The sequence below is a fragment of the Vanessa tameamea genome, chromosome 26 (assembly GCF_037043105.1).
Source record: "Vanessa tameamea isolate UH-Manoa-2023 chromosome 26, ilVanTame1 primary haplotype, whole genome shotgun sequence".
Lineage (NCBI taxonomy): Eukaryota > Metazoa > Arthropoda > Insecta > Lepidoptera > Nymphalidae > Vanessa > Vanessa tameamea.
This window is the reverse complement of record NC_087334.1, coordinates 1728757-1864031: the sequence shown is the minus strand read 5'-3', so window position 1 is coordinate 1864031 and position 135275 is coordinate 1728757. Positions and strand designations below refer to the sequence as shown.

The window sequence follows — 135275 nt, the reverse complement described above, 5'->3', positions numbered from 1 at the left end:
CATTCGTGGGATTCTGGATGGTATTCGACCAGTCTGTCATAACGGATATCCTCACGATGGATCGACATTTTAAGGTTGTAATCATGAATCTCTTTGGTAGTTGCTATTTGTGCCCTTTTCACCAGAGTTTCCTACGTATCTTCGCTGTCGTCGTTATAAAACACGAAGGTTTTCGTGTTACGTGATATTGCAATCACTGTATTTTTTTTTACAAATTTGGTAATGAGTAGGAGGTTTTGTGCGAGAAGATACTTCTCCATTGCCGTACCCTTGGACCTGTAGGGATTGTCCCTGTGGAGCCGATTTAGTTATTAAAGCTTCTTGTTTTGCGAGCTCGTCTACTCGATCATTCCTGGCTATTTCAGCGTGTGCTCTTAACCAAAAGAAACTGACATCTTCCCCTTCCATTTAAAATGTTGCTTTTAGGGCCGTGTTTTTTTTACGCTTCCTCAGCAGTCCTAGCGACTATTACGAGCGCGAACTGTTGCTTGTTTGTTACCTGCTGAGATCAGTCATATCTATCGCCTTGGACAGGGCCTTCTCTGGCATCTGTGAATATTTGAGAGCCGGTGATTTGATGGGAATCTACGGTTTCCATGTCCATGTTCTCGAGAAGTTTGAACTCAGTGATTGTGAGTTGTGTTGAATGAGAAATGAAGATTACTATTATTGTGGTTTACTTCTCGTTCTAGCTCCTTTTCAGGTGATCATTACTATTTGGAGAGACCTTTTTTGACTAGATATACGATTGTTCCTTCTAGTATTCTGATATCGATCAGTAACGGGCCTTGGTCATGTACGTCAAGCTCATTTTTAGCAACTACCAATAGTATTACACCTTAGTTTCCAAGGTTTGTGGCTCGTTGTAAATGATGGTTATTTATTACAATCGTCATGTTTACGGACAGTGAATACTTACCATCAGATGACAAATTTTATGCCTCTGCCTACCTGTTTTATATTTAAAAAAAAATGGAAATTATATTAACGTTTATTATTAAGCTAAGAAATATTAATAAACCCTTCCATTCCCTTATTTGGGAACTAATATTATAAATATAAAAGTGAGTTGATTATCTATAATATTATGCTCACCTCTAACGCTTTTGCATACATATATTACCTGCAAACACACCCGTCACTCCTCACACGAGGACGAAAAATAATATTGTAAATCGTCTATTCCAATCTAAAGAGGATTACAGCCAAATTAACAGTATTTGACATCGAATCGACGTATCATTGGTCGAGAGCTTGAATAATCTATTAATTCATTATGTATTTGATGGCGTTTTGAATGTCAACGAAGCTGAATCGGAACTTTGACAGTAAAATTAATTAAAGTAGATATACCTACGTAGTTAAATGGAAGAATTGTGTTACAAATAAAGATAAATTCATCAATTCGCAAGGAAAACGTTAATCTAAGGTTTGTTTATCTTTATTCCTTCTTTGTTGTTGTTGTTGGAATAGTTCTATTATATATGAACATTTCTTTCTTTATGACGTAGTCGTTCCTAAGCTACTCACGAAATGAGTTTAGCACTTCGTTATTGACATCTACATGAAGTCTTCTGAGAATTAAAATAAACATTGTTTTACTAGACGGCGGACGTTAGCTAGGTAGTAGCTTCACATTGGTGGTAGGGCTTTGTGCAAGCCTATCTGGGTAGGTACCACCCACTCATCAGATATTCTACCGCCAAACAACAGTACTCAGTATTGTTGTGTTCCGGTTTGAAGGGTGAGTGAGCCAGTGTAACTACAGGCACAAGGGACGTAACATCTTAGTTCCCAAGGTTGGTGGCGCATTGGTGATATAAGGAATGGTTAATATTTCTTACAACGCCATTGTCTATGGGCGGTGGTGACCACTTACCATCAGGTGGCCCACTTGCTCGACCGCCTATCGATATCATAAAAAAAAAAGATAATAAATTAAAAATACTATTGTACTAGTCGAGACTTACTGCGTCGACATGGTGCGTGCGATTTTTTTCTGTCTAAATCTTGCACGTATTTTGCGTAGTACCTCTATGGGTTTTAAAGTATCAATGGATACAGATTAAAAAATATTACACCATCAACGTCCGTTAACATAAATCCATCAAATCATTTCATTCACATGGACAGCGGGCTCTCCTGTACGCGCGAATTTTTTAGACCTTAGAACGAAGGGACAATAGAAGTAGAATACGAACCAAAAGTTAATCATGAAACAAGTATTAGTAACTCTTTAGTCATTCCGTTCTCAGTTCAGAAATATTTGACATAATCATTATGTCTATTGAGTAATTTCTGATTAATGAATTAATATAGCACGTAGCTGTATTTGAAAAAATGTAGATATTGTTAATTATGTTAGTTATGGTGAATGAATAAATATATTAAATGTATTATTATGGTAATAATAGATGATCTTTTACATGTTTGTAAATACGGCGATAAGGCAATATCATTTTTAAATATAGATTTTTTTATGAAATAAAATTGATTCGAAGTTAAATAACTTATAAAAAAATAAGTATGTACATCAATTAATTTAATTAAAAGTTGATAATATATTAAAAAATATTAATAATAGAAATTAATATTTTTAAAATTACACCATGGAAAAAATAAAAAAACATTAATTAAATTTTATAAGATTGACACTATTATCTATATATTTATATTAAGTAACTCACACGGCCCAACAACTTATTAATAAGTAGATATCATTTTTGACTTAAAACTCTAAGGTAAAGACACATTACGTCACACACGTAAATTTTGCGTAATTATTACACGAGTCACGCACACATTCGTTTGTCTATGGGTGACCGTGAATTTTTTTCTAATTTGCAAATCCATACAGCTATGTGGCTTTGTTTTAAATAAATATTTAATCCGTTTCAAGACGTCTCTGTAAATATTTCGTTTAAAGATTATTAATATACGTATATTTAAAATACATTTTATACCACCATAAGAAACCTGTTATTGATTATACTAATAATAGAATCACAATTATTTACAGACAATAAATTATCAGCCGAGTAATAAAAATGAGCAACGTCACTCAAAAAGACTTCTAACAATCATTTCCGTCTTTAAAGTTAGGATATGAACGGGTAAGCGCTCCCAAAGGGCAACATACGACAATATACAATTTAAATACGATTGATCACGATTAAACATAAGGTGGGAAATTGCGATACAATATACACACGCCTTGTATAGCCTTAAACTATTACAAATATATTTTTAATTTTAAAAGTATATATGTATAAGGATATAAAAGTTACTACGTCATTCCTAATATTAGTAATTAAATTGTTCTTTTCTTTATAGGGATTCTTGTAGTGACAGATTGCTGAATCCAGATTTGACAGGTTTTTAGGCCGTGTTAGTTTCCCGCTCTCTCGTGGTGATTATTAAAGTTAATATTTAGGTTAATATTTAGGTATTTTTTAACGACACAAGGTTTCTTAGTACTTAATCGATATGCACTTATAATATTTGTGCTGCTTATAATGATCTTTTTTTTCGTATATTAATATGTACCTCTATCATCTTCAATTTACGTTCGCAGTTTAAGAAAAGGCTGCGTTGTTTAATTTACACATCGGGTTCTGGGGACTTCAGTCTTACCCATAGATAATACAGAATACATAATATAGATTATAGACTGGTCTTACCTTAATGGGCTGAATTGTAAAGGAACGCTAATGAGACAAAAAAAGATTCATTTTTAATATTTCTAAATAAATTATTATGGATTAGTTTTTTTATTTATCATGGAGTTTTACTTATTGTCTACTGTTATATGTATTTTGCTTTATTACTGCCTCGTGTTAATATACATACATATATAATATGTTAATAAATTATAGAGAATATTCAAAGTAAGTCAAGCGAAGTCCAGGTGGCCGTGATGGCCGATTGGTAAGCATTGCTTCTCAACTGATGATTGCGGGTGTAAGCCCAAACGTAATCGTCGTTGAGTCGCAATCGCAAATAAACTGTAATAGAATCGTATAAACTCTGAATGATACATTTTTTTAAAAATGTGTTCCTACCAACTTTTTTTTAACATTGAGATATCGATTTAATTATTACAGCAATTTTAAAGTATCATTGTATAAAAGATTGAATAGATAAAACTTCTATGACCGTACCAATTACATACAAAAATGTATTTAATAATTATTGCATTAGCGACATCTAGCGTATATATGAGAACACTGTATCATAAAGTCATAGATTACAAAATAAAGTTGTTGAAAAACGCTCACTAGGGGTTTTTTTATATATGTGGATAATTTTAATTTTTATTATAATTATAAAAAATAAGTATTTATTTATTGAATATTTAATATTATTATATTTATATCAGTGATTATATTAAATAAAATAGTATGCGTGGCTGTATACTATTGGATCGTCGTCCCGATTATCTAGGTAACAAAACAGTCACAAAAAAGAACTCAACAAAAAAAGTGCGAGGCAGCAAAGTAAATGGCGTCTCAAGTTGTTTTTTATTCAATATCAATGTGTTTCTAATCTCACAATGTCATTTCTTATGTTGGCGTGTCAGTAGTATTGACTTAATCTATATCTTTAATGTTTCATTGACGATTAGTGGTTATTTAGTCGACGTTTCACTTTTTGCTGTAAAACAATGGCGTCGAATGATTCTATAGAATCCCAGGTAAAAGTTAGTGAAAATCGTGATACCATGGACGATTGCTACAGTTCATGCAGCGAGACGGACGCCGGTGAAGGCATCAAGCGTCGTCGGGTGACTCATGACTACCGAAAACTTTCGAAATTGGGATACGATCCAAGTGTGCCAACTAATTTGAAACACGCATCAACTAGCGATTTCAAAGGTAAGGAGACTCCAACATATGTATACCCTTTAAAGTTTCTGGTTCCTTTTTTTTAATTCATATGCTTTAATGTTATACTATATCTGTATTGTTTTGGGGGGAAAACGATTAACCTATCATTTTTCAAGTTACATCACTACAATGGAGGTCAATACTGTTTATAAACATTTCGACCACATTCATTGTATTCTTCACTATTTATATTTCAATTTATTGGTTAATTTACAACAATTGATGTGGTAATGTTCAACTGTGTTGCCATGGGGCTTCTTACTATTGCATCAGGGTTGACCTTGCTAAAGACTGCAATCTACTTTCTACTTATTATTTTAAGATATTTCGACTCCATTTATCATTTAACAAGATCATAAAGATGTTTTGCTGCTATTGGCCATGTTACATATATTTAAAACATTACACCGACTAAACAAAAAACACTATAATATACTTCTTGACATTCTTAAATTTATAACATTAAGCCAACATCAATGTGGTATTCTAATTTAAAAATCTACATAATATAAAACTGTACATGACTACACGCAATGATATTTGTTGATTTGATGTTTTTCATTTGCAATTAAATTCAGGTTGACAAAAGACAAATCTTCGGTTAGAATGTTTAAGACAAGTGCTTGTATTCAAATCTATTGTAAATAGTAATAATAGCAAACTCATTAAGTCTTCAAAAACTTATTAACTGATACTAGTAAATATAATCAGATGAAAACACTAATTTCACTAAACATTTTATCTTATTTTATGTATAATTGTCTAAATTAAATGTTCAAATAATACATGAAAATCCTTTAAAGATTTATTAGTTTTGAATCGTCGTTGAGGATTAGTTTGAATGCGAAGCTATCATGAGTTGTGAACATAGATTTTATGGTAAAAATTTTACAGGAAACTGAGTAGTTGTTTTTGCTAAGGAAACATATAATCAACAATATCAAATTAAATGTATATGTCCATTCATATGAAAATTAATCAAACCCAAACAAACTTCATGCTGAATTATTCAAGTATATTATATTCTAGTATTGTAAAATAACTTTTATCAGAACCTATTGGACATAAAATTTATTAATAAGTTGAGTTCAATGGCTGCAGAATCTAATATACAATAATGAAGCTTATTCCAATCGAAGAAAGAGTCAAGATAAAAGAACCTTAGTAACCATGAATATTCCATGCAAACATAGCTTTGCTATATTATGCACTACAAACAGTTCTTGAGTAATATATGTTTATTTATAATACAATAATATTCAATTTAACTATACTTATATCCATTTTAATTTTACTTCTTGTATGATAACTTTTATTGGTGGTAGGGCTTTGTTCAAGCCGGTCTGAGTAGGTACCACCAACTCATTAAACATTCCAGAGCTAAACAGCAATACTTTGTAATGTTGTGTTTCAGCTTGTAGAGTAAGCTAAAAGGTACAGAGGACATTACATCACAGTTCCCAAGATTGGTGGTGCATTGGTTGTCTAAGAAATGGTTAACATTTCACGTGGCACCAATGTTTAACAGTGGTGACCACCTTTCATCAGGTGGCCCATTTGCCAATATTTTTTTCATCTTTTCATTATGCCGGTTAAGCTATATCTTAGATTATTATTAAAGATATTGACTAATGATATCTCGATGAATGATAATGAAATATGTCAATTCAATCTCAAAGTCTTTATCTTTACTCCTGTGATTGGACATCATCCAGGTCTATTGACTTTTCTTAGTGTGAAATGTGTGGTTTTGGTGTTTACTTCTCTGATTTTTTTATAAAAATTACTAATATCCACATAATTATTACACTAATTTAAATTCTCATACTTTAAAAACAAAAAGAACTATAGAAACTAAAATTTATTTATTAACTTGTAAACAAATCTTTAGTAATGCCATTAACAACTTCTAATGTAATAAAACTCTCCAATTCATGGATTTAATTAAATACAATTCAATTGATTAAAAACACATTGAAAAACATACAATTTTCCTGTAGAGATGATTTATATCATATAAACCGGTACATTTTATTCTATTCATCCAACAGTACAGGAAATCTTTAGATTGGTACAATCCTATATGGTTTTAAAACCACATATGACCAAAGCTTTTTATTAATATAAATTGATTAATTACAACAAACAAAAACTCTGTTAAGGCCATTAAAGCCACAACAAGTCAGTTCGAAAAAAAAAACTTCTATAGTAAATATATATATTTTACTACCTAGACTTTTTTACAGCATTTATAGTTTAGATAAAATGTATTTGCTGATGTAGTTATGTGTATATATGTTATATTTTAAAATATTAAGTTAGTAATTCATAGCAACATACCTTATCCGAGAATGATCTAATAAAAAAAGATTGCTCATATAATTTGGTTTGTGAGTTCATAAATACTTTTATTTACACATTTTTGCTATTTTAAAATACATGGAGTGGAAGAAACATTGTGATGAAAAACTTTCTTAAACATATTTAAAGTCACATTTTTAAGATTATTAGCACAATTTTTTCTTTAAAATACATTTATAAATTATAAACCTAAAAAGCACCTTTTTTATTGTACCATGTGTATTGTAATAATTGTATTTTATTATGTAAATTCAAATAATAACAAGAAATATACAAACTCAGTCCTCCGTATTGGAATTATGACAAAAACACTAAATTAATATACATACAATCCAAGTTGTCACAAAAATACATAATCATTTTGTTTATTTTACATATCATTATTATATTTATTGTAAATTTAAAAGTGATAATAATGACAAAATAATTTTGTTTACAGTGAGAAAGCGCAAACTTAGTGGTGAATCCACAGAACTCTGTGTTTGGGGTGAGAATTCTCGACCAGCAAAGTATAGCAAGATATGGCCGGTGTTTGATTCTGGAGGATTTGGTGATACTGCAGTACTTACACTTCACATACTGCAAAAGTCTCAACCAATGAAGAACTCATTACTCTTTAACAGAAACAATGATTTACAACAACCATGTGTTGATTGGTTTGGAGGTATCAATGCTTCATGGAAGCAGACAAAACTTTCTAACACAATACCACAAGATGACTTAACCAAGAGGATCTATTCCTCTGTTTCTCGTCAACTAAGAATAATCAACGGACACTTCCAAACGTCCATGTTCAAATACAAATATCCAAAAGTGACAAGAGCGAATGTACTTCTGGAATCTTCTACTTCTAGACGTCTGTCAACACATATCAGTCTGTCGTTGAAAGCGATAAAGTTTCAATCGACACCGAGGAGAGAGTTACCGTGCTATGGTAATTTAGAATTGCCGTTGAAGCTTAAACAAGAAAATGCATCATCACAATTCTATCCAGCTATAGGTAGGAGTGTTAAAACCGAGACAGACAATGTGCAAAGTGCTATTAAGGTGAAAGTTGAACGAGACAGCATTAAAAATGAAGGAGAAATTGAGAAAAGCAGAGATAAAGAAAGGGAAAAAGATAGGTACGTCCATTGACTCACATTTATTATTGTTTTAGACATATACTCGATGATGCATTGAAATTTATGAATTAGGTATCGTGTTTAAATATCATATCCCAGTCAATTATCATAGGGATTTTGAAAAAATCATCAGTTAATATATTTTTAAAATTCTGAATATATCTGATAATTCATTTCCTGTTCTGCAATGACATACTGACAAATGTGCATTTACCAACCTTTATTCTGTTACAATCAAAGTAGGAATAAAGATAAACAAACCTTAGATTTGCTAATAACTCGGCTATATTCTGCACTACTGACAGTTTTTGATTAATATATTTTTATAATACAACATTATAACACTTAGCAACTTATATCCACTTTAATTTTACTCAATACTTTATTTTAACTTTACAATTAACTTAATATCGGAGATTAATCAAGCCTTGTTTATTTGGTTTTTGTTCTCTTGTAATTGGAATAGACTATACATTGAAGCAGCATGACAGAATAAGCTCAAGAGCAGAGAAGTACCTTAGCCCAGCTGCGGTGTAAATGTACCAGTTGTTACTTTACACAAAGATCATTGCACTAAATGTGTTTTGTTATTTATTTATTTAGAACACCCAACAAAAGTAATGAACAATCATTAATCATAATATTTATAAATAACATGAAAAAAGAATTTTTATTACAGTTCTAATTATAATAAACTTTCTGACTTGTAATAAACTGTAGGACATTACAACATATATAACAATGATAAAAAAATATTCATATATGTATTTAAATCATAAAAATAGTTTGCTACAGCAATAACTATTAGAATTACATTTTGTTCTAAGCTTAGATTACCAAACAAAACTTAGTTACAAAAGAAATAAACAACTAAGTTGAAATAAATTTATGTAATGTTAATAATTAATAATATTAATAGTCAATGCTGAGAGTGTCGCAGGCCAAAAAACGAATCAATTTAGTAGTTAAGTTAAGTTAGGCGTTTAAAGGCTAATTTCTAGACTACCGATTTTTGATCAAAGCATAATATGTGCACAGTACAAAGATAAACTATTTGCATGTTTTACTGATAAGTTTTTTTCACTCTTAAACTGTCCTTACACTTTTGTATCTATTGTACAATAGGGAATATCTGCGGGGTTAGACTAAATGAATGATAAATGTTGATTTATAAATAACAATGACTCAGTTCAAACTAATAAAACAGTAGTGATACAAGTTTATATAACTTATTGAACAAACCTAGCAATTACTATATGGTATCCCTAAAAATAATACAAAATATTCATATTCTTTTTATTGTTGAATTAAATGTAAAGCTACTACCAATCCGGGAAGTAAAACTCAGTAGTTACTCTTTTCCACCCTTCCAATTACAGAGTGTGTCAGTAAAGTACAAATATTTTTTTAAATATATCCTGCTTAGAGGTCAATAAATACTAATTCCACGCTTTTTTTTTTATCTACAATATTCTTGTATTGAGTAATATGCCTTATTTATCAATGATGTTTTGACATGAGCTTTAAATTTTGTTAATAGGCCAAGTTATATGATTGTAACTATGATATTAAATGATTTATAATATTACATTACATACATACTCTAAACTAAATTATATCTAGAAGAATTTAGTGATTACAATGGATAAGTAATTAGTTATTTATAATTTCCCACAGGTCGTCCCACTCGTCCCGCCACTCGTGCCAGCAGTGTCGGCGCCGCTCGCGGGTGAAGCGCTGCTCCATCGGCGTGCAGTGCCGGCGCGAGCGCACGGGGCCCGTGTGGGGCCCTCTGGCGCACAGCCTGGACTTGAAGGGACTCAAATACCATAGGTAATTGATGTTTTTATATTTCATCAAATTACTCAACCAGTAGTTAGAGTATGAGGATTCAGAGGTCCTAGGCTAATTAAACCCTCGAGTGGAACATGTGATTGGGCTTTTTCATTGAGCGATTCTCATGAAAAACCCAAATTTTCGAAGTAATTTCCTGTTGTGTCAGATTGTAACACGTCGTATTGCTATCATTTAAAAACATTTGAGTGACATATTGAATCATCCACTATTTTTATATATAGAACTTTTAATCTATTAAATCAAATATGATATATTGATTTTGATCAACCTTGGAATATTGTATTTTATATCATTAGTGCCTGTAGTTATACTGGCTCACTCAGCCTTCAAATCGGAACATGCTAAAAGCTACGCTAAACTAAGTATTACTGTTTGGCAATATATAATATAATGCAAATAATACTAGTTCATATATTGCCAATATTATTCATTTATTGTATTGTTGTATTTATGTACAAAAAATATATTTAGGTACATTTAAAAATGAAAATTGTGGTGTAAAAGATTTTTTGTGTACAGGTTAATGCGAGTAGAGACTCATCCGAACGGCGGCGCTAGTGTGGTGTATCTCAACCAACAAGATGTGGATATGTTAAGTCCTCCACAACAGGAAACACTCGCTAAGGAGTTTTTGAAGGTTAGTCATGGTTTTTTTTCTAAAACTTAAACTATTCCTTCATTTTACCAAGAAAAGCCACTAAAAAGTTACCCATTAATAATATATACAGAAAAAGATATTTATTGTTTCTGATTATTTGGTCATATCATCAATTTTTTTTTTTAAATAATAAAATTAGTATGTAAATGTTTGACTCTCGGGATAAGGCCTCGTTGGTGAATTCAAATGTGGCAGGTTTCTTCACAATTAATTCCTTCTTCGCAAAGCACCATACTTAGTATAAATGCAAAGTAGAGACTAATGATTCTCAAATTCTAAATGTTAGGCGATCTCTTTCATAGTTATTTTATGGATATATCTTTTTGTTGCAGCTCGTTTTCTCCGAGAACAGTGAGGGTTGGGCAAATTTCGTTTGTGGAGTGGTCCGGGGAGCAGCTGCGAGGCTCCCTTGCCTGTTGCAGTATTTATCAGAGAAGTACCCAACGTTGACTGTAAAAGCAGGTGTTTTGGCTAGGGCGTCTGATATTGAGACCACAACCATAAGCCGTTATTATCAACAGGTGAAATATTTTTTTAATTCATGACAAATCATCCTTATACTCTATCCAAGTAGTTCCGTACGAGCACTTAAGAATATCCATTTTACAAGATTATATTTGATTTAAAGTTACCAAAGATTTGGAATGTAGATTCTTCTAGGAGGAACCGGCAAAAAAATCAGTAGTTGCTATTTTCGACAGATTTAATTTCAAGGTATGTTAATTCAATTCAATTAAGATACTATTTATCCTGCATGATAATGAGCGAGTAACTAACTTCGTGTAGGGAGATTATACAAACTTGCATCAACTATCAGTGGATGCGGTGAGTTTAACACTCATGGTGTCATGTTAATAGCTTATAACTCAACTTATTGTATAGTATCTTAGAATATTAGGGCAGGGTGTCACTTTCTAAAGAGCAACGTACACACAAATGTATCCTCTTAAAGATAATACATCATCAAGTCTTTCGCATTCTTACAAAAAAGTTAATTTTTTTTGACACAAATTTTAATTACACTGTTCAAAAGCACTAATGGGCGTACGCTTACCATTTACAGGTGCAGCAGTCATACTCAGCGGGAACATTTCGTTCTGGCCCACTGCATCAGATCTCGTTGGTGGGGACTGTGCATGAGGAGGTGGGGGGTTACTTCCCTGATATGTTGCGTATGCTGTCCGATTGCCCTTTTCTTAACCTGGTGAGTACCAAGCTATATGTGCTCTTGTTACCTGTATAGCCAATTGGTTGATTGAAATTAGTAGTACGTAGATGTGCTCCAATGCCTTCTAGTGGTGAGTTATAACAAAGTAGACAATATAAAAACATTTTCATCAAAATGTGTCAATTTTTATGGTAATTGGTTAAGTAGCGTTGAAGTTTTTTAATCAAAAACATATATATCAACATATATTCCAATAAATATCACCAGCATCATATTCAAACCACAAGAACTGTCTAATTACTGAGTTTGAAACATGATCAATGAGCGATATATCTTTTAGAAAACACCATCTTTGGGCTCAACATGTCTGATAAAAACATTTCTAATAACATATATTATCATACGTGATACAACTACAGTCATCATTTTCCTCGATTAATATTAACAATATGGTCGTTATTGTGCTTTATTTATATAATTTAAGATATAAAATAATTAATATTATAAAATTTGTTTAAAGACAATGCCTTGGGGTCCAATGTCAGCTGTGGATATGGATCCTCAGGAGTCCAACGACGGTCCCATACTGTGGATCAGGCCAGGAGAACAACTTGTACCAACAGCAGAACTCGGAAAGAGTCCCATTAAGAAAAGGAGGTAAATATTTATCTATACATATAATGTTAACTATGGCAAAATTGTTGCCGATGCAGAAGTATGTAAACAGTTTTGTCAAAGTGCTAAGACTAAGACTAAGTTAGTGACGTAAGCAATCACAACATTATAGTAAAAATCTCTAGAGCTGAGTTGCATTGTTTGCTTGTTCGCCAGGACGGGCATGAACGAGCTGCGCAACCTGCAGTACCTGCCGCGCTGGAGCGAGGCGCGCGAGTTCCTGTTCGAGGACCGCACGCGCGCGCACGCCGACCACGTGGGCCACGGCCTCGATCGGATCACTACCGCTGCCGTCGGTGCGTACATGTATCCGAATGGGACGCACACTCTGAATTATAACTTCTAATATTGTATAATATATTATTATATTAATATATTATATGACTCATGAAGTTATTTAAATTAAGTTTTTATTAAATAAAAACTCACAACACCTTGACTGATATTTATTAAATATAAAACATATCACTGATCTCCTCACATTTTTATCCTTTAGGTGTCCTTAAAGCGATACACTGCGGTGATGAATCAGACCGTGGCAGGATAACCAAAGATGTAGTAGCTTTTCATGCAGGGGATTTCAACAAACTGGTGCAATTATTACAGTTAGATCTCTACGAGCCACCCATCTCTCAATGTGTCACATGGTAAGTTTTATTTATAGTTTTTTTCAAAGCATTTTATTTAGTCAATCAGAAAAATGACTAGGCTATTAGTAAAAGAATATGAATATTTATAGTATCGAATCCTTAATGTGCGAAACCTAGAAAGTATTTTAATAATACAATATAATGTTACAGCACTTGTATTTTTGCAATTGCAAAATCAACTCTGACGTCTCACAGGGGTCAATTGTTTGGCCAATTTTTATTACCTGATATTTTTCAAGAGAACCTTTTTATATTTTCTGATGAGTTTTTAAATTGCGTAGAAGATGTATTATTAAATAAAAGACTAAAATAATATGCGTTTCAAATCTTTAATAGGCTAGAAGAAGCAAAATTAAACCAACTTCGTCGAGAAGGCGTCCGATATTCAAGACTACCTTTGTGCTCGGACGACATTTACTTCTTACCGAGGAATATCATTCATCAGTTCAGAACCGTATCTGCTGTTACATCTATTGGTAAGTTTGAGAACTTGGTGGCATTTCTTTTTCATTACATTACTAAGAAGTTGGGCTGTTTAATTTATTATTAAAGTCTGTGCATGCTGTTTCTACTTCAAAAGCACATCTTTCAATAACAATAACTTACTTACGTTCGCTTATTTATTTAGACAATTGTACCACAATACCAATGTTAACTAATGGAAAAAATAAAGGATCTGCCGGCCAAATGTCTCATGCCGGACCAAGACCTATCCGGCGAGCGTTTAGAGCATATTTCACTTCATCCATTAAGTAGAATTACGTCTGTTGTTTTATGTACGTTTTCACCTGAACCACAGGTCAACAAAGCTGTGCAAACATTTATTATACTCAAATTCATAAAGCCTTGTAGTAGTACGTCGTTACGTCGTTAGCCACTTGTTAGCCATTTCATAGCCACTGCAAGCGTATACCACATCTATACGTCATCATTTGAAACAACGAATAGGCTCTAAAAACAGTTGTTTGTTTTAGTCGAAGAAACTTTTTGTATATACATTAGTGACTTTTTTTCTATTAAACTCTCCACGATTCTACTCGCTACAAAACAGGAGTTTTATTACACTGTTACGCGATTCTAAAGGCTATTCAAATAACATAATTCCATGTTGTATTTTCAGCATGGCATCTGAGATTAAAGCAATATTATCCGTCTTCTGAGGCTTCTTCACCAGCTGACGAGAGACCGCCGCCGGATCAGAATACAAGTAACCATTCAGGTGAGTGAGTGAGTGATAGACAAACTATTACTAGGTGTGTTTAGTAATTAGTTTGTAAGGCCACTGATCCCAAGGTTCTGGGTTCGAGATCATATTGTGTTTTAAACAGGCACTTATGTGTATTTTGTTTACAGATTCTAAAACAAAACATAAGAGTGGTGTTATTGAAATGAGAGCTTTGAGTGCAAAATATAAAGAAAAGTCTGCACTAAAAATATCTGAAAGTCGAAAGAGCTTAGAGGGTCAAAGTAAGGATAAAGCAGATGAAAAGAAAGAAAGACGGACAGACAAACACGAAAGGTCAGAGAAGACCGACAAGAATGAAAAAAGCGACAAGCACACACACAGGCATAGAGACACAGATAAACATAGAACAGAGAAATCAGAAGCTCGAATTACTGATAAATCGGACAAATCTTCAGATAAATCTGATAAACCAGAAATCAGGGTTTCTGATAAGGAAAACAAAGTCGATAAGCCGGACAACAAATCGGAAAAATCAGATAAATTGGATAGAAACGAAAAAATTGATAGACCGGATAAAGAAAGAACAGAGAAGATCGAAAGCAGGTCAGATAAATCTGACATAAAATCCAGTGACAAGAACGAAAAGTCCTTCGAAAGAGCCGATAGATCAGACAAACCAGACATTAAAACAGACAAATCCGAAAGTAGGTCAGAGAAATCAGATAGATCGATAGAGAAATCCGACCAAAAATCAGAAAGCAGAACTGAAAAAGAAAACAGGACAGACAAGGATAATCGATCGGAACGATCATCAGATAAAACTCACGACCATCACAGGCGGCACTCGTCATCTCGTCACAAATCGTCGCACCACAAGTCTGAGAGGACCCGGGACCACAAAGACCACAAAAAGGACCACAAGAGCTCAGACGATAGGAAGTACGAGAAGCAGAGGGATAGAGAGGTGAAAGGTTTTGCCGATTCAAAAGTGCAAAGTGATAAGTTACCGCAAGTTATCCATCGACCTCCGGATTAGTGTGTGATTGTGTTTGGAAACAACAGGCTCTGTGAGTGGTTAGAAGATTTGGACCTTGTGACGGCGGGTGCAATGTCCCTTCTCTGTGTTTTATAACAATACGTTATATTCCAGTGAAATCGTTGATATAAATAATGTTTTAAATTATAATCCTGTCTAATTTGCGTGAATGTTAAGGCTTTATTGTAATTGGTTAAAATATGATTTGGTGTAACTTTGTATAGTTAAAATTATTTTTTTTATAAATAATTAAAATTGATCTCTGTTTCGACTGCACAAGGTTCAAAATTTCTCTAAAAACTCTTTGAGCGGAAAAATCGTACCGTAGGATAATTCCCTGTAAATAATAGACTAAGAGTCTCGTAGAGGCTAAGCGATGGATGGTTGAACGCGCAGTTTTAGATCTTTCTCGTTTACTAATCAGTACTTAGTTTTTAAACCATATTTTGCTTTATTTAAAGCTAGACTCAAGCTCAGATGTAAATTTGAAGCACTTATATGTCTTGTTTTAATTAACAATAAAATGAAATTATTTGCAGTATTGCACAGATTACTAAAGTATGCCTTGTATTGGTTTTTTAACTGCTTCAACATCTAAAACTGCGTTATGATTGTGATGTAAAAGTTTTAACGAAGACGAAAATATAATAAATAAATTTTAAGATGAAAAAAAATTAATATTCACACATATTTCTAAAGAACTTGCACTAAGAGTAAAAAGATATATTAATAATAGTTAAGATTAGAGAGTACATTTTTTTTGTGATTTTTATTAAATTATTTATTACGTCCCTTGTTAATTGCGGCTAAAGAGATACGGAACACTAGTGTTCGAATTATTTATTTAGGAAACGAAATATATTTGAATATGTGACTATTTTTATCGTTAGGGGCTAAAGATTCTAGAGAACTGATATAACTGTCTTCAAAGCTGTGTTTCCATGAAAGAAATTTTGGCAGCTTTTGTGTTCTCAACTCGCAATTTTACTAAATCTTATGCAATTACTTAATTTTGTATAATTGATGGTGACTGTCAAGAATTTCAAATGGTTGAAAACACAGAAATTGCCAACAAATTGACTGGAAATGCTTCGTAAAGTTTATTACTAAGATATAAGCTCAGAAGGGACATGACATAATATGTATGGTGTAGGTTAAAGAACATTTTTATATTGAACTTTTTATATTAATAATGCCATTCTCAATTTCTAAAAACATTCATAAATTACACAAAATTTACACCAAAAAATGTATCTATCAAATGTCCGCTAAATCAATTGATATTATATTTTGAATTTTGGTTACCAAATGTCACAATTGTGATATTGTCAGCCAACTTTAAAGTTTATTTTTATTAAAATGATTTAATTTGGACTTGCCGCTTATTAAGAAGTGGTGGTGACTGTTATTAAAGTTTTAAGTTTATTTTAAAAAATCTAAATTCAATATCGATTGAATTTGTATATACAACTTATACCATTCATATGTGATTATTTTTATTTCCAAAGTTAAAAAAGTCTATTTAGAAAGTTCTTATATTGTAAACAATAGTTTATTTTTGTCAAAAATATAAAGAAATTTAAGTTTCGAAAACTATAACTTCAATTATATTTTTTAATTAAGTATGTATTTTTTTCGATCTGAAATTATCTTAATTATACAACATTCAAATAAAAATCTCTATTTAGAGATTGGTGTCCTAATTTAGTTGTAAGCATATTGGACAAAATATCTTAGTTCCGGTCTAGACGGTTCATACATACGACTACTAATAATGTCTGTGCAGCTTATCACTTACCTGTTATGGAGGAAAACGTAAAATAAAATATTCATTTTGTATATTGAAGTTTTAGATACAACTATAAAAATGTACTTTTTTTTAAAATAATTCATTATTTACCTTCTTTGTCTCTCATATGTGTGTGAGTTACACACAGTGCCGGTCTTTAAAAATATGGCATAGATTGTATCTAATACTATATATATTATGTCAAATTGATAATATACATAGTAATTATTTCAAGTGTACAATTAAAATATTGTTTACAAAGTAGGCCTCTTATCTTAATGATAATTTATGTTGCATTATTTTGTTAAAATTTTTAGCCTCTAATTAAGTAAATTCTTAAAAGACAACCTTCATAATTATTCAATTTTGAATTGTTAATAAACTTGCCTATTTTAATCAATTTAGAACAGAAACGAAATTATCCATATACCAGTTATTTTGTTATAAAAAATCAATTTTGTTGTAAATTAAGAAAAGGAAATCTAATGATGGAATTACAACAGATTTATTTGATATTAGCATTATTTAATAAAAGTGATCTTGCTCATATTCTGGAGTAATTTATTTTGTTAAAGTTTTTTCAAATCAAATCAAAAATATTGTATCATATGGCTTAAAAATAACATCTAACTAATATATCATTATAGTCTACATTCTAAATCAGAACACATTTATTTGAAAAGTGAAAATCGCTCATGTTAAGAATAGAAATACTTCTAAAATTCTGAAAAATTGTGCTCGAATAAAAATGAATGCTTCCTTTATTAAAATGTTTGTAAAACTTAATTTGAATGAGGGAACAATGTAACCTAATCAAAATTATTATATTGAAAATATATATGTATTTATTTCATTTACAAACATATATCTTTGAAAACAAATTTTTATACCTTGTGAGTTATGTACATTTTTTACCTTACTCAGATAATGTTTCTTCAAAGGGAAATAAGTATTGAAAAAATATTTGAAAAAGGAATGTTACATTCTGGATATCTAAGTAACTGTATTTTTTTAAAATATAACGAAGATAACCAGAAATATATTGTTCAGATTAAAAATAATTAATCTTCATATTTAGATTCTATCAGAAAAAATATTTGGATAAAATTGGAACTCAATCCAAGCAATCAACGAAGCACAAATCATTATTTTAAATCTTTACCATAACATAGCCCTTTGTAAATGAAATCCAAAACGATGACCCTGTTAATAAATGTAGATTCGGTTTCAGTCGTCTCAAACGCTGAAAATTATGATTAATCCTTAAAGCGTTTAAGTTTAGATGGTTAAATTATTGTTTCACGTTTCCTATATTTTTTTTGAAAATAATAAATATAGTATGATAGATTTTGTCTTTTTATTTCTTACCTTTTTACCTTTGAGTCACTGACAAGCCTCCAATGGAGCCGCGTCGCGCTATGAACACCAAACGTCCCCTAGAGCGGACGCCTTAGGGCTGGTTCACACCGAAACGGCAGAGGCCGACAGCGGCTGGCAGCGGCCATCAGCGACCGGTAGGACACAGCGAGGCAATAAAATCCGTACCGTGCGGCCGCGATTTTTTCATTGGTGACAGGTTTACTAATTAATTTATTACATACATTGGATATTCATTGTGCCTGCCTGCTAACTCAATATTTAAGCCAGGACGCAGTACTTAATATAAGTTCTTAATAAAGTTATTGGCGATAGAATAATAAGTGATTAGTACACCAGGTGGGCCTGCACAAAAACTTACGACAGGTTATTTTAAAAGGTTGGTATTAGACTTCAAAAAGTCGCATTTTATAAGTTTATTTTAATAAATTTTAAATAATCATAAGTAGGTTTTTTCTCAATTAAATTTTAGTTTTGCCTAATCTATTTATTTTATACATTAAATACTCGGAAGTTAATCAAATTTTAAGACTGTCAGTATTTAAACAGTAAAAAAAGGAAACACATAATTTAAATAATTTTCTTTATTATTATTCCTTATAAATATCGCAGTTTTTGTAATATATTTAAAAAAAAAACACCGACACAACAGTATTTAAGTACAAACAATATGAAAAAGTTATTCAGTCAAATATAAACTTACTAAGAATACCATAAAATGTTTTGATTACAATGAACATGCAATAAAGTTATATTAATTATTGTCACATAAATAAAATTCTAGACTAATGAGTAATTACAATTGTAATGTTAACATAAAATACTATAAAATAAAAAAAAAAACACTTCTTTTTAATTGTGCGATAATGGACCTCGGCAATGGCACATAAGATACAAAATAAATATATGAATTTTAATTACTTTACTTTAAAATACAAGCAAATAAATTATGAAACAGAATATATTAAAAACAAAGTTAGTTAGTTTTTTTTGTTGATAATATTTAAATCTTATAAATGATAACCATAGATAAATAATACATATTGTCAAGAATAAAAATTCAAAATAAGAACAGTCATTTGGCAAGAATTTACATTAGAATATATTATAATAAAAATACAATTACACCGATGCATCGTGACAATAGTATTGATTCCAATCTTATCTTATACAAGAGATTTATTCCATACAAAGAAATAGATAGTTATATTTTCGTACAGTGAAATTAATTTATTTCATAGTTGACAAAAAATTACAACGGAAGTCAAGTATTGAAGATTTCCTATAACATGTGGGTAAATAGACATTTAAGAGATTCATATAATGCCTTATGTACTAACGCCTCAGCGTCAACATTTAAATATATCAAATTAAAAAAAATATTTATTATACTGCAAAAAGTCCTTATAAACTATGTAACTTTTATATATTTATTATAAATATATTGAAAAAGTACACAGACGATTAAAACACATTGCACGTTAAGGCACCAGTTTCAAAAATGCAATAACTATCAGTCATATAACAAATGTAAATAAATATATATATTTTTTCTTTTTATCAAAACTTTTGTAATACCTAAAGTCATGTCATGTCACGAAATTAATACTTATTTTTTTATCTAACATTATTTTAGACTAGACATCCTTAACTATGAATAATTTGAAAGATTTAAAAAAATGAAAAGAAATTAAAATTATCTATGAATTGATGAATCAACGAAAATTACCGCTAGAATTAGTAATTCAAAAAACGAAGACGTAATACGTAAATGAGTATATATTTCTTTTATAAATATAGTCAAAAGTATAAAAGTCAGATCTCAACCCGGGCGAGATTCTTATTTATTAGTGGCAAGATTCTTAAAAGATTTATGGTGTTAATGTAATGCTTTGGTAATTTTGAGGCGGTTCGACGTTTTCACTAGATGGTCACTGAAAATGAAATAAAAATTATTAGTAATATTCAGTTTTTCTACAAATATGTATATTAAAAAAAGAAAAGTTTTACAATGACATAATTATTGAGAAAGACTCGCGCTGGCATAACAATGTCAAAAAGAACAGAAATTTCTAAGAATTTCTGCCAAGTGCCTCTCACGCCGAAACGACCGGCGAGTCCAGCGCAGGATTAATGGCCTAACGTTCTGAGATTGAATATTGTGTTGGATTGCAAGCACAGACATCTTCCACCCAATAAACGCTAAAAAAATCTTGATAGAAAATCTCGCTCCTTTTTACCATCTTCGATACCGATTTTAAAACTGAGATCTGGGCCTTCGAATTTAAAAATAATATTTCATATTAAAATTGGTTGGACCTTTTAAAGGGATTTACGGTTTATAAGCTAGCCACTCGAGCTGAGGCGGTAAATGGTAATCTTTTTTATTTATATATTTTGAGTATACAAATTGCGTGTTTTTTTAACTTACCACGAATCTATTCACTTTGGGTGCAAATGTTTTTGTGACAGTTGTCGTCTGCACCTTCATATTTTCGAATTTCTCGCGCAAACTGGAAGAAAATATATTTGAAAACAAAACGAATTTTATTTTTGCATAGTAAGCAAGAAAGAAACGTTTAAATATGAATTGGTCTAATTTTTTTTTATGCAATAGGTAGGCGAACAGGCAAATGGGTCACCTGATGATAAGTGGTCACCACCGCCCACAGACATTGACGCTGTCATATCCATAACGATTCCGAAAATTATAAAAATGCGCATGCGATGGCGCATTTTTGGCGATGTAAGGAATGGTAAATATTTCTTACAGTGCCATTGTCAGGGTGTCGGTCACCACTTACCATCAGGTGACCTATTTGCTCGTCATCATTTAGGTAAATGTCAATCCAAGCAAGGCCGAAGATGTATAAACCACATCTTGAGTTGTCAAAGCTTATAAGCTTATTAAAAGGGTTTAAAAATATCGAATTATCTGCAGTACCTCTTAGCAGTCTCTAGCTGTGAGTCTCCGTCCTCCTCTGCCTGCCTCTCGAGTAACGCAGAGGGAGGACGAGGCTCGTTTTCTCGTTCACTCTCAGACCAGTGCTCGAAGCGGTCGCGGAAGCTCTTAGTTCTGGCCAGCTGCTGAGCCTATTGAATATACACTTATCAATTTTTTTTTCATTACACAGTTGTTACGTGAATCCTATTAAGAAAAGTTCATCAATTTCATTAGAATATTTAACAAAGCTATACATTCTCTAATCAACTTTCGTTCTTTAAATACACATATGCTATGCAATTATTTATCTGTATTATTTTGTACTTTTAAACAATCTCGTTATTTTTTGAGACAACACAACATCCAAAGACCCCCCCCCCCCCCATAAAAGCCATGATTCGTGTGCACAGATGGGCAATAGTTGGAGCAAGTTCACGCATAAAAACTTTCAATGATGAGCATCAACCGACGGGTCATTCGCTTGCAGCAAGGAGACCTAAGTACTGCTGCGCAGGAGGGCGGCGCCTACCTGCTGCAGCGCCTCGTCCGCGTGGCGCGCGTAGGGGCGCTCGTAGTCGCTGTCGTCGTCCTCGTCGCTGCCCTCCGACGACGACGAGCGGCGCGCCTCGTCGGCCGGCGGCGGCGTGAAGCGCTTCAGCGGCTTGGGGCCTGCGGACACACACGCCGTCATGGTGGCCGACCGTATGCTGCTGGTCACTGGCTATTTCTGGTACAGCGAAAGCGCCGACGATATCGATGTTATGTGCTCCGGTGCCTTTTACTCTTAGCCTTCTAACCGTTGATTTTGGATTCGAATACTTCCACGCGACTGACACTTTTCAAGAGACTCTGGGGCACTGAGGGTGCAAGATTTGACCCCCATCGGCGAGATGTCACTCAACACGCAGTACCCGTTTATTTTGCACCCCCTTCCCCTCTTGTTTGAGACGGACATGTGCCCTTTTCACCGATAGTCGGAATATATGATGTGTTTAGATATCGTGCAAGGGCGTGTCTGAATTTATAATTTTTGCATAAAAACTTAAACTTAGGCTCGGGTTCCAAATCAAGATTGCTGAACGCATAACTATACTCGCTTAACGTAAGCACGTGTGTTTATGCGTTCGTGCGTGTGCGTGTGCGTGTGCGTGCGCGCACTGACCGAGCTGGTCGTCGGGGCGCTCGCGGCGCTCCTCCATCTGGCGGAACACGGAGATCATGCGCGAGGCGGTCTGGCGGGTGGCGGCGAGGCCGGCGTCGGCGGCGCCGTCGTCGCAGCGCACCACGCCCGGCTCGTGGTAGGGCTCGGGCGACGGCGTCCGGGGCCGCTGCGGGTTTCGACGTTAAAGCTCAAGTAAGCGAACACTGAATCGATAGGTATAACGACATCGTATTCACGCCTTGATAAATTCAATTTAACACTTGGTAGGCCCTTGTGCAGACCCGTCTGGGTATGTCCCACCCACTCATCAGATATTCTACTGCCAAACAACAGTACTCAATATTGTTGTGTTTCGGTTTGAAGGGTGAGTGAACATCTTAGTTCCCAAGGTTGGTGGCGCGTTGGCGATGTAAGGAATGGTTAATATTTCTTACAGCGCCATTGTCTATGGGCGGTGGTGACCACTTACCATCAGATGGCCTATATAAGCTCGTCCGCCAACCTATACCATAAAAAAAATCGTCAATTAGACTATAGACAACAGTAATTTAAAAAGTCAGTCAGAGGTTAGTGTTGGCTTCACAAAGTCACCTGCGGTTGTCTCGGCGGCGTCATGCGGAACTCCTTACGCTTGGTCTCAGGCTTGTAAGTCTCGAAGAACTTGAACCGATCGGATATATCAGCAGTTTCTATCTTCACGTCTTCCAACTTGTCGCCGGCACGAACGACGTCTTTCGGTACAAATGGCTGTAAATACATTTTCAAACTTATCTTGGAACTTTCCGCGAATTATGTAATGTCAAATTTTAATTGTTTGATCTTGTCTCAAAGTATTTTTGAGTTGTTAAGCATTTAATTACAGGCACAAGGGACATTACATCTTAGTTCCCAAGGTTGGTGGCGCATAGGTGATGTAAGGAATGGTTAATATTTCTTACAGCGCCTTTGTCTATGGGAGGCGGTGACCACTTACCATCAGATGGCCCATATGCTCGTCCGCCATACAATGCTATAAAAAAAAAGAATTCCGAACTAGTCTCGGTCCCAATTTGTTCGGTCAGTCGAGGTTCTACTGTAAGATTAATCTGGGTTAGGTACTTGAAATCTCTATTTGGCTACTAGAGGTGAGATGGCCCAGTGGTTAGAACGCGTGCATCTTAACCGATGATTTCGGGTGCAAGCCCAGGCAAGCACCACTGAATTTTCATGTGCTTAATTTGTGTTTATAATTCATCTCGTGCTCGGCGGTGAAGGAAAACCTCTTGAGGAAACCTGCACGTGTCCAATTTCAATGAAATTCTGATAAATGTGTATTCCACCAAGCCGCATTGGATATGCTCCGAACCTTCTCCTCAAAGGGAAGGGGGCCCTTAGCCCAGCAGTGGGAAATTTACAGGCTACTATGCAATTAATTTTCCGTTAAACGATTACAGAGCTTATAAGGTAATGGTACTTACGATTTCTTTCCGCTTGGGCGGCTCTTGAGCCGGCGGAGACAGAGGCGCCATGTGCTTCGCATTCGCGTCCAATTCTAAGAAAATTGATCGGGATTTTTTTGCTATACCTATAACAAACAATTATAAGATATTTTTAATGCTTTCATTTGTTCCTGCTAACTTATATTGTGTTCGTGAAAGATAGATATTGAAATAATAAGGGGCCATTAATCACGTGAGGCGAATCTCACGCGGGAGATTTGGTTCTTGGTAAATATCACGTATATAATTACTTTTCGCCTTACAGTAGACTTTTTTTTTTTTTTTAATTTAATTAAAAGTTTGTTTATTCTTTGGTTGCTTATATAACACAACATGTTATGGAAGAGTGGGTCCCTCTGACACGAGTATGAACTGACAGAAATCATCACTGGTAGAAAGTTACATTGTTCCTGAATATTATATAATGATTTATTTTCTATATTTTTCTTACCTTCATTGAAAAGTGTCGGATCGTCAACTTCCCTGTTCTTCGGAGGTTGATTCTCATCATTGAAGATCTCTCCGTTTTCGAATCGCTGTTTGATAGCTCGTGCCTTCTCACAGTCCAGGTCCAGCTCCCGAGCTATCTTGTCTGATGAAGTTACACCTAAAGATCAAAGCGTTGGTCATAAGAATAATTAATTATCCACCTGTCTTTACATGGGGGGGGGGGGGGAGTTGCTAGACTAGGTACCCCCTAGTCCTTTTACTAAATCTCGATAATGAGCATGTAAATCATACATTCAATAACGATCGGTTGAGTTAAGGCGTAAAATCGTAACAAACAAATAAACATACTCATTTTCACATTTATTATATTCGTTAGGATCTTGAAGATGACTGAGTTATTTTTAATTACTGAACCGAATTTGATGAAATTTCTTATTCGGCTTGAACTCCAACTAAGGACAAAGGTCCCCGACCTAAAGACCCTAAATACCCTACGCATACCGTTAGAGTCGATTCTCGATCACTCGGCAATTAAGCTCGCTACGGTAAAGATCGTGCCATACCTGCTAAGGGCCGTCTTTGACCTTCCCAGTCTGATCCTGTTCGAAAATACAAGGGCGCCTAAAGCATGTCCAGCCCGGAGCGCCTAGATGGTCAAGGCCTGCCTTGGTATTCGTTTAAGACGTACTTGACTAACTGAATTTGGTAATTGCATAGGTGGGTCAACTGAATTTAAAATAACTCACCCTGTTCGCACTGCATCACCGACTGCTCGTACATTTCCTTGATCTTAGCTTGCTTTCCCTAAAATTATTCATATTATTCGTCGCTAACGCTTCATTGTGAAGTTTACTTGAATAAAATTGATTTGATTTGAATAGCAACGACTATGTTTGGACTAAGTTTTATATAGGACTCTAAGATGTAAGATAGTCATATTAGCGGGGCGTTAGAGTGCTCACCAGGAACAGTCGGCTGCGGATGTTCTGTATCTCCTGCTTGCGCTGGTGGTGTCGCGCGGCGGAGGGGGGGCCGCGCTCGAAGCGCCCCACCAGCTCGCTCATGTCGCACAGAGACGTCTGCTCGCGCGTCGAGTTGTGCGCGTACGACTTCTTCAGCACCGAGTCCTCGTCTGCGCGACGGGAGCACGGTTACATCAGTTAGGCATTTAAACTTGGTAACTATTTTTGTCAACTTACGGTGTCAGAGAGTGTTATTTATATTGTCTCCAAATTTGTTATTTTACGACAGAGATTGCAATTAATAGACTTTATATGAGTCCGATTGTCTTGATATCGTTTATGCTTAATGTATAAAAAATAAAGTAACAGCCGTTAAGGCCCACTGCAGGTCCTTCTTTCCATTTTTGAGAAGGTTTCGAGCTTATTCCACCACGCTGCTCCAATTCGTATTGCTACACGTGGTAGATTCTCATCAGGTTTTCACATATTTTCCATCACCGCTGAGGCACGAGATGAATTTTAAGCACAAATTAATCAAATGAAAATTCAGTGGTGCTTGCTTGCAGTTTGCACTCATAAGCATTCGTTAGGATTCACGTCTTGTAAGTACTGGATCATAACGGCCTAGGTGACCCGAAAAGATACGAAGTCAGAACTAAATAATTCTCTGAAATCAGTTGAGTTACGAGATCCTGTAAAATAGAAGCAACAATTCTTATAAACTGAAAAAATCTACCTTCATCTTCCGCTTCGCTCGAGCTGCGCTCCACCTGGACTCCGTTGAGGTATTCATCAGACACACCGATGTCCATACCCTTCGCTTTGAATCTGTAAAAATAAACTTTTATAACTATCCGTAATACAGACTAACAAGACAAATACTAAATAATTTTCTTTGAAGTAGTTCGTGTAATGTTGCGATCCTGACGGTTTAAGAAGTCAATTGTGCAGAACATATTAAACTGTAGAATTATTTGTTCTGTCTATTCCGCCATTCCTTTTTTTCATTCGCACACATAATTTGTTGAGACATCGAAGGACTTCAGACGCACTGTTTAAAAGATAGGTGACTAGAATTAATAACAAGGAACGTAAAATATTAAATATTTTTATTGAATTTACGTATGTATTCCGTGAGAACTCTATACTCAACGCAGACACGAGCGTGAAATAATGTGATAAGCTATATTAGCTATATTAATTATGAAATATATATGATACACGTATCAAAATGGGATATCAACATACGTCGGTTGTCAACATTTCGAAAGTGATATACGAGGTGAACTCTTACAGAATTCTTTTTGTATTTGCCACAGTCCCAATAATTATGGGTTGAGGGGGCTACTTACTATCAATTCTACCATAAATTTTTCAGAAAAATCAAAGAAACGACAGTTGGAACGAAATTTCTTTTGCTATATATTATGTATTAGCTGAACCGGCGGTTTTACCCGCGCGAAATTTATAAAACGAAAAATTCCCCGTTTCACCCTCTTAGGGGTGGAGTTTCGTAAAGCACTCTAATACTCTTAACCGATGGTTACAACCGATAAGGAACCTACCTGCCAAATTTCAAATTTGTAGTTGTTATTATTTTTGAAATTTCGTTATAATTATGTATTTCGATTTTATATACATATTTATTATTTATGAAATAAAATTGTTATTAAAAATCCCGCATGTATTCAAACAATAACAAGAAAGAAGTTTAAATAATGTTACTATCGAACCATATCTAACAAAAAGAGATGGAGAGAAATCGAAAGGCAAATATCAACTGGAAAGCTGACGATTTCAGTCAGTTAACTCTACAGTAAGCCGCGTAAAAGGTCCTTATTCCAAAAAAAAACATTAACGGTGTTCGACCACCAGATATACTACAGATAACACAAATAAAACAGTCGAAATAAGATAAAACACTCGCCATGTTTAGCTTAAATTAAACCCGAAAAGATTGACTAAGTTACATTACGTTATTTGACTGAAAATATATTTCATAAGACTTTTCAGATGGAATACACATCTTATATATGTTAGCGAATGAATTCACAGCTACAAAAAAACATGTACTATGGCAAATTATTTTCGTAATAAAAAGTTTGAGTCAAAAAACAACTCTTTAATCTTCATTTCATAACTTTTAAATAAACATTAATGTAGCACCGGTACGGAATGTTGATTTAATCGTGAAAAACTGGCACGAACGGCCGTTTTCATTTTTACTAATTAAAATACATAAGTATAATAATTAATCGTTAATGAACAATATTTTATATATATATAGAGTTCTATAATTGACTACTGATATCATAGAGATTTTTTTTTTCTTTAAATATTTGTATGTATACAGAACGCACACATATATTAGAGTAATGACACTTAAAGTATATGTATACATAGAATTTATATATATTAATTTTTATACGATAACCTATAACGAGATTTTACTAATGGCATTTAAAATAAAAATAATAGGTAATAAATTATTGTAAACGGGCTACAGTGACAAATTTATAACAGACTAAATATTTATTTTATATTTTGATAAAATATCTGAATAGACTTTATTGTAATTTTTGTAGATATTTTTACATTTTTATCAATACTTTACACCGTAATACATAACAATTAATAGCTTAAGATTAGAATGTCTAGAGAGCCGTTTCCAAATAGAACACACCGATAATTATATTTATTTAAAAAAAAAACCTTAGTTTATGGTATATTTTGTGACGTCACAAAGAGCTTAATTTTGAAATATTAAATAAATCACTTACTTATAAACGTAACAGCAAGTTGAAACTATAAATGTACGTTTAATTTTTTTTTAAAACTTTTAATTTCAAGTACAACACTTCGAACAGTATATAGTATTCCAGCGAAACAGTAACTGAGTTGATGCTAGACTGATAATAATGCTTTCTTTTTTAAATAGCCAGCACGTCATTAATCATTTTAAAATACTTCGCCTTTATTGCAACTATATAGGGTTGAAATTTGAATAACCTGATGTGAAATTACCGCAAATGAATATTGTATCTCATCTCAAGAGGAAACATTCATCTGTTTTTAATTCAACGTTAATTATTGATTGATGTTCCATTGCTTGGTTTTTAGGTAGACGTTTGAACATATTCAAAAGAAACGAGTAATGTATGTATTGGTTTACTTATAGTGAAATAAGACATGTGTTTTTTGATACACATGTTTCGAGGCTGTAAAAATAGTTTGATGACGCAAAACTCTAGACGATATACGTGGATTGATATAGTTTAATACGTGAAATATATAAATTTTTATTTTATTTTAATGTTTTACAGTTATATTTGGTTTATTGACAGAACTTTTAGATTTATCCTTTGAACAGATAAGTTTATGTGTTTATGTAGTACAGACGTACTTGAGTATCAAAATAATTTAATTTTAGATATTAAACATTCGAATTATGTTTTTGATGTAAATTATAAATATGAATGTAATTTTAAGACAATTTTCATTGTGATTTTTTTTAGTTCGAAGAATGTATTAATTCTTTTTTGTTTGAAATAATCAGCAAGTATCAAAACTATTCAAAACCTTGAACTAAATGAGTTTCTTCTTGAAGTATCAAACTAGGATTTTTTCAAGAGCAACGTGTGTAGTAATGAGAAATCCCAAAAACTTTATTTCGTCGATAAAACCGTTCCTCTTTTCTAATATTATAAACTCACAAGTGTGCTTGTTGGACATTCACGCACACATCGACAGAGGGTTTTGGTTGATGGTGTTTGTAATATTGAAATAATTTATGTGCTGGGATGGGACATGGGTTAAGTTCTATCACGGAGTAAATGGCGAAGCGTGAAACAAGGGTATAAACTTGAATATTTTTTGATTTATTTATATCAAATTTAATAGGATATTTGTGAATGTAATAAAATCAATATATTCAATTTTTTTCCCCATGCATTTCATTTTAATATAATATTGTAATTTTAATTGTTTAAGTTAAGAAGTGTATAATTAAAAAAATAACAATGATAATAATCAAAATATTCTTTACTCAAGTAGGATCATAAAAGAATTTTTGTATTTAAATTGTAACTACTATCTGAAACTTTCTACAGTACATACTGCCAGTCCGGTTATGTTAGAGGATAGAATATACGCTGAGTGGGTGGTACCTACCCAGACGGACTTGTATATAGCCTTTACGAAAAGTGATTACCTACATTTTTTTTGACATTTGACATGTACATGTTTATGTGAAGTAGTTCAAACCAAGATAGTATGTGAATGAAGTACCAACAGCTTGGGGGGATAGGATAGGAAGCTGCTAGGTAATGACTGATACAAAGTCAAAGTCAAGTATCTTTATTCAATACAGAAGTGTTACAGTTGTTTATTGATAGTTAAAAATCTACCACCGGTTCGGAAACAAACACCTCGGAACTGAGGTGAACCGAGAACCAGCGAAAGAAAGTCATATATTTTCGTTATTTGAAACAGCCTAGAGGCGATCATCTCATTCCCAACGTATGCAATCATTGTATCCTGAATATTATCATACTAGATAAAAACCCGGCTTCGCTCGGGTGAAATAAATAAAACTGAACGAATACATCATTTACTTTTCATGTAACTTTTTTATAAACACTGTTAATATCAATTGTGGTGAAAATTAACAACAATAATTCTTTACACAACTTTCTGAACGCACCCGTAAACGTCAAATATGGCCGCCCGTTGAACTGTCAGGTCATTGAATTTCATGAATTTAATATTGAAATATCATTGAAAATCATAGACCCGCACGAAATTATTATTATAGATTGTTTCAAAAACCAACACTGAATTATAAATTCAAAGTTGTTTATTTTCCTTAAGGCCAATACGTATTAGCTGTAATTATATTAGTTCAGTAATACCCCGACTTACGCAACCTCGACATTCGCGAATTCGGAGTTACACGATTTTTTAATTTTCTAGTCTATTCGTCTTACGGAAAAAAAACTCGTCCATTTTTTTTCTCCACCGAGATTCAGGCGGAATCAGTGCCTGATGAAATTGGTAATTTAGAATAAACTTAAGTGAAAGTTGTGTAATTGGTACGTGATTTGTTTTGTTTAGTCTCGGGTCCCAATTAAACAAGTTTTGTATATATATATAATATATCATATAAAGATATGTAAAATGTACCCCGAGTTACGCGCGTTACTGTACTGTAACAATACTAACTTGGCCAACTTAGAGAGGAGAGCGGTGCTCTTCTCCCGCGGCGCCCGGGGCTCCAGGGTGACGGGCTCCTCCTCCTTCGCCTTGCGCTCGAACACTTCGAACCTCGACTTCACGTCCAGCGAGGCCAGCTCTTCGAGACCTAGGTCCGGCTTGTCAGATGCTGATAGGAAAATATATATTTAGTAATGTATATAGTCAAATAATCTGTCTATAACAAGTAACTCCGACTACTATTAGTTAGACTTAAGTTTATTTATAATAATAGGTATTATTTATTGTCTTTGAAAAATTTAACAAGGTTTATGCTTTAGAATCCATAAATCGTTAATCCCTTACAGGCCTAAGTTTTAATAAACTATAGAAGACGGTTGCGTAGGTAGGTGACACCATCTGATTACATCTATGGTCACTGATGAAAGAAACATATTTTCATGATGACGCAAGCAAAATTATTTTCAAAGATCAAAGAGATCTGAACCTCTCTGATATAAAAGAGGTAAGGAGTTGCACCAAAACATCCAATTCCTGATTTGATTCAAACGAGGGGACGACATTATGATCTCATACTTCTTCAAGAGTAATAACTAAGAAAAATAACAAGATTGTCAATGATTTAAAAGTAATCGATAATGCAGTTTCTGCAATAAATGATAAATAAATAAATATTGGACAACATCACATACATTACTCTGATCCCAATGTAAGTAGCTGAAGCACTTGTGTTATGGAAAATCAGAAGTAACGACGGTACCAGTAACACCCAGACCCAAGACAACATAGAAAACTAATGAACTTTTTCTACATCGACTCGGGCGGGAATCGAACCCGGGACCTCGTAGTGGAGTACCCATGAAAATCGGTGTACACACTACTCGACCACGGCGGTCGTCAAAATCATTGATTGATTTTATTGCAGAATTATTTGAATCCTTTTCCAAATGAAGTCACTCAATTCATAGAAAGAAAAAACAGATTTATATTTTATGTAATAGGTAGTCCCTTAATTCGCCAATGCGCCACCAACCTTGGGAAATAAGATGTTAAGTCCCTTGTGCCTGTAGTTACACTGGCTCACTCACCCTTCAAACAAATACCATGTATTGCTGCTTGGCGGAAGAATATCAGATGAGTGGGTGGTACCTACTCACACGGGTTGGCACAAAGCCCTACCACCAAGTGAAATAATGAATATAATTACCTACATGCAAACACATCTCTATAAACTGAGTATTAAAATCTTGCCAATATATAATTTTTATCGCCGTTCCACTTGAAGCAGGCGTCCAGTATAATATATTTTTAAGTAATGTTAATTTTTGAGTTGATAACTAAAAACTACGAACCTCTAACGACATCTGGTGGCAGCTCAACCGGTTGACTTTCACAGATAATCATTTGATGCTTCTTAGGTGCAGCTGTAACAAAAAATACACACAAATATACACTATTCCTATTAATTAGATAGTTATTTAAATTTTATTTAAATAGTTTTCAAATTTTTGTGCATACTGTGTTCTTCTTTAAGTAATGGTGACACTTAGAATATAATTTTACTCTGTTATATTATATTATTATAATCAGTGTACACATTGTTGAAGAACCAAAAAAAATAAAAAAAATAAAAAATTCCAACCATACAGGAGAAAAGCCAAATAAACAACATTTGACAGCAAATTGACGGCAAATATCATTGGTCGAGAGCTTGAATAAACTGTGATATTCACTTCGGATTTGCGAAAAAATTGCGTTTTGATTGACGAAACTGTTATCGGAATTTTGGAAGTTAAATTAAAGTGGATATAAGTAGTTAAGTGTAATAGTGTTGTATTATAAATAAACATATATTAATCGTAAACCGTTAGTAGTCCACAATATAGATGAGTTATTAGCAAATCGCATGAAATTCGTAAATCTAAGGTTTGTTTATCTTTCTTCCTTTTCATTGGAATAGGCTATACACATATACACGACATAAAAGCATACGATTGTCAATTGTCATTAAATGGAATGCGACTCGAATTAAAACTACGTATCACCGTAAGTTAATAATCAAAATGTCACAAGTGAGAATGTCATCTCATACCAATGCCATAGTTACAGGATGTTATTACAGACCATTTAGATACGTACATACATCAGATTGACTCTTAAATATTGTACATGTAGACTGAGCATATTTTTGCTATAGTTGGTTTTGGTTTAATTGTGCCGGAATTTTTGTGAGTTTTGTCATAGAGACATTTTGAATACTTTCTGGGTCAATAGGATATATTGCGTACATGGGATTTATCTACTTCAAATGGGACATACGGTCACGTTATTTATGTTAAAACTTGAATTAATTGTATTACTTTTAAGTAGAATTTTAGTTGATATTTTATAATATTTTTAATTTGTTTTTATTTAATAGAATTGTGTTCCGAGTTAGATAGGTTAAAATTTGTGCAATTATCTGATTTCCAATTCTGATGTTTAACGTTGAACAATAACATTTTCTGAAAGTGCATACCATCAAAAATATTTAAGTCCGTCACATTAAAAAGACAAAATCCTGAATCTTTGAAATTTTGTCCGTCAATAAATCACAAATTATGGCTACAATAGTTACCATCCATTTCATCGTCGCCGTCCACAGGTTTAGGTTCAAACAGGTGCTTGAAATGCGGCTTGCAATATAAAGTTGTGTGGTCGCTCTGGTACGTCTCCACTCTGAAAATATATATTCATTAAAACCTCGTATCATAGACAAAGGGGATAACGGGGATTGGCAGTTTATTGGCGATGTTAAGATGAAGAAATTTGTATGTCTTACGACGTATATGGGTAGAAGAGACACGACTCAATTTTCTAGTCGTTTTTTTTATTAACCATATTAATATTTTTATTTTATTTTTAATTTCCAATAATCATATAAATTGGAAATGCTTTTTATAAATATTTAAAGGAGCTAAACACGTTTGTTATGTATATTTTTAATTTATATTATGTTTTTGTTTTTGAAAGTATTTTTCTGCCCCGTCCAATTCGCCCGTAAACACAAGAATACACTACTTACTAAGCCATGAATGCACCAACCAGTTCGGGTTATATCCCTAGTAATGCCTGTAATAACCAAAAAATAGTCGAGATGGCTGAGGGGTTAAAATCTTTAAAAATAACGAAGTTTATTCTTCTTAATTTGAATTTATAATTATTTTATTTTAATTTTATAGCTATTGCTATACATTTACCTAAGCCGTTTGTTAAATAATAATAATAAGTAATGCATATAGTTTCTTGAGGGCGTTTCTTTGTAGAATCTACATCCCGAACCAGTGGTAACTTTACATTTAAAACAATTTTGTAAAATTTCGATTCAAAAGTGCTCGTAAAAGCTTACTTGAATACAATATATTGTTGCATTGTTATGATTTTACCAAGTATTCTTTTGGGTTTTTTTTGGTAGTTTCTATCCGTAAAAATGTGAATGTATTGCCTCGACTTACGTAAGTTGCTTATTGCACTGCACACAACGGAAGCACTCCTTGTGCCAGGCTCGTTTTTCAGCCTTGATGCGCTCCATGGCGTACACGGGCCGGGAACATTTTGCACAGGTCGGGTTTTCGTTATCCGCTTTCATCTTCTTGCACAACTTCTCTGAACTCTTCGACTGTTGATTGAAATTTAAATATTATTATTATTAATTTAATTAAATGCGATAAATGATATGGATGATTTAAATTGACCAGCTGAAAACCAGTGCTTTCAATAAGCTCTTTTGTGCCACGATGTTAAACGCGAAATTTGAAATTTTATTCGTCATTAATTGTTTGGATAATATCTGTAGAATTGTTATCATAGAATTAGTAGGTATTTATTTATTTACTTATCATTAAATACCAACTGTTGTTGTTCTGAAGGGGAAATGTTTCTTAGGGTGGGCTTTTTAGTCAAACTTCAGATAACCTTGACTGAATCAAATTAAGCTAGGAACACTAAAGGAAAAGGGTAACATTTATGCTGTGAATAATCGATTAAATGTAATGTAACTTTTGAAGATATTCTGAAAAATAGACAGAATTTGCCAACTATTGCTATGGAAACTCAGATATATATAGGTATTAAAAAATTTAGATATTATAAATGTTTACATTGACTGATAAATTTGGAGACCTTTTTTTTTTTCATAAGTCTTATACCAGAAGATTCAACGCTTTTCGGAACGTTTAATATACAATAATATATAATAAGTAGCTGCGCTTCGAGCGCTTTAAATTAAGACTATTGACGCGAAAAGCGAATTCTTGTTCTATTACTAAATAAGCGAGCTATTTTAAATTGTCTATTAGTTTGATAACGAAAATATTTAAAGTAAGAGAGAGATAGACGATTCTTATATTAATTACTATTTGATAGTGTTTTATTTTCAGTCTTTTCTTCAATATTGACCTTAAATAAATACTAAATCTGTATTATGACACAATATAATTTTTTTAATATTGGAGCAAATTTTGCGGCCAACGTAGCACGGCAAAAGCGACCCCTGAACATGAAGAAGGTACCTCTGGTTTATAGTTTAGTTATAGCGGTACTAGGCATTTAACAAAGATGCGATAATGAAATTATAAATAGCAAAATAAAAGTTATAAATTAATTTAAATAACTGTTTAAAATATAAAAAAAATAAAATAAAACAATCGACGAGGATGGGATTCGAACCCACGCGTGCAGAGCACATTGGATTAGCAGTCCAACGCCTTAACCACTCGGCCACCTCGTCATGTCGACACGTTTCGAAATATACTGTCAATTCCATAAATAGAATGTTTGTGAAACTTGTCTTATAATTTCTAAAATACTTTTTTAATCATTAAAATTAAAAAGGGACTTTTTTTAATTTGTGAATTTGTATTGACTCGTATACCTTAAGACCTTAAGTTCTTGCTTTTGCTAGGAAAAGTGTATCTAATATAAATATTTGGGCATACATATTTCTATATTAATAATAAGAGTATTTAATTATTATCTTGATTCTATAAAAAATTTCTTTAGCATAGTTACAAGATCTTTTTAAATAATTAGATTTACCGACATCGTCAAATCGCCATGATAAATAATATTTCTTAATAGCTTACACAGCTGTTTTGCATGTAAAACTGTTTATGCGAATAATTGTTCGTATTCTATCGAAGTTTCTGGAAAATCATCCATCGATATATTTTAGTTATAATCTATGGTATTGTTATGTTATATAATAGTATTCTACCGGAAATATTTACGTAATTACCAACTGTATTAATAGTCTAGTCGAAGTATGATATGATTAATCAATATTTAGACTACCAGAGAAAAAGATTTTGGAAGGAAAAGGCTTACTTATATTTACTACTTATATTTTTTTCAATGACAACACCGTTTTTTTTAATTCGACTGGGCTATAATTTTTAAGGATAGATTATACATAACTGTATAAGATATTATTTTTATATTACGGCAATAAATTTGTATAATCTGTAATAGTAGGGTGGGCATGAATTATTAAAGAAAAAGAGACAATATTTTATGTTAAACATTCCTAACAAATATCACGAATGATGGTCAACGTAAAAAATAATATAAAATCTTGCTTTCACTTACCACAGATATGGATCCCTCATCCTTATGCCGCCTGGACTTGCTCTTCTTCTTCACTTGCCTCGTTTCCGTCACCACCTCCTGGTAGTGCACCCTGGACTCAGACTGGATGAGGGACTGAGACGCCTCCATCGTGGTAGCCATTGTTTTGGTTCTGGAAATCAAACAGGGATTGGTTAAGTTTTGATGGTACATGTTTATACAGATTAAATATGAGTGCGCTTCGGTGAAGGTGGCTTTTGAATATTTCAATGATTTTATATTTATACTAGGTGGTAGAGCTTTTGGGGTACATGTCAGTCACCTCCTCGTGGTGTACCCTGGGCATGGGGGCCGGCTTGAGCTTGCTCGTCGGGCACTGCTAAGACTGGCGGGAGGGATGTCGCGAGGCCGCTCCTGGTACGGACTGATCGGCGTCAAGGCGGACCATGTGAGTAGCCTCGTTGGCTAGGAGGGAGTGGGAGGGCTCGCTACTCGAGCCTCCCAGGTGTTTTACACCGGCGGTCAGCGGCGGAGCCAACCATCTTATCCGCCGCAGGGCGTCAGCTTCGTTGACGCCCTGCCTCCAGTGACGGACTCGGGGGAGTTCGCTACATTCCCACATGGAGGATGAGGGGGAAGGCGCGCACTAGGCGCGCTTTCCATGAATATTCAGCCGCCTTATGGCGGCTGCCGCTAGTGGGGTCGCGGTTGCATGCCCTTGGCGATTCCGTGGCCCCACCACTCGGCGGCATGGTGGAAACCCGAGGATGGTTTTAGTGGGTAGGACAGGGCATTAGCATTAGCGTGCTCTGGCACGGGGCAATAGGCCCCGGTTTAGTCCCACATACCCGTCCCGGTCCCCCGACCGGGCGGCATGCGTAAATGCATTTCCTCCTCGTTAAACAAAAAAAAAAGGTGGTAGAGCTTTATGCAAGCAAGTCTGGGTAGGTACCACCCACACATCATATATACTACCGCTAAGCAACAATACTTAGTATTGCTGTGTTCCGGTTTAAAGGGTGAGTAAGCCAGTGTAACTAGGGAGATAAAGGCTTAGTTCCCTAGGTCGTTGGCAGTGGCGATGTACAGAATGGTTAATTTTTACGGCGCCAATGTCTATGAACATTGACCAGAACAGGTGACCACTCACCATCGAGTGGGCCATTTGTTCTTCTGCCGACGTATGGTATAAAAAAAACTATTATAAAGGTGTACTAACTAAACTATTTATTCTGTGATATTATATAACAGAGAATTTACTTGTGTACACACACACGTACGAGTCTGAGATAATGCCGAACCGAAGTTAATATAAGAATAAAAAAAAGAAGTTTTAGTCTCTTCTCTTTCTAGCGGTTAAATTTTTATATACTCATTTATATTTAAAATTAGAAGGATATTTCAATAAAATGAAGATATACAAATATAGTTATCTATATAGTCAAATATAAAACGTACGTATATTTTATCTGTCAAAAATACTATATGTCTATTGGTAAACATAGTATCTATGACTAGTTATAAAAAGAGTCAATTAAAAAAAGAAAGAAAAAAACAAATTATTCAACATAAAATTATTTTTAAGTCCTTTGAAGAGGCTAAAATCTATACGAGTTCGGCCTAGTTTAGACGTTACTGTTAGTACTCTGTTACTATAACTATAACACTGTCTAGGATTAGTTTAATGTTTATTTTTGTTATAAAGTAAAATAATGGACCGTAAATGTCCTACTACTCGGAGGTCGCCTTTTCCTTTGAGGGCGGTTAAGTCTAGACTACCACATTGCTTAATGTGGATTGGTGGATTCCAACTCACGTAGTTTGTTTTTAAGACTATTCTACACCGACTAAAAATATGTACACGAATTTGAAACCCATGATCTTCATGAACTAAGCATCACGACTCTTGATTTTCGATTTCAATGACTATACTTAAATAAAGTTGGTAGATTTAAAAAAAATCTACTTGAAATATTATTCATTGGTTTCTTGTCTATATTCATTCATTTCGTAGTGGTAGTTTTACATTTAAATAAACATGTTAAAATATTCAAGTGTGCGGCTTTTTATCGATATCATTGGTTGAGCTTGATATGTCTATGATATTCACTATGAATTTGCAAAAAAATGGCGTTTTAAATGTCGACGAGTGTAAATATAAATAGTTAAGTGTAATTGTGTTATATTATAAATAAATATATATTCATCATAAACTCTTAGTAATGCAGAATATAGCTGAGTTATTAACAAATCGCATGAAACACGTTAATAGTACGTCTAAATGTTAATTTTAAAGCACAAGACAATTATTTACATCGTATGGCGTCGTCTTGTTCCGTTTTCAGTTTGTTTAGACTGCAAAAATAACTCAAAATTCCTAACACTGCGTCCTATTAAATTTTCCAAACCAATAGAAGGAAGTTTATCTCTTAACGAGATATTACGATGTCTATTTATAGGGCAACGTTTTATTGTTACGACCATTTTTATGGCAACACAATTCGCTATTTATACTCTGTACGAATTAAAATTGTAATCTGATACATACTTTTTTTTAATAAAATCAGATGCCGAGGATATTGCGATGTTTTGTTGTTACCTCTTCACGCTTAATACGCTGGACCGATTTAGATGATATTTGGTATGGCGATAGTTTGAGTCCCGGGGACTACATATAGGATATAGGCTACTTTTCTTTTAAGTCACCCTTCGAGGGGTTAAAATGGAATGTGACGGCTTGTGTGCTATAGGGTCAAGTTTTATAATTTTTGCACGAGTAAAGCCGCAGATTTAGCTAGAAATACAATAATAAAATTTATTCAAATTTCCAGTTTCCAAGAGATAATCGGGATCGGGCAAGTGTTAGGTATCCTACGCTCTTTCTGTACCCCTGATAACGTTGGAAAATTTCATGATAATCCGTTGTGTAGTTAAGTCGGGAAAGCGTAACAAACAGACTAACTTTTCGCATTAATAATATTAGTTGGAATAGCAAGTTGAATACAAAAATAAATAAATACATAAGTTACTCTACATTTTTCAATTGCTACTCAACAGATAGGTCTTCTACCGAAATCTATACCAATTTTATAAAAAGAGAAAATTTATTTGTTTATGCAGGGGTCACATACAAACAAATGAACGGTAAATAATTTTTGTTTGTTGAGCCGAGATGGCCCAGATTTAACCGATTAAGATGCACTCTTTCTAACCACTGGTTGCAGGTTCCAGCCCAGGCAAGCACCGAATTTTCATGTGCTTAATTTATGTTTATAATTCATCTCGTGCTCGGCCATGGAGGAAAACATCGTGTCTAATTTCAGCGAAATTCTGCCACATGTGTATCCACCAACCCGCATTGGAGTAGCGTGGTGCTCCAAAACCTTCTCCTCAAAGGGAGAGGAGGCCTTAGCCCTAAAGTGGGATATTTACAGGCTGTCAATGTATGGAGGGGTAATTCCCCAGAACTAAAGAACAAGTACCTTTTTTCCAACGCTCGAAAGCTACAAATTCCTAAATATAATATATTTATGATATACATTATATTGATATTATATAATTTTCTTTTATTACTGTGCGATGTCGGGTCTCTAACAAAATATAAGTAGAAGTTAAGCACATGGAAAGTCAGCGTTGGGTGACGGGTTTGACTAAGATAATTAAATAATTCTTACAGTTGAAACCTTGAAATAATGAAGTGCGAATCAATCGATACTAACATTATAAATGTGAAAGTCTGTCTGACTGTTACTCTTTGAAATTTTGAACATCTGACGATCAAGTCCTATAACGATGGCAAGCCGCGGGCGACAACTATATTGTATCTGCTTGTAATATAATAGCACGACGCGATCATTTTCTAGTAAATAGAAATTATGGTTCTATAGGGAAATGTTGCCAGCATTCTAAAATGCTTGCATCATTTGTTAATAAGTTATTTTTAGTTACGTTTTTAATAAATATATTTTTTGTGTGGTTTTAATCGTCTTAAACGTTTCTGCTCCCAGTGGGCTCTAGTATAATGTTAGTATACAAACAATTCCAACTCCTCAACAATTATCCTACCGAAACTTTTCAAATCCCACTGGCAGTTCCAGAGATTATCGCGTTCAATATAATATTAGTATATAATGCCATATAAAGCTCGAGGAAATAACATCTCGAATATTCTTATATCAGATATACCCCCTGACGAATAATGCGCGTGGGCATCCTAGATGACTGGGTCGCACGTTGACTTTTCACTCGACTTATTTATAGGGACCATTACGTTCATCTGTATCATATAATGTCCATCTGAATACGTAACACGTTGCAGACATATTTATATCAGAAGATTTTTTTTTAGTTATATTTTCTTTAATTAGGCAAACGAGATATATTTAAAGTTTAACACGTTATTTCATAATGTCTGTTTAATTTATCGTCTGTTTTTTTTTGTTATTTTTCAAATAGCAATGGAGTTTTGATGCTGTTTGTTTGTATTTTTATGCATCATGCTGCTGTTTATATCTGTATTAATAATCAACATTAGTTGACGATATAATTTGACAATATATCGATTTATCGTCTAAAGAGTCAAACACTTGTTGTATGGGATATCCTATAATAAATTTGGTACAGTTTTAAATAGTATTTTCGCATAAAATAATATCTTTAGCTGGCTTGCCTCACATTTTTTTCACTTCACATTGCCATTACGAATCTTACGCAAACTTTTTTTGCCCAAAGTGATACGATAAGAACTCTTGACAAAAATCGATCATCCTGCTATTACAGAGCCTTTTGAAACTAGACGTGAGTATGCAAAAAGATCTGTTTCACGTCAGGGAAATTACGTTAAATGAGGAAGCTGCAGCAGAAGGTGCTGAAATGAATAAGAGGCGTAAATACTGGTTTCTGATCCATATCTTCTTGTCGCTTGCAGTTGAACTACTTGGAGCAATCGTGCAAAACCAAATCTCAAAGATGTACCCCGCCTGTATCGGTTTTAAGAAACTGGTTCGTGTTTTGGTCAGAAAATATCGTTTTGTGGATGATAATGAACAAAGTATGTATCATATTAAAAACTCAAAAGTGCACGACCTTTGTTTAAGTCATTTGTAAATTGTTAACAATTTTGACGATTCTTAGATTCTACAACTAAAAAGTACATCCTGTCTTAGAATAAGAATAAAAAAGAAAAATTAACTTGTACATATGCTAGTTTAACTACTTTCGCTCAGAAAGAATCTTGTTTAGCCATTTATATCAACAGAAAGCAACAGTGTTAGGTTGTTTTAAGGCAAAGTACACGGTACACATCACGGGCAAATAGTTTATACAAATAAATTAATGTCGAAATTGAAATTTCATCCTTATTTTAGCGTGTTAAAATCATTTGTTTTTTTATGTAGTTTAAAAATAACATTCACAAACACAATCTCATGTTTCACCAAACATTTTATTTTATCTGTGCATACAGTGACGGAAAAAAGCGCGAGAATTACCTACGTTCGTTATTTAAACTGTAAGATTAACCAGCAACGAATATTTTAGCGGATCGTAATATGCTATTTACAATTTCAATCGAAGGTGGTCAAACTTAACAAATAAATTGAGTCTTATTTGAAACGTGCCAATCAAGGTTTCGTGAGAAGTAAATAAAGTTTCTACTAACATTTACTTAGAAGAATTCTTACTTAAAACAAATATATAAAATGTATACGTATTTCTATCACAGTCTAATCAAAAAGAGTAATGCGTCCTTTAAGAGTTTAATGTTAAAAAATTGGTTTTGATCTATATAACGAAAAAAAACAAAAAAAAATTTAGGGAGTAGATATGTAGAAAAGAATTCGTCCTTGTTTTTTCTTTTCGACCCGTAGTTAACGGCGAAATGATAATGGTTAATACATATTTTAAGTGTCTTTTGGTGAAATGGCACTTCATAAAATTACCTCCACGGCTTTCATTATAAATCAAAATATTTTTTATTCAAGTAGGCTCATAAAAGCACTTTAATTCATCATCGTACAATGATTAATTAAATTTAAAGCTACTACCGGTTCGGAAAGTAGATTCCACCGAGAAGAACCGCCAAATAACTCAGTAGTTACTCTTTTCACCAATTTAATCACAGAGTCTGTCAGTAAACAACATTTTTTTTTATGTAAACATTACAAATGTTCAGTTAATCATTGATTAATCTCTTTCCAACAACATTGATTTGACATTCGAGTGTAAAAGACATCCTAACATCACAAGCAAAAATTATAGGTTAAGGCGTTTATTTATGTCTAAAATAACTCCTTTCTATAGTTTAAATTACTTTAATTTTATTTATTAAAAAGTCACACTTAACTGTTATTTTATCGATTTATATTTATCTTTGTGATCTGCTATCAAACACACGCCATTTTATTTTTCCTCCAATATTTTTTAAAGCCCGCCAAAACTTTTTCCACAGATAATAAAATCTCAGGTTGTCATAAGAAGCTGTTTCAAATAACTAAAATGTAATTATCATTGTATATGGAAAACGGTTAAAAAAAAAAAATATATATATCCCGCTGAGTTTCTTTCGCCGGTTCTTCTCAGGTCCGAGGTGCTAAATTCCGAACCGGTAGTAGATTTTTGACAATCAATAAGCAAGTGTAAACACTTATAATTTATAAATTTTTTTTGTCATTGGTAACATTTGGAAGTGATACGCTATACAGACGAATAAATCCTTCAAATATTATAGACAATGCCTTAAGTGACACTTGTTGACATTTCATAATCGTGTTTATAATCGAGTTTTGATTAAGCTCCACAGAATAAATCCCCAGGTTTCGCTTTCTTACGATATGCGCCTAGATATTACTTTTCACACCTTATGGGCTCTGGAGTTAGAAATATTGCGTAAAAATAGCCGGTGTTAGTATCAAGCGATTCGCATTCAGCGATTTTCCCGTCCCGACGTATTTCAAAGTATTCATTTCGTTGTTTACTTGTATATTTGGACGGAGTGGGTGGAACTTGGCCAGAGGAATTTCTACACTGTTTCGTATTAATATTCCGATCTTCGTATATTTTGTTACATTTTACATTATTTGCCGTTTGAGATAAAAAGACTGACACCGATTGACCGATCTCCGCGACTGTAAGGCACATTTACGATTTTTTATTTAGGTTTTATACAATCGATATTGTTGTAAATTGTAACCAGTAGAGCTGAAGCGCTTTATTTTTTATACCGTTGAACCGATCGCCACGACTATAGGTTACCTATTATTATAAACAAGCGAATATCTGATGCTTTAATTATTACATTAGGGTAGTCCCTCACAGAGCATCCGCTTGTAATGTAAAAATCAATTCAATTTTGAGCATTACTAACAGTACTGTCTCACTGACTGACTGTAAAGCAATGCTCCCGGATTCGCCTGCAGTCTTACAATGTCGGGCAAATAGTATCGTTAGTGGTTGCATAATGTTATGCTCAGATCTTCTCACTCACTTATGCAATGGTCGAATTTCAGTTACTATACAGGCGAATGTTTACAGTGAGGGTCTACCTTTATAGTATGTAGTTATGTATTGGACATAAAGATGTTTTCATTTATTTCGATGTGGCGGCGCTAGATGGCACTGTTTTATTTTTAATTAAGTTAAAAAAATGGTGTCGTATTTTTATGTTAGTTTATAAAATAGTATTGTTTGAAATACAGTTTAATTAAATATGTGTGTAAGTTTATTAAGAAAATATAATAGTATATTTACCGTTACTGTAATTTCACAGTTGATTATCTGTGCACGACAGTTATAAATGGTAACACTTGCCGTAGGAAGACATTGATTGCCATATTGATGGAAGATCAACGGCCGCTGTTAAATGAACAAAACATACTTTTACTTTAAATTAATATAATTAAAGTAAAGTAATAATTAAGTTATATCTGCCTCATTGCTGGGCAAACGTAACGTTTTAATTTGATATATGCAGGTTATAACGATGTTTTCCTTCACAAAATAAATCGTACAATCCAAATTAATCAAATGAAAAGTAATGCTCGTTCGAGTTTGAACCCGCAATCGTCGCAATTTCTGAGTCATCTCTTTTAAAAGCGTTATTCATTGATATCCCAGAACATTATCACTTTGCTTTTTACGAAAGAACAAATATTTGGTCTGGTGCCAAAAAGGCCTATATCACTATCCCTTCATTTTCGTTATCGGAACATAAACAATGAACTGATGCTGATTGTTGTATATAACATATGTCTTTTTGTGTATTTTGTGAAAACTAGTTGTGTCGCCCGTGCGTTCTTGTTAGGGGTTGGTCGTCAGGTGCTAAGCTTCAAAAGTATGACCTTGGAGTATATGCCAAATTTAATCAAATCCAGTTCAGACGTTTGCACTTGAAAGATAAACAGACAGAGTTACTTTCGCGTCTATAGTATACGACTGTATGATGTACTTAGGAAGTTTAAGCTCTAAAGCCCCAAAAGTATCGTATTATTACAAAATAGAATTGCATTTAAAAAATCCGTTTATGTCAATCGTACACGAGCGGTATTTATAGTCTAAATTAAATAACGGTACCATCTTGTTACGGTCAAAACCATCTTTCATACAGCCATGCAATTAATTGACACGATTACTTTAATTTGTGCGAAAGCGTGCAAATACGCAATTTTGCATTCCAGTTTTTTGCTCACCACCACCGACTTTCATAGGAATGGTAATGTGATCACTTTTCCGATACGAGTATAGTATAATTAATTATATACCATTAGTCGGACTAAATGCTGTCATATTTTACGTCTGTGTGTGTTTAATCGATTAGAATTAAAAGATATGAGTCCACCGGGCCCTGGGCTGAAGCCCAAAAAGCCATATGGTAGATCCGGCCCTGACGTGTCGCATTTCTCACAAACTTAGCTCGCGTGACACGAGGTGATATCAGTCTTACAAACAATTTGATCAAAATCAAAATATAATTTATTCAAGGACTATTACAAGCTATTTTGAATCGCCATTTTACAGAATCGTATTAAAAATAAAGCTACCACCGGTTCGGAATGTAGATTCTAAAAAGAACCGGCAAGGAACTCATAAGTCGAAACCATATCTTTCGGCAATTCGTATGATAGGCTCATTCTCCCCCTTTTCAAACGAGGTACATATTACTCTTTAACACGATGTAGCAACAAAAAATTGTGTTTTCAATAATGTGTATAAAACTTCTTTTTTTTCGACCGACTTCTTTAAGATCGTCTGATCGCGTATGTGTGACCGTGGTATTAAATATTTCGTCGCCATCACATCGCTCGTTCGAGCAACGTGTGCTATCAGCCGTAACGATCAAGGTTTCATTGAATTATGCATTTAATTATTGAATATTAAACATAATTATTAATAATTGCAGTCATTGTTTCTGTTTAAATACATTTCGTTTGAACGATAGCTTAAATAATAAGAAACATGTATTGAAAATGAACTGAGCCAATAAATTAAAAAAAAAAATACGGAAAATTTGAATCGAAAATAAACTTACTTATTGCTAAATCTCTGTTGTTCAAATACTGAGATAATTTAATAAAACAAACAGTGAGTTTTATAAGCAAGTGTTTTCAAGTTTCACGCTTGATTGACGAGAAGAGTTTTTGAACTAATTTCTTGTATCGTTACGATTCCATCGCTAAAATTAATTAAAGAAAACGCATAGTATTCATCTCCCTTAAATTATCTTTACAACGTCATGCAAACTATCTGGATTCCGTGAACTCACAACAATATTAGAATGAAAATATTTGCCGAAATGAGGCATAAAAAAACTTCGATCTGTAAAACACACACGTATTCCTTCCAAAATGGACACAACTAATTTTCCTCCGAAAAATGATCAACCGATCTGAAATTCCTGCACTAATAAATTCGTCCGGTTTGACTATTCCAGAAATATTCAACGTGATAGTTCAAAGCGATTCGTAGGGTATTTAAATCATATATATCAGATTTGTATGTCGTTTTCACCTGAGCACTTGGCAACACGCCTTGGGTAAAATTAACCAGCTCGCAATACAGAAGGGCATAGGGTAATTTGCAACACGGTTCAATTTTGAGCAATCTTAAGGGTTAATTGTCAAGTGTGGAATTCTTTTGACGAATACGGATTAACTAAAAAAATAATCTGTTAAGAATGTTTGGTAGTATTTTTGCGGTTGAAAATTAATTGGTTTGTAGTGAAGATAAAATTTATAAAATCGATCACATACAGAAGAAAAAGTTTGGAAAGGAACATAAATATTAATTATATTTATATTTTTTTTTTTAAGAAAGTAGTCGTTTAAAAATAAATATACTTACACAATGGCACGAGAAATAATTAAAAATAGAAATTTACTGAACGTAAATAAAGTAATAAATATTTAATGTGTTATGTATTACTGGTCTACTGGTACGATATTTATGAGTTATTTTTTGCTTAAATATTAATCAAACCATTTTCATTCTCAAATGTTTTCGAATTTTCATTCAATCATTCCTATTTATTATTTCAAATTTGAATTTGGAATCTCTTTATATTTCGTAATGCATAAAGGAAGTCTCAAACGTATTTGCGAGTTCAAATATAAAAATAAACATTTAAACTTCAATCGTCCGAACCAAGAAACTCTAAGCGTCATTGTGTCTCGAATTATGAGTTCAACACCCGAAATCCGGGGTGTATTCGCAAGTGGCAACACCGACGCACCTGCAACGATGCGCTGGCGCAGGCGATTGGTTAATTTTAGAAACTGTTATGTCACGACAATGCAGTGTACATCGTATACATACGTTTCCTGGTTGCATTTGGATTAAGTCGGGCAATGAAATGATGTGTCAGGTAAAATTACAATGGGTTTATAATGAACATTGTTTTGTTGATGGATATATTTAACACTCTAGATATATTTTTAATATGTAACTGTTTTCTAAACGCAGAAAAACTAAATATAAATTTCGTCCGTCTATACAAATATCATGTGATAACTTCGTATTATTAATGGTTACAACTAAATTGACTGAGATTTAAAAAAAATAACGGTATCCCAGGAAAATGTAGGATTTTAATCCATTACACTGTTACATTAAAAATTATTTTTATAATTTTAACTTTTTTTTTTAAATTATATAAAACGTCACAAAAGTGCCAATTCGCTAAAATCCGTGTCGTTAACCCATTTCCCACTTATACATATTGCTAGCTCAATACATCATTTTGGCATTTACTGTGAATTTAAATAATAAAATAAATTATATTTATTTTATCAGTGCAGTGAAATCATTAATAAAATTAGATTTTATTATCTAATTCGTTTGTTATATTTGTTTGGAAGTTATTTCGCATCGTTTCGGATTAATTTATTAGCTGTCATCCAATTTAAGGGCTAGTATTTGTATGGAAATGCCTTATAATTAAGGCTTAAAGCTTAAGGCTCTTATTAAATAAAATAATTATTCCATAATTATTTCTTTGATTTAAATATAAATATAATTCCCATTTAATTTTGGTGGTTATACTGGCCACATTCCCGCAATCTTTCAAAGTTTCAAGAACTTTCGATTTCCTTCTTTTTGCATGTTTACATCTTCGGTTTAACACCGAATTCAAACTTCAAATTCGGTATATTGAATATATTTATAATGGAGTATTGAAGTTTGATAAAACTTTATACAACACATTTCTACCGACTTTAAAAAAAAATATTTTTGACCCATTGGAATGATTCACCGGAGTTGAAATCGTCATTTAAAGTAAGCAGGACTTTAAACCTCCAGAAGGAGGTTTTTTTTTTACCCACCACATGGATTTGAAATATTAAGTGTGGACGGCTGCAGTTTCCTGGTTGAGGGCGTCCAGATAGCTGCTGGTGCAACTCCGAGGATGGCATGCCTGTTCCCTTACATATAAACCATATCCATGTGTAGCTGGAAATTTGGTGATGTACCCACTTTAATTTTTTATACAAACTTGGTTACACCGGCCTGGCGAACGGTGTACTAAATAATTAAATATACAATCTTTGAATCGTCAGTGGCGCCTAAATTTTAATATTTAATAAGATAAATCATAATGCATTGAGTTTTCAAACATTCCTTTTATCCCAAGTGACCCACGCTGAGTCTAGCTGGTATATTTTTTTAATTATCTATAGTACAAAAGCTGTAACTAAATTGAGTAACTAAACTTATTGTAAGATTTATAAATTTTGGTTTCTGCAATTATATAGTTATATAACAAAACAGTTTTCTTCAAATCCATACCCACAGAAAAAAGATAACAACACAAAAAAATATATTGAAAAATACTGCCTTTATTTAACAATGACAATATTCGAATGTCCGAATGCAATGCAAAAATAGCTATTAAACCTTTTTGTATTTGCTCTAATCTAAAATTCAACAGATAAAAAAGGATATTATCAAATATTTCTACTGTTGTAATTTGTTTAATAATGTTGCTATATAATTGTGACTTTTTATACAAGAAAAAGGCATCAAATCTATTTTCAGTTAGTGATTAGTCTACATACATAGGTACTAACGTATTTTGTAGTGAACATGTTTTTTGTAGATAAGGTACGTAGTAAGAGAATCTAGGTCTTGCAGAGATAAAAGTATCACGACTTAAGTGGTAAGTTATGCTCTCATTATTCATTGTAAATGTAGGCAACATTAATAACATCAATCAGTTAATTATATAAATACGTTTAAAAGTAAGTGGATAATTGTAAAAAGGGGGGTTTTTATACTAAACTAGCGATCCACCCGGCTTCGCATGGGTGCAATGCTGATACTAAATATATTAAAGAATGTGTGTTCACAGTTTTGCAGTCGTGAGACAATACAAACCGCTATGTCACTGCGTTTTGAATCTGTAATATCTTCGAAAATATACATTTAAATTACACGCTGTAAATGCCCATATTTATCTATATAAAATATACAATGTATTTAAGGTACTTAATTGGATAAGGATTAATGCTGTATTGCTTAAAATCGCTTCGAAAATAAGCCATTATTTCTCGTAAAAAGTAAAGGATAAAAAATGGTTATTGTGGGTTATCCCTTAGAGATAGACATACACCTTTTAAGGTGTACAATACTGTAGTACATTATCGTCGTAGTACAACGGTCGTTGGGTTCAGTGAGCGTTAGTAATGTAAGCGCAAAAAATGTGATTATTTATGACATCACTTTAAAAATCTCTAAAATAATAATAATTTTAAAGATCGAAGCATACACAGGGACAGAGCGGTAAGCGACTTTGTTTTATACTATGTAATGATGTAGGCAAGAACTATCGAAAAATAATGAACGGCGCATATAGTTTTTTAAATAATGGGCTAATTTCATATTAAAAATGTAATGCATATTTTGATACATATAGTCCTTTGTACACAAAAATTGTTCATAAAATACCACCCACTTATCAGATATTTTACCGCCAAACAACTTAGTATTGTTTTGTTCCGGTTTGAAAGGTGAGCTAGTGCAGTTACACTATAAGATGTTATGTCCCTTGTGCACCTTAGTTCTCAAGGCTGATGGCGCATTGGTTAAGAAATGGTTAATATTACTAACAGCATCATTGTCTATAGGTGGTCCATTTGCTCTTCCTCCAACCTATATAAAAATGTTAACATTTCGCACTTAATATACAAAACTAAATTACGAAATTATAGATACTTCGACGTTCTTTTTTCCTTTTTACTTATAATAAAATGGTTTAAAAGAGTTCCGCTGTTATAGGTTAGATATTATATTATGTGACGGACACTAATGGTTACTCATATTTGGCGAAATGGTATTTAATTCACGTTAGGGTGACGTTTTAATTCAAACGTTATATTTCAAATTTGACCTTGGAATTTGGCTCTTATTGTATTCAAAATAAATCACACTATAATCAACCTATAACGCGTTATGGATACATGTCGCAAAATTCATGTTATGGTATTTATTTATAACAATAACTGATAAACACCACAAATCTGTGTCGTGGTTCGAGCTCTAATTCCTGCAATCATAGCACAACGGACACGTCGAGAGAGAAAGAGATAGAAGAGAAAAGAAACTAGAAGTAGGTATAATAAAATCTATCATTAAACTCTTAAGTTGCTGACGATTCGCTATCATAATATATAATTTGTAAACCCATCGGAATCACTATTCATAAATCTACCGATTTTTCTTAAATGTTTTTTACTATTTATCTGTGACTGTCTTTAACTTTTAAACAGATGTCCAAACTTAAAAATTCATATTTAAACATACAAACCCTTATCAACAGTTTCATCGTTTCATTTTGAAAACGCTGTCTCTCACTCATAAAGATCAAACCGACATTTTTCACACCGACTTTAATTCCGGAGTTCAACAACTTAGGTGATGGAATTTCACAGATGACTTTTCCAATGGTCCATTGCTCATTACCCGACTACACACCGATTCGCATATTTCAAACCTCAATAATGACGAAATTCATCGCCTATTTTACCACCAAAAGACGTAAATTTTTAAATATCCTTTTTTTAGTATTTTTCTGTTTTTCATCCTGATAGTGGTTTTGGCTATGCGTTGTATATCGGTAATTTTAAAATTTTATTAAGTAGATAAATGCTTACCTAGGTCTCTTGGTCTAGTGGCTACTTGGCTAGGTCAAAGCTAGTGCCAATGAAAAGTTAAAAATTAAAACTAGGTTTTTTGTCGAGGAATAATCTTACTAAAAACTCGGAGCCTGAAACTTGAGTACTATAAATACTCTGTTCCTGTTGACATGTTGACATCTCTGTTGCTCCAGAGGCAGAACTCTACGATTTTGTTGGATTAGCCTGCCTAAGAGTGTGAGAATAGAAATTGCACTTGTTTTGCAGTCATACTTAGAACTTTAATGTTATAGTACCGTGCACTGTTGGTTAATATATCTTGATTCGTCAGGAGATCATCATTACGGGGTTGTATTCCAAGTATTTTTATTTCCTGACAACCGATGTGTACAACTAATTGATCACTTAAACGTAAAATGAAAATTAATTTAATACCTTTAAAATAAATAACGAGATAACATAATTACAGTATTCTTTAATTAACTATAAAAAATTTGGGCGTTAAACGGTTGTGTCAATTATTTTATGTCTTGTTTTTAAAAATAATTTTAAAAGCATTTTTTTAATTTGATGCAATCTCATTTTGTTTTACGATATTTTGAGATTTAATGGTTTTTTTAAAGTTTATTATCCTTGTATCCCATCTATACACATAACTGGACACATAAAATAGAATAACTTGCAATTCTTTGTATAAAGTCTTTGCTAGTATGTATTCTTTTGCAGAACAAAAAAAACGGATACAGTAGTTTGTTTTTTCGACATCTTGTCTGATTATGTCTCCCGTTGTCTTACACAACTTTGTAAAAATAATCAAATAGTTTGTAAATAACGCACTGCTGAACGAAGACCAGCAGGCTGCTAATGGGAACGGTAAAAGGTCCTGAGGAATATTAACACTTATCCCTTTCGAGTATTTTTTCGTTTATTTCTTTGTATCCAAATTTATATTATTTTTAAGAGATTATGGACATCATTGGTGATAAAGCTAATTTCACCACTCAGTCAATTACTTTCGCTCAATACTGGTTTATCGATGAATACGGCATTATTGTTACTTATACCACACAAAGGTTTTCGTTATCATAACATTCAGACGAGACAAAGGCGCGACTGAATCATGAGGTGCAAGTTTTAAACCATACAACTTCAGCGTTTGTAGGATTACTGGTCAAGTTAAACGTTTTTATCATATCGAACGAAATGTAAATTTGAAATTCGACATATTACTTGTTCGTCAAAATGACTCCAATCGAGCACAATTCTCAGTTTCCAAAAAAAAGTATGTACATGAGACTGTCACGCTACATGTCTGCTGGAAAATTTTCGTACATAGTAACAGCCTCTAATGGTCCCACAGTTGAGCTTAAGTCTCTCCCATGTGACATTTTACACATGCAAACCCTGGTTCTGGTGAAATTGGTTCTTGGTCTGCAACCAGCAATCTTAGGTTTATATTAAAGGTGAACGATAAAGATTAGGATTATATAAAAGGTGAAGTTTGTTTTTCTAAAATTTCGCATTGAAATTTATAAAGATATTTATGTCAATGTAGTCTAAACACAATAATATACATTTAAAACGTCTTATGACCCATTTGAAAAAGTTCCAATAAGGATTGCATAATTCTTACCTCAAGAATCGTATATGTTACGTCAACAAACAATAGAGATAGACGTTCTAGCTATTGGATACATTTTTTCTAACTTTATATATAGACATTGACAAAAAATTTACCATGAATCCAAAGAGTTTAAATCTCAGTATTTTTTAATTGTAGGTATATATACGACTCAAACCTTGTGATTTGAACCAAAAAGATTGATGGGTACTATGGTAAAAATATAGGGCAACCCAAAATATACAAAAATATTATATTACAAATTTGCATGTGACATGCATCGTGATCGGATTGATGAAGGAAAGAAAATTTTAATCGCTTCGTTTCGAATCAAGTGCATTGCGTGCATGTATAAGTAAATTTTTTATCTACTACAATTTTCGTTAAAACTGTTACTTTTGACGTTTTCTATGAACACAGGTTCGAGACAAACACTAGTGTAGAATGGCCCCATCTAACTAATAGACGATTTAATTACTTACATCCCATAACGGATTTTTGTAAAAAAATCATCCCGCTAAACTTGATCGGTTTAATCTGTAGAATGTAAGTCAGTCGGTAATTTTAATTTTTTACTATGTAAAACTCCACAGATGTTTTTTCCGTGCGTTTGGAATATCTTTTCTATTGTTTTGATTTATAGTTTTAATATTTTTAATTCCAATTTTAAGATTAATGATAACCATGCAAACTTAAATTTGACTCTAATCCTGTAAGAGACTTTAGAGGAGGAGTTGTCGGTCTGTTTTCTGGTATCCAACTTATAGACCTATAAATGTCTAGACATATTTGAAAACAATATATATATATATATATATATATATACAGTCCACGACCTCGTTACGTTTGTTGTATGTGCAGATACTTTCGAACGAATGTGACGAAGATGTTTTGATTTGGCACACGTTCCTAATATCCCGTGACTCACGTGAGAGGTAATTGATAGCTTTAATGAATCACTTGGCTAGAATAAAAAAAGTAACTGAGATAATACTTAATAATAATAAGGTTTCATTAAAAATATAGAACCTCATTATTTTAATACTTTTTTTTAATTTAATCAACGTTCAAATAATGCAAGCGTTTGACTGTTGTTTGTAAAGATGTTTTAATTGCAATATTTGTTTCAGTCTTAAAATAACAATTGTTTAAAATATTTCATGATTCATGTGGTTTTTGATAGTGGTTATACACAATAGACTTCAATGATGTCAGCAAAAAGGAACGGCATTATTTTTAAAACAAATATAATTGTTACTATAACGACTAGAATGTGTACTTGGTGGTAGGGCTATGTTTAAGTCCGACTGAGAGCCGAGATGGCCCAGTGTTAGAACGCGAAGATGCACATCTTAACTGATGATTTCGGGTTCAAACCCAGGCAAGCACCACCGAATTTTCATGTGCTAATTTGTGTTTATAATTCATCTCGTGCTCGGGGTTGAAAGAAAACATCGTGAGTAAACCTGCATGTGTCTAATTTCAACGAAATTCTCTAAGCCCGCATTGGAGCAGCGTGGTGGAATATGCTCCAAACCTTCACCTCAAAGGGAGAGGAGGCCTTAGCCCAGCAGTGGGAAATTTACAGGCTGCTAATGTAAAATGTAATGTATGTAAATGAGCAGGTACCACCTATTCATATTCCTTAGTAGTTTTGTGTTCCGTTTCGAAGGGTGAGTGAGCCAGTGTTATTAGAAGCATAAGGGACATAACGCCTTAGTTCCCGAGGTCGGTGGCACTTTCGCGATATAAGGAATGATTAAATTTTGTACGGCTCCAATCTCTATGAGCTGTGGTGACCTCTTACCATCAGGTGACACATGACATAAAAATAAAATTTATTAAAACCTTTTAACGCGTTAAGTTAGTTCACTTTAAAATTCATTTCATGTGTTCACGCATATTATTGCCAATTTTTCAAAACGGTTGTTCTGTTTTTACATTTACAAGCAAAACCTTCAGAAAATGATATCCTGCCTGACTATTTTATGTACTTTCTGGAATGGCTTTGTTTAAGTAAGGGTAGGTACCACCCACTTGTATATCCTCCCGCTAAACACCTTAAAAGATGAATGAGCCAGAAATACACTAAAACCTTCTTCGAACCGCGCTGCCTCTTCTGGTATATGTTTTATGTATTCCTCATTTGTTTGTATAGATAGATTTGATTGCTTACCAAAACTTATTCAAAGCTTCCAATATGTATTTATTTTTGTATTCATTTGCATGTTCTTGTGCCATTTAGTTTAAAAATGTTCTAGATTATAGTCTGCAAAACTTGACAAAATGATTTTAGTAAAAGTAAATAAAGACCTAACGGTCCTGGATAGAATTACAAGCGTTAAGACTGTAATTCGTTCCAATTAGAATTGCTTATTTTATTCAAATACCTACAGATTCATTGAATAGAATGTGTACTGTTATTTTGGTATAGATAATTAAATTTGTCTAATCATTGTTCAACATCCATCATCCATTAACATCTTAGTTCCCAAGGTTGGTGGCGCATAGGTGATGCAAGGATTGGTTAATATTTCTTACAGCGCCTTTGTCTACGGGCGGTGGTGACCACTTACCATCAGGTGGCCCATATGCTCGTCCGCCAACTAACGCCATAAAAAATTAAATAAATAAATAAATCCAATGTATTAATAATTGGGAATAAGGCTCAAGAGTTTAACAGCAAAATAATATACTTACACGTATTGTTGAGATAAAAACAAAACAAGGCACGACTTGTGACACAAATGGATGATATATTAAAACAATAAACAGGAAAATAATTCAAGGAAAACACTATTTAAGCCATTTTAGTAACAAGAAATAATTTGCAATGCTCATGTAGTTTTGTTCGACGATGTTTCGTGATGGCGTGAATACACTGAAATGGAGTGAAAGTCATAAATAACCGCCATTTACTTGAATAATTGACGTGATATCAAAGACAATTTTTTTTTTTAATTTCTTTTAAAGCGAAATTCTTTGGACACGTTGAAATAGTTTTCAATGCCTTATTGAATGCAACGTTTTTTACACATTTCAATTTAATGGCGTGCACGATATATTTTTTTACGTATACGTATGGCGACGGCACTCAATTAAAACTGAAATATTTGCGTAGAAGCTTTAACAGATCGCAAGTGTATGCGCAAAACGGGTGAACTCATCTTCCTCACTCTTGGTGGGGCGGCGATATGACAGGACCGGATCATAAGCGTCTGCGGAAAATTCTCCGAAAACAATGCACCGAAAACACAATTCACCGAATCACAATTTTTGCATGTCAACTCATTAACTGAGCAAATTTTACGGAGGATAACCGAAGTCTCTCTTATACGAAAAGCATCGACGGTCCTTACTTATAAATGTTTTTATACTAATACAAAGAATACAAATTAATAATAAAATATTTAATAAAAATTTGCTCAGTTAATGAGTTGACATGCACAAATTGTGAAATGAGTTGACATGCAAAAATTGTGATTCGGTGAATTGTGTTTTCGGTGAATTGTTTTCGGAGAATTTTCCGCAAATCGATCATAAGACACGGGAATGTGTCAGGAACAACTTCCTAACTTCTGGGTAGCCATTAAACCAACAAGCTAGTACATATCTGTTAATAATACCAGGTAATAATTAAAAATATATATTATTGAGCTTTTACGAAATTATCATACACGTCCAAGCCTCTCGGATTTCGTCTTTAATATGAAACATTTATATTTTCTATAAATATATAATAACGGAGACAATTTAATTTATTATCGCCTTATGTATAAAGACGTATTTAGACATTATTATTACAAATGTTTAACCACCTAATTGAATCGTGCATACCAATCAAATCAATTGACTTACTCATGTTTGGTGACCATCGAAATAATTTGGTCTCATGAGCATAACTTGAACTAACTAACATACAGTAGATGCACTACATAAAATATTAGGTACGAATCTGAAAAATTTAATGACTTTGATGAAGGAAATAAATATTTTAAAGAAATGTGTTAATGTCAACAGAAATGCTAAGATATGTGAGGTCAATCAAGTATTACTAAGAAAGCTCACCAGTAGTACTTATATATTTTTTTATTTATTTAAAATAGCAGTAATGATGGCGAGTAACTGACCATAGAAATTGACCGTCAACGGACTGGGGTGTTATGTATCTTGAACCTGTAACTACACTAGCTTATGCATTCTTCAAATGTACCATCTGAATAGCTTTTAAAATATATATATAATAGTATTAACAATTATTATAACAATTAATTACATTAATGATTCAAATTCTCTCACCACCTAAGCAAATAGTTTAATTTTTTTTTTTATGAAATATATTTTTTTTCCAGGGGTGACCACTTCATTACATAAGATATATACATCATTACCAAACGGCATATCCATATTTAATGTGAATAGGATGAAAACCATAAAGAATTTGTACAAAAAAAGATTTATAAAAATTTAAAATATTCTTACTTTATCCACAGTGAAATGAATATGCTCCGTACTAAGACATATTAGACTCTGATGAATGATAAATATTTTATGCAAATAATATAAAGTACTACTTAATTAGGGGATGTATAATTAATTTAATTTTTATTTGTATATATGGTATTGTAGAAATGGCGAGAAGAGATTATTATTATTGAAAAGGAGACAAATCATTTATAATATTAAAAATATTGTGAAGTTCAGAATTTAACATTTTTTTTTTTCACAAATTAAGAAATGTTACCAATACAAGAAAAAATTATAACATTTTTAGAAGTTTGAAACAAGAAAGTTTAGTCAATAATTATAATTCAAATTCCTAATTTCACATACTTATAAATATTAATACAGTGGCATTACAAAGTTGTAAATGAACACTACATATAATATATTATATGAAAATTCCATCTAAAATTGTTTAATGTCTGGAAAATTTAACATTTTGAAATGATTCCAATATAGTTCCCATTAAATTTCTTGCCAAGTTGTTAGAATTTATTTTGTTTATGATAGAAATAATTTCTAACACTATTAATATTATTTAGCATAAAATTTCTATTTTTTTTAATATATGTATCAATTTATTGTGAATACTTAAAAAATAGTTTTATTTTTTCTAAATAATATAGCAAATGATTGAAGTTTTTCAATAGTATGTGAATATCATTTATAATGTCTATTATATATTTTATGCCTAGAATAAGCTGTATAAAAAGTTTGAGCTATATAAAAAATTTAGTCTTATTGGTAGTTCTGATCAAGTTTTTTTTTATTAAAGATAAACATTGTAAGCAGTTAGGTACATAATTTTATTGCATATACATACTTTTACTGTTGTTATCAGTAACAAGTCAGTAGCTATCCAGAGAATGTATTTACTGTACTAATGGAGACTTTATCTTTCACTTAGTCTACTGCTACTGATATACAAATTATCCTTTTAAATGATCATTTCAAATACTTGCTATATAGACATATTTCTAAATATAAACTGTGATTGTTAAACTAGTACATAGATAAAACTACTAAGACAAAACTCCGGCATCGTAAATAGAAAAATATATCAGAGATTCTTTTTAATTTAGAACATTCTTAAAAAGTTATGTAATTTAAAATGAGAACACTTTTGAAGTTCGAAAGTATTTAGGCTAAGGTAAAACGTATTCTTATTTCAGGTACTAACCCTCACCTACTGACACGAATCTATTGAGTCATTTACGTTATCCTAACGTCCAGCATTGGCTATTTTAAGAAACGGTAAATGCCCGTTTGAAAATTTCATTTGAAACTTAAATTGTGTTCGCGCCAAAATGACGATAATAAAGAACCTACTTACTGCATTGACGTGACGACGCAATGCCAAAGGAATGCATGTAATGCAACAGATGATACCGCACAAAGCTTTTTTATTTTATTTTTTTAGTCCCACTTTATAAGCATTTCCGGAAAAACGGTTATTTAGTACGCTAATAAAACAATTTAATAACTCAATAGTGTTGATATTTTCGTTACTTAATTTAAAAAAATATATATTTAAGTCAAAACTTACATTTTTCCTTGATCACTACATAAAAAAATTCAGTACAAACAACACACACGTTCACTGTGTACACTACTGCACTGCAATCTGTCAAACATTTGAGGTTAGTGTTGCTAGTTGCTGCTATTCTTACTGGTTTTCGACTTACCCTATTTGCTTGAAGTATTTGAAAAATACATTGTAGATACTTTTTAGATTGGCAATTTAATTATATTTTTATATACTTTAATTATAGGAACAATCAAAATTATAACCAGTTATTATTATTTGTGACACAGTTTTCTTTGTTATACAATTTAAAACAATATTGCCATAGCAATATTTGTAAGCTCCCACATCAAGTCCCACAGTTTGTACTCACGGAATTCCTAGCCAGCTGAGAGGTTCACATTACCTACCTACCTTTTATTATTATTAGCGTTGACTAAAAATAGGTCAAATATTTAAAAATGCCCGTTGGCACGTATTGCGGTCCCGAACAGTTGTAATCACATTCGCAGGAGTGTTAAATGTGAAATTAAGAACCATTTTCAATTCCAGGTAGGTGATATTTAAACATGTTTCTTAATTTTACATCCAAGAAGTTTGTATAAGTTTTTTTATTCATCGCGGAAGTGCGTAATATTTCAATTTAAAGTTAATTTTATGAGTGTTAAACTTTTTATCTATTCTAAGTTTACTTACAATGTAAAACAGACTAGATATCTTAAGGATTTTACTCGTACATATTTGTTTTATAATTCTTAAAATGTGATAATATACATTACATAAATATAAATGAGCTATTATACAATTTTGTTGTTTGTTTGCATAGTTTCTAGTTTTTAAATGAAGCGTAATTATACATTTTTGAAATTCGAACATAATTAATTTCAACAATAGGGTTAAACAATTATGTTGCCTTACAGAGGAAGACAATCATACAAAGTTCAATGCTCGTGAGTGAGATCAGTATAACAAGAAAAAAAAGGACTCATAAGCCGGGTTTATCGTCCAGGCTTAAGAAACGACATTTTTAAAATGTTGCAATACTTATTTTTTACGACTCTGTTATAGCTTGCATGTATTTTAAATCCATTTCATTTTAACGTACAGTGTTTTTAAAGGATTGTACTTGTAACAAGTATTTATATTATAAAAAATGTTCGTGAAAATATGAATTGAATTGATTATTAAAGAGTATTTTAATTGGTAGCAGCTGCCACTTATAATATATTCTACCGCTACATAGCAATACTTATTCTTGTTGTGTTCGAATTTTAAGTATGAGTGTACCAGAAATCTCGATCGAACTGAACTTTTGGAAATTTCTCTCATTTTCAAAATAAATATGACAGGTTGCAACCCCTTTAATCATGACAACTCAGTTGAGAGAAATTCAAAAGTTATACCTAGAGAATTCCCCTAAATTCTTTCGGCAGTGTTGTCAATTTGACGGAAAGTGATATGTGCGTTTTATTGTGAATTCGAGTTAAGATTTTTCTTTTCGAGAACGGTTAAAAAATTAATGCTGAAAAAGGAGTAAGTAAAAAGCTAATGCTAATAAACTTTTTTGTACTGGTCAATATAGTGGTTCAATTTTATTTGATTTTACCACTCATATCGATGTCCGTTACGTCATTAAATCGTGCCAAATCTATAGATTTCGACTACAGCTCATTGTATAACGCGAAATATCATGAAAAAATGAAAGTCACCTGCAGTAGGTATATGATAATTGCGGTGATCATTTTTTTTCCGGGGATTCCCCAATGACACTTCTAGCGTACTTGTACTTGTAATTCTCTTTCCTTTTATTTTACTTTTAAAGTCGTCAGTGAACAGTGAGTACCCTACCTACCTACTCGAGCACAATCTAATATTGTATTGTTTAAATAAATTAGAAAACTAAAATTATGGATAAAAAGAAGAGACTCAGCGGTGCATTTAAACGCAAACAACGCCAAGAAAGAGAAAAATTATTTAAATATTATTATAAGTGTTTATTGTAAATATAATTGTTATTTAGTCAGTTGGTAGGCCCGACCTTTATATAATAAACCCTTGAATCTTCTCTATTTCGTAATATTAGCCAAACCTACACCAAGTATTAATTGTAATTAATGTTGTTACTGTTTAATATTTTTACTACCTGCCATGCAGTCCACAAAAAAAAAAATTAAGTAGCTTAGCATTTTTAAAGTATTTTATATTTCATATTTTTATTTGATAAGACCTAAGCAGTTTACATAGCAGTGGGGCCCCTTTTTTAATTCGCCCCAGGGCCCTTGGTTACCTAGCTACTCCACTGTACATAACATCAGCTAATACCCAAGGTTAGTGGCGCGTTGGCAATATAAAGAATTTGATATTTAGTTACAAAACTAATTTAACATAGGATTGTAATTTTATTCTGTATAATAAAACGGTCAAACTATTTCTACAGAATGTTATAAGATGCTTACCAAATGACTTACTCGAAACCTGAGAGGTTAGGTTAGGTTAGGTTAGATACACCCTTCCACCTGTTACGTTAACATTTGTTACGTTAGAAAAGGACAATCAAGAATCTCCATCTTATTTTTAAAAAACTTAGCTATACTTTTTAACTATGTTTTATGATATCTGCGAATATTCCACACTTTTCCACACGCTTTTACTCCAAACATTTCACACTTTGAAGTTATGAATATTGCTTTCATCATAAGAAGTTCGATAGATTATATATCACAAGTATTACAAGTCTAAAAAACACTTTCACACCTTTGACCAGAAATTACGAAGAAAAGAAGTAAAAATATTAACACGTGTAACACAGGAAACAAAACAAACTTCATAACATAACAGTTGATGAAAGACAGAGTAGGACTGAGGAAGTGAATGAGATGAGTATAGGCCACCATTTAAATTATACCAATGTGTAAATTTCTATATTGATAGTAAAATCAATATCCTTCACAAAGCGACGACGGCCATAGGCGGAGCTAAGGCGCACCTAGTCAGTTTTGACAAGTAATTTAATAATATTTATAACAATTGCTGTTAACATCTTTGTTTATTTTGTCACATTTAATTAACACGATGAGGTGCCACGCCTGCAATAAAACAATTCTATCAGGTGAATTATTAAGTTGTAGTGTTTGTCGTTTAACATATGATTACAAATGTCTCAACATAAGTAGAAATTATTTTTTAAGCAACTTCAGAAACGCCAGTCGTACTTGGGAATGTAATTCGTGTGTGACTGCTTTTCAACGTAATATTGATAATATGCTAATGCGTTGTCAAAGTATGGTAGAGGACGCAAATATATACACTGATCCTTTAAGGTTAGAAAATCCGCCATTAGAGAACGCTGCCCAAAACGAAGCCGCTGAAATGATAAATTATTTACCAGCAACTAATGCTATAACATATGAACAATTCCGCTCTCTATTTTATTCAAAATTTACTAAAATTCGAAGTGGCATGTATACAACAGGACTAGAAACCCCCCTGGAAAAGAATAAAAAAAAATGCAATCAATTATTGGATTTAATCTCCGCCAGCTTAAGATTTTTAAGAAATGAACTCAATAATAGGTCTACTTCAGAAGAACCGGGGCCTGCACCTGAACTTCCTGACGTCAATTCGACTTTAGAAAAATTAACTCGGAGCACGAATTTGGAAATCCATTTAATTCCAGAGAGGGAAAATGAAAATCTCCTAGGTATTCTTGAAAAGATATGTCATGTAATAAAAGCTCCATTTGACAAAAATACTGTTTTTAATATCCGTAGAATTTCAAAGATTAACCGTCGGTCACACCGGCCTCGCAATATAATTACAATTTTTCCTACGCAAAGTCATCGAGACGACATCATTTCAGCATATAAGAGGTATAATAAGTATCATAAAACGGAGCCTCTTAATACTTCTCATATAGGCATATCCGGTGCTAAGTGCAACATCTTCCTATCTGAACACTTAACTCCAAAGTGTAAGGAAATTCATATTGCGACTAGAAAGATTGCCAAGGAATTTGGATTTAAGCATGTGTGGGTGAGAAATGATTATGTTTATATAAGAAAGTCTGACAAATCACCGGCTTTCCTTATTAAAGATATGGCCGATGTAGAAAAACTAAAGTATTATGATTTATTCTTTTAAAATGTTTATTATGAGATCTTAGTTTCACTTTTAATCATTGAATACTTATTGTAAGTATATCGTCTCCGAGTCGTATTAAATAAACAATGTTATAAGTACGTAGGATTCATACAAGAGGAAAAATTACAATTTTGCTGCCAACAGCATGTCTTCAGTGAAAAGAGTGAATCGCCATAGCGTCAAAATGGTTGTTTTCAAAAATGTTTTTTCGAATTACGTTAATAAACCTTCTTTTGTTTCTTTCTTTCCACTAAATATGTTTATTGTGTAATGTTAATATATTATTAGTAGAATAATACACACAAAAATGTACTGACTTTGTCGAGGAAGATCTAAACTTATATTTATATGCGAAAGCAGCTCTGTCTGTTTGTCTATCCGTCTGTTGCTCTTTCACCGCCAAACCAAAGAACCGAATTTGATAAATTTTGGTATGTAGCAAGTTTGAATACCAGAGGAAGGACAAAGACTACTTTTTATGTCTACCATATGACGACCAACCCCTAAAAGACGAACGAAGTCGCAGGCGACAATTACTATAAATAAAACACGATATTTGGTGTTTTCCAAAATCATAATTCCGCTTGGTCCTTAGCGAGATTTTCAAATTCAAAATGTTATGTTAAAGTACATGTTTATCGTGTTATATGAAAAGCGTTTGAAATGGAGGATTTCGTATATTAATAAAATATTATAATTATATTTCTCGTTGATGTTATTAGCTAATTAATTAATAATTCACTCTTTGTCAAATTATATTATATACTACATCTACGGCATTCTGAAATAATGCTGTATAAGCAATGACTAATATTGGAAAATGTTAAATTACTTATAGTTTTTAATAAATGTAGTAGTTTGTTGAAATTATTAAGAAGACTTATGAGAGCAAGACAGTATTATGTAAGCATTTTTTGAAAAAGAATTTAAAAAATCTTTGTGTATTTCTGACCTTGTTATTATTCTCTATTTATAGTGGTCGTATTAAACGTGTTGTCGTTGTTTGAATTATATGATATAAATGTATTGCCAAAATTTTACGGATTCTTTCCGATCTTATAATATAAAAACCCTTGTCTTGTAAAGTTCAAGTATCTGTAAATGTATTTTTATCAAGGCAACCCCAGACCCTGATGTAAATTGTTCGATGTAAGTAATGTTAGTCATATATAATTTAGATGGTCCAGTTGATGCGATTATTAGATAGTCTTTAATAAAATTTAAGTCTTCATAGCGTGTCAGTGTTATTAATGTCAGATTATACGTTTATTTATTACGTGTTAAATGTTATAAGCTAACATAAATCATGCAATTTTGTCTATCACTGAAGATAAACTTGTGTATAATATTGTTCCATTTTAAGGTGTTCATAATCTTCAAAAAACGTTGGACTGAGAAAATGATATCTATCCATTGTGTATAAAATTTGTAAACTGTCCTGTTTCGGGTTCCTGACGTTAGATTAAGTTCTCAATCTTTATCGATATCCATATTTTGCAAGCGAATATTAACTGTTTACAAACTCAGAAGTTCCATTTATGTCATTTTGACATAAAATCCTAAGTATTTTAGCGATTAGCACATCAAGTTGCCACCTGGAACTAACAAGAAACGCTTCCACTTTGACGATATAAATGTTTGAGCTTTGGTATAAATTTTACAATCTTTCGATGTTTGTACTGTATAATTATTATATATTAATAATTCTTCATTAATTTATAACTGATCTGCATGTTGTATTCGTAATGTTTATTATTACAAGAATAACATTAAGATTTCATGTATATTTACTGAATGTTACTGTTGTGAAGTTTAAATAAAAATATATGTCACTTATTTCTGCTTTTCTATTTTATTTGTATTTTTTTTTTAAACTCAACACCCAATAAAACATCCTAAGTTATATTATTGTTCAAAATAATAAGCGAAAATTATGTTTGTACAATGAAATGTTGCAGATTCATTTAACTAATTAGAATGCCTGTTGAAAATTTCTGCCTTCAGAGTAACATTAATTTTTTTTTCTTCTCTATATGAAGCAATATTTAAAGAGCTTGCGATATCCGAACAGGGTGAATCTGTCGAAAAAGTTAATAAAAGAAAAAAAAAGTCATGTCATTTTAGGCGTGCTTCAATAATGAAATTCAAATACGCGAGAATATGCTGATTGCTGAATTTTTCTGACGTAAAATTGACCAATGGTTGTGAAATTGCGGCAATACTATATTAATTCCGATCTTATGTTTTATCTTCGGGCTTATCTACTTGAAGTGCATTTACCTATACTGTATCAGACAAAATAATATCATAATTTATTTTCCCTTATAGCGCCACCCCTAAATGTGTCGTTATGAAAGAAAAAACTCTACTGTGGCGATGGTGCATACATATAAATCTATTGCCTTTAAATTTATTATCTATATTGTGATGCTTTCATTGACGACCGTTGCCAAAGTCAAAAATATAGAAAGTGTATCATCTATATTTTTGACTTTGGCAATGGTAGTTTTCAATTTAGAAGTGTAACACTTGCTTAATGATGGTCAAAAATCTACCACCGGTTCGGAAATTAATACCTCAGACCTGAGAAGAACCGGCGAAAGGAACTTAGCGGGTTTTTTTTAAATGGATTTTTTTACAACTATTGATTTCATGTATAATAACAATAAATATATTTTCGGCATTTGAAACAGCCTGGAGGCGATCATCTCACTTCCAAGGTGTGCATCGACTAAAAAGTCATTAGTGTTGTAATATCCCGCAAAAATATCCCCAAATATCACACAACAGCGTTATTTAACTGCTTAATTTCTCTTTAATTTCTTTAAATCTTTTAAATTTTACAATAGAATATTATTGTACGTTATTTTTGGGATACAGTTTTAAAAATGTATACATTGCTCCACAAAAGAATTACTAACCCTGTGTAATCGGATACTTGGAGTAACAAGTTTATGGTTTTTCCTAGTATTAATGGTATGTTTGTCACAATTTCTGGAAAAAATATTTATGTTTTTGCGTACATACATAACATTATCAAAATCAAATTGAAGAGGGACAATCATTATTTTAATTTCTTTAAATTTATACCTTAACGAATCTTATGGCCCCAAGTTATAGATTGTACGAATAGCCCTCTTTTGCAATATAAAAATGGTATTAGTATCGGCTGCATTACCCCAGAGTAGAATGCCATAAGACATCATATTGTGGAAATAACTAATATACACTAGCCAAGCCGTAACAACGTCTCGGGCTCGTTGGAGCTTTTTGATCTTTCTTTCTTTGGTATGTATAAATTTGTATTAAAAAAATTGTTTAAGGCTTAGTCCAACTTCGCTTAGGTTTAGACCATTTTTTTACTTTACCAGTGTTTGCATGTTTTTGTTTTGTAGAATCTACATTCTAAAGCAGTGGTTTCTTAGATACATTAGCCTCCTGGTAGAAAAACTACGGCTACAAATCGTAATTTGGTGTATTTCGTTAAAATAAGATTTTACCTGATGATAATCTGTCACTTTCATTTGAAAGAAAAGCACCCGCAACCGTATAGCCTGCACCTTATAAGTCAATATAATGCTCTAATCCCTAAACGTGCCGGCGTGCTAGAAGAAACATATTACTGTTGCTATACGTTGTTCATAAAAATATACTATTGTGCAGAAATATATCACTTTTTCATTGCTCTATCACCGATTTAAAGATGATGATTATATTTTTTTTTATCTAGATTACAGTTATTGACGAGCTTCTAATACATTATAGTTTAGTGAAACCGAGGACCACTTCGGTTTAAACCTATTTATATTTTATCCTCTCAACTCTGTCACCTATGTTTCTTCTGATACGCTAATTATTTCAAGCTAAGCCTCATCTTCAATTCAATTCACTTCTTAGTTTAATGCCTTTTAGTTGGGCACAGATTATTTCGCCAATGTCACGTAGGAATGCCTCATCTTATTTTAAGATAAGCTATAACATCAATGACAAAAGTTCTATAGTGATAGAAAAATCAATATCTCTCACACAGCGATTATGTCTATGGACCGAGGTTAGGACGTCACCGCGTCAGTTTTGACAAGTAATGTAATAATATTATGTATTATTACTCCAAACATCTTTAATTATTTGGCGGTATTTAGCCAACATGAGGAGGTGCCAAGCCTGCGATAAAATAATTGCATTTTGTGAACTATTAAGTTGTAGTGTTTGTCGTATAACATATGATTACAAATGTCTCAACATAACTACAGAATATTTTCAAAGCCACTACGGCAACGGCAGATATACTTGGGAATGCCTTTCGTGCGCGACTGCTTTACAAACTAATATTGATAATATGCTGATGCGTAGTAAAGGTTTACAGGCGAATGTATGTAATATTCCTGATGTGGTATATAATTTACCAGAAACTAATTCTATTTCATATGAACAATTTCGCTCACTATTTTATTCAAAATTTACTAAAATTAGAAGTGGCATGTATACAACAGGATTAGAAAGCCCCCTGGAAAAGAATATAATTAAATGCAATCATTTATTGGATTTAACATCCGCCAGCTTAAGTTTCTTAAGAAACGAACTCAATAATAGGTCTACTTCAGAAGAATCGGGGCGTGCACCTGAACTTCCGGTGATTTATTGTCATTCAACTACATTAGAAAAAATTATTCGAAGCCCAAATTTGGAAATCGAGTTAATTCCAGAGAATGAAAATGAAAATCTCTTAGGTATTCTGCAAAGTATATGTAAAGTAATAAAAGCACCATTTGGCGAACACTTCATCTTCAACATCCGTAGAATTTCCAAGAGGAATCGTCAATCGCAGCGGCCACGTAATATACTTGTTACGTTTCCCACGCAACGTCACCGAGATAAAGTAATTTCAGCATTTAAGAGATACAATAAAAATAATAAATTAGATCCTCTAAACACCTGTCATATAGGCCTGCCTGGTGATAAGTGCAACATCATTATATCTGAACACTTAACTCCTGAATGTAAAGCAATTCATATTGCGACTAGAAAGATTGCCAAAGTACTTGGATTTAAGCATGTGTGGGTGAGAAATGATTCTGTTTACGTAAGAAAATATGACCAATCACCTATTATTTTTATTAAAAATATAGCCGATGTACAGAAACTAAAGTATTATGATTTATTCTTTTAAAACGTCACTCCTTTAATATTCATTTTTCGTTTTGTCATTTAGACATTAAATACTCTTTATAATTAAGGGTAACCTTACCTTATTTGGCACAAAGCGACTGCATTCAAGAGCAATTTAAGCTGGCGAGATATCATTGTTTTTTGTTTTTGTTTCCGTCTACTGGATTGAATAGCATTCAACGCGAAAACTGTCTAATTTAAAATATCCTGATTGTTATGTTGAACTTTTTGTTTTCCTTAGTATAATGAAAAGTATATTTAAGATTAAAATTATATTTCTTGTTGATGTTATTAGCTACGTAATTAATTATAATCGTTGACAAACAATATAATATATTGCAGCTTATCAGTATTCTTAAAGAATTATGTATTAACTTTACCTAATACAGGAAGGCGTTAAGTTTAATGTAATATAAGTTGTAAGTGAGTATATTATTTTGTAAGAAGAGCTAGGAAAGCAAGATAGTCGCATTGTAACAACACTTAAAGGATATTTTAAAAAACTCCATCTTTGTGATCTCTTGAACTTGTACTCTAATGAATACATTCTTTATAAACGTTAATCTACTTGTGTATATTTAGTAATTTAAGTATATCTTACAAAAAATGTACATATCGCTCATTTAGAGTATCGCTCACTTAGAATATCATAACACTGTTATAAAATATTCAAGATTTTACCTGGATGTAGTGATGTTACTTTATGCAAGTCTGATGAGTGGGTAGTACTTATCCATCAGATATTCTACCGCCAAACAGTAACACTTCGTATTGTTGTGTTCCGTGCTACACTACCGTGCTAAACTACAGGCACAACATAACATCATAGTTCCCAAGGTTGATGGCTCATTGGTTATATAAGGAATGGTTAATATATACAGTGCTGATGTCTATGGCTGGTGGTGACCACTTACCCGTATGTGTGAAAATACTGTATGTAATCGTAGAAAATATAAATGACATCACACGCCAGAACCTTAGGTAAATTGATTCGTATAGAGGAAGAGTCAAAATCTTTACTAAATGTCACATTTAAAATCAAGATTATCTGTGTTAAGTGTTATTAATGTTAGATTCATATTGATGTCTCATTTAAATTAGCTTTAGCTATCTCAAATATTTCAACTAATTGGTGTGTAGCATACTCGTCATCATGATGTATAATATCAAATGACTTTTATGGATCTCATAATCTTCCAAATATTATGTAGTACTAAGATTAAACCTTTCTTTTGTGTATAAAACTGGTGAACTCTTCTGTTTATGCTTTTAGTTGTTTATTGAGTCCTCATTTGGTTGTGTCTTATGTTTAATTAGGTTCTCATTCATTGTCAATCTCCACATTTCATAGAGGCATGTTCTGAACCTAAGAAATTCGATCTATTTTGATATCGAGTTCTTTTAGATATAAATTAATCACCATAATCATTCAGTCAACTTGCCGTCTTGAACTAGTGAGAGATGCTTCCACGTCGAGGTTATATATGATCGACCTTTGCGTAACTTTTACAATCTTTTGGCGTCTATACTGTATAATTTATTATATTCTAAGTGATTTTTATTATTAATAAGATCTTTATTTGTCTATAAAATATATTAGAAATAATTATAGTATTTGTTATTTTTATTAGTATAAGATTTAAATAAAATATGAATCGTGTAATATCGTGCAAGTTTACTGAATTTTACTATTGTATATTTCAAATAAAAATATCTGTCATCTAATTTCTGCTTTTCTGTTGCATTAATACCTATTTCTTATTAATTAAATACTATATATATAATTACATAAAACGCTTGACGCTCATGGGCGACGATGACTATTTACCATCATGTGGCCTGTTTGTTCGTCTGCTTGATAGGCAAACAAAGATATTCATTATAGATGCATATAAATATTGTCATTATGACACCATTTTGATGTTATCCTGTCCCTACAATTTTTAAACTCGACGGTAGATTGACGGATCAGGATTTGAAGTTATTTCAGGAAACTTTTTATAAAATTGTGTGAACGTATTACCTGGTTTTTTAGTGGGTATTTTGGTGTAGTCGGCACCAGGTCCTGCGAACCAGCGTGTGCAACATACCCTCTCCTCCATTTCATGTGGTAGAAACGTGTGACATAGTGTTTTTACAGCGAAACAAAAAAGGCACAAGCGACGTGATATCATTGATGGCTATACGCCCTATTAACTGTGCTACTGGCAAATTCAAGAAATTATATCAACATGTATGAGAGTGAGAAATTACCACTAGCAAGCTTACTAAAAAAAAAACAACACGTTATAGATTAGACATTAGGATTTACAAGTCAGACTAAAACGGCGATTTTACGCCTCACGGCCTCAATCGATCGTGATGAACACGGATAGTTTGAGACACGGAAACGAGGGGTACTTTTTATGAACATTGAATAAGTATAACAAATTCCTTACAAGTAGAGCATTGGAGCGATAGTATTTTATATATGCCAACTAATGTTACAGATGCAAAAGTGACTGATATGATTTCACCTGTTAACTAATCAACTGATAATAAAATTTTGCATACATTTGGAGACGTACGACACAACTTAGGTAGCACCGGCAAAATTCGTAAAACCAAAACCGAAATAAGTGCGTCTTCAAAATCATCAAACTTTATTTATTTCTTATTTGTAAATGATCTTTACGCAAACGTAATAATTTGTGTTTTATAACCAAAAACATTCGCCAAATTTACGATTGACTTTTTATTTTTCGATGCTACATTTAAATTGTGTCGTACTATAACTAATCTGACACCTGTTCTCCTTCTCTCCTTATTCACGGACAGTTCCACAAACAATATAAAGGTGTTATCAATAAAACAGCAAGGGAACAGTAAACAGTTTTTATTTTATTGTAAATATTAATTATTGTATCATCTGGCACTCGCGATGATTTCTATGGTTTATAAGCTAACTGAAGGGTGTCGACTATCAGATTATAGCGTTTAAAGTTAGGCACATGTTTTCCCTAACGTCTGGTATCGACACTAATTGCGACGCTAATAATTTACTCGAATTTACTTAAATATCATTATAGAGAAGATAAATTAAGTTTTTTTCAAGACTAATGAGTTGTTTTAATAGTTTTGTTGATGGTAACTTTCGAGGTACATAGTTTCGCAATACGTGTTTGTAACCTAGACATTAGTCTATATTAAAACAATAGATATTGGCTAACCAAGCCTAAGCCATCGCGAGGTACATCACGTGAAGCCTACACTTCAGTCCGCTCGTTAATGCACTTAAACTACACCTTCCATTGAGCGTTACCTAGTTTAGTTATAAAGGAAATGCCAGTTGATCACTTAACAAAAATATTTGGGTTTCCGTTTCAAAGACTAAAGTGCCACGAATGATTATTATGATGAGCGTGATGTTATATCGGAAATGTCTATAATTTTTCACGCATTTTTTATCGGTTAAAAACTGCAAGAATAAATATAGAATAATTTGAAATCACGATCATGAGAATTTAAGTCAGTTGAACTTTTATTGTTTTGTAAGTTTATCTTCTATATAAGCAAGCAAATGATTCATAACACCTCCTTGCCATATTATAAACGGGGTGGTGCTTAGATAAGTGCTATTATTTTTTAAATTATGTTGCTAGAGTGAAAAAAATAATGTTGTGATTTTTAATATTGCAAGCGACAGACAGTGACTCTATTTTCTCTATATACTTTATATAATATAGTAAAATTATATTTGTAAACAAACCAAACTGAAATAAGATATTTTAAATATTTATATTCTGTGGTCTACGCAATGTTATGACGTATCTTTTAATGTTTTATTTTAATGTTTTTAATTTTTTTAAAATAATACATCACACAGAAGGCCTACCTCGCAAGCCTATTTTCACAATATATTTTTGGCGAATCAGCGTAACCATTATTTATTTAGTTCAATTTATCTAAAACGTGTTTAAATTTTCAACTAGTTGTTCAAAAATTCGTATGTTAGCGTAGAAGAATATTATTTTTTTTTGTTAACAAATATAGTTATAGGAGTTTTTTTATATAAAGTTATAGGTAAATATTTGACAACTAGGACAATGTAGTGTTAGGTCTAGTGTCGAATAGACTTTAAGTAGAATCTAGAGAACATTTTAACTATAGAGATTTTACTATACTACATCAAAACAGTTACTAAATATGTATATCGCGTACATTTTTGTAGAATAAAAACTTTTTTTTGTAATCGGTTACAACCCACTTGACAGTGACAGTTATGATTATTTTTAGTCTGTATACAATAATTTGTATTATTTTACAAAAATGCACGAAATAAGTTTTCCTTAGACCGGCGCTACATTTCAGGGCTAATCATTCAAGCAAAGGTTTTGATGACTTCGAAAGATTTCTTTTATACGTTCATAATATCTCAGAAGTCTTAAGCATTCTCAAATATTCATATAGATCGTAATCTTGAGTCAGTTACCTGTGTGGCGCCGCGATAAAGATGAGGTATTTTTTTACCGTTATGATTTGATGTTATTATATTAGAAAAATATTGCTTTTAGTTTAGAAAAAGTTGCATTGAAAACTGCACTACATTAGTCTAAGTAACATTTGTCAAGTATTTAGAAGGGTAAGAATTGATTTCTTTCAATATTATAATGATTTTATTAATTTTGGTTATATTAAATAAATATAATAACGATTAAACGTATCTTGAAATCGAAATATATTTAAATTGAATTCAATCCAAGAAGAGCAGTCTGCGTTATTGAAATCGTGATCTTCGTAAAATACTTTCCGTCCTCATAAATGGCCAATGTTTACTAAAATGCACAAACATACGACTACGTATGTTTCAGTAAATAAAATTTATTTATGCTCATCCATTTACGTAATACTTGCACGAAGCGATATGTTTCCTTATTGTAGCAAGAGTTTACATTTTTTATCTATATAATATTTTTCTTTACATCAATCACGTTATCAAATACTAATCTTAAAATACACATCTAATACATGTTACTCGCTCCAAATGAATAATGTCACTAACTGTACATAAAGCTTTTTATAAAATAAAATCTAAACTTCTTTAACACTATTTTAAACTAAGCTATGCTTGCCGCTTATATTTATTAGACGCCATCTTCTCACGTGATCACGAAATGGCGGACACTAAGTTTACCGTTTGAAAAAAGAGATTTTTGCGTCATCACAGTAAGATTTTAAAAGAAAGCAGTTCATAATATTTTTAAATATACAAATGCAAAGTATAATACGGTAATGATAAACGATTGTTAAACACAAAGCTAAAACCATGATGATGCTCCGCCCAATTTCGTTGACAACTCGCCGATACCGCGCCCGAACATGTTGCCAACCTGAAATAATTAATTATTATTATATCTACCTACAAAATTATTCATTATAATATCAGAATATCACAGAAGTTTAAATTAATGTATATACAGATAAAATATATTTTTAATCTAAATCCAAAATAAGTAGGTTTTAAGCTGACAACTTAAATAATTTGATCTATATTGTACTACACTTTCGCTTACGACTTTTTTATTATATTTTGACTTTATTAAATTAAATTACTTTATTACTTATACTTCTTATAAATAATATACAGTTGTACATGACTGTATTTTTAAATGTTTAAAAAGAGTAACTACTGAGTTTCTTGCCGGTTCTTCTCGGTAGAATCTACATTCCGAACCGGTGGTAGCTTTACTTAATATAGTTTGTTAAATGACGTTTCAAAAGTGCTTGTAAAGCCTACTTGAATAAAGTATATTTTGATTTAGATTTTTTTCGAAACTTGTAAGTGTATACGTCTTTGGGGATTGATCTAATTAAATTAGATACTTATCAAGACAAAAACGGTTTCATTGCCTTAATAAAAGAGTAGTCTAAATAATTCAAATTATTATATAATATAATTTAGCAAAGTCTAGCTATTGTTAGCTATTGTTTATATAAATAAATGTTGAATTGGTTGTACCTACACAGACGGGACTAAATCAGCTTACTTTATGAATGGTCTGTTATATCAAGTAATTAATACCTTGCCAACTACAGCGCCGACGTTTCCTAACTTAGCGTCTTCTGTAAGAGATTCCAATTTAGACTTTCCCCCTCGGGCACCTTCCTCAGAACCCCCATCATCGCCACCCCTGAAATTTTTTTTAAAAATAAATTAATGTTTAGAGCCGGAGCCATGATGAAATGAAATGAAGCGTCCATTCGAATATTCGTATCTTATTCCAAATTTTGTTTTTGCCCCTATTGCAGTTGAAACACATGGACCTTGGAGCAGTAGTGCAAAAACCTTCATTAAAAGTAAAACACCTCGCATTAGTCCCTCCACAGGTGACAGGAAGTCTGGTTCAATTTATGCCCAGATTTTTCATTATTTTTTTTATGTGATAGGCGGCAAACGATCTAATCAACGATCAATGACGCAGTGATATCATAAGATAACCCGTTTAAGTCAAAGTCAAAGAAATTTGAAAACAACGTGATAAGCAAACAAACATACGCGTTTATAATATTAGTTAGGATATATCGGTACGGTAATAACAAAAATAAGAAAAAAAGCCTATAACTAACTACGGGCGATTCTCCATCGATTGGTTTTAGTCTATCGATACTTTTTGTAGCTATCACGCGATTTATGCTCAAAGATGAAAGTCCCAATATGTATAATTAAATATTTTGTATGTTTAAATACCCTTGGTCTTGCTGAGCCAGTACCAAGCTACACGTCGCCTCCTCCGTATGCATTCGCGCTGCCACGGCTTGATACGGCTTTGAATTGAGCTTGTCGTCGATAACGCCTTGAAGCTCGAAGTCACTGTACATTTTCTGAAAAAGTATTTTTCGTGATATTTAAGATTCATTCATTCACACAATTATTGTTGATTATATCGGCATCGCGCTTTGATTTCGACGCATATGTTTTATCATATAATTGTGTAAACCGATGAATCGTAAAGAAAATGTTGCGAGCATTCTTAGTTAAATTAATTGACACCAGAATAGTTAAAAATAATAATAATAGCCTAAATGTTATTAAAATCAGAATTACTATTCAGCATTGTGTCGCTTAGATAAAATTGTAATAACGTTACCTTAAGGACGATGGAAAGGCAGGCGACCTGCTGTGGATGGAGTGCTGGGCGCTCATTAAGCCACGTCGAAATATGCCCAATCTGAACACCATACCAATGTTCGAAGAGCTGCAGGATCCACAGCTCATCTGTCACCTGAGTGTGGACACAATGTACCAGTTCAAACGAAGGTTTTGGATATGTGCTGATATTTTGCTGAATGTCCTTAAAGTTGATACATTTATTAAATAATAATATTGTAACAAATAATTCTTTGAATTAAATTTTGAAAAATAAATAAATTTAATTCAATGTGATTTCTTAAATTAATGGTTGTACAATAAGCATTAATTAAGGAAGTCACATTCCAATAGAAAAATCACAAATTACTTTTTCAATACCGACGCGCATTTAAACTTTAAAGGTTATGTTAGTCTTCTAAGTCGTGACGTCTAAGTGGTGTCATAAAATAGAGGATTGGCTTACTTAAATCCCTGATTATGTTTTTTACCTTAGATCTGATTTGGTCCATAGAATTTCTCATGAAGTTCACATAGCCCTGTCCAATGTCTTTCCCAGAACCGGAAACGTTTGCAATCGTCAGTATTGAGCCTATTAAACTGTAAATACACAAGATAACAATCTAAATACACCTGTCTAAATAGTTTGTACCATAAATTGTTCTGATAAGTAAGTATAGAGAACGGATCTGCGACTTACCAATCGCAGGACATTAAAATTAAACCAGAATGTTCGATTTTCTACTATTTTTCGTGTAAAATAGACTAGCAAAATGACGTAAGCTTTTTGTTATGAGTTTATGTTTTAGAAGGTAGAGTGTGGAGTGTGTGATATGAAAACGATTTTCTAAGTTACGTGTTGGAGTACTTTGCGAAGCTTATCGTACGACTTGTGGTGATATGTCTTTTGATGTCGATACGATAATGTTGAAGTAGTAAGTAAGAAATTTTTTTTATGTTTTTGTCTTAACGTCGTCAGAAGTTATTTTATATTGATTTGCCGATACTTTTGGTTTTGGTAAAATATTCTGAACTAGATAGAGGCGTTATCGTTTGTGTAATTTTAATTACTTTATACTCACTCACCTTTGCGTAATAAGTAATTATAAAATTTTGAATATCTACCATTATTGAAAGGATTACGCTTTTCTAGTTTCTCACTTAATACTTGCACTTCCATCCCGTTCTCGGTCGCAGCTGAAGCGATGGGGCTGACGGATGAGGCGGCTTGGTGACTCACCTGCCCTCGTCGAAACGCGCGATCTTAGCAAGAGTAGCTTCCAGCACGGCGGACAGACGGCTCGTCATACCCGTAGACATCGCATGCAGACACGCCTCGATCTGGGCATCCATTTTAGCATGGTACTGGTACTGTGAGAGATTGCGGGTGTTAACATTTAAAGCAAGCAGTTCGTACCTTCCGGCAAACATACCACGGTACTGACACATTGTTTTTTACTCCCATGTTTCCACAAACTTCAAAACGGCTTTGACGCTTGTAGAGAACACTCCAGCGACACGGGGCCCATGCATAACTTGCAGATTTGTACTAATAAATCAAAAGAAAATTGCGACTAGCATCAGTTCATGCAAGACTTCCATATACCAGGCAAATAAATAAAAAAAAAATACTAAAGATGACGTTCAAATTCTGCAAATCATGCATGAAAAACCCACAAGGTGCATTCATTCGGAAATTCTGTCAGAATTCAATTCGTATCTTACTCGCGAAATGGTCACAACCGACTTACGGTGATATGCCAATTTGATAAATATATACAATATATTATATAATTATTTCTGACATTTCACGTTCTTGTTCTGCGATGAGTTTCCTTACGGAATACCCCTACAGTGCTATATCATGTTCAAATGCCAAATGAGTCAAATCAGTTTTTAAGACAAATATTTCATTTACATTCATTCGCATGCTGATAGACAATGTATGTTTCATATTTCATGTGATGTGATCGTAGTGATGTGTCAGTGAGATATTAATCAACTAATACCCTGTGTGGCTTATTGGCAATTGAATGTGATATGCTTGCAAGAGCTTAAAATGACAGCTTGTGGGTTCATCAGATCTGATTTTAACATTATACAGCACGTGCAAGAATGGCGCTCGTGTTTATTTTATCTTGGAGTGAATCTAGATTATTTAAATTAGATTCTGTTTTCGTTATTGCATCTCGGTCTCCTTTTTTCCCTGGTCAACGCATAGGTCGGCGTCATTTAGCTAATAAATTTTAAAGTAATCTTGTCAAAACGCAAAACTCGTCGAGAAATAATTAAGGATTATTTCTAATTCTATAGTCATTCAGATCGTTTGCTCCTAGCACGAAGTTGGGATTTTTTCTAGATTTGCGCATGCTCATGCATGCTTGTTATTGTGTAATTTATTTTTTGTAGCCAAATCAAGGCACACATTACATCTAAATAGGACAAACAAAAACTGTGGTTTGTGACGCTGATGATTTATGATTGATTGTTTGATGTTGTTCATACAAGTGGGTAAGCATGATCGTGATGGATTTAATATATCAATAAAATCAGGTAGATACATATTATATAATATATGTCTACCTGTTTTATGTCTCATACGTAAATGTCTTAAATTATCTGAAATGTTGATTATTATTCTTTAAAAAATATAGGTAAATTGTTATTTTAAGGAACGCTATAATATTTTCGTACGACAATTCGAAAAGTTCATGCAGAATGCTTATATTTATGGTCAATATGTACTTTGTATAAATAGTTTAATGTATGATTTGTCATTATTCTTGTAATACAGTCAGTCACACGCAAACACGAAACAAAAATAAAACAATTTATTTAGTGCAAAAATTCACATTCCCGTGACGTTAGCTCTTGAGCTCTAAAATATTGATGATGATAAAATGAAAGTTGGATCATTTTTATTTTTAAATCAATTTAGTTTTTAGGCACCGTATCGGTATCGGCGTTATTTTGATCTAAGGGTCAAAGCCAATCAAAATAGTCCTTAGGACTGTATATTTAGCGATGAAATGTTATATCTTTGAATTATTTGTGAAATGAGTTAAAAAACCTGTATTCACGGATATAGAAAATAGTATGAAACTAAATTGGTACTTATTTAAAACTGTTCCAACTCTTTTGTTTTGTAATATTTGAATTTAACCAATTAAGTAAATCAATTTGCAATATCACTAAAGTAATTTTGATATATACATATATCCTCATCATAGTGAAAGTAATAATTTAACAAATTATTTAAAACAAAATATGACATCCAATACAGAATAAGCAGTACATACAATCAATATGCGGCTGATATCTGATCTTTATGATTGAAATAGAGAATTTGATCTGCCTGTTTTGTTGAATGGTGAAATGTGAACATATATCTAATAAAACCAATCACATACAATGCAGTCAGCAATATAAGAATGAGGAGACTGATAACGAAAATATGATTAAGCATCCTGTAAGAACTAGCTTGGAAAATTTTAACATGAATAATGAAGCGTGTTACTTATTATCCGTAAAATTGAAAAATGCTAAGACTGGATACATAAAAACTGTTCGATCTTTAAATATTAGACTTCTATTCGTGAAAATGATTGCAATGATTGATGTTGATGAGTCTATAATGGATGATACTCACGATATCGACACCTTCAACCGCACAAAGCTTTAGCGCTTGATTCTTCGCGTCCAGAGCCACGTTCACCATGGCGCAGATTTCAGCCGGCAGGATGTAGTCCGTTGACATAAATGTCACACTTTTCTTTAACCATGCCTGTTTACAAGAAATACGTGCTATTATTTTGTGTTCACAATTAAAATTAATCCATTCAATCTAATCAGAACGAATTTCATAAGTTTTATGAAATTAAGTTGTTTTTTTATCGATTCATTAGTGTCTAATTAACAGTTTAAATACACGTCCATTGTGGTTTAAGATCATATTGTTCCATATAGAAAATATATATTCACTTAAATAAAATTTAAGACTGCTTTGGTACTCTCCAATTTTGACTACTTGATGCGACCAATTAAACAGGATTCCATAAGTTTTACCTATATCCTTTAATTTGCTTAGATGTGGCTGACTGAGCTTTTTTTAAGTCTATTAACATACCAAGAACAGTTTTTCTCCTAAACCAAAAAAAAATCTCCTTTTAGTAAACAGGTCAAAAGTCTGAAAAATAAATTGAGTTGAGTAACTTCTAATTGTACCTGAAAAGAAGCTTCAGTCCTCTGAATACATGTTTCCATCATGTCGCTGGCCATTAACTTCAATCGTTGCTCCAGGTGGGAGCGGAACTCTGGCTCAGGCCAATGCAGATCCCTGATGAAAGACTGCAAGGCATCCAGCTTCCAGAACAGCTCCTCGCTTGTTGAGCAACCGTTTCTGAAAGTTTAATTTTTATGGTACTGTATCTATATAGACAGCCTTTAAACCAATTCTAAATAGTTGTGCGAAACCATAAAAAAAAAATTACACAAGTGCACGAACGATTAGTCTTTGGAAATCCGATAATATATTTATAAAGCAACTGGTATGTGTTAGAGCTCCAAGTATTCTTACCCTTTGATCTCCCAACGTTCTTTTTCGAATCCCTTGTGAAGAGACTGAGCTATGGATGATTCCATGAGGTCGACGTAGCGCACAACAAGTGGTGCAAATGTATCACGCAGATGTTCATGGAAACGGCCGTTTCTCAAATTTTCTGCAAATTATTTTATCCAATTAATATTTGCCCCTGATTTGTGACTTCATTATTTCACAGAATTAAACATTGAAGCTTATTCTTACCATCTGTCCTCAAATAATCATTTAAGATCTGGAAAAGTGGGAAGGAGTCCCAAGTGTCTGGAGGTTGTTCTGCTAGCACGCGATCCATGTCTACAGCAAACAAGGCCCAGAAAATCTCCGCGTGTTCAACGAGTAGCTCCGAAAACCACGCAAAAGCCTGTATAGAGTATTTATATTTTAATATAAAATCTTATATAATAGAACTCAACAATATATCGATTTTAACTGGTCGTATTCGTGGAATCAATTGGAATGGTTTGTTTAAATAACATTAGGGAGCGAGTAGAATAAAAACTATAGCAGCATCAAGATTCACTAAGAATAACTTTACTTTAACAGTAATTCTTATTATGGATTTTTTAAAAATAGATAATATAAAAAGAGTCCGAGAACAATAAGTGACAACCTGACGATAATGGTTTAAGTTCTTCGATAATTGATACAAAATTATTTGGGAATTAATGGATCATTTTCTGATGTAAATTGTGAAAAGATGACTAAAACATAGACAGTGATATGATTTCCATGATATCTAGATCATATCGCTTGATAACACAAAGTTCTTGCAAAAATACTTCACATTGCATTTTAATATTTGGAAGAACTTCGTACTTTTTGATTTCCTTCAACTAAATACATGCAATGACTCAAATCAACGTACTATCTAACATTTTATACATCATAAGCTGTAGCGAAGCTGTGCTGGAAGATAAAATTTGTCAAATACATGTGCATTAGAAGATTAAAGTATTTCTATATACTACCTATTAAAATATATAAAGCGAGTGAGAAGCTGCGAATTACAATTGACATCTACATAAGCCAATAATATTTGTAACGAAGTGTTGCAATGTTAACACCATGTTTTGTGATAATATACATGATTCTGAGTGAAATGTACTATGTTTTGATGTTTTGGGGTGAGGTTCAGTCAAAACTTTCCACTTCAAACTCATTTAGCGTCAGTCTTGTTGTATAAAGATGATACAGTTTTGAGGGTAGACACATTTCCTGTATTATTGACATATCTATCAGTGATTGTTTGGTCAGTATCAACTGTTCCACTGACTGATATCAAATTGTCATACAATCCAAATTTGAAAAATCATAAAATGAAGAATATAGATTCCAAATTTAAATTAAAAAAAAAATGGCTTTAGTGAAATATTTGACGTGTTACTCATTCGTATAATAAAAATGTGTACGTGATATTTACTAGAGATGTTGCCTAAAAATGGTCTAAAAGTTATAGTTAGTCAAGTAATGGTTTCAAAGTTTTGTGGCACATTTGTTTATCGTATAAGTGAAATAAGCAATTCAATGATGTGCGATTGAACATAACTATTACATCGATATCGATACAAAATTGCATCAGATACATCAAGTTAAAATTGCAGATCGCCTATCTAAAGCACTAGGCTCACCATCAGCCTTAATGTTAGCATGTTCACGCTTTGCATAGAGTTACATGCAGGGCCTATATCATTCTATATTCATCTAAGCTCACTAAGCCAGTGTCTTGAAACTATTAAAGTAACGCCACATGTCTACATCATTTAGAACTGTGATCAAATCAGAGTGAGAATGATTAAGACCGAGTGAACGAATTGACAAGTGATTCGATCAGCCGAGCAATCAATCAAATGAGTAGTTACATTTTGTTGACCGCTAGAGTCCGGTTTTGTGTTATAAACCTGCGGAGAAATAAAAAATAAGGTAGAAATGGAATATAATATTTATATAATAATCTGCGTTATAAACTACAAGTGAATTTTTATTTAATTAAAAAAAAAACATACTTAACGTTCACGAACTTGGCCTTACCTACTGCCGTGTCTTTTATTTTGATAATCACATCGAAATTCTCTTGTAGTTAAAGCGACATAAAATATATAAATTAATATTACAATTATATCTATAGTTGGGGGTCGATAGACGTAGCCATATTTTTATATAATTAAAAATTATATAATTAATTCATAAGGCAAGTCTAACGAATAAATACACTACGTAGAACAATTTAAACCAATTGATCCTATAATCAATAATAATTTAATATATCGTAGTGCACGATAGAGCTGAAAATATTATTTTTTTGATTACTGTTATTTTTAATAGTAATGACCGACTCTTTAAAGGTTCAGTTACATATATAATTAAATATTTATACAGAATAAGTCATATATTTCCAATGTATTATATTACTAATACCTAGTGGATTTTTTTATTCGAAATACGAAGGCAGAATTGCAAATGGGCCACTCGGTGTTAAATGACTATTACAACACATAGACATTGGCGCTGTAAGAAATAATAACCATCCTTTACATCACCAATGCTTACCAACTTTGGGGACTAAGATGTTACGTCCCTTATGCCAACATCATCAACACTAAAATTCCACAAACGTACAAGTACAACAATCAATACAGCCGATGTAAGTTAGCTATAATTGCTGTCTTAACAGACCGTGAGTACGCTCAATTGGTTTTAGTTGTATGCATATTTTCAGCTCTAAAGAAAAATACATATAATGCCTCATCATTCCCCACACTAATAGCGACAGGAGAACAGGGTGCTAAGTACAGCAAACACTGAAAGCGGATAACACTTTTTAAAATAACCTACATTTCCAGATCATTTTAAATACCGATTAAAATTAATCAAAAGTAAGTTCAATGACCTTTTAGTCGTCGAGGAAAAAGTATTTTAAAGCTTAAAAAGTCTTATCCTTAGAAACAACATTAAACACACAACACATTTCTATATTTACGAAGTGTAATTGAACGACTCAAAAATAACTTTAATCGTGTTAACAATCTAAATCAAATCAAATTAATATTCGTTTAATTACACTTCTTAGTTGTTTGATCAACGATTTAATTTATTATATCTTAATCAATCCTTTAATTTCTCTTTTTCTTTAATTTTTTTTTTTAATTTTAATTCAAAATATAAATTAATTTAACATAATAGGTCGCCATAATTTATTTGTAATTGCAACATTCTAATAAAATATTATCTGTCTAAACTCTCATTTCTTAGTTTGCATTTTGCACTAATATCGTCAAAGTCAGCTTATCTCTTAATCAAACAACTTTTAATGGATTCATTCCCAATTAAAAATAATATTACCTCCGCGTAATGCTCTTCATTCTGCTGGAGCAAGTCAACGCAGATTTCAGCAAGATGAATGAGATCTTCCAGTTTCTTTGCTGGTGTCACCATTGTTTCGCCACGAAGATCCTCTGCAAAAAGAAAATCTTGTATATGCTCTAAAGAAGGAAATGATTATTCATTTCCTTTAACCCCTTTTCATACTTGTAGTTATCATATTATTTTCCGGACAGCTTCTAAATAAAGTTTTTAATAAAATGCGTGATTTGTAAGAATATGTACTAATATTTAAGAAAATTTGAAGAAACAGAAGTACAACGTTGAACATTCTCAATCCAATGAATCCAATCTCAATCCATGAAACAAATTTAACATCATTGATTCTATTGTACTTTGATTCTCTGGCAAAAAGTCTCCGAATTTTTTACGCCGGTTCCTTTATAAGTTAGGTACATTTTTTTGCGCTTCCAGGTCAGTGATTTTTCATCACGACAAAAGATTATTAAAATCATTGTTGTCTTCACGGGACGCTCGAAAGAATTTATAATTTAAGAAAACCGATATAAATGAAAGTGAAATGATGAATTTAGATTTTCGTTAGCAAAGAAGAATATAGCATGCATGCATGGTTTTTTATAAATATCCTATCGCTTAATTTTTAGTACCATACTTACCCTCGATGTTAGCTTTCTGGCTTAAGGTGGTGTAGTTGAGGAGAGCTGCATTCTCCAAGCTCGTCTGAATCATAGTACGGACATCTTCAGGAGCCACAGGAGTCACTACGTCCTTCATCATAACCCGCTCTAGGAGCGAGAGGGTCGCCTGAAATTATTGGATTGATTTTTGAACAATCAGTTTAATAATATAGTGATTAGGAAAAAATTTAGAAAACTTGGCTCTGTGCCGCATTTAAAGAGCACCCCATGCCATTATCCTAACATTTACGACAAGGTATGAATAAGGTGAAAAGGGAACAGCCTGTAAATGTCTCTCTCTTCGGGAGAAGTTTTGCTTCGATCCTACTCCTTTTTGGGTTGGTGGTGAAATTTTATGAAATAAATACAGATTTCCTTACGATGTTTTCCGTAACCGCTGAACATGAGTGTAATATAAAAATTGAAGCACATGAAAACTCAGTGATGCTTGCCCGGGTTTAAACCCGCAATCATACATCAAACACAAATATGGAAGGAGCTGAATTCCCATGTTGAAGTTACTTTCCACTACGGTCAGCACTGTCCATAGACATTCGCGCTGTAAAATTAACCATGCCTTACATCGCTAATGCGCCATCAACCTTGGGAACTGAGATGTTATGTCCCTTATACCTCTAGTGATGGCTCACTAACCCTTTAAATTGGAACACATCGATACTAAATATTGGTGGTATACGATGAGTAGAGGTAATAATTAATTTAAAACACTAAAAATCACCTTTAATGCGCCTTCAGGTCGTCCGAACGGGAATGCGTATCTGAAGTTTGTAATCTGATGCTGCAGCAGAGTCTTTAGACGTTCTTTGATCTCAGCAAACTTCTCCTTCTCTAGTACTGTAATGCTGCCAACTCCATCTGGCCTGCCAGGCAACGTGGCAGTACTGTGAAAGGGTTGGTAACTTACTCTAGTAGGGTGGAAGCAGGAAATGGGGATCGGAGCCCGCATTATTTAATATTTTTGAATATATGAACATATCCTGTCCTGCTTATCAAGCAGACATATCAATTCAGTCTTAATATCAATTAATTTATAATTTGTGCACTATTTTAGTAAAAAAAAAACAGTTGAAGTTTTTTAAATATTGCGAACTCCACAACTCCGAAAACAGATTGTTAGTATGCATAGAAAGTTAGGTTTAAAGGCGAACATTGACTATAGACGGGATTATAGATAATAGAAGATATATAAAATTCCATAATATTAATTATATATACAAGACAAACAATCGACTAGTTTATGGCTACAGGATTTTACTATTTAAGTGAGGGTACTCTCGCACAAATCATTGCTATTGGAGATAATAGAATACGGAGCTACAGATGGTATCGTTCTCAGAGACGTGCAGGTACTAATATCACAAGAATCATGGTTAAAATTTGGGTAAGAGATAAATTAGGTAACCCTTCAATGTACCATAAAAGAGGATATTGCCAAATTAACTTTTAAATTTATTCGTATTAAGATTTCATAAAGTATACGTAATGAATACGGCATCGAAAACGTACCTATTTCCGTGCACATGGCTAGCACAGAAGGCGAAAGAGTAATGCATGAGTGTAGGGTCCACAGTTTGCTGTCCACTATCAGCCACATCCAGCAAATCGGATAAGTAGCAGAGATGACGGTAGCATCCTCTTACTCCATATCTTGCGCAGTATTCGTCTAATACAAAAACTTGGCCCGGCGAGAACCAACCCTGAAAGTATAATGAATAATAATGATTGGTAGTTCATCTATCTTGGTCGCAACAGTTGGAGCAATAGCTTGACAAAATAATCAGTAGTTTACCAAGGAACAGTAAGGGTCCTGTAGACGATACTTCAGCGTCAGTGACTGCAGTGTAGTGAAAAGTTGGTGATGATCGAACTGACACGGATCAGCTTGGATGTAATCCTCCATTCCATGTTTTCGCGCTTTATCTGCATCTGATCAAAATTGTAATTCCATTTTTAAATAGGTACATAAGGAATATAATTAAATCTTTAAAACATTTTACTTCTACAGTAGAAATATCGTGAGTCATTTTATGACAATTATTAGAGTTACCAGAAATGGTACCCATTTTCTTTTAATTGTAATAAATAATAAAAACACTTTGAACAATGTCTATCTTGATCTCGTTATGTAATAATTGACGCGATGCAATTGCAAAATATCGGTGTTAAAGAACTCAACATATTCATATTCACATTACCGGTACTGGGCAGGGATGAATGCGTTCCAAAGAACCCTGTGTCTTAACTACGACATAAAAGGTGCAGACCCCAAAGTGCTATATTTTAAAAATCAAAATCAAAATATACTTTATTCAATTAAACTTTTACAAGTACTTTTGAATCGTCATTTAACAAACTATATTAAGTGAAGCTACACCATTTCGTAATGTAGATACCATGAAGAATCGTCAAGAAAGTCAGTAGTTACTCTTTATCAATATTTAAAATACAATCTGACTAATCCGTTCTTGAACTATTACTCACCTCCCATAATCTTAATATGAGTATCAGAAGTAGTGGGCGGTGTTGGCTTATGACTCTGACCCGTGGCACGGTACAAAGCCATCACCCACAAATGACATTCGTTTTCATCACCCACACCCATCAGCACCGACTCCCCATCTCTCACGGCGTTCATGAAATATTTCGCTCCCTCCAGTTCTGAGAATAATTTCCTTTATATTTCCAAAAAAGTATTCAAATTTATTTAAAATATCATCGATGAGTTCTAATATATTTTATCTAAAATCCTCTTATTCAAAAATCGCGACTATGAAAATTTCGGTACCCATTATTAACGGTAATAAACCTGCGCACGTAATATCACAGTTCATGTGTTTAGTAATAAGCACTCTATTTTCGTTTAAATGTTTAAAAGTTTGACGAAAAATATTATTAAAACAGGTATAGGCGAATAAACTAAAAACTTATTGAAGAAGTTGAGTTTTATTAAATTAATTTCTATTGTAGTATTAATCGGAAATTTAAATTTTCTTCGAAACTGCTTTAAACTACATTCGTTTCTAGAAATAAGTCTTATCTAAATAACTTTTCACTATGATCAAAATTCTTTTCGCATATATTTTTGAAATAGATTAATTTAATCATGTAGATTTAATCTAAAATTTTATAAGGGACGAATGATTTTTTTTATAACTTTAATAACATACCTTGTCCGACCATCAACTGGGCTGTAAAAAAAAAAGAAAGTTAATATTTATTACAAAATGGCGTTGTTAAATATAATAATAAAATACCAAAGCAATAACAAACAAACCTAGAGTTTCCGTGATCACTACACATTTGTTAATAGCTGAATGTGGAAGCTTTTAGCTTCTACAACTATTTCGGTCGTGTTGACCTTTTGAACGTTAACATTTCAGTAATTGATGGACTCCAGAAATTTAAGACAAGGGAAAACATAAGAGGGACAGCAATAAAATACAAAATAGATTATAATAACATGTTTGTTTGATTTTAAGTTTTACGTGTTTGTTTAGCGTTATAGACTTTTTTTTTATGGCATTGGTTGGCGGACGAGTATATGGGCCACTTGATGGTAACTGGTCACCACCGCCTATAGACAAAGGCGCTGTAAGAAATATTAAACATTCCTTACATCACCTATGCGCCACCAACCTTGGGAACTAAGATGTAATGTCCCTTATGCCTGTAATTACACTGGCTCACTCACCCTTCTAACCGGAACACAACTGTTATTTGACGGTAGAATATCTGATGACTGGGTGGTACCTACCCAGACGGGCTTGCACAAAGCCAGCACAGACTACGCCTTCATGAGTGAAGTGATTTCCTAACATAACGATGAGTATATAACCACGTGTCTTAAGTCAAGTCCTAACTTAATGCCATCACAATTTGCCAGATCTGTCGTCGTTTACGATTACTGCTCCAAACTTTATGGTTATAGCGTGTAGTAAATCGTGTAACCTTCTCAATAAACGAGATACGCATTTTCCAAATCGGACTTGTAGTTTTCGAGATAAGCCCGTTCAACTATACAAGCAAGCATTGTTTTTTTAATTTAGATTGATCAAGATTTTATCATAGAACGATACGAAAGGCTTACAAATAATTCTTCTATTTCACCTACTTGTATATATAATGTTTTGTTTTTGATGTTAAAGTCCGATATGGTTGTGATTACTTTGATCCTTGATTCCAAGGCAAACAAACCCGAAGCGATGGCGATCAGTACTTGTTTATTTAAAAAAAAAACTTTAGCTTTACGTAGCCAAAGATTTTTATAACATTGAACACCTTTGACTGCTGATTGTTAAGGCGGTCGGTTGAGGTTTTATTGTTCAATATTAAGTCTAAACCGATCAGACTTATAATATCGCTCTTGTCTATGCTTCGTATAGGCAGAAAAAATAGTTTATTTTATTTATTTATTAGGGATTAATGTGAACTTACCGCTCGCCAATTCAATATAATCCACAGTGAATCCATCGAGTTGCATCATCTCAGCAGGCTCAGACTTTTTGTCCTTATAGGAGCAGAGAGCAAAAGTATATTGGCTCACTTGTACTAGAACCATGTACCGTCGTTTCCATTTGCGCCACACATTCTTGCCGATCACGTGGAGGTAGCTTTGTATGAAGAAATACTTATAAATATATATTTGAATCAATACTATAACAAATAAATTACGTTTCTTTGTTTCTTTCGAATGCGTTACGAAACCTTTTCATCCGATTGAGCTAAAATGTTGTATAGTTTTAATTGTTTGATAATTGGTTGGGTTGGAACTCATTGGTCAAATCAAATTGCGTTCGACTCCAGACATTCCTGTTACACACTTCCGTCCCTTTTTGTGAAATCACACAGATTGTAGGGAAGCGAGAGGAAAGTTGTCACACTTTGTAAAATCTCAGTAAAAAGTTCCTTTGCAATATATATATATAATAATTATATATGACCTCAACCTCTCTCTAGGATATATTATATTATATATTAATATGTTTGTATTGTAATATTGAGAAAACACTTAAATATATATCCACTTACCCGCAGTGTTTCATGTTCAACGGCTTGTCCATCCGACAAGCAATTTTGATTCTGAGATCTTGATCCGGTAAGTTCTTTGGTACAGTCATGCGGTGCCATTCTGGGGCCTGTTGTTGAAAGCTTATTTTGTAAATACATTAGTCAGAAATTATCAATTAATTACTAAAATTGTTCTAAAAAATAATATCCTGCTCAACAAATTTCGGTTACGGCACCCAATTTCAAATATTAGCACCTGTCTTTTCGAGGCACATCAGTGTTACATTTCTAACTTATAAAATCTGGAATTAAATTAAACAAAAAAAAACCTTGATGGAAAAATTAATATACTTTTTTACCAGCTCCTTTTGGGCCTAGAATCTCAGTATCCACAGCCTTAAAGGCTTATAGGCCTTAAATAAATTAGATGTGAATGTGGCGACGATGTAACCTTGAATCATTTTTATTAGTAGTTGCATAACCTACTTTACTTGTCACATAATCTAATAAGCTAAAATATAAGTATACCTTGCTGGATAAGGGTGTAGGTCGAAGGACCACTTTGCCCAGTTCTTTATCTTCAAGGGCGAGAACACCAGGATTTTCTGTATACAGCTTCACTTTTACTGCTGGTAGTGGTTGAGTAGTGCTAAAATCCCCTTGTGTGTCCCACCTAAATATTTGAATAATTTTGTGAGAGTTTCAGAAGAATACCATTTTATACTATCACTTTAATTATATTTTTTTATTCCCGAATACATTATATTTTCACAATCATAAGCGTAAAGCAAATAAATGAAAGTTTTTCATCGCTGATCGTCCTGGCTTACAAGCATTTGGCTTTGCTTTGAATTATTTTTTAATTTAAATTCACTTAAATTTCATTCGGTTGTTTCAAATACGTACATAGGTTTTGATGCTTCAGCCTGATCGGTTTGAAGCTTGTCGCCCCCTTCAACTTCCATGGTGCAGTAGACTATTCTGTTAGGAGCTAAGGATTTTAATCCCTTGACTTCCATAACAACCACCTAAAATTTTCAGAGTACGTGGAAATACTAGTTAAAGCATTTTTTTATGATATTATGGACACTCCCTAGTAAGGATCACACAATTGATTAGAATATCAATATTTCTATTACTTAATACTTTGTCATTTCTAACATCGAAGATAATATCAATATTATCATTTTAGTCATCACCATTACCTCTATCTGGAATGTAAGAACCACATCCATTTTTGTCAGCTGTGTGTCAACATCGCCCCCATCTGATTCACCAGTCAACTTGTTCGCTAGAGACCCTTGCGATCTGAAACATAGCTGCTTACTCAACCTTGGACTCGGATCTGGTCCAGCATTTGATCTATATTCATTACCCACCACCAATCCATCAATTTAATTATAAAGTTTGGACAATTATAGAAAATCTCATAAAACATTTTAATATTGACAAAAATATAAATTTACAGTGAAGTTAAATTGTATATTGATTACATAATCAAAAAATATTTTGCAATAATAATAATAATAAGAAAATCATTAAAGTTGAATAGAAATATAATATAGATTAAGTTGTAGTACAAAAAAATTGCGTGTCCAAAGTGAGTTTATAGATACATTTAAATAGATAAACATTCACAGGCCCAAGGGACGAGAGGTGGCAAACAAGGGAACCATCACCGAGACCAAGAATGATTAAGCATAACAAATGGGAAATGTTAAATAGTTTTTTTGCACACACGTAATATATATAAATCTAAAGAGGCGTTATATGATATAGAGGATATGTAAGGGTGATGGAGAATAAAAATATATTAAAATATGTTTAAGTGGAAGCGAAGCGCTTAAAGCATTAAGCGTTTTAAATTCCATTACTCCTACCTAAGATATTATTTGTTCATTTACAAGATTAAGAAAAAAATATGAAAAATTACAAGCTGTGACGTCCTCTTCTCCTCATTCGAAAGCCTGATTTTAAGATAAATGTATATTTGCGAATTTTTTCGAAACGCATCTACAATTCTCACTATTGTTACACTATATATAAGCTATTTATTATTTAAGGTATCGACTAGCGCTCATCACTACGGACTCAAAATATTTATTTTTGTAAGCCATTTAACCGTACTGACGTGTTAGAAGCTTTTTGTTATTATCGTTCATAAAAACCTTTTGTCGGACCACATGCTGTGTTACCAAGTGTTATTGAAATTGTTATTTAATTAATCTAAACTGATGAAGAAACAAGAGTGTAGAAGCCTCATTATGTAACCAATTATTTTCGAATATTTCTACTGTCCGTATTATTTGTACAATCGTCACGGTTATCGTCAGCTAATCTCATTTTGTTTGTGTAATTTTGTTTGAATTTATAATGTATATTTGTATCTTCATTAGTTGAGTCAAAACTATTTCTACTGTCTATATGAGCTATATCTACAGTGGTTTAACCAATGACAATTGAAATATTGTCAAAAATGTTGGTGTCAGGCAGGTGTTGGGTTCCTACACAAGACACGTGCGGATAATCATATGATGGAATCATTACTTGTACTTCCTTAATATCGTCCGGTTATGTGCCAGGGACAGAAAAAAATCAAAATAGGAATGAACAAGAAGAAAAGTAGGTAGAGACCATAGTCTTTACGTAAACAGATCATCAATCTAGTCGGTTAAATCGATTTGAATATTTATTTATCAATATTTCATGAGATATTTGGTTGTAAATTGATGATTTGATCACGTTACAAAGGCAATACTTTGGACTGAAACAGTTTAAACTTAGTTTTAATATAAAGTATTTGTTTCATAACTAAAGTGTCTAGTAAGTTTTGGAGATCATTTTCCTAATATTTTCATGTAATTTATGTGTATAATGAGATAAATATCAGCCATGTTGTTGAAAGTTTACTGTTTCTCCTTTTTCGGTTATGTATTTTAAGTTTTTTAACCAACTCTTTTATACTATATTGTTTTCTTAAATTATCTTAAAATAACTGTATTATAATAAGTTCTAGAGTTTATTTCAAACACTGACCTGTGATTATACCGCTTGATCTTATGGAGACCATATTTGGAGTCTGCGCCGCCCTTCGAGACGGGCAGCGACTCCAGGTTCGCCATCAACAGATTGATGGATGACTTCAGTTCCTCGATGTAGAGTGATTCCATCTCCTTCAGCACGAACTTGGGCATCAACTTGCGGTTCTATGAAAATCGTTAACCTTAGCACAAAAACAAAACAATTTTGTAGTAACTTTGAAATTTATTTATACTTTATTGCACCAATACTCAAAACCAAACTTAAATAAATATATATATGTATATGTTCGCCAAGCAGCGACCACTTCCAGACAAATTTTGTTCTGTTACTTAATATTTGTAGCCTCTGTTTTCATTACTATTGATTGAATAGAATTCAATTAAATATATATATATACAAATCAATTGACTTATTGTTTTATTTTTTTCAACCGCTGTTGCATCATTTACCTTTTCCATTTCATTAACTTTTTGCATTCTTCCATCCAGTTCTCTTCTTATTGCGGCAGCTTGTTCATCGGCCGAATCCAACTAAAGTAGGTGAGAATATTCATTAAAATTAATAATTGATTTTAAGTTTCATAAGGCATTCAATTGTATTGCGACGTTTCGGAGCTTATTCCATTAAACAAGTAGATTTACTTGATAGTTTTAATTTCAGTATGATATGATATTATATGACGATCTATGCTGGAGTATTATATTTGGTATCCGTAATCAAAATAAAACACTATAGTGATATTATTTACGAACACAAAGATAAAATTGAATAATAAATAGAACAATATATGTACTTCATAAACTAAAACGTTAGATGTTTAATTGATATTTCACCTACAAATAAAAAACGTTTATATAAAACGAAGACAAAATACTTAAAACAAAGTTTTGCGTTGAAAGAATATAGAGGAACTATTTAAGAGAACATTCGTTTCAAATAAAACTTTTATTTGTTGTTTGAAACTTTCCAGACCATTATCTTTAATACAGCGATATAATTTCCAGTTCGCATTTTCTTCAACAGCTGTTTAAGTTCTAGAAAGGTAATATACAGTTAAGCTATTTCCTTTCTTTCTACAAACAATGGAAAAAAAAATTAGCAACGAGAAAAACTCAACTAATAAGACTTTCAAGGTCAGGTAACGCCACTATAAATTTATTACGTCTAAAGAATTTAATATTAAAAAATTCAAGTGAGCTTTCACGAAGGCTTTCCTTGAAAATAATTAGTTGTAATTACTCACACAAAGTAACTCCAAAGTATGCTACTTGTGGATAAAATCTCTGAAGAAGGAAATAAATTAAACATACGTCAGAAAAACTTAATTAACTACTACCAATTTATGTAAAAAAAATAATGAAAATTAAAGAATAATTACTTCACAAATTTCAATGAAAGACCTAGGAAAGGGAAGATACTAATGAAAAAACAATGGTACTTACTAAGAGAGCGTTGAATAATAATTGATGTTCAAATTTCTTAACCCCCAAGATCTGTTGAAACATGTCGTACAGTTGCTCCTTGCTCAGTATACATTCAGCGTTAAGACTTTGTTGTTGCGCACGCGACGGTCTCTTCGAATCGTCGTCTCCTGGTATACCTTTTGAGATAAATGTTGCATTAAAATCATAATCTTCATTATTATTCTTTATATCTCAAATGTCATTCAGTTTTTCAATATTAAAATTAGATTTAAACTTATCTGCATCAAGTTTATTGAATATATTTATTGTTATTAATAAAAGTGAAGTATTGTGTTCGATTTCAAAATCGTTAACAAAAGTGATAAGTCAATAATGTTAAGTAAATGTTTAAGCAAATAATTATTAAAGTTGATTAAAAATGTTAATTACCAAGTTACTGATAAAAGAACAGAGATTTTTATTATTTGAATTAACAATCTACTACAAGCGTCTTGTAATAAAAAAGCAGAATTTTAATATGAAATATATCGATAAAATAACCTGTATCGAGGTAGTGTTGGTACAACGTATAGTGTTAAAGATGACATTATGAAGTGTTTGTATTTAACAAAATTGCTTTAAAATTAAAGCCTTGTATCTGACAACATCGTTCTTGATATAAATATGCATTTACAACAACGATAACAACAAAACAAGCAATGACACATAACAGAAGCTGATATCGTAGTAAAGAGGAAAATGAACCATTCTCCAGCTGTACCTGTTATTCCTGGGAGGTGTGAACGGGACAGAAACACAGACGTGAGACAGATGCAAGCCACACAGTTTTTTATACACATCAAATGATTAACATTCACAAGTGAGTCAGCAAAAAACGGAATTCGAATTTTGAATTCAGTCGTGATTTTTATTAAAATATAATGTAGTAATTCCCGAACGTTAAAAAATAGATCGTTTAAACGTTTGACAGTTTAAGCGATTGTTATGTATTAGAATTTAAATTATAGAGTAACTTGTACAATTTCTTTGACTGACTATTTTATATTGATCGGAGACTAAAACACATTCTCATTTGCCTAAATTAAAAAAAAAACTGTTAATATACGAATCAACGAAACAGAATTTTGTTTTTTGCTGACTTTTATCAATTCCAAACAACAAGTTATGTCTATTATCCAAAGGTTTAAAAGGTAAGATTTTGTCGGCGTTTGGTTAAATTATACGAGTATTAGAAATTAGCAATGACTGCAATATAGTTGGGCTTAACCCAATGATGTTCTGCTTAACCCCATTTTTATTCTTATGATAGAGGTAATTAGTAAAGGCATCCTTAATTTATTTCATGACACTTAGAACAAAACATAAAAGAATAGTCACGAAATAGCCCGGTCAATCTTGACATTCTAAGTTACATAAATTTACAACAAGCTAAGTATGCTTTCACTTGTTCAAAGTTTAATTAAAAATAATATTCAGAAGTTCCTAATCATTCCGGTACCTGGTTTTTTTTATTTGAGTACAGGTCGAAAATCCCGAAAAAAATTGGATTTTCGGATACCTAAATGACGGAGTTCTGAGATAAGAAACATAAAAATTTAGTTAAAAATACGTTTTGAAAGGCTCGTAAGGGTATATTTCAATAAAGCTTATTTAGATGTGATCGAAGAGGACCGAGCGTATTGCAGTCACAACTTTTAAAATAATATTTTTAATAAAGACTAACTTATTGTTTGGATTTTTAATTAATTGTTTTTTAATGACTATGTTTTTTAATTAGAAATAATGTAATTATTATTGTTATTATTTTCTATAAAATAAAAGAATATTTATTTTTTTAAAGGAACATAATCATTAATATATTTATATAAATGATATATACATCATTTGACAGATAATATAGATTATCGTAAAATATTTTTTTAAATTTTTATCTTCAAATGTTGCATTATTCGTTATTAGGTTATTATATGACTGTAAAAACTCGCTGAGGACTAGAAGGCAATAAACGGTAATCAAAACCATAGTAAAATGTCAATGGTGTAAACTTTTTACAAAACAAATAGAAAAAACGAAAGATAGCAATCCTTTTTAATCGCAAACATCAGAAAAGGACGGCAACATAGTAAGTAGCTACTTCTTTCAAATTATACTCTTTGTCCTTCGAATTTTATAACTTTTTTATTATTGGGTCCGACATTGTGACATAGTTACACGGACATTTTATGGTCACAACAAATGCAACTTTGTCAAATTCGTTACAGTATCATGTTTATTACTCGTAGAATAGCAAAATGTCTCAGCGAGGTTGTACGGTCAGAGTTGAATTACATTAATACAAGTCAGGCACACACAAAATGAGTTACACAAAAGATACTATGATAAGTGATACACAGGTTGCTATCATTCATACTAAATTATCTTAAATATTTATTCCTTATACCTGTTAAACTCCACCGAAATCACCAATAAATAATTTAAAATAAAATTAAATTTGGATACGGTTAGCAAAATAATTAGTACCTAATTTTTTCAATGTTTTTTTTTTTGTTATTGTATATCTTATTTAAATTTCTAGTTATATTTCTATAGATCTTATTAAGATGAGAGAGCTGAAAATATTAAGATAAACTTAAATATTCACACGCATTCAGAGGCTTGTTGCAGACTAAAGCGTTTGCTCCAATCGATGCTTAGCACACATTGCGACATGCTCATTATTTCACGCTTCTAGAATTCTAGAAGATACTAGAACTATAAGTAATTTCTCAAATCAAGAATAAAAAAAATTGCACTCATAAAAAATTAAATTATAAATCCGTTTCTACTCATTCTTAATTCTACATATTTAAGAGCGGCTTAAATTGCTACAGTACTGAGTTTTCCAGTGGTTCATTTGGAATTAAAAATTCTTCGCAAGCTCAGCGTTTAAAGTAAACACGGGGAGACAATTCATTTGTTTCGTTAAATTCTCTGAGATTCACTAAACAATAAATGTTAACTTATTTTTTCGTGTATAGTCGAATTTTAAAGCGTATGCCAGTTGTGTTAATTAAACTAGCAGCTTATTCAATTAAAATACTTTTGCTGATAGAAATTAAAACATTTAAAAAAAAAATAATTACATGTTAAAACATTATAAGACGTCTACACCCACTAAGGAACAAATTCTGAAAAATGAACCCTAAAGGGGTAACATGTATGGGTGTTTAGATAGGCTTGATTCCTATAATTGTAAATATTAATTTAAGCCAGAGACGTTGTTTATATATAATCGTATGTATGTGTATTTCTGATTTGTTGCTGATCGGGCTATGTGCAAGCCCGTCTAGGTAGGTATAGCCTACTCATCACATAATCTATCGTCAAAGAGCAATACTTAGTACTGTACTAGTTGCTGTTTATATAAACTTAAATTGAATCCACATTAAGATTTTATTCGATCGTTACTTATAGTTCTTTTATCTCATAGTATTTACGTACGTTTAGACATTTTTTTAATAATTATACATTTAACTTACCGGTTCCTTTCATGATACAGTCTAACTTAGCGAGCCATGTTGTCAAAACGGTTTCTTTACTAAGACCATCGATTTCTGGCAAAGACCTGTAAATTTGACTTCATACTTGAATAGGGTGTTAAAATAATTCTTAATTATATGGAACCCAATGAAAAAACTCATAAATATATTGTACATATATGTTCTGCAACGTATATAAATTTAAAAATCAAAGCATATTAAATTAAAAATTTTTGTTAAATTTTAAAGTAGTCTGGGGCTAAATAAACACTCCTACTAAAACTAAAACTCCACCCCGGCTCGACACGCGTAGAATGAGAGTCTACATAAAATGTTTGTATCGTATTACATATATTGGTTTACGCGGCACATGCCAGAATTATACACCTAGACCTTCCTCGTGAATCACTCCGTCCATTTTGTGAAAGGCTTATGAAAATCCATTCGTTGGTTTTTGAGTTTATCGCGTTCAGTCAGTCAGACGCGGCGGGGAGACGTTTTTATCATGTAGAGATATAGTAACTTAAATGTAATATTTTTTTTAAGCGCATAAAGGTCTGCACGTCAATTAATTCTCGGAAAGCTGGAAACAGTTTTCCACTCCTCGTTTGAATGTCAAAAGAGTCCAGTGAAGCGTGCACCAATTTTATGCTTAGTCTAAATTAGAAGTGACCTAAAACATTGCAATTTTGCGTACTGTTGCAGTTTGTCAACAGGTAATCCTAAACGAAGCGTTTTTAGTAAAGTTTCTTAATAAATTAAAACAGATTAACTCTATGCCAAGTTATTTAAAAACGAAAAAAATCCCATTCCTCAAAAACATTCGGATTTTTAAGCCTTGTTTGCAAGCTGTAAAGATATATATCAAACCTGACACGTTTCTCAATATTATTTCTGAAGACTTCACGAAAGTCGTGATGAGAACACGCTCCAGACTTGACCATTTGTTCAACCCTCTCCGACTTGAGGAACACATCGTAGTAAGACTGCACGGCGTTCTGGAACGCTTCATCTGCTAAAATCTGCGTCTCTCCTTTCAGGAATGCCTGTCATTTTTAAAATGTCACTGTCTAGAAAAATGTATTAGTTATTGTTGCTTTTAGAACAATTTTTGTTTATCAACAACACATAGTTAAAAAACGCTACATTGTGAAGTTTACTTGAATAAATTGATTTGATTTGATTTGAAAGTCCCAGAAATTACAGATGATGGTAGAAGTGATCCACATTTTTGTAATTCGTGGGACACAATGGATATACTTTTTTATAATATAGGTAAGCGGACAAAAAAAAAAATCATCTTTCATTGTGTACTTAGTTTGTTAGTTAAATTATTACGTGCAACACTTGAAGTGGTTTCTGGAGCACTCGTATAGTTTGTAACTATCACCACGACAATTTTAATTAAATTCGATCTACGAAGTACGTATTCTACTTGAAGTCAGAAAATTAAATATATATAAAATTAGATAGTTTTTAGTTTAGCAAAAAATTACCTGAAACCTGGCTTGTATAGTTTCGAGCTGGTGTGGCGTCAGCTTTGTGTGCCGTCTTGTCATGTCTGTAGGCTGCTTTGCATTGAAAGGGTGGGCGATACATCGTGACACGAAAACGTATAGTTGAAGCCGACGTTTCTTATCCTCTTCAAGTTTTTCTATCTTCTCCTAAGAAAACGAAACCAGAACTGGTATAATAAACGTTATCGTTGACACTGACATCACTTACGTAAAATGAAAGTACGATTTAAGTGCCAGAGTTACGATAGAGATGCTAAAATTGATTTAGTGTCTGTGATTACTTTACTAACCTTTATCGTTGAAGACAAAGAAGACTCCAAATATTATATAAGAATCTCATAGCTAAATCTATGACATATAGTTCAGTGTTTTAAAGCAAGTGTATGCACCTTGCGCAATTATGAGCCTGCCGGGTGGAACTGCCGCTATGACAATACTTGTTCATATAAGAGATATTGCAGTAGGAAAAGTTTCGTGACTTGGCGAAAGTTTTTTTTGTGCCTTTTCCAACTTATTATTAATAATTGTCTAATTTAAGATTTCAATACTAATAAATTATAGATGTGTAAATACTAGAAAACATTTTTACATTCGCAAGAATCAACGGAATTTCCTGGCACATTTTTACATTTGCTTATTAATTAGTCATATATTTATATACTTCCAAATCTTAAACTGGGAATTTACTAGATCCTTGAAATACATACAGACACGATCTTTTGAATACATAGCATGAAAGATAGAAAAAAATCCGATATGATTGTCAAACTGAATTACCTGTGGGTCTTGGTCCTTGTCAGAGTGGCTGGTGCCGGAGGGGCTTGGGGAAGGCGCAGGTGCCTCACCCGAGCTCGCACTCCCCGTTGATGTCCTGCGCAAGAACGATCTAAACGATCTATAGTATTAAGTAGTCAATGTAAGCGATTATTTGTTCACACAAACTGACATTAGTCCAGAATCAAAATATCCTTTAATATTCCAACCAAAGAGTCTCAATTAAAAATAAGACGAGTATCTTATAAAGGTCTTAGAATTATTCACTAATTCTTTTCGTTTCTAAAGATATCTTTTTTAAAATTATCAGCCCTTTTGTAGAGTTAATAGAGTTTTACAATAACTGAAGATGAAGTCAAATAAATTATTAATAGAGTTTTCCCTTTATGTTGGGTCGGTAACTTTATGGGTACTTTGCTACAGTGGAAGCGACTCGGTTTTATTATTTATGACCTCGTTTCGTTGCTGATTCTCTTTTAATTTATTCTACTCTGTTGACTTTAGACCTTTTTCTTTTATGTTAGATTATTTTTGAAGAGTCAGTGTGTGTAAACTTATGGTTATGTTATGATTCTAGAAGCTACTATTTGTTTTTACAGAATTCAATAATTCAAAATATATTACGATCTAAATCTAAATTTAACCGTCTTCGAAAATTGAAATATAATTATTTCTTGTCACAATCCAGTATATCATGATGGCTTAATATAATTAAAAATTCTTCGTTTCAAAATATTTTTTCATAATTATCAGTGGATTGGCAGAGCTAGAAGCAATTTGTTGATCAATTTTGCATACGCATTCTAGTTTTTCGCAACCAAATCGTACAGATATATAAATAATAAACTTTGAAGACTATTACATTTTACATTTTTTACATTAACAGCCTGTAAATTTCCCACTACTGGACTAAGGCCTCCTCTCCCTTTGAGGAGAAGGTTTGGAGCATCCACTACGCTGCTCCAATGCGGGTTGGTGGAATACACATGTGGCAGAATTTCGTTGAAACCAGACACATGCAGGTTTCCTCACGATGTTTTTGAAGACGGTTAAAGTGTCTTAACTATCTATTAAAATCTAATTTCATAGGATGAAATCAATTCATAATAATCTTAAATCTAAATAGTATCCTATAAATTTACTCTATCAAGATAGAGGAAAGTTATGTTCTTCTAAGAAAGCCTATCAAATTGCGCAGGAAATATTATAATGTACAAATTTGTCTCTCTTTATAATTCGATGAGAACGCAATTCGGCTTGTCGCCATAATTTTAACATTTTAGCAGAAAACCCAATAACTTTTTACTGACTGAACTTGGGATTTGAACCCAAAACTCCGGGATCTGCAACTTAATATACTGCGAGCGTCAGAAGCGCAATGCTTCGGCTGCCTAGAAATATGAAAAATCGCAGGTTCGATCCTGACCTCGTAGGCTGTTGTTATCCCTACTTCTAGAACAAGCTTTAAGCTTTTGGCTAATTGAAAAGATAAATAGGAATATTAGTAATTAATAAAAGTGGGGCATTTCCACTATACTAGCTACCTTCTAGAGCAACAAGGCAGTTAACTAGAACAGGAGGCAATGAGTTAATCTACTAGTATCTCTGTATTCTTTTAAGCCTATTCAAATATCCAAGCTATAATTCTATACTAGCTATAACTAAAATAACTATGTATTTAGCTCAAATCTGTAATGTTTCATGAGACGAAATGGACATGAGCCATAATAAATACCATTTTGATTATAATATTCTAAACCTTTTAGACCAATTAATTTAAATTAAGAATTATTATTTAGAATTTCGGATAATGCTTGATTTCTTTTAGATTTGTAATATTAGAGTCGTGTACTTTAAATGTTAAATAAATAAAAAATAAAAATAAAAAAAATAAAATAACCTTTTATTTCTTTACTTAAAGACAATTTTAGTTACTATTGACATTTTTAAGTTACTTAATTTTATTTTATTTATAACAGTAGTTTCCCTATTCTAGTTGATTTAATTTACTTTATTTATCTATTTATAGCTAGTTAACCTAATAAATTTAAATTTAATGTTAAAATAAATTTAAGCAAGAACCCCTGTTAGGGTATAGGCCTCCTCCAAAGATTGCCTTTGTTCCCTGTTGAGTGCTATTTGGCCCCAGTTTGGGCCAGCAATTCTTCTGATATCGTCTTCCCATCGTGTTAGCGGTCTTCCTCTACCCCGATTTCCTAGCGGGCCTTCCCAAAAGGTTGCCTTCACGGTCCATCTTTGATCTCTAAGCCTCGCTACGTGGCCTGCCCATTTCCATTTTAGTTTTCGAGCGTAGGTCAGGGCATCAGTAGTTTTAGTAATGGATCTTATTTTTGTATGACGTATCTTATCAAGTTTTTTTACCTTGAGCATGCTTCTCTCCATTCCTCGCTGACAGGTGGTGATTTTGTGCCGAGCTTTGACCGTGAATTTCCACGTCTGGCATGCGTATGTCAAGCACGGTAGCAGGCTAGAGTTCATGATCTTAGTTTTCAAACTCGTCTGCATGTTGCTTTTGAAAATTTCTTTTAGACTCCAAAATTTGTTGAACTCTTCTTTCTATTTCTTTGTCATTGTTTTCTTTATGAAAGCTTATTGTTTTTCCTAGGTATATATATGTGTCTGTATATTTCAGTGGATTACCATTAACTTGTATTGGTTTTTTATTGCTATTTGTCATTGTCATGGTCTTAGTGAGATTGATTTCTAAGCCTACATATAAGCTTACTGCCTATAAAGATTCAACCATGTACTGCAGTTGTAAGCTTGTGTCAGACAGTAGCACTATGTCATCAGCGAATCTGAGGTGACTTAAAAACGCTCCTTGTATGTATATTTCCTGTTTATTCCAGTCCAGCTTGCTGATGATGGCTTCTAATATGGCAATAAATATTTTTGGAGATAGCGGATCACCTTGTCTCACACCTCTCTTTATGGGGAAGCTTGGGCCTAGTGATTCTAACTTTATTTTACCAACGTTATTGTTGTATATATTCCTAATGACATTTATATATACTTCGTTAACTCCCTGCTCTTTCATGCTTTCCCATACGCTGTCATGTGTTACCGTGTCGAAAGCTTTTTGGTAATCAATAAATGCGAGATATAAAGGTCTCTGTTGTTCCCGGTATTTCTCTACAATTAGCTCTAAGGCGTGTGTATGGTCCACAGTAGAGAATCCTTTCTGAAACCTGCCTGTTCTACCGGTTGTCTGGCATCGATCACAGGAATGATTCTTGAGTTTATGATGGCAGCGAAGAATTTGTACACACTCGGTAATAGGCTTATCGGTCTATAGTTACCAATGTATTTAGGGTCACCCCTTTTTTTTTTAATTAAAATTATATTAGATTCGGACCATTGTGTGGGTGTTTCAGATGTTTGTAATATTAAATTGAATATATGAGCTAGTGGTGAGGCCAATATTTCATGTGCTGCCTTTAATGCTTCGTTCGTGATGTTATCTGATCCGGGAGAGTTTTCTAATTTTAACCTTTGTATTGTCTCTATAATTTCGGATTCAGTAATTGCTTCAATGTTTCCTTCGCTATCATGTCTAGTGGTGCAGAGTAGTAAACGCGTAGCTGTGCTAGTGCTGTTGTAAAGTGGATTTTTGGTTAGAGTGCTACCACTGTATAGGTTTTTATCAAAGTCGGTTGATATAGTGATAATATCATTACGGTTGCTGACTTCTTTAGCACTTCTATCCAAGTTTTATGCATTTTGAGGTCCTTATAAGCCTTTTTTGTGCTACTGGTGGGGTTTATATGTCTTTCTATGATCTCTTTTTTGTGTTTCCCGTAGTCGTATTTTATATATTTGTTTACTAATTTATAGAGTGCCGCTAGTTCATTTTTCATCGAACGAGATTTGTATTTGATTTGCTGCAATACTTTTCTTCTTTGTAATAGTTTCAATGATCGTGCCGACAATATTTTATTGCGATTATGTTCATTTCCTGTTATTTGGGCTGATTTTAGACTACACTTGATGTCGTTAGTGATATTGTCATAAAGGGTTTGTACTTTAGTGCTTTTCTGGCGATAAGATGTTTTTGATAGCATTGTTGACAAAGTTTCCTTGTAATTTGAGATTTCTAGTTCGCTTTTTAGCTAAATAAATTTGACTCTACTTGGTTTCTTTTTGAAACATGTGTACTTTCAAGTAATCATGCTTTTTTTTCCATTTCTATAATTTTTTCTTCAAACATCCTGCCAATATTTAGTGTGACTTGTTCTGTCACATTCTTTCCAGTTTCCCGGATTTCTAATCTTTGATCTTCCAATTCCTTTGTGATTTTGTTCAACGTATTCAGAATTTCCTCCATGATTTATGATTCAAGTTGTTTGTTTTGGTGCAAGTGATGCCCTCTATTAGTGCGCCTTAAAAATAATTGATCTCTTTTGTGATATAGATCGCTCATTATTATCTTTATAATTGTGAATTGCGTTGTAGTGCATTCACAGTTCCTCAGATGTCGTTAATCGTAAATGTCGTACATGTGCTGCACTCTATTGGTACGCCTCGGCACTAATTAGGTGCTATTGATTTACTCGATCCTTTGGTGACATTATTGAGGTACAAGTTGGTGTAGTGTAACCTTGTTCTAGTAGGTGTCGCTGCGTATGCAATGATGTTAAATATATGGTAGCAATATGCAAGTCATCACTTTAGGCTATTTTTTTATTCAGTTTATTTTTGTAGCACTTTATTGCATGTTTATTTACTTATTTACACAGGAAATAGTCCGACTTGAAATAGAATGTCTTGAAAAAACACAGTAATGTCCACAGTGTAGTAAAAACACTTTGTTTTCTTCCAGTATTTGCTTGCTTCTAAAGCTTTAAACGTCTGTCTTTTATTTATCACCAGATCACTAATCACTTTGACTTTACATACATTTAGTATTTGCCGTTCAAATGTCACTTTTTAGGTCTTTTCTTTAATAAGTTTTGCGGAGCCGATGTTTACCGTGGCACTGTAACGCCCTCCCGTTTTTAATAAATGTTAAATAAAAAATATATAAAATAATTTTTCATAATAAACTTTAGAGATTAGTGGTCGAGTTATTAAACTCACTTGCAGATCAAAAGAAAAACTTATCATAGAATGCATTTCTATTTCATTTAATCCGTAAAAGGATTCACTGACATTTAAAATCTCTTAACTCCAGGGTTTAAATAGTCTAAAAGGTTTAAAAGTTCATTCAGTCTGGGTGCAATACTTACGCGTGCTGTGGGGGCGCTAGGGCGGCGGCCTCCCTCTGCCTCGTGGCTGGGTGGAGGGGAGCAGCAAGCGGCGCTGCTGTGAGCGGTCCCGCTCCTTTTAGTTCCACATCGAATATTACAATTAGTCGTACATAAATGGCTGTAAATCGGGCATCTAGTCATGAACACATTTTCTATATACACATCAAAAGTTTTTTTTTTCTTTCACCTGATCATAATTGGTCACCATCACCTAAATAGATAAGCAAAGTTAGATATATTATCACCAACGTTAGGTAATAAAATGTTATGTCCCTTGTGCCTGAATTGTACAATGGCTCATTCAACCTTTCTAACAGGAACATAACAGTATTAAGTAGGTTTATTGGTGTTAGAATGCGTGAAACTATCCTACCTAGACGTATTTGGACAACACTAAGTAGTTGAAATTAGTTATGACTATTTCTAACGAGTAATTTACAAACGCGTGATGTAAGTTGATCGTTCAGAAGTTAGATACGAGTGGCTGCGTAATTTAGTCATTAGAAGTTAATGGAAAGGAGGAAAAGTGGTTAATTGCCTCAATCGTAATCGGTTTCAATTTACTGTAGTAATGGATTAGTTTTTTTTTTCTACAGATTTCAATATGCGAACTTTTCAAAGAGCCGAGCTTGAAACTGGTCAAGTTAATTTCTATATATTGTTACGGTAATCTTGTGAATCTTCATTATCATAATCAGATCGTGTACATCCACTGCTGTACATTGACCTCTTCCAGCCCATAGTAATAAGTTTAGATCAAGAATAGTTTCCAACCACCTTCAGCCAGTTTTCGTAAGTTCGTCCGTTGAACGTAGAAAAGGTTAGATGTATTATATATATTTTAACTGTTTCATTATATATGTTCAATGTACTTCAAGATATAGTGATATCTACATTTTAAAATTTTGGTAAAAATGAGAGAAAGATCTACAAGCTCATCTGCTTAAATTCAATTCAAAACTTTCTTACCAAAAATACCACAATTGACGAATAGTTTTTCAAAACTTTCTCGAGCAATTACCGGAGTTATGAAATTTCAAGTTCGCAATACGATAAAAATTCTAAAGAGCAATTGTTATTGTCAGAATTCATAATAACAGACAAGTGTCGTTTATTATCTGAAATTGGAAGGGTTATATTGAACCGAGCGCACAGAGAATAGTTAATATGGGTTCATAGACGTCTGTGCAATGGCAGAAGATCTCTTGATCATATATACATCTATAATTTCTAATATAACTTTGAAAAAGAAGAATATTAGATTTATTCCTCAGTTAGGTGTGCTATTGACCAACTAGAGTCTACCCGTCGATTGCAAAATTAGTCCTGTAGAAATTCACTTTCTTATGGATTATAAATAATCTACAGGAAAGTCTCAGATCTGACGAAAGAAACTCAGCGGTTTACAACTAATAACATCATTTCTTTATTCTTAACGGTCTGCAGGACAATTAGTTGGGTAAAAAAATCTAACGAAATTCTTTTTCCTCTTACCAATAGTATTGTACGTGACAATTTCTAGAGGAAACTATATACGTAATACGTATTTTACTTGAAGCTTAGTCAAATTAGCCGAATGAAAAACCCGGTTGATACCCAATGTAATGTAAGGATTCCAGGTAGTTATTGATACAATCGATGATCCAATTAAAATGAGCCCTTAAACGTGGTATATTATATACTAAACTTATAAGTGTGTCATAAACAAAAGCTGTAGGGAACAAATAAAGAAACACATCTGTGAGAACAAACGATGAGCGTCACAAAGATCTAGATGCCAGATAAAGAAAGTTCTAGATTATCTGATTCTCTGATTTAAAGATAACAATAAATAACTAACCTGGTAAGCCAGCAGTTGATCCACGTGGCAGGTCCGGCTTGCCTCTGACGGATGGCCTTCCGCTAGCAAGCGATCCTGGAGGTACCACTACAGACATTAAAAGATAATTAGATGTCTGTGTGGACCTTTAATAACGTTCCTATAGTTTTTGTCGTGATTATGTTTATCAACCACTTTAAAAAATATACAATTTAGTTTCTACTTCAAAATGAATATTTACACTTTGATTCTTAACTCTAATTAAAGTAAAGCACTAACTCCTCTAACAGTAATGGTTAGAATTACTTCTACAAAAATAAAGAAATCCTTCAACTGTTTCTTTTAATTTGAATATATAATATATACATTTTTATAGTAAATAGCATCAACAATAAAATATATTAGAAGCTTCATAGACGTGTTCGCACCATAAACCGAAAACATTAATTTCCGCAACGACATTGCATATTCCATGCGTACTAATAAAACTTTGATAGTCTTTTAAAAGGTAACTATCATAAACTCGCTACCCGCCCTGGCTTCGTACGGATGCAAAATAATGTCTTTATATAAAACATTTACAGCGTTTTTGTCATTAGACAATACAAACTGCTATGTAAAGGATAAAAAATGGTTATTGTAGGAGTATCCCTAAGAGATAGACATAATTATACCATTACTTTTCAACACTAGTACTTTTTTGTAGACCTTTTTAAGGTGTACAAAAAAGTACTGTACTACAATATTTTGATCTATCTCGTAGGGTTCAGCCAGCGTTTGCAATGTAAGCGCAAAAAAGTGGTCCTTTTTTACGATATTAATTAGCACATTTAAATTTTGTGTTGTATATAAAAATAAAGAGTAAAAAAATTATCAGCTTAGTTTACCACAAATTCCTTTATTAAATACTAGTAGTCGCCCGCGGCTTCGCTCACGTTTTAGGGGTTGGTTGTCATGTGTTAGCCGAAAAAGTACCCTATGTCCTTCCTTGGAGTTCAAGTTTGCTTCGTACAAAATTTCATCAAATCGGGTTTATTGGTTTGGCAGTGAAAGAGCGACACACAGACAGACAGAGTTACTTTAACATTTATAATATTAATAGGATAGATAGAAGCAATACATTTACATCATGTAAATAATGTGTGTGAAAATATAAATGAACCCTTGGCGAGGTAGGACTGTCGATATATTCATATAGATATAGAGGTATATGCCTTGTCGAAAGATTGGAACTCTGCCAAATAATGATAAAAGAAAGCGGCCGTCAAAGATTATCAAACAAAAACACAATATACTTCGCCTTCTATTAGCCAAATGACATATGACTCATATAGTAACTACCCTGTTGGTTAAGTGACTAGTTTATAAGGTTGCAAATGATGAGATATTGGACTCAAGCTCATTGGCGATGTATCTTTCTCATCGTGCCAATGTCTATGGGCGGCAGGGGCAGATTTGATACCTCGGCTGTGCTCTAGGTCTATGGAATGAAACGAATGAACGAATGAATAATGTGAAGAATTAAAGTAGGTATTTTTTTTAAATGTCCTTGAACACCATTTTGAATTTGTAATCGTTGGACTTGTCTGTGGGTTCACCGTTGGAGTACTACTAAAAAAGCCCATCAACCAAGTGTTGCCGCCCTCTAAATATTGATGTGCTTGGGCCTACTTGGCCTATAGGGAAATCCGCATTTAATGGGTCAAGACCCCTTAGCACTAGGTGGCTCATTTGTCGCTCGCCTACTCATTAGAATATAAAAAAAAAATGTTTGGATGCTACGACTGGATAATTCCCATATCTCGGAAAGCATCCAAAGAGTTGCATCGAGGAACAAAACAAAATATTCTTTATTCAAGCAGACTCATAAAGCACTTTCGAATCGTTTTGTTACAGTGTTGAATTCAATGTAAGTCTACCACCTGTTCGAAAAGTAGATTCTACCTAGAAGAACCGGCAAGAAACTTAGTAGTTAAGTTAAGAACTTATTTTAATTAGCAGATTGTCATACTGCCGGATTATGAGACTGAGAGAATAGTCTTCCTGTATTTGTGCATACATTTGCACTAATATATAACTTTTGCATGCTTGACTAATCTCCGTCGCGAAGCCTTTACGTTAGCCGCGGAGACCGAAGCCCGTCAAGAGGACATCATACTTACTTTGATGTTTACAAGAATGTATACAGTCGCGAGAAACAGTTCAAGATTTTTTCGTCGACTATGATAACGTCAGAGGATGGTAGAAACGCTAAAACGCCAAAATGATGCTTTTGAGTAATGAGGTTATACACTTATGACTGACAGATAATAAAATGCAAACGCATTAAAATTACATAAATAAAATTATAATTATGACATGAATATGGCACGGACAGGTCGACTGTGGAGAAAATAGAACAACTTCAAAAATATATGTATATATCTATGTGACTAACACTATGAAGTATAATCATCTCTAAAATTAATAATATTCTATATTAACTTAAAATAATTGCCCCCCACTAAAATGCTAGATTAATTCGCTTTATTTAATTACAATAAGTTTTGTTTTTTACACAGATACATTTGAAATATATCTTTCACGTGATATTTGAAATGTCTATGTCAAAATTAAAAAGTCAGCATTATTTAGAAAAAAGAACTGTTATGTATTTTTGCCAAGGATAGCTAGAAATTATCAAACTGATTTATAACAAGGTAGAGACTAAACAGAATAACAGCTTACCTGGTAGTTTAGAGGGTTGCTTCCTGTGTTCATCCTCACTGTCTTCCTCGGATGAGCTTGGGTCAATCATCTTGTTACTGTAACAAAAACAATAAAATGACGTCACAAAAAACGATAAATACGTACAGTCAGAGTCATATATTAACAAAAAGATAAGATTACCAAATATTCTAACTAATTATTTGGTGGTATGGCTTTGTATAAGTCTGGGTAGGGTACCATCCATTCATAAAATCGGTGACGCAATGATATATAAAGAATATGGAAAAAAAAATTATTGCACTTATCAAAGTGGTGACAATTTACCAACACGTTTGTCCGACCACCTAAAAATAAAAAAAAAAAAACGAAACGGATACTGCTTTTAATAACCATCTTAAACAAATTATATTACGTTGTCAAGTATACTCTTTTGTCCCGACTTTCATAAGCTTCTTGGACTAGTATTCCAACACGATGAAGTTAAGCGAAGAACCAAAGGTTTTACGAGTTTCGGGGTAGGCAAGTTAAATCACTGCCAAGTTCCAGACTCGAGGCTGTTAATGAGGATACGACATGAAAAGAATTTTGAACTCTGGTCAGTCCCATGCTCAAACCTGGACGATTGTCTAGCAAAAGTTTATATACATTAGGAAGATCTAAAATATTAAAAAGTGAGACGAATTCTCTGAAAACTCGTGATTTAAAAACTAAAATAATAATATAATTTGAAGTCTAAAGCTCTAAACCTCTCAACTCCATTTCAAATAAAAACGTCTGCTAACTTTATATATGATTAAACTAACTTACTATACTTGGATGAATTCGTTGCGATTTATTTTCAAACTATTTAAAAAGAGAGATAAACTTCAAATGGAATATCTTAGAATCTCTCTAGAAAGTTATATTTTTTTTTATATTCGAGAGATTTCGTTCACGTAGAATTCGAAAGCATTTTGTAAAGTCTAAGTGCATTAAGGAGCTGTTTTAGGTATTATACATCACACTATTATCAGTAACAGTGGAACTTTTTTCATTCACCTTTCAAACCGGAACACAACAATATTAATACTGCTTGGTGGTAGAATATACAATCATTGGGTGGTAATTACCCAGGCTTCCACAATGCCCTATCACAAATTAGAATTTTTTTTTATAAGGTTTTTATTACTAATAAAACCTGGCAAGCGTGTATTGTATAACAATTTATTCATTCATTTTAACCCAAAGTCTTCAATTAAGATCCACGAGTTTCATATTTTCTCATCAGGAATCTTCAGCTTGATCATCAAGACATTTTTAGTCTTGCAGGTACCTTTAGAAATGTATCTGGGCCATTACGAAGGGGTTCAAGACGGTGCTTATATGCGATTCGTAATAAAATCCCTTCGATTGTAGTGTTCGGCGTAGATCAGAGAGACTACGGTATCATGTCGATATAAGGCATCCACGGCTTTTGATACAACCCCTCTCATGACCTAGTCACTAACTTTCTTTTTTTTTTATATTAGAGGTGGCAAACGAGCAGGAGGCTCACCTGATGGAAAGTGACTACCACCGCCCATGGACATCTGCAACACCGGGGAGCATGCAGGTGCGTTGCCGGCCTTTCAGGAAAGAGTACGCTCTTTTCTTGAAGGTTCCTAAGTCGTATCGGTTCGGAAAAACCGCCGGCGAAAGCTGGTTCCACAGAGTGGTTGTGCGAGGCAGAAAGTGTCTTAAAAATCGCGCTGTTGTGGATTTTACTCTACTAGGCATTTAATCTATATCATATTAACATTTTTTTTCTGAATGTCACCATATCTCAAAAGCTAATGGTATATTAACGATTTCGATAAGCATTTACAAACAGTATCTAATATCGGTCAAGAGCAAAATAGCTCCTAATTACAGCCTATTAAGGAATAAATTGGCTTAATAAATTGCCTGGTTAGGCGTCATGTTGGCTTATCATATTATAATATTCATTTCAGCCAAAAGGCTTAAAGATATTGTGGAAAGGAAATTTATAACATTTTTTATGGCATAGATAGGCGGACTTACAAAAATGGGCCTGATGGTAAGTGGTCACCACTGCCCATAGATATTAGCACCATAAAAAAAATATTGCTTACATCGCCAATACACCCAAATTTGGGAATTGAGGTTTTATGTCTTTTGTGCCTGTAGTTGGCTCACTTACGATACGATAATAGAAAGTATTGCAGCTTGGCGGCAGAATATATGATGGTACGTGGGTGGTACGTACACAGACAGGCTTGCACAAAGCCCTACCACCATATAAATGAGTAAATGTTATCCTCACAGTATTGTATAGTTTTCTATATTTATATAATGTTTCAATGAAATGTTTCTGACAAGCAAAAATCATACTTCAGTCACATACTGAATATATCACTCTGGTACTTTTGGTAATACGAGAACTACAGGTGGAGATCCCTTATCAAACGCAGCCTAGATAAGTTACATATTGATTAACGAATTGTAGAAAATACCAAAATGTATATAAAATTGCTGCCCATCCCGACTGTTTAAGTTGATACCTCCCCTTTTCTCCCTTTTACTTTGTCATGCTAAATGACCAAAAATCCTTTCAAATCAAATCAAATTACTCTTTATTGTACACCAATAAAAACATACTTTAGTCACGTTCAAGAAATATGCACAAGAAGCGGCCTTATCGCTAAAACAGCGATCTCTTCCAGGCAACCTTAGGGTAGAGGAAAGAAACAGATGTAGAAAGAGATAGGGGTTACATAGCAGATATAAACATAACGTATAAACACATAAACAAAATAATGTAAGTATATATTTAGACTTAGATCTTAAGAAAGAGTTATAAAATAAACTTATGTTCTGAATTGAAGTTTCCTAGAAGAGCCAGTAGTATATTGGTCCTAGGTAAAGACAAAAGTAAATCTTTAGGCGGCTATAAAGTCTGTAAAAGTAATATCTGAGAAATCTTTCAATATATTTTGTTGATATTTGGCATATATGTAGTATTAGTCAATGAATTATTTTAAGAGAGTATCATATTTATGTGACATTTAAGTACATTTTGTGATAAAGGACTTTCGCATTTATCCTTCTAAGAAATTAAAAGAATGAGCTTAATAAAAAATAAGATGTTTTGTTTGACCTTGATCATTATCACCTGGCCTATTTGGACTCTGTATTTATTTGGATATTATTACGTTTATAAAACACATTCACATATACTTAATACATTATTTTAGAGCAAATTTGATTACCATATAAAAGTTATAACTGAGCCAACCATAAACGATAGATAAAAGCTGTCGCGGACATTTTTTTAGAACTTTTAGAGGGTAACAATTCTGACAAGCATTTTATTTGTTTAACCTTTTACGCAGCGCACTCAAAGGAAGCTCTCAAAAAGAATAATTTTCACCTGTTTTTGCAACATTTTTCATTGATACTCCGCTCCTATAGGTCACTACACAATTTTTTTTTTAAATCATATATTGTATTGTTAAAAAAATTAAATTCATGCTTGATTTTTTTTTCGTGTTTTTTACGTTAAAAGTCTGAATTTAAAGTGCAGATACGATCGTACGTACATTTGCATAGCTTAAGTAACCGAACAGGTACGCTCACGATGAATTTTGTGCGCAAACGAGTGATACGTCTTAAAAGGATTAATAATGAACCATACTACGAGTCTTTTCGCCTTTTATTGTCTGATCAGCCTTACTGGTCATTTTATATATCAGTCAGTGCATATTCACTTGGTGGCTTCATGCCAGCCCGTCTAGGTAGGTACCATCCACTCATCACATATTCTTCCGCCAGGTAGCAATACTTTGTATCGTGTTCTGGTTTGAAGGGTGGACCAGTGGAACTGTAGTCACAAGGAACATATTTAGCTTAGGTCCTAAGGTTGCTGGCGCATTGGAAATGTAAGGAATGATTAAAATGTCTTACCGTGCCAATGTCTATGGGTGGTGGTAACCAATTACCATCAAGTAACCTATTTGCCTGTTCACCTAATACAAGTCATCAAGTCGTAAGCCTTCGCCATAAAAGTACTAATAAGATGAATGAGGCACTTGCGACTCTTTAGGATGGAACTATCGATTAGGAATGATTTTATAAGAAAGACTCAACGCTACGACTCAAATCGAATGCATTTATCGAGCCACAGTTCATTTAAATTGCTCTTCTACGATAAAAAATAAAAATCTTTTAATTTCATCTGAGCAAAATAACATCTAAACGACTACCAAAGAGCTCTGAATCATTCAGTACCAACATTAACAGAAACAACACACAAAGAGACTTCAAAGCCTGTCAGAAACGTGATTTCGTTTGCTTTTCAGAGCTTACATTCATTAGAATATAACTAGAGGCGAAGTCTGTCTGAAAAGCTCATGATTATTCCGAAGAGAAAAATATATTTTTAGTCCAGATTGATATCAAATTTTATTGAACAAATTTTTTATTATTTCTTTTTAATTTAATTACTTTTGATGTTAAATTATCGAATTACATACATGTAAACCCTATAACGGTTCGATGTGATTTTATCGAGAGGCACAGATAATAAACTCGGAAGTTTATATAAGAGATCGTTGTTGCGATCGTCGTCTTTGCCTATTCTGGGGTCCTAGAGCACATTATATGAAAAGTAAAGGTACGAGTTTAACTAACTGAAGGTTCCGTACCATAAACTTTGATATTACCGACTCACAATAAATAGCAGAAATAGATTCGAAAATTACCAGTTTCTCTTAATATTTTGTTTATCAATCTAAAATAGATATACCACCTTTCGGGTGCCCTAGGAATGTGGGCCCAGTACCTGGGTCTCGTGTGCCCTTATGGTAAAGATGGTACTGACTATTTAACTTAAATTATGTGTTATTATGACATTAAGTGATGGTACTTTTTTTTCTAAAAAGAAGAACGTACTGAACTACATACAAAGAAATTATTTGTCCGGAAATTAATGAATACGAATACTTCTCGCATATTTAAATCAATATTTTCTAATGTTCTTATATATTAATTTTTTTTTGATATAAGATATAAAGTTATTAAAACGCGTATTTACCTAAAAATATAAGCAGAATCGTGTAAAAAATAATAATTCCCTCGCCCCAGAATGTATTGACTTCTCAGAGTTCGAAACTTGGATACAAAAGAGTTAAAGAGTTATTTCATACAGGAAAAGTTGTTCAGGCTTTCTAAGCCCGAGGGTTTTTTATATTTATAGGGAAGAAAAAATCCCTCGGGCGTAGACTTGACTTCGAACAAAATACCTTTAAAGTCTATTCGTATTTTATTATTGCTTCCATCTTGATTATGGTTCTTACCATAGTTATATATACTCAAGTCCAATCAATAAAATCAAATCAAAATATTCATTATTCAAGTAGCCTCATAGCAGCATTTTTGAATCGTCATGTTATACTTTTGCACTGTAGGTATTCATTCAAAACTACCGGTTCGGAAAGTTGACTCAACCGAGAAGAACCGGCAAAATTTAATTGTTACTCTTCTCCACCGTTTAAGTTACAGAGTATGACTGTAAACGACAATTATTTTTTTATATATCCTGCCAATAAATATTAAGTTCACGCTTTTTTATGTCTAATATAATCTTATATTGAGTAATATGCCTTGTTTATCGATGTTACCAAAATTAAAGGAGTAAAGCTAAACAAATCTTTTGATTTATACATTTTCTAGCTCAGCTATATTCTGTACTATAAATAGTTCTTGATTAATATCTCTCTAGATATAATACATCAATATTCCACTTCACAACTTATAACCACTTTCGTTCGCAAGTTCGCCATTTTTTTACGAATCCATAATGAGAATCATAGATCCAAGTTGAACTTGAAAAATCGACTTGATATATCGATTCAATGACAAACTTATTTTGCGACTACGATTCCCATTAGATTAATCAGAAGTTAATTTGTATATTTTTTTATGAAAAAAAAACTTAGTTCAGAGACAATTTCCTACGATCTCATTTATATTTGAAATAAGACGTAGGCGTAAATGTCTTGAGCCTACGCTCGTCTAAACATGGCCGCTTTCCTGAAAATATCCTTGAGAAGAATTCATTATAAATTTGATATTGAGAGACACGTAAATTTTCAGTTAAATTTACGATGGGATAACATTACTGCGAAATTGATCAAAAACACTTTCTGTCACAGAATTGTTTATCGGTGAATTGTTTTAATTACACGCCCGTTATATAATAACGAAAAAAAAAAAATATTTTTAAGTTTTTTTTAATATGTTTTATATTCGATTTTTTAGAAAATATTAACTCTAACGTCTACATTTAATACAATTCTATAAAATTAATGATTCCAAAATGCAGCTTGTAAAAGACTATTCATATAAAGTATATTTTGATTTGATTTTATTCGTTGATTTATATACAGGACGTTTATAATATAGGTAGGAGGACGGGTCAATGCCACCTGATGATAAATGGTCAGAAATATTAACCCTAAATGCGGCACCAACCTTGGGAACCAAGATATTATCTCTCGTGTCTGTAGTTACACTGGCTCACTCAACATTCAAACCGGAACACAACAATTCTGAGTAATGTTGTTTGTATAAATACTCCTTACTTATTTTAATGAAATGTTGAAATCTATTTATAATATCCTCTAATCACGAAATCACCACCAACCTTTGGAACTTAGATATTATATTTCATGGGTGCAGTTACGGGGTTTCTCACCCTTGAAACCGGAACACAATAAAATTAATATTGCTGTTTGACGAAAGAATTTATGACGGGCGTGTGGTACCTACTCAAAGGGGGTTTATACTAAGGCCTTCCAAGTAATTCAATCTAGTCTTTAACATGACCATTTAAAAATATGAATACAAGAGTCAAAAGCGAATACAAATTCCGATAGAACGAAATGAGGCGTATTTTTGTTAATACGTAAGGAAGTCAATAAGTAATTGATATCAGCTTAACAACGAATTACATCGTAGTAACAAATTATTAATCACTACACATTACCGGAAGTTCTAGTTCGTATTAGCTGATAGATTTTGTATTCGCTTTTGTTGCTTCACAATAATGTTCCGAGTACTCCGTCTGCCTTGTGTTTTATAATCTGAATAAAGAACCTGCTATATAAAATAGAGAATATTTTGATTTCTTTATTCATATTTTGCGTATATTAATATTTATAAGATTTATTCACAAAATGTAAATTTATTTCTACAAACTAAAGACCATACTTTACATAAAAGCTTTTAGTAAGCTGTATATCTTATACAGCCTTTGTGCCAGACCTCATTCGTTGTACCTACTTGATTTTTTTATTACAGTTGAGCCGCGAGAATGATGAATCTGCCAAATGGAGCAAATATTTGCCTTTTACCAAATGACAGAAACAGCCCGTAAATTTCCCACTGCTGGGCAAAGAACTCCTCTCTCTTTGAGGAGAAGGTTTGGAGGACATATTCCACTACGCTGTTCCAATACGGAGAAGGACATATTCCACTACGCTGCTGCAATGCATGTTCGTTGAAATTAGACACATGCAGGCTTCCTCACGATGTTTTCCTTCGAGAAGAATTGTAAACACAAACTAAGGACATAAAAATTTGGTGGTGCTCGCCTGGGTTTGCAAGGTGCACGCGTTCTAACCACCGGGCCATCTTAGCTCGCCAAATTACATATTTATGCCTTATTATTTTTCCTCTCAAATAGGTTTTATAATAATAGTATAAATCATAACTGCCTCGTTGGACTAGTGTCACGAGAAAATATATAAAAAAAAAATTTGTCAAATATGACATTAAAAATACAAAAAAAAAACTGTTGATTTTTTATTTTGTGTTTGTTTGTAATTCGTTCATCTTTTAAAAATTTTACCCAACCCCAGAAGTAAATCTTCATTAAAAAATTATTCCCTAAAGATGTCGAATTAATAATGTAAATCATTTACAAAAGAGACCGAATTCATAATCTGTTTTGAAAACAGCTTAACAGACCTATTACAGTAATTAAGAAAAACGAAATAAAAATAAATAAACAGAATAACCTAGTTCTGTAGTCATAAACTTGTAATATAAAAAGCATTATCGTTAATGTTGAGTATAGCAGTAAAACATTGACCCTTGCCTTTGTTTCACAGCGACCCTTGTCGGTGTTGCTCGGATTGTTTGTAAATCTTAATTTATGAAATGTGTTTAAAACATTACGAATTTAACAATGTTTTGTTTGAAGTTATAAACAATGGTTTCCTTCTAATATTATATATATTGTAAGTATGGTTAGAGTTTTCTCTGTAAAAGAAACTTCGACCAGTGAATGAGTCAAAATATTTTTGGAACAAGTTTTGTTTCATAGAAAGAGTAGTACATAAGGTTTTCAGTCCTCTCTAAGGTTAATTGACACTAGGTGGCACTATAGCACAGCACATCAACTTCTATACAAAAGCAGAATAATAATTTTGAAATATAAATCTGACTGAAATGTATCTGCACCCACCACCGATAGTATTGAGCCTCTAGGAGTTACTTAAACATCCAAACTCAACTTTGGAAAATGCATTGAATCCAAAGCTAAAACTGCTGGCAAAAAACTTGGCTTCCTCAATAAGGTCAAACAGTGCTTCATTCGATTTTATAACTTTAAAAATATTTTACCGTCTAACAAATCGTAGGTGTTCTAAAAAAAATCACGGCATCCGATAAAAAATGATTTTTATCTCTGAGACCCTTACGGCTCTCGTCCTTGTTAACATACGCATTTCAGAATTTCCCGTCACAACTCGTTCGTACTTGATACTATGAGAGCACCTGCTTGAATGTAGGGCTCTCGTGGACTTGATACATAGGCTTGATATTCACAATATTACTCAGCTACGCCGCTACGAAGAAGCGTTATATTTTTTTTTAAATATTTATCGTCGCTAATAATTTTGTTTAATTTACAACATTTATTTAGTTTTGAACTACTTTTAAAAGTTTCATTTTATTAAATAATCAAATAAAATCAATTTTATTCAAGTAAACTTCACAATGAAGCGTTTTTGAATCGTCTATATTTAAATACTACCACCGTTTCGAAAGCAGCTTTCAGCGAGAAGAAGCAGCAAGAAACTCGCACTAGCTGAACCTGTGGCTTTATCCGTACGAATTTTATAAGACTACGTAATATTTAAGTAATAAGTACACAAATCGTAACGCCCCTTTTTACCCCTTCGAGGAGTAAATTGAAAAAAGTATTATGTACCTTTCCGAGACTCTAACTATCTCCACACCAAATGTCAACTAAATCTGGTTGAAGCGCGAAGAGGTAACAGACAGAGTAGTTTTCGCATTTTCAATATTAGTATAGATTGTTTTTATATCTTTTAAACTTTGTTGTTTAAAATTACCTCTGTTATTCTCTGATTGAATTTAAATTGTTGTTATCAATAACTGTTGTTTAATTTAAATCGAACAGTGCAAACTTTTTAGAAGTACTAATAAGAAATTTTAAATTTAAGGCGTTTCTACATTAACCCCAATTAATATACGAAACAATGAGTAATAAAACTGAATTCGTTTTCAGTGTTGAAGTTATTTTACAACACTAATAAATTAGACAGTTTAAAAATATGAAGGTGTATAAAATTAATACTTACATGAGGTACATAATGAAGCAGAGTTAAAGCCCAAACATAATATATTAAAACTTGCGCGCCAGATTAAAAATAAGATGTACTAAATAACAACTGTTTAACATCACAATTATTTTATATTTTATAATTTAATAAAACTAAATGGTATAACAATATAACTACATTCTATGTGGATAAATATTAACCTTAACACATAGCAAATATAAAAGGTAGTTTTAGAAATAACTCGAGATATTTGAATGAACGCTTGAAAAAAAATACGCGGCGTGTTTATTACGATGTATTAGAGCGACAGTAAGGGCGCAAAGATCGATCGGCGAATGTTCATACGGTCTCATTGGTTAAAAAATATTACGACATAAAAATATTTTCAGGTACTGTAATTTATCGTAACAAATGTATTAAATGTTGTACTGAAAATTTGTGTAAAGGGGCTAGTTTTTGAATCGCGCTAGCGTTTGCTTCGCCCCAATATACATATATAGAGTTTCGACAATAAAAATATTATATTGTTGGCATTTTTGGAACTTCGTGTTATAGTGCAATTACTACGTTGTGGTAATAAGGGGTCAAATCAAATTACGGAAGTGAGTTGAATGTTACATAAACACAATAAAAAAATAATAAGGAAAAATAAGCAAAGGTATAAAAATAAAATTAATGTCTGTATGTTTGTCTTCTATTAGTTTACGTGCGTTTGTGTTTACATTAGTTCTTTAATTGTAAACGTTTTATGGTGACCCTATATTGCTAAACCAGTACTGGTTGCTTATTTGAATATTGTTTAAAAATAAATATTAAAATAAAATATTGTTTAAAGTATAATTTTGTTTGACCCAGATAGATTTTGATTAACAGATCAAAATGAAAATATTCTTTATTCAAGTAGGCTTTTACAAGCACTTTTGAATCGTGATCGTTTACCACCTTTAAAAAAATAAAAATAATAATAATAAATTAGAGGCGAAATAATTAAAGCTCGTGTTATTTTACGAGTTACTAAATATTGTTTATTATTTCACGAAAATACGTTCTAGTCTCAAGGGTCAACCCTTTTAAATTATTACGCCTCACGCAACTCGTGAAATGTAAATTTGCTGTCCTTTTACACAAATTCGTAAAAACTTCAAGTGTCTACGTGATTAAACTAATAACGAAAAAAGATCTGTGGAAAATACTAGTTATCAATAAAATTAAAGTATCGATGTATTCCGTAAGAAGGAACTCGAAACTCACCGCAGACCACGAGCGTGAAATTTTAAAATCTAATATGGGACATTGACTATGTTAATAATTAAATATAAATGATACACGTATCAAAATGGCATATCAACTTGTTTTTTTTATGGCTTTAGGTTGGCGGACATATGGGACACCTTACGGTAAGTGGTCACCCATAGACAATGGCGCTGTAAGAAATATTAACCATTCCCTACACCGCCAATGCGCCACCAACCTTGGTAGAATATCAAATGAGCGGGTTGTACCTACCCAGATGGGTTTGCACAAAGCACCGAGTAAATGATAAACTTTTGTCGGTTGTCAAGGTTTCGCGAGTCAGATACGAAGCGAATTACAAAATCGTATTGTTGGGCAAGGAACATTTTCAGATTCACATTTATTTATAATAATATTCTAAAAGCGAAAGTAACTCTGTCTGTCTGTTATGCTATTACGGTTACAACACTGAAACGAATTTGATGAAATTAGATATGATGCAAGTTTGAACTTCAAAGAAGAATATAGGTTAATCTTTGATATACTTATAACCTACGAACACCCCATTAACATCAGGACCAGATTTGGAGGCCCTAGGGCAATATATATATATTTTTTACTATTACTATCATTTGACTTTATCTAGATATCTAAATATATATTACATTAAAATTCTTAACCCCTCGTAACCTCTATTGTGGGGACCCTCTTTTCTAGAGACCCCAGAGCAGTTGCCCCGGTTGTACTCCCCTAAATTCGGCCCTGACTAACATACGGACGGCAACTAGTATTAATATAAAACTTAAGAGTGTTATATAATACTCAGATTTCGCCAGTCCGATTTGATAGCCCATTTATTGAGAAATGTAACAGGCTATAATCGGTAGCCTCGCAACGATTCAAGAGGATAACCTCCCAACTACTTATTATATAAGTAAAGATATAATATAATGGCTCAAAAGGCAGTATTTTTTCGATTACCGCTTAGACAAACATTATTTGTTTGTGTTACTACTAGACGGTAAGCTGACGTGAGTCGCAAGGACGCGTGCTCCGTTATTGGAGTGAAAATACTGTCAAGTTCCAAACTTCGGGTTCTGACTTACTCAAAACTCACCGCTACCACTAATTTGAACTAAGGCTCTTGGTATTTGCAGACTAGGCCAACGGAGTAGTTAATTAAATAAATAACTTTACTTCAAATATGAATCAGCCTAACGTAACGGCCCCAATTTTCAAGCATTGTTTGTTTCAGACACAGGTAATTACAAAAAAAAAAACACGACGAAAATGCGCTTAAGAAATAACAACTTGAAAAGTTACCCGTTTAGCGTATAATTAATAAATTCCCTTCACAAAAAACTGGCTTCTACGAACAAAATTATAAAAAATACGAACAAAATTATAACTTTTAGTGCCTAGGAAAATTATTTTTAAACTATGAATGTTAGCGTTTATACTAAAATGCAAAGCATGCAAACACTACCATTAACTCCAAAAGCAGGTTAGGTTAGGTTAGCACGTAATTGTCAGGGCGTCACGGTAGCATGCGCAAGCGATCCCGTGGCGCCCGCCGAAAGACGGAGAGGGTACCGCTGGTTTTTTAGTGGGTAAACCCGGCGTACCTGGGCGCACTCGGTGTCCAGGGCTCCGGGGAGTCCCACACACCCCACCCACCTTCCACCACGTGGGGGAAGCGCGTAACGCGTTTTTTCAGCGAGAAAAAAAATAAAAAAAGGGTTAGCACGTAATAGTGTCCTCGCTGACCCTAAATCAGAACCAGCGCAAGTTTTCTACAAATTAGAAGATAGTGTTTTCAAGAATAGATTAAGCAATGTATTAAGTTTAATATTATGTAAGGACTATGAGCACTTCTTGAAGCACAACCCCTCTTTAAAATAAATGATTTTAATATAAATATTGTTAGAGAATTTTCAAGGAAACAAGGCATAGCCAACATTTCCTACCCTCCAATTATTTGTCAAGGCTTGTCAAGTGTCGAGTAGACGAAAGACGCTACGTCAGAGGGATCACGACATCCTCGAACTGACCTTTGTCGAGCGATGGTTCATAGATAGTGGCTTTTGTAATATTCATGGTCCTTTTCGTTTTATCATTAAATTGTATTAGTTTTGTAATTCGTATTAGTTGTTCTACGGTTTTAAGAAGTGTAAGATTAGATATAGTTTTAACGTTTGAATTGTTACTGAATAATTATAAGAGATTAGTTACTTCTGGTTTTTAATAATATATATACATAGCAATAACTCTATTTGTGTACTTTGCGCGTAAAACCGATTCGTATACCGTAACGGCAAACTACATGTTATCACTTTTTAAAGCATTGTGTGTACAGTAACAGCCTTTAAATTTCCCACTGCTGGGCTAAGGCGTCCTCTCCCTTTGAGGAGAAGGTTTGGAGCATATATGCTGCTTGTGGCAGAATTTCATTGAATTAAGACACAGGCAGGTCACGAGGTTTTCCTTCACCGCCGAGCACGAGACGTATTATAAACACATGAAAATTTTGTAGTTCTTGCCTGGGTTTGAACCCGCAATCATCGGTTAAGATGCATGTGGTCTAACCACTGGGCTATCTCAGCTCCGGCTCGATTGTGTGTACGTGACGCGCCAACAACATACTTTTGTAATTAACACTGTTGTAGTCTTGAGTAACTATGCTAATGTTATAAACGCGAAAGTAACTCTGTTTATACGTTGCTTTTACGGCCAAGTCGAATTTGATGAAATTTGCTATGAAGTTTTGAACTGTAAGGAAGGACAGGCTAATTTTGTATGCCTGAGACCTGACGACTGAGCCCTATAATGCGAGCGACGCTGCGGGCGGCGACTAGTTCTCAATTTGCTAATTAGTGCAGTGAGTACGTCCTCCCGTATAGGCTGTCAAATATGGTAACAAATCGAACATAGAAACAGACATAAGACATGACATCAAATGAAGAAACATTTTTTATATATTCCTAACAATATTATATGATTGATTATAACTTATTCCGATAACCATCAATATCGATATATCATATCTGCCAGACACGAGACCCTTTTTACAAACTATTCAAGTACGCTCTTATACGAACTTATGAATTGCCACGTCACAAGATTACATAGAAGATAAAGTAACCGATTATATTTACGTGGTTGTAGGGCTTTGTGCAAACCCTCTGGGTAGATACCACCCACTCATCAGACATTCTACCACCAAACAGCAATATTTAGTATTGTTGTGTTCCGGCTTGAAGGGTGAGCGAGCCATTGTAACTACAGGCACAAGGGACATAACATCTTGGTTCCAAGGTTGGTGGTGCATTGGTGATGTAAGGAAGGGTTAATATTTCTTACAATATTAACCACTTACCATCACTTGGCCCAATCGCCCGTGCCAATACCTATTTTATAAATGTCCTGTATATAGATCAACGAATCAAATTAAAATAGTTATAATTCTCATAAGAATTATTTTTAATTCATATTTGTATATATTTAAGGAAATTATATCCTTAAATATATACAATATGAATGTATCACTGAATAATCACTGTATAATTCGTGACCAATTGGAACGGTGGCAAGAATGCTGGCAGAAATTTGTCAAAAAAAAAAATCGATTCGTAATTGAACGAACTCCACGCCGTAAATTTTAAACAATGAGTGAAGTAGAACGAAAACAAAAACGTCACAACTCCATATCGCTCACTCATTCAGAAATCTCCTTCAATTTTATGGTTTATTACACCTTGACACGAAAACTAGTTGCTATCTCGTAATAGCATTACAACCCATTGAATAATGACAACAGTTTAAGATATATTACTCTGATAACACGCGTTTCGATGCCTTTAATTTAATTAGTAACGAGACTTGATTACAACTTTATATATCACTAGTTTTCGTCCGCATATTAGAGGAGGGAGGGGGGTTATGTGTTTTACTGTGTCTATGTACCTTGGGGTTCAAGCTTACTTTATACTAAATTTAATTAAAGTCGATTTTACCCATGAAAACGTAACAAATAAACACACAGACCATTTTTTATATAATAACTTGGAGATGGTTTTGGTCTATATTATGGGTAATAAAAATATACATGTACAATTAAATGACATACAAATTAAAGATAAGATCCACTAAAGGCGTTGACCACACGTCTTTGATACCAATATTTAAAAAAATAAAAGTATTTTCTAACGTACGCTTTGTAATATTGACATGAAGTAACTATCAATATAACTTAACGCGAGTTTCACATGAGTGATGAGAGTTACATATTAAAAATATAATTGATTTTGATTGGTGCAAATTATATTATATATAATTTACACCAATCAAAATCTGTGAGTTTCCTCAACGACATTACAGCAATCTCGAAAGTATTTTATTTTGTTTGTACCTTGCAAGTGTCTATGGCTATTAAATTATCATAATCACAATTTTTAGGATAACCTTCATTGGACGATACATTTCAGACCTACGCTATACTTTTTAGTATTTTATTAACATAATATGTATTAACTCATATTTGTCGTTTTATTCTTTTATTCTATAAGCGGTTATTCTTCTATGCAAAATTGCAAGTCGCACAATAGCTAGTTAGAATAAAATCGATTGCCAAAAGGCAATAAAGCCAGCCAACCTCAGAAAATTCAGTTCGTTTGTATGTGTGTAACGTACTTTCATTGGATTACTTTACTTTTGTATCTTCTTTTAAAATGTGGTAAGCGGGCTTAAGCCTCGAATTTTCCATTTCTCAAGTAACTATACTTGAGAATTGAGGACAAAAAAAAAACAAATATCTTGAAAATAAGTAAAAAAAAAATCCTAATCACAATTATTCTGTCTTAGGTATATAACTAATTTCTTAAACTTCTTTAGTGTATTTTAATTTCGAAACTAATGTCGTATTACTATGAACTCTACATTATAAAATCTATAATAAATAACTTAACCTCATTGACACTGATAATAAATTAAAAAAAAAAAAACTAATAAATACATTTATTCTTAATCAGTCCGTTCTTTATAGTTCCGTGCGTTTTTTTATTATTATTATATATAGGTAAGTATTCCTTATATTTTATAGAATTATATGAAATTTATTAACATTGGCGCCTTAATTACATACAAAAAACAATTAAAAATAGTTACTATACAAAACGTGATCGCGTGGGAAGGTAACAAGAACGCTAGCCGGAATTTCCCGTTAAAACGCAATTCCGATTCTCTGGACAATAAATGAACCAGACCTCCTTATTAACGTCAAAACTCAAACTCAAATTTTTTCATTCAATAAAGGAACATTACACTTACTTATTGATAGTCAAATTAAACACTACCACCGGTTCGGAAAAGGAAATAATACTACAATTGAATATGAATAGGAATAGCCAGGAAGCGTTCGTTTTAATAATTATCGTTTTAGAAACTTAACAACGACATCTATTCAACAATTTATTGGCAGTATTCCCAAATGACACAGTCACAGGAAAGAAACGGGATCAATAAGAACGCGCAAGAAAATGCCGGAAGGCTCTTTGTAATTCAATACCGTTAAATTTGATAACAGTACAAATTAAAATAACCATTTTCTGCTATATTTTTTGTGTGGTGTGATGACTTTTTTTATGCCATTATAACCTTTATATGCCTGAACTGATTTGGATGTATGATCGTTATAAACCTCACACCATCCCAAGGTCACTGGCTATAAATCTATTAATTAATTTATTTCGGGCGTTCATGTTGTTTAATTTATAAGGTTTTTGTACATTAATTTATAAATTAGGCAAAGACTGAATCTCTTGATGCTTCAGAGCGAATACAACCACAATGTACCAATGGGGTAATATTTGCCTTTTTTTTAAACAGTATTTCGCATTCTTGAAATAAATCTTTTCTTGAAATAAATCAAGCAGGCTTACAGTCGTGTATAGCTCTAATGTGAAAACAATAACACGATGACCTTGACCTGTTGATGCAGCCAAGTATGTCTCCGATGTTACTTCTTAACGACAAATAGCGATTTAAGCGATTTTTGGAGCACACGTTTACTTTAAAGAGCACTTTGCTTTATAGTAGGCATTTAAATATAGATTTGCCGATTGTTTGATATTTCTTGCAAACTTATATACCTTGAATTCATAACAGGAATGTATAGTTATGCTTTCATATGTATTGACAAAGGAATTTACCACTACACAGTACAAAATAAAGTCGCTTCCGGAGTCTCAACGGATTTTAATGCGGTTTACATCAGTAAACAGAGTTATTCACGATAACAGTTTGTATGTATAATATATTATGTATATTTTATTACGCAAGGCTAAGAATTTCAACTATCCTAGCTGTAAAAAAAAAAAATATGTTTGTGTTTTAATAATAATATGCTTCAAAGACATTTACTGTCCCCGTAGCTAGTTATAAAAATAAATACGAAAATACATACATTGGCATTTCGACTAAATCATAGAACGGATGTTAATTAATTTTCACAGTGTTAACCTGCGACCGGGATAAAAACGAGAAATTTTGTGTTTAACTACAATCACGAACGGACAACTAGCTGTGTTCCTTTGACATTTAGTAGATAACGCCAATATATTTAATTTATTTTTATTTATATAAGAATTATTAACATTAAATCCTTAAATATATTCAAATATTAATTAAAAATAGTGACTGTATAAATCATGACCGCGTGGAATGGTGGCAAGAATGTTAGCAGCATTTCCCCGTTGAATCGCAATTCCGAGCCTCTGGGCGTAAAACAAAAAACCAGCAGCAAAACCCCTGTCACCAGTAGAGGCAATGAGGCGAGGTCTTATACTTTTGATGAAGATTTTTGCACTACTATTCCAAGGTACTAAGTGTTTCAACAAAGCAAATGGAACAAAACCATAATATATATATGATTTTTTATTTTATTAAATATACATTTTTTTTATGTTCTACTGTATTAAGAACATACATTTACAGCCTGAAATTTCTCACTGCTGGGCTAAGGCCTCCTCTCCCGTTGAGGAGAAGGTTAGGAGCATATTCCACCACGCTGCTCCAATGCGGGTGGATACACATATGGCAGTATTTCGTTGAAATTAGATACATGCAGGTTTCCCCACGATATTTTCTTTCACCGCCGACCTCGAGACGAATTATAAACACATATTAGGCACATGAAAATTCAGTGGTGCTTGCCTGGGTTTGAACCGGCATTCATCGGTTAAGATGTACGCGTTCTAACCACTGGGCCATCTCGGCTTATGTGGGACTTGAGGGGGGACAATTTGGCAGAACCTAATTAAATTAAACAATGTATTTATTTATAAAATATATTCTATGAGAGGGATTAAGAAAACTCCTTGCTATTTTTTTGCGTTTTAATTATAATAAAAGTTACTGTTATTTTATCAGTTTATGAATTATTCTTATCCATAAGATTAGTTACAAAATATGCGATATGCTTATTATCCTTTTTAAAAAGACCCCAAAACTACTTATAATTTTTCAAAAAACACAGATAATCCACAGCTAATAAACTTATTAGTTTATTATATATGGATTATCTGTATTTTTTTTACTAAATTTTATAATTACGACGTCGCTCCTGACAGCTGTCAAACAACAAAATTGTAATAATTACAATTAATATATACATATATAGAAAAGCTAAATAAATAAAAAACTAGTATATTGTTATTAAAACAAATTAATTCTTCTATTATAATAATAATATATTACGAAGTATACACCACGCGACTGCGTGAATTAATAATACAAAGGGTCTTGGCGTTGGTTGTCACGGCTTACGAGTCGTCAGTACCCGAGGCGCGTCAATGGATATTACACGTCAATATAAAACATTTAAAAACAAGCTTTTATTAATACATGCACTGCAATAACTCAATACTAGTTCAAGATTGAATTTTCAATAGCTCACAGCGCGTGCCAAATTCAATTCAATTGATAAAGCTAATTTAAAATTCAGCTGTAAGATATGATCCGGTAGTTTTTTTTAAAAATCCAAATGAATAATAGTTAATTGTATAAAGTCGATCTTCTGATAAATAACGTTAACAGTAATACACAAACAAAAATGATTTAAAGAATAAATTTGCTAACGAAATTGTTATAGCTGCTATAAAAAGTTTCGTAACTTTTCGAGTGAAAATGTTGCTAGCATTCTTGCTTATTGTGATATAACGCTTAACTAAAAGTTTTTACGTAAAGTGAAATAAGGGCAAACGTCTTCCCATCTCTTAAGAAAAATGTTTCAAACTTATTCCACAACACTGGTCTAGTGGCGAATGTTGAAAATATTTGTGACAGAGATTCATCTAACACATGCAAGTTTATGTAAACTGTCTTGATGAATTTTCAACGAAAATTAAGGACAGCGATGCTAACCCGCAATTAAACCGACAATCTTCGGTAAAGACAAGTATGTGTGCAACCACAAGTGCACTCTATGTTCAAAGGAAAGAGTTCAAGCCCGGGACCAATCTGTTTACGTACTTCGGATAGCAGACCTTCCTAGTAAGCAAGCCATCCAACTTCCAGTCTCCAGGTTGTTAACGAGATTTTTGCGACAGAAAAGGTCAGAAACTTTTAAACAGCTCGATCTAGGGTTTTGACACCAAGATCAATGAGGCATTCGAGATTTATTTCTGGTGACGGTGGTGGAATTAACTCCAAAACGTATCGTCAAAGGCAGAGGTCTTTGCCCAGCAGTGGGTTATATACAGACTTTTATAGATGCTTTACGTTGAATCTTCCTATTTCTGGCAAAATATTTAGTTTAATATTAATTACCACATTTTGTTTTGGAAATATTAGTGGTTTAGTAATAGGATTAACTAACTTCCAATGTCAGTGGTAGGTACTTAGATTTAAATTTTTCCACATGTTTTGTATTTACAAAAAATAATTGGACTCTTCACTAGGACCTGTATAGTAATCGCATTGCGTCTGGCTGGCTTAATCTCCTGGCTGGCTCGTTTAATCTCCTCAAAGACTTATTTTGCCAACTTTGTTTAAGAGTAGGCTTTTTTTCAACATTAATAATGGTCGCTCGTGTTGAAATTCAACTACAATTATTATAATTTGAAGAACATATATACATTTGTTCGTTTCGAACATTTCTGTTCTTCTTTTATTTGATAACACACTAAAGCTCGGTTGAAAAACAGCGAAGAAAAAGTACTGAACTATTGTCTTTGTGTGTTTATATATATAGATATAATACTGATTTATAAAAGTTATATTTCTATCAGGTCTTAACCCAGGATGCAGGGGGTGCCAAAGTCACGGGTCAAAGACGCACTTTGGGGAGCTCCTCGCCGACGACAGTCAAGTCTGGGAACATTAATGGCGCCCAGCAGTTGTCTTAATTTTTTTCTTATGATTTTTACATTTTTTCAACCACTGACTCTGTACAACGAATTGTTTGAAGAAGTTTGTATTGTTTTGTTATGTTGTTTCGAATATTTATCGAAGTTGTAATAAGACTTTTCTTTTTGTAAACTCATGTTACGTGTTATTTTATCAACGAAGACATGAATATTTATCGATATTTACCATATTAGAGAAAAAGACAAAGACCATACAATATAGTTATTACAGGTTTTGATGATATTTTTTTTTGTAAAAGTATATTCCATCCGCCCTGTACATCTGTAACCCCCGGTGTTGAAGATGTCCATGGGCGATGGAAGTCACTTTCCAACAGATGAACCTCCTACCCGTTTACCATCTATAGCATAAAAAATACCCCTTATCCCTGAGTTTTAGATTCATCTAGAAATTAAATTTTGCATAGATAATCGTAACAGTTACGAAGAATCGTTTTTAAAGCAGGCTCAGCTGAAATGTATCGCCGGATGAGCGTGAGATTATCTTGTATTAGTCATTAATAAATTGCCTCCAAATCGATTAACACATTTTTCATTCATTACTGGTAGATGTATAGCAATCATGTTTTTATTTTGATTAAATATAAAGATTTTGGGTTGAAAAAAAGGTTCCCGAATTTTGTTTTTTTTTGCAGTGCTGAGGTTCTTGTGTTCTAAATTCAAATTTACTTTTAATTTAATTTAAGCACTGGATGGTAGCGTTTTATGCAAGCCCAGAAAACAGCAATGTATGTATTCCAGTTTGAAAGGTGAGCCAGTACAGCACACACAGAGCAGTTGTTGGTGATGTGATGAATAAAATATCTTACAGCGCCAATTTCTATGGGCGGTGATGACCACTTATCATCATAATCATTATTTTAAAAACTAGTTATTCATCAGTTTCCCTGCCGTTCGAATCATCTTTAATACCTCATCTGTGGGTACAGAAAAATTGAAATGCGTATTTCGTCGTGGCCCCACAGCACAGACGGCACGCAATATCGATGAAGCTTACGGACAAGGTACTACGAGATTGGTTTCATCGTCCGTACTGGAAACATTTCGTCCATGCCTAGCAGCAAATAAGGATGACGACACACGAGGAACAAACTGATTGGGCTGAATATATTCGAACTTGAATCAATTTCATAAATGAGCAAATCATTTACCCAAGTCCTGGGGGCTAGCAATTATGTAAGAGAACAGAAGAAAAATATAATATTTATGTTCGTTTGTTATTTGAGTGGTATAGTTTTGTTGCGTTCTACGTTTTTATCACGCAAGTCCACTTCTCATGCGATGTTGTTATTAATTTCAAAGCGCTTATAACACAAAATCGATTTTTACAACATGCTGTGTTAAATTTACATTTATTAAAAAAATAATGCTATTAATTTGTTAAATTGGGTCTACTGATAGACATCGGGACTTATTTATAAATGTTTTAAACGAAAACAAATTTAATAAATAATAAATATTGGACAACATCACATACATTACTCTGATCCCAATGTAAGTAGCTAAAGCACTTGTGTTATGGAAAATCAGAAGTGACGACGGCACCACATATACCCAGACCCAAGACAACATAGAAAACTAATGAACTTTTTCTACATCGACTCGGCCGGGAATCGAACCCGGGAGGGCGTACCCATGAAAACCGGTGTGCACACTACTCGACCACGGAGGTCGTCAATTTAATTGTATTATAAATAAAGTTTAAAGTCCAGTGAAGAATAAGAGGCAGGATCAACGGAATTCAATAAATGAATAACCTATAATAATTTACGGATATCCACGTCGACTGGTCTTAGTCTCATAGCGATTCGTTCAGTGGTTTAAAGAAAAAAAACCCATCATATATGTATATAGGTTTAAATAACGTATTAGGATAAAAGTTATTTGCTATATATTCTTTACTCTAAAGGGAGTTTATTAAAAAAATGTTGTCACTCGTGGCTTGGCTCGCGTTTTTTCGCGGTGTTCTCGCCAGGTGTGAGGCAAAAAATTAGCCTATGTCCTTTAGAATTGCCTCCCAGTTACGACTAAGCTATGATTTTTTTTCCGAACGTACCATATACCGTACATACCATAACTGTTAAATTATTTTAGTAGAATTGTCCCAAGTTTAAGCGACAAAATGTAACTAAAATTATAAATGCTCTACAATACTATAAAAAAACTAAAATGGAAATGGACTGGTCACGTTGTATGAACGAATGAAATGAATGATAGATGATCAAATAAGATAACCATTTGAAAAGGGCTATCAAGGAAGAGAAAAAGAAGTAGACCAAGGAAGAGTTTGTTCGATGAAATACTGCAAACAATGGATAATAACTGGATGGAAATAGCAATAGATGGTATTAAGTGGAGGAAAATGGGGGAGGTCTTTACTCTGCAGATAGGTCCTTAATAATAGTGATTTGTTTTGTTTTTTATTTCTTATTATTGTTATTTAAATTAAATTTATTTTAATTTCACAAATTGTATTAGACATTGAATCGTTTAATCATTACGTAGTATAAAACAAAGTCGCTTCCCGCTGTCTGTCCATATGTATGCTTAGATCTTAATAACTACGCAACGGATTTTGATGCGGTTTTTTTTATTGATAGATTAAATCAAGTGGAAGGTTTTTGTGTATAACACATGCATTATATAGCTGAGAAATATTGATAATTTTAGAGTTTTCTAACGTGATGTCGTAAGTAAACACATTTTTTGCGCTTAAATTGCAAACGCTGGCCGAACCCTACGAGACAGATCAAAATAATGTATTATAGTGTTGTAAACGGTCTTCAAAAAAGTCCGCGATGGTATATATCTATCTCCTAGTGATACCCCATATTACACCCGTGCAAAAAAATAATAATGAAAAAGCGTTATTTCCGTTATTTTATCAATTATCAAATGACAACGGAACATACTCATACTGTCCAAGTGCATCGGTTATGTAATTGAAAATGCAGTAACATCGAACATCGCTATCCAATGCGTATTTCGCTTAACGTTATTAAATTAACAATTGTGCGACTTCATTCGGACGGATGTCGTATCTAAGTTATAAATTATATTTAAACTCCACCCTGTTTATCCTTTTTAGTACTTGATAATTTTTATTTTCATATTAAATTTGAAAAAATTGCCATTTTCATTCACATCGAGTTTTTAAATTAATACTAGTTTTTTTTTTTTTTTTTTCGTCAATTTACCACAGATTAAGCGCCCTTGTTTAACTTAATTGTATGTATTTATTTGCTTAAAATTATTTAAAAATTCAACGCCAATGTACTTATATCTATTTTAAGATGCAGCATCATTTTTAAAGAGCACCGTCTTATGGTGGAAGTCTTTATATTGTTCAGTTATGATTTTAAACGTGAATCAGAATCGTTAGAGACCTCTAAGATCCTATGTTAAGACGTGATTTATATTTACATACCAGAGTTTATTGGCTAAGATCATTGCTCAATTGTCTTACTGAAATAAAATGGCACAAAATGAAATATGGAGGCTGGTGAAATGGCAACCCTACTTTTTTTTTTAAATAATGGAATTACATTTTTCTTGTTAAAGTTATTATATAGTTACGATTATGTAATTATATGACTGGTCAGATATTTTTAAAGTTATTATAAATAATGCTATGCTATGCTATTTTCTGTCTAATTAATTTGTGTCAAAAATATTTCGTCATAACAGTAAGAGACCCAGTTCTCTCACACTGATGTATTGATCTCCTAATATTTATAAATACATTTTAATTGATCGTATAATAACAAAATTAAATTTGTTATTATAAATTGAATTGAAGTAAATTATTTAAATAATTCGCTTATGTTTATTAACTAAGTATAACTATCTCTAATTCATTTATGTTATCTATAAATAAGTATGACATAGCTATTATACAATTACCGTTCCAAATATATGCATTTAAAAGATAAAAAGTAAAAAATATATTATAGTTAGTTGCCTAGATACCTAATATGCGTCATTAATTATAGTTACAATTACGCAATGAGAGCTTCATAATAATAATCCCTAATAATATTTCTACAAGTCTGTCAAAACTCATGGCGTAACCTTTTTAAGTCAAACCATTTTCAGGCGAAGATCCTTTCTTAAAGATCCGTAAAAGAAAAAAAAATTAAGAAATATAATTTATGATTATGCAATAAAATTAAATCGATAAAATATTCCATAATATTGGCCAAAAATATTTTTTTAAATATGATGTTATAATACTGAACAACTATAAGTATGATAATGATTTACATAAAACCTCACGTGATAATAATTTTATTTTTAAACACAAATCGAATTATACAAATTACTTTAGAATTAAATTGACTTACCTTTGACTCTATTCTCTACAGGCACACGTTGACATAGCAATATAATTCTCAATATCTCGAGATATTTACAATTGTATTTACACGTTCACGACTTTCAGCTTGTTACTGAGTTTCAGTGAAACGTCAGTTTTGTCCGCATATATTCTGCGCATGTACCCACAATGGCTTCGGGTCGATAGTGGCGTCTGATAAGGTTTTAACTGCACCGTCCATTGCTATGCAGCGATGTGCAGCGCTATGTCGCGCGATGTTTATTTTTTATGGATTTCTTTTGTCATTATATTTTTTTACATTATATATTAGAAAAATTCACAACATTTTGTTGCTTTTTCGCTACATTCGCAGGGATCGATGAAAAACTAATAAAACTTTTTTTCCGTAATAAAAATAAAATAAAAATATTACTTAAATGCGAGCAAGAAATCTGGCAAATATTATGCAATGTAAATGTTTAAGATTAATTTAATTATTAATTAATTATGAAAAATAGAGTAATAATAATAATAATTTACATCAACAACTTGCACTTCGATACGGTCTTGTGGTATCAGAGGTACCATACTACAGGTATGTGCCCGACCCAGTTCTCGAGAATGGTCGTATCACACTGTACTGGGACCGATCTATAATCACTGACAGGACTGTCGTCACCAACAAGCCTGAAATAGTGGTGATAGATCGGTCAGAGCGCCGCACGATAATTGTTGACGTCACCATCCCACATGACGAGAATCTCGTGAAGGCTGAGAAGGATAAGCATAGTATAATAATATATAATAGATAAGCATAATTACTTAGCTCACGAGGTTGTCGACATGTGGGATGTGGATACAGTAGTTATTGTTCCAATAGTCGTTTCAGCGAATGGCCTAATGGCCAAGAGCCTCGACCAACACCTTAAGAGGCTCTCGTTAGGCAGCTGGGTCAAGGGCGTGATGCAGAAGGCAGTACTCCTCGGCACGGCGCATATTGTGAGGAAGTTCCTCTCTCTGGGGCCCTTACCACGGGTGGCTTGGACCCTGTTCCCGCCACTGGTTGGCCTCTGTATTTTTTATGTTTAAATATATTTTATATATTTTGTATTTTATATTTAAAAATGTGTTATACATGAGTGAGAATAAATAATAATAATTATGAAAAATAGAGTACTTACTTTATAAACTTTCTATTTATTATTCTCGTAACATGCGGTAGCGTAGCGTTGTATATGAGTTGCGTAGCACTACATTAAGTGGACGATCAGACTATACTTCGCCCCCATACCGGGTGACATTGTAAAAACGGGGTAATGTTTAGAAACGAGGTCACCGTTTTGTATTAGCCCGCGTTTCCGTTTAAGGTTGCCAGCTTTGAATTCTTGTTGCCATATCTAAAAAATTAAAAGTCTTACTGTTTTTAAAACAACCGTCCCGTGTCAAATATCAAAATATAACCTTTTTAATTTTATATTCATGTTTTTAATTAAATAAAACATATTAAAAATGTTTTATGTTGTAAATGTGTCTATATATTTTTTAAAAAGTACGATAACATTACAGAAATGAATATCATAGTATTCATATTTATAAAAATATAAATGTTTGAAGCGATTTATTTATAATAAACAGATTTCGATATTCATGACAATATAAAATCCTAAATGAGGTTTGCT

The 135275-nt window shown here is 32.8% G+C and overlaps 3 protein-coding genes and 1 non-coding gene across 7 annotated transcripts; 1 reads left to right on the top strand and 3 right to left on the bottom strand.

The window, feature by feature from the left end:
• Positions 1-4448: 4448 nt before the first annotated feature.
• Positions 4449-18737, top strand: LOC113398385 (uncharacterized). Its single transcript, XM_026637105.2, has 12 exons — positions 4449-4874; positions 7687-8371; positions 10049-10204; positions 10748-10865; positions 11219-11407; positions 11950-12090; positions 12575-12711; positions 12886-13025; positions 13226-13376; positions 13716-13855; positions 14500-14598; positions 14733-18737. The coding sequence occupies exons 1-12, from the start codon at positions 4664-4666 to the stop codon at positions 15599-15601; spliced, it is 3036 nt and encodes a 1011-aa protein (XP_026492890.1). The 5' UTR covers positions 4449-4663; the 3' UTR covers positions 15602-18737.
• A 599-nt stretch (positions 18738-19336) lies between these two features.
• Positions 19337-58957, bottom strand: LOC113398396 (uncharacterized protein). The gene is made up of 17 exons (XM_026637129.2): positions 58870-58957; positions 36600-36750; positions 34469-34632; positions 33592-33692; positions 32327-32398; positions 30984-31143; positions 26500-26591; positions 25764-25933; positions 25548-25605; positions 24803-24958; positions 24331-24437; positions 23465-23620; positions 22874-23039; positions 22241-22380; positions 21712-21860; positions 21199-21280; positions 19337-20701 (listed from the first exon to the last, which is right to left on the bottom strand). Exons 2-17 carry the CDS (start codon positions 36738-36740, stop codon positions 20699-20701), a joined length of 1917 nt encoding a protein of 638 aa, XP_026492914.1. The 5' UTR covers positions 36741-36750; positions 58870-58957; the 3' UTR covers positions 19337-20698.
• Positions 35661-35742, bottom strand: Trnas-gcu (transfer RNA serine (anticodon GCU)). The gene has a single exon. It is a non-coding gene; the product is annotated as a tRNA-Ser (tRNA).
• A 14040-nt stretch (positions 58958-72997) lies between the features above and the next one.
• Positions 72998-133777, bottom strand: Cadps (Calcium-dependent secretion activator). Of its 4 annotated transcripts, none has more exons than XM_064219165.1 (34): positions 133625-133777; positions 109016-109092; positions 106310-106396; positions 104449-104542; positions 99206-99314; positions 98408-98575; positions 97782-97957; positions 96912-96997; positions 93412-93569; positions 92419-92499; positions 91964-92133; positions 90133-90289; positions 89834-89955; positions 89456-89600; positions 88949-89055; positions 88355-88530; positions 87088-87108; positions 86402-86578; positions 85710-85846; positions 85427-85617; positions 84639-84801; positions 83879-84026; positions 83223-83335; positions 81743-81781; positions 80088-80244; positions 79860-80001; positions 79508-79682; positions 78933-79067; positions 76524-76624; positions 75775-75883; positions 75285-75419; positions 74885-75018; positions 74219-74327; positions 72998-73526 (listed from the first exon to the last, which is right to left on the bottom strand). In XM_064219165.1, the coding sequence occupies exons 2-34, from the start codon at positions 109083-109085 to the stop codon at positions 73455-73457; spliced, it is 4164 nt and encodes a 1387-aa protein (XP_064075235.1). In that variant the 5' UTR covers positions 109086-109092; positions 133625-133777; the 3' UTR covers positions 72998-73454. The 4 variants fall into 4 exon arrangements, with proteins under 4 accessions (XP_064075235.1, XP_064075234.1, XP_064075236.1 ...); XM_064219164.1 differs by having other exon boundaries at positions 76524-76654; positions 133625-133776; XM_064219166.1 differs by lacking the exon at positions 81743-81781 and having other exon boundaries at positions 76524-76654.
• Between the last annotated feature and the right edge of the window lie 1498 nt (positions 133778-135275).

Excerpts from the sequence above, each read along its gene's own strand:
- LOC113398385 (XM_026637105.2), top strand. The coding sequence starts at position 4,664 with ATGGCGTCGAATGATTCTATAGAATCCCAGGTAAAAGTTAGTGAAAAT. Across the intron at positions 13,026-13,225 it reads GATCACTACCGCTGCCGTCG|GTGTCCTTAAAGCGATACAC; the intron begins GTGCGTACATGT and ends TTTATCCTTTAG. Across the intron at positions 13,377-13,715 it reads ATCTCTCAATGTGTCACATG|GCTAGAAGAAGCAAAATTAA; the intron begins GTAAGTTTTATT and ends AATCTTTAATAG.
- LOC113398396 (XM_026637129.2), bottom strand. The coding sequence starts at position 36,740 with ATGGCTACCACGATGGAGGCGTCTCAGTCCCTCATCCAGTCTGAGTCC. Across the intron at positions 32,399-33,591 it reads CGGCGACGATGAAATGGATG|CTGCACCTAAGAAGCATCAA; the intron begins GTAACTATTGTA and ends TTTTTGTTACAG. Across the intron at positions 24,959-25,547 it reads GGTGATGCAGTGCGAACAGG|GTGTAACTTCATCAGACAAG; the intron begins GTGAGTTATTTT and ends TTTGATCTTTAG.
- Cadps (XM_064219164.1), bottom strand. The coding sequence starts at position 109,085 with ATGATTGACCCAAGCTCATCCGAGGAAGACAGTGAGGATGAACACAGG. Across the intron at positions 90,290-91,963 it reads ATCAAGCGGTATAATCACAG|ATCAAATGCTGGACCAGATC; the intron begins GTCAGTGTTTGA and ends TAATGAATATAG. Across the intron at positions 87,109-88,354 it reads TTATATTGAATTGGCGAGCG|CCCAGTTGATGGTCGGACAA; the intron begins GTAAGTTCACAT and ends TTTTTTTTACAG.